The 117227-nt window shown below is 39.0% G+C and overlaps 1 protein-coding gene and 1 long non-coding RNA gene across 7 annotated transcripts; both read right to left on the bottom strand.

Moving 5' to 3' along the window:
* Positions 1-5750: 5750 nt before the first annotated feature.
* Positions 5751-112557, bottom strand: CDYL (chromodomain Y like). 6 transcript variants are annotated; one of them, XM_030510589.1, is made up of 8 exons: positions 112083-112141; positions 65070-65179; positions 60475-61141; positions 15524-15780; positions 14757-14929; positions 12992-13202; positions 8657-8800; positions 5751-7632 (listed from the first exon to the last, which is right to left on the bottom strand). In XM_030510589.1, the coding sequence occupies exons 2-8, from the start codon at positions 65085-65087 to the stop codon at positions 7474-7476; spliced, it is 1629 nt and encodes a 542-aa protein (XP_030366449.1). In that variant the 5' UTR covers positions 65088-65179; positions 112083-112141; the 3' UTR covers positions 5751-7473. The 6 variants fall into 6 exon arrangements, with proteins under 6 accessions (XP_030366449.1, XP_030366437.1, XP_030366427.1 ...); XM_030510577.1 differs by lacking the exon at positions 112083-112141 and adding an exon at positions 65789-65803; XM_030510567.1 differs by lacking the exon at positions 65070-65179 and having other exon boundaries at positions 112083-112557.
* LOC115618751 lies at positions 71222-71740 on the bottom strand. The gene is made up of 2 exons (XR_003994845.1): positions 71494-71740; positions 71222-71453 (listed from the first exon to the last, which is right to left on the bottom strand). It is a non-coding gene; the product is annotated as an uncharacterized LOC115618751 (long non-coding RNA).
* Positions 112558-117227: the final 4670 nt, after the last annotated feature.

The raw sequence follows: 117227 nt of genomic DNA, 5'->3' as shown, positions 1-117227 counted from the left end.
GACTAAAGGGTCTGTGTGAAAGGTGACCAAAAGATTGCTGTGCTCCAGTCATTTTTGTACTGTAGTATGAATGGGATGCAGCTCCATGGGACTTCAAAGAGGAATACTGACATAATGCTAGGATAGAAATGGACCACCTTTTTATTAGAAAATATGCGGATTAGATGAAATTGTGATTTATATGATTCTGAGTATGTGGAGAGCCAGCATGGCCCAACAGGGCTGAGAAAACTAGTCAATTAAAAAGCCCTAAAGAGAAACAAACTGGATCCTGAGGGACTTCTTATTTTCTCCTGATCCAGGATGATCATTAAGAGAGATAAACTTATTAAAATTAGGTGGTAACTATAATTTTGGGCAGGTTTTAGCCAAAAATGCTTATATATATTCATGTACGTGTGAACAGGATTTTTAATGCAACTCCGGGTAGGTCAAGCTAGAAGAGTGCCAGGCTTACTCCAGCGCCCCTGTGTTCCTATTACAGGTATTACTGACCTCTTCAGATAGTGAATGGTTTTACATGTCCTTGTCAAAAGCTATTTTGAGTGTCGGTAAAGCTCTGCTTCAAGGTTGCTGTTGGATAAAGGCAATGCAGCAGAGAAAGATGAAGGATGTTAAATATGTGTCTGGATACAGTACTGATCTGAAAGACAGGATAATACTGCATAGCCTTTCAAGGGCTCCTGTTTCCTGTGGCTCCTGCCTGTTCCCTCAGTAAACCTGAGGGACACCATTTATAATTTTATAATTTTGTATTCTCAGGAGATTTGATCAGGGGGTGATGCATAGTTCCTGCTAAAGAGAGAAAACTACTGTTCAGATTAACTCTTTCTAGGCAGGAAAAGCCTGTGCAAAACAAATAACAGTGCAAAATCATTACACTGTTCCATCTTCTGTTTAAAAATATATTAATTCTTTTGTTTACAACAGAGGACATCGAGCATGCCTGATATCTAACTCCAGCATTCCTAGGATTGCTTGTGAAAGTTTCTTCCATGATACCTAATCTTGGACCAAGAATCTCTACAGTGAAGCTCCCAAAGCCATGCCGGGAGCCCCCGCTTTGTAGTTTTACAAATGCTTCTGATCTTCACAAGTGTTGAATTCGGAAATTCTGCTGGAACAATGTTAGGTCAGTGTGACAGAGGGGGATAAAGTTGAATTTAAAGTTGTCTTGATACAAGGGGAATTGGGTGACTTGTTAGTAAAACACATTTAAAAAAGCTACTGGGAAAAAAAAAGCCTTACAGTGGGCAAAATGTTGTAAACTTATTGAGTAAGTTTTCCATGCAGACTGCACGTTATGCATTGTGTGCATACAATTAGCTGTTTGTGTTGGAAATATATTTTAAATAAGGTATTTTTAAAATTTATTCCCCATTTGCTTTTACTGCCAGCTGTGTCTAAACCTTACTGTCAGAAATATCAAACTTCATTGCTATCTTAGAGCATAGGTTTGTTAATTTACACAAATAAAAAAGTATAGATGAGGGAAAATCTGTAGCTGTGATTTATGAAAAGTTGGAGGTCATTTTGCTTTACTCCAGAGCTGTGCAAACTGCAATATGCTTGTCAGTTAAACTGGATTGGGGTTGCTTACCCATTCTGGGCACCTAGCCAGCCTAACTTACAAAACTGCAATTATCGTGATTGTTGGGAATAGTTCTACTTCTTCCCTTGGATTTCTTCTGCCTGGCTTCTTTTTTTCTTTGAGGAAGTCTTAAATTTTCCTGTCAGTTCTGAGGAGACCCTGATTTTCGCCTTAGGGGTTCCCACAGAGACACAGTGTCGCAGAAGCTCTCCCACTCTCTGACAAATGTAATCTTTCCAGAGGCAGCAGCAGGCAAGAGTGTCACTCCTCGGGATCAAATCCCTGCTGGCCCCAACCAACAAAGCAGCTGCTACTGCTAGGAGACCCACAGTGTTTGGGGTTTTTTAATTTTATGGTTTAACACAGAATTTCTAAATATACATCTAATTTGAAGGCTGAGAGGCTTTGGTATTTGTACCATTCCTCATTTACGGTCACACCATTTCTATGGCAGTTGCCAGCGGTTTGTCAATGAACGCTTCTGTGGTATTTTGATGCCCCTCCACAGAACACAAATCAAAAAGAAAGAACTGGCACCAGGTGCTGACCACCCAGCAGCTTTTGGACTGCAAGTACTGCGAGTTACCTATGGTTTGAAGGCCCTCTGGTCTGGCAGTTTTTACTGCGCTATTGCCTCTGGCCTCGCGGTCTCCATGAGGAATAAGCCACTCCTGCTGTCAGGCTCTTTTCTAACTCTTTCCAGTCTGCTGTGCTGGCTGGACGTAGATGTGGATGGTTTGAGTTATCAGGGAGAGCATGCTGGATGGTGCAGTTTCATGTTGCTGGTGTGAGCTGGGATCACAGCTTGCTTCATGAGAAAGCCTGCAAGGTGGTGATAGTGTGTTGATCTAGAGGGGAAACTGGGCAAGTCTGTAAACTTAGTGATGTTGTGCTCTGCTTTTTTATCATCAGTGATTTGCAAGTCAAGCATGGCAGCAGTCCAAGCATGTGTGCCTGCACGCCTTCGTACAGCTCTTTGAACAGGGTTCCTGTTGTGCATGATAGGAAAAACAGATGTAAAAGATTCTTAATCTCATCTGTTGTCCTTGCAGAGGAGCTGTGTGTCTTTCCTGCATTTCATGTAGATTCTGGGTGGGATGCTCTGATTCTCCTTTCTCTGTGCAAGTGGTTTCAGTTTGTGAGGAGGCAATGGTCTGAGAGGAGAGAAAATCCAGCGCTTATCTTGCTTGTGCCTTGCACTGCTGGGCTGCTGTGTCTTCAAGTGATAACATGTTTCTGTGGAACATGCCATGAGTCCTTGCTGTTAGTGCTGGAGCTCTTCTCAGGTTACAGTTCCTCTTCGTCGGTATGACTTGGAGGAGCACTGGGAATGTCAGAGACAAGGAAATAATGATAGCGTGTCAGGTTCTTGTGGATTGCTGGCCAGGAATCTTCCAGCAGGGAATTTTCTGAGTTCAAACCAACTTCCTGGGGTACAAAACTCTGAGTTTTCTGAAATGCCTGAATGTAAAGTCAGGGATGTCTCTGTGCATGTCTTTTTCTAGACACTGGCAAAATTACATTTATTTTCAGCAAACCAACCTCTGTCAGAAACTTCTGGACAATTTTTATATGGCTTATTTGTTTATTTTATACATATTAGTGTTAGACTGCTGTATTACTTGCTTATTTGGTTTTGAAAGTTCAGTAATCAAAACCCATTTACCAGAGGGGAATTGAAAGAGAGAGATGTGAAGGGACATGCTGAGTATCAGTGATAACTGGTTCAGTGGCAAAAGTGCAGTTTTAATGCCTCTGTGTCAGGAACTGTCTAGAGGCAGATGTGCCACATCTCTTGTTCAGCAAGTATTGTTCCCAATGCATTATCTTACCACATGAGCATTGGGTGGAGCTCTTCTGCTGTTAGGAAGTGTAGTGAGGGAACTGAATGGCATTTTAATATAGGCTAACCAGAGATTTCTAGAAACTCACATACTCGCAGGTTTGAAGGGATCTCGTTCATAGCATTCTTCTATCTTTTTTTTTTTTTTCATGTTTAAACAGGTTAATGTCTGTGAAAAATCTATTTGCTGAGCCACAGTGACTAAATCTGTAGCAGAGTATTAAAAGAAGTGAGTGTGGAAAAACTACTGTCATAGAATGTTTAGGGTTGGAAAGACTTAAAATCATCTAGTTCCAACCCCCCTGCCATGGGCAGGGATGCCTCACCCTGCACCATGATTGGTAGTGATGCTGGGGGTATCCACTGTAGGGGAACCTGAACTGTAGACCTTGGGGCTGCATCTTTTTAAGGATTAAGCGCAATAGCTTATCATCTTATGCCAGGATCTTTCAGAAGCATCGGGGATCATCTGAGTTATTTTTTAAGTATTTATTCTACTTCAGAGTTGGCTTAACTAAGGTGTCCAAACTTCCTGCTTTACATCATTAGGACTAACAATTTGCAAAGATCTTCTGTTAAAGGAATTGCAAATAATTCTGCTGCCCCCCAGTCTGATAGCAGTAACTTCAGATGATTGTGATTCTGGGGGAAAATATATCTGTTCTCATGAACTGAAATACACTGTCCAAAATATCCAAAAGAAGATTGTGGAGATGTTGCCCCTGGTTCCTCCATCAGACTGGCTGTCGTGATTAATTTTGCTTCAAGAAAATTGATGTCAAGACCTATCTTTTTTCTTTCTGTTCCCTTGGATGCACGGGCTTGTTTCATTTCTCTCCAGAATACAATTTTCTGTTAGCATGAATGAACATGCAGTTCCTTCAGAAACATTAAAAAATGAAAGTGTGACTTCAGTTGTTCCTAGACACAATATAATGCTGGCTTAACTGATCTGACAATCTTCAGATTACTCCAAAATCCCTGTTGTTGTAGCTTAGCTTACCCAGAGCTAAAACCTCGCTCTGCTTTCTAATTTTTGCTCACTCAAGCTACGGTATCAGCAGAAGCTGTGGTTAAGTGTACACAAATGGCTATCAAACAGTTCCAAGTACATTCAACCCGTGGCTATCTGGTACTGATTCCTGACCTGGAGAAAAGGTCCCTTCTTTACTTCCAAACATAAACTTGAATGTGCAGGAACATTTGTGGGGAAAGCATTGTCAATGCTTGTCAATTTTCTGTTTGCTAGTAATAGATGAGCCATTACCTCTTTCAGGAAAAGAACTAGAACGTCATAGATTCCTACACTGCATTATCAAGGCTCCTCTGCTACTTTTAAGTTTCGGCATCAACACTGACGGTTACCTTACAGTGTGTCTATACACTCCGTAAGGAATGATGCAGACTAGGGAATAGTCATGCAATCAAGATAGCAGACAGTCTTGACAGGAGACGGGGGCATCAGGACTAAGCAAGGCTAAAGCTAGCTGAATTTTGTATTCCAATAACATTAATTCCTAATTCTACTAGCCACTGATTAGACTTTTGACACCCAAACTGGTGCCACAGTTTGCTTTCATATCTGAAGGAGTTGAAAAACTGGGGAAAACATTTTCCTTATTTACAAAAGTATATAGAAGTTATAGGGCACCATTCAGAAAGGTACTGTTTCTATGTTCTTGCATTGCACCCAAGTCCAATAATTCATGATACTCCAGAATTCTCCAGGTACAAGTTGTTCACACGTCAGTACTAGAAGTCAACGTAGAAAAGCCATTTTGAAGTACCACTGCTGCTGGGAGGCTGCGACTCCAAACCAGGTGCAATCTATGCCCAAATGCTTCTTACAGATGCCAGAGGAGGGATCTTTATATAAATTTGAGTCGAACTCCACATGGTTTAAATATACAGAACTGTAGGTAAGGGTATCTTTCCTTCTCCCTTTCAATAAAACCAAATCCAGCTAAGGAGTTCTCACTTTACCACAGCATTGTAGGGAAAATGACCCATTTTTAAGAGATTGCAAAGAAACATTTACTGAATGTTATTTTAGAAATGTAACAAAGTAATTGAGAGCAGAATGACTACCTCTATGTCATCTTCGCCCATCCACCTCCTCTAGGAGAAAACTTCTATATAGTTAACACCAATAAATTAATTTTCAACTTTTCGGTTGATGGAAATTAAGAGCTTATAAAAGATTAACAAAATAAAGCATAAATATTGAAGTCATTTGCAATATTTGTTCCAGCAATTCTTGCTTTGAAATCAGAACTGAAATGTCTTTGAAAAAGACAACTCTAGGAGAGAACCACATTTAAAATGTGTTAAGAAATATTAGTTTTATTTAACCAGTTTTCACAGCTGAATATTTATTCTATAAAAACTTTACAGATTGTACAGTTTATATATAGTTCAAACTACTAAGAACGAAGAAGTAGGTCCCACAGATGCAAAAATACTGTACCAATCCAAGGTAAAGGCAGATTTACACACTGTACAGCTCTCCACTGGGAAGGGGAGGTGGGTCAGTTCCAAGTAAAAACTTCAAAACTGTACAAAAATAAGGTTTGATTTCTTTTTCATTCTTCATAATACATTCAATAAGATTGCAAGCACAGATACCCAAGTAATAAAAGGTATCTGCAGTCAGGAATCAATAACCACTCCTGAAAGGAATGCAAAATAGGTCTATTTACACAGGGCACTCTTTTACACCATACTGTATATAGTGTATATTTAAAATAATAAAAAAGCATAGACAAAGAACATTAAACATCTAATATAAGGTAGTTGGTTTTTTTTTTTTAAAGGAGTTTTTTCTTTTTTATGTAATAGTGTGCCAAAAGAATTTTAACTTATTAAATAATATATTCTAAGTGAACCTAAAATTTATGAACATAAAATGCATTTTTGGTGTAATACATCAATTAAACCAGCAAATAGGAAAAAAGAACCAAAACCAAAACCCAAACTGTATATAAAGTAGTATTCTCACCCAGCAACAGAAGCACTTACGTAGTTTTTAAAAAAAAAAAAAAAGAAACAACAAAAAACCCCCAAAACAAGAAAACAAGAAAACCAAACCCAGAGAGACTTTTAAAAAACCCACTAAAACTAACTTATAACTTAGGATATTCATACATAAGATATTCAGTGATTCACTAATACTGCAAAACAAGCTCTTTTCTTTTTTATTTTTTTCTTTCCCCCTTCCATTTCCCTCCCACTTCCCCTCATTCCCCTTCCCTAAGAGACAGTGGTTTCTTCATGCTATCTGGGTAAGAATTAAACATATTCCTGCCCTCTTCCTCCCACCCCTCTATACCTCTCCCCAAAACCGGACAGAGTGTTTTCTTAGCAATCATCCTGAGCACACTCTCTTTTTGGGGATATATGTGATGTAAGCTTAACAGGGTTTAGTTCCCCCACATTTTAGAATGTTCCATTGCTTGAGGTATTTCAACCTTCTTCTGAGACAAGGCATTCTATCTTAGCTGACTCCTTGGGCAGTGAAAGTAAGGGCTGGCTAATACCCGTTTCAATGCTGTAATCTAATGAACAAGAAAAGCATTATTCCAGACTTCCCTGCCACACAGAAAATAATGCAACACCATTCACTTTTTAATCCATTCTCTATTTGATACAGTACTAGCCAAAGATAACAAAAACTAGAGCCTTTAAAGAGATGTTTGGTAGTGCACTCTATCTTTTTTTTTTTTTTAGCTTGTGTGTGTGTGTCTACATACACACTCTCACACACATATTACATTATATATATATATAAAAGACATATATATGCACACACATACACTTGTGTGTGTGTGTGTATATCTATATGTAACAATCAGGGAGAAAGGAGTTTTGTTCAAATTTAAGTGATACAGTACTTTTAAACCCCTTGACAATAAAAGGGGAGGGTGTCCACTCCTGTTCCCAAGCTGAGCAACGGGTTAGTTTATATAGGTTTTTTTAAATGGGCACATTTTGTTTGCCCCGATGTCCAAGAAATACATTTCCAGTGTCAATGGGCATCTCATCAGAACTCATCAATTTTCTTCTGCAGATATTTTAACATTGAGTCCATCCCTTGCGCTGAGCCCCAGATTTTCTTCAAAACTTCACATTCCTTTTCATTTGCTTGTTCCAAGTCCACCTTCATGATGTTCCGTACTAAAGCTTTGGATTCTTCAAGTACCTAGGCCAAAAAAAAAAGGGGTGTTTGTTGTGTTAGTATTACAGGTGTACTTACAGGTTATGTGGATTATGAACCTAAGCTTATCATACATAGCTTATCATACTACAACCCTAACAAATGTTTCACAGTTAACAAGTACACAAAAATGTGGAAATTATGAAAATAGTAAAACTGTAACTATGAAAATATATATATATGGTTTTATACTGATAACTAGAGAAAACTCCAACTCCATTTTGCTGAAGTCTAATCATAACACCGTTACCCAGAACTGGTCCAATAACCAGGCAGACCTTGACAATCTTGGGCATTTAAAGGAGGCTGAAAAATCTCGCTTGCTTTTCCATTTAGAAAGCTATTAATCCATTTCAAAACCTGAAATCTCCAATGCACAGAACAGTTAATTTGTACTGCATCTCTTCTCGTAAGAAAAGATCAAATAGTGTTTTTTTTGGCTATTGTGCAGCAGCCAGTAGTGCAAACATGGGGGTTGGACTAGATGACCTTTGAAGGTCCCTTCCAATCCAAACTGTTCCACGGTTCTACGTATGCACTAGGAGTTACTTGTAAAGCTGAGTTCAACATAATGCGAAAGACTGCATTTACTTCCTTGGTAATCTATATTATAACTCAAGACATTAAATTACAACTCAATTCAAGATTTCCATGCAGTTCTGAAGGCAACTGTTTATGCTGTTGATTAGAATAAGTTGTACTTAGGCAGCTATGTTAAACACAAGTATATTGTAAAGAGTCCAATGCTGTTTTCAAGTTCTTAACCAACATGTACTGTGGCATATGACAAGAGTTGGATACAAACATAAAAAGCAGTCCTCAAAACTCAGGAAATAAAGATACATAAAAATGTGTTAAAAGACAGTGCTATACTAAAATGCTGTACTTACTTCAATGAAAATGGTCTTTTTTAGAAGGATGTAATGATGTAGTCTAGTAATACTTACATTAAATTAATAATATTAATCTAATCATAACCATGTATTGCAAGAAAATAAAGGAAACTTACAACTGAGTTACATGTGACAAGTTCCTTGATTCGAACCATTACTTCTTGTGTGAATGTTCCTGGCCAAAACACTTGAGAGACGAGTCCTTTGGCACAAGCTTCCTGTGCAGTCAACTTCCTTCCACTGAACAACATTTCATTGGCCTGAAGGGATAAAAAGTTACTTCTGGTATGAAATGTAATGAGACAAAACTCATTAAAGGAAAAAACATCCAAAACAAATAAGGAAAATGCCTGCACTATTTGAAATAGTTTTATGATAGCTCTTCCAACTTCTAATGAATAAAGCAGAAGACTTGCCTGCAGATAGGCAGCTGGTGGTGGTCACTATACTATGGCAGCAATTACAAAAAAGCAGAGGTCTATGATTAAGGGTTAAATGTGAACCTGGCTTTGGTCATTTCCCATTACTGAGCATTCATTAGCTCTAGCTATCTTGCAGTATTGCTCACTTGATTAACTATGTCTAATAGGTTACAATGCCTGGCAGGTCTATAAAACAGCAATGAAAACATCAGCTTGCCCTCTGTAATAGTGTTAGTTGCAGCAATGAAACCTTTGCTAAAAATCTATCTGTAAATGATAAAGATAACCTAGTTTTGGTAGTAGACCTCCTGGGAACTGCTAGTCTTGGTAGAAAAGAACAGGTAACTTTCTGCAACTAAATTTGTTTTTAGTCCTGAATACTCAAAGTGGTTTATTTTCAGCACTGCTCAAAAGTCTGCAGCAGTATTTCATTTATAATGCAACATTTAAATTACCTGGATCATCTTAGAATTTGACCTCCAAACCCCACTGCAGTGAGCAGGATATAGTCCAATTTCTGATCAAATTCCATGGAAAATAAACATTCCCATTTTATTCAGGAGTTCAATGTGGAACTGATAAATCCTTTCAAAAGCTGATTTAGCAATCTAATCAAAAAACCCCAACCCAGTATTTAAAAGCTCTGTCCATAGTTTAAAGGTACAGAACAGAGTACTACATTCTGTGCAATAAGGTCATCTCTAGTTTTCTAGATCTTTTTTATTTGTAATTTTCATACACTTCACTATTTATCAGCTTCCCCATTAAAGTTTCATCCTACAACCATTTACACTTAAACTTTAATTCTACCTTTAATGAAGTTTCTTACATAGTTAAGCATTTTGTTTGCAGTGACATCTGCATGGAAACGTCCAGTGAAGATAAAGGCAGAGTAACTGTCAACCTCAAAAACGCCAAATAAAAATCAGTAGGACTGTTTCTTTATGACTAATTTATATTGAAAATATGCCGAAACCATCACTGGACTCTTGAAATCTGGGAAATGAGGCTGTTATGAAACATCTGAACCTGACAAGTGCAGCATTTCTGAGGACAAAATTTGGAGGTTTTTAATGTTTTCTAATATTGGAAATTCTGGCAATTGTTACAGCAGCTTTCAGTTAAGGATCTCAAATGATCTAATTGCTGTAGGAACTGTTCCTAGTTTTGCCATTTTATACATGAAGCAAGTTGGAAACTCAAAGATCTGTTACTTGCCCCTTTGTAACAAAATACAAAGTCTGGGTTCTACTGGCAGTTGGGTTGCTGACTCCCAGTCCATAAAATGCATTAGCAGCACATCTCTCAGAAGTTAATATGGAAAGTTGGGATTCACATGTATCAGTTTAAAAAAACCAAGCCTCAATCTAAGGATACAAATTACATGCCTGTATAGTTCTACCTTCTCTGAAAGCAAAATCAAATATATAAGGTTTATTAACTATCACAACTCTCCTAATTTTCCACATTACATGTGAATAACCTGAAACACTAGCAAAAAACCATCTGTGCTATCCACAAGTTTGTCTAAACCCAGGAATTATTTTCCTATGGAGATATGGGAAAAAAACCCAAACTTATTCCAAAATAATTTTAAAAGATCCAAATGTGAAATCAATCAAACTGGAGTTAGGAAAGTCAGAAATTTAAATCAGCTGGTCAGGTCTGCATATTCTTCACATGTCTATTCGGCACCCAGGGTGAAAACAAATGCTAGAAAACCTTAATTTTCTTTTCTAGAACTCCGTAGCAACATGAAACCCCACAAGTGATAGTGAGGCAGGTGCCTCTCTTCTGCCAGCTGTAACAGCAGTAACAGAAAGCCTCTCATGAAATGAGTGCTCCCATGGGTGTCCACAGTTGACGGGCTTTGAAGGGAAATGTTTTGCTCTGGCATCCTCACTTTTGATCTATATACAACAGTGCTGGAAAGCCACTGCTAAACAAGTTTTAATCCAATAATCACACCTTGTGTCTGCTGTGAAAAATAACACACTTGGTTACTTTCCAAGACATACAATACAGCAATAGAAATTATGGTGATTGATAAAAATATTTCATAAATATAAGATTCTCATTAACAACCGTAATTTTCTACTTGGTCTTCTCCTTCCGCAGAGGAACTTCACAGGGACATCCTCTGGTCTCTCATTTACAGCAAGTGCTTTGAGGCTCACAGGGGAACTTCTGTGTGAGCTGACAGGCACTAGCTGCTGAGGAGCATCTTGACTCTCTTGCACTATGATCAGGAGGCTCTGTACCACCTGAGCCCCTGTCTGTGATGTGGACTGCGGGCACTGCAGAAATGAGTCTCCTGACTGACAGAAAAGCATAAGAAATACTGCCAAGCGTGCTGGAGACTGGCAGGGAAACCCAACGTGGGAAGCTTGAGCACGTGGCTCCTGGGCTTTAGATCCAGGACCAGAAAACCAGACCAAGAACTCCACAGCAGACACACAATAACAGATCTCCCCAAACAGGCACTACCTTAATCTCTATGATAGATTATTTTCAAAAGTCAAGTTTCAGAATCCTTCTAAAATCCTTGGTATTCTCAATACAGTATCGGTTTTGAATCCTAAGGTCTGGGCTTCAGATAGCCTGTAATAATGACCTCTGTTGAACGTGTTCTGTGGAAAAACCCCTCCACAACAGAGCTGCTCACCAGCCACAACTGACCCTGCAGAGAGTCGAGTATAGTACAACAGTGGACTTTCCCCCCGTCCCCTACCGCGCTAACTATGGAATTGTTGCCACTGGAAGCTTTGAGTTTAAATCTTTATATTTAAAAATGAGAGCATTCACAAACACACATGAAAGAGTATACTAGGGAAGAGCTGCTTCTGTTTTTTGTACATCTTCCTAAAGAAACAAAAAGCAACAACCACAAGTCTCTAAAGAACGCGGATGAATGGAATGGATGGATGAATGGATGGATGGCCAAATAAAAAGGGAAAGGAACAATCAGTTGTTTGAAACATGCTAAGATATTAAAGCTACTCTTACAACTCTTAATCTATTTCAGTTACCTTTTCTGTTCTCTTCTAATAACTAAATCCAGACATCATACAGTTAGTCACTAGATCAAGTGCATTAGAAACTGATGCTTTTAATGTATCAAAATCTGTATTTTTAAATCAATAAATATCTACAGAAAAAAATTTGCTTTTATAATAGTAATTTAGGAAAACCAGGTGTAGCTACAAGCACTTGTTTCATACTGTTACTGTTCAATTTCAAATTGGAATGGGGCAGAGGTCAAAGAATACAGCATAAAAGCAACATGAAAAGAATGTAGGTAAGACATTTTTAAATAGCTTTTTGTTACATTTGATTTTACATCTAATTGGAAAGCAAGAAAAGGGATACTAAGAAACACGTGGCTTATGTTTTCAGCAGCAATGCAAAGCTTATCCGTTTTTCAATCCAGCAATACTGGAAATTGACTCCAAAGACTAAAGAAAAAAAAAAACCACCAATAAATAACCCTTCACAAAGGTGATTTGGGCTATTTCTTCCATAACGCACTAGTGTGAAACATCAGCAGAGATCAAGTTCGACATGATTTCTTGAGAGCGAGTGCACAAAAGCAGAATTACTTATTTTGCAGATCAGCAGGCGACTGCTGAGAGCTGGTGCCACAGAGCTCTGCGGTGTAACAACACTGAGTGCAGAGCAGCCCGTTCTCTGCTATGCCTGGATGCTGTGCTGAGTGCAAGATATTGGTGGCTGGTCCTTACAAGGCAACAGCAAGGAAGGTGTGTCCTGGCATGTAGGGTATAACCTTTCTGCCACTGTCAGGGTTAAGGGTGCCCATGACATGGGATTATTAGGTCCCTGCTTTTGGTTCTGTGCATGCAGGTGAAGACTAGGGTGCAACAGCATGGAGCAGAGAAGCTATAAATACTGGATTCTCATGAAAGGTTTTCATGAGAGAAAAAAAGACAACTCAGCAAAGGTAAAAAGTCTTGAAATCACTCTGGATAAATTTTCCACAACTGCATTGTCCCTACTCTGCAAGCTACTTACAGAAGCCAGGCCCATTATCCGAGGGAATGTAAGGGATGAACATCCATCCGGACCTTGTCCAAAAGTAGTGTATGGTGTCTGAAACCAAGCCTTCTCGTTAGCCCAAACCACGTCACACAGAGGCAATATAGATGCTCCAAGTCCAATGGCTGGGCCATTTACTGCTACAATGATAGGCTTCTTAAACTGAATAAAAGTATTCACAAAATTCCTGAAGAGAAACAGAAACATGCACTCACTACGTATTTAGAGAGTGTAAAATATAGCAGCCCTTGAAAACTCAGTAAGAATTCATCTCCACAGTAACATTACTTTCAAAACCAACCTGATAACCTTCTCTGATGACATGGTTAGCTTGGATGAGGAGAGCGCGGTGGGTATTGTCTACCCAGGCTTCAGAGTGAGGCAGTCAGCACTGTCTCCCACAAGACTCTCCCAGTCAAGCTGTTGATGTATGAGCTGGATGAGCAGACAGTGAGGAGGACTGAAAAATGTCTGAATGGCTGGCCCAGAGGGCGGTGAACAGCGGCACCAGGACTAGTTGGGGGCCAGTAATTTGTGTTGCAATGGCTGTTTTTGCATTTCAGTGAAACAGAACACTTCTACTCTACTGCATCCATCCCTACAGGTTATCACGCTCAACTCATCCTAGCGAGCTGAAGTAGATGAATGCTAAAAAATTTCCGGAACCATCTTACGCAATCCATCACACAAACACTCCCAATCCAGAGACTCAAGATAATTTTAATCATGTTTGAATATTCCAGAGAGAACCATCTCTAGCATATGTATGAAAAATACCATTACTATGTTTGAAGGGGGGTTTTAAGTTACATTTATCCATTTTCTTAACAATGAATAATACGTGACAAATCAGGCTTCTGGAAGAGCCTGAGTTAAAACTAGTGACAGAAGCTCAGTGTTAAGAGCCTCTGTCCTCTGGCTGCATCTGAAGTCACTGCATGAGCAACTTTTACATGGAATGACTGAAACATTTCCTTTGGAAAAAACTAAACAAAACAAAAAACGCCAACCAACCAAAAAACAACAAACCTCACCTAATGTCATCTCTATGAGCCAAATGTGCCGCCAATGAAACAGGCTTTACATGTTAGAAGGCCTTTTTTAGGGACATGAATATTGATAATGACAACAGAACATTGGTCTCTGAAGGAATATAGATGCTCTGGAAGCATAACAGAGCTAATCCTAGAGCCCAGGCCCTCAAAACCAGTGTTCAAATGATAAGCTACTTGTTTGTACCATTAAAATGTGTCTTATTTCCATATATATTCTTCTAGTATGTAGTAGTTCAGTTAATTTTCTTTAAATATTAGGTTTGGTACCTAGTGTTGGGATGATGGTCACTAGTTTTAGTCTACTCCTCTAAAATATCCATCATCCCACTGCTCTGGATGTACTATACTAAGTAAGTTACACAGTCAATGCATATCTTGTATTTGCATGTGTTAAATTTGTTTTCCTGAAGCCTTATAGCTGTTTAAATCTTTTAAAATTGGTTTCAACTGGAGGAGTATTACCATACTAACAGTTTTCATAGTTAAATTTTAGTAGTAAAAATAGCAATGCATGAAATGGCAACCCAAATAAGGGACAGGGAGTATAAAGAAGTGCAGCGCAATATATCACATAACAGGGGGATGTCTGAGATCTTCTTGAATTAGAGGCTTTTGAAATAAAAAAAGATAGGACAAGCCCCACTACATGAAGAATACCCACTCAGACGACTGATGATCTTACATACCTAATAGCTTCTGCCATCTTAGTGCTTTCCTTTTTTCTATCATCTGTTAAGCGCCGTATAAAATAAATAAAATCAAGACCACAGCAGAAAATGCTACCAACTGCACTGAACAGAACAAGTTTACTGTCATCTGCAGCTGCTGTGTTCAGTGCACTCTGGACTTCCTTCATTACCTGAAAATCAAAAATTCATTAGAATCTTTTTACTCCGTTATTAAAAAGTAGCACACTGTTCTCCTCCCCTCCTCCCCCTGGAGAGCTTTAATTTCTCCTTAGGATCCACTCAACCATCATATCAGAAAAGTTCACTTTTTTCATTATCCAAAAATAAGAATGTTAAAAAAAAAAATAGTATTAGAAGCTTTGCATTTCAAAAATGTAATTAGACAAAGATAATGAAATCATTAAGAAAAGATCTATTAGACGTTATCTGTAACTAAAGCTCTCATTCAGCATTTCTGTAATTTGGACAGCAGGTGGCACATGCAACCAGTTCAGAAATAACCAGAACCTTAATTCAGGCTAAAGCTCGTTTCAGGTTGCACTTCGTAAATCACCACGTCTTATAAAAGACAGTACATCTCCGTGTTCAGATAACACAGTTCTTAAACAACTGACTTGAAATGTAATTCAATTCAGTTTAACATCATGCAAGCAACAACGTGAATCTTGTTTTGTGTACGTTTGTGCCTGAATAACAGGGATAAATGAGACAAGGACTTGGAACTCCCCCAGCACCCTTCCCCCCAAAATCAGAATTGTTCTGACCTCTGGATTTAGTGAATTATTTTCAGATGATTTTGTCGATAGCAAAATATGTGTGAATCCATCTTGTTTCCTGACAACAATGTCTCTGTACCGGTACGCGCTCTCCGTTTGCCTCACACTGAAACGTAGCCTTTTATCAAAAGGTTGATCTCTCCTGTCATCAATAAACCTTCGTTTGCTGGCTGTCACTCCTGTTACAGATGTCTGTATGTTGGTTGTACCATTGGCTGCTAATGCTTCCATAAAGGTGGATGTACCTGGAAATAGTTTAGACAATAACATTCTAGTAATTACATTATATTGGCTCAACAGTTGCAAAATCCCTATTAGCGTGATAACAGGCTAGTCATATTAAGAACACATAGTAAAGATGAAACTCAGTCCCCTGGAACTGAAATGTTACAGAAATAGACTCCATGCACAGAGCAAAATTAAAGTGACAAAGGGATCCAACAAATTTATTTTACAGTTGTGAGAAAATACATCTTAAACAAGCCAAACAGACCAATCATCATATACTTATTTTTAGAAGGAGGGAAAGGTTTATTTAGCATTCCTAATACCAATGCGCTTCAGTAGGTTAATGCTCTGCTTTCTCCCTTTTCAACATCTTTAACTCCTCTAGCAGCACCAAGATTGCAAAGAGAAAGCAGAAGCCTTTTGTTTCAAATGCCACAAGAAGTTAATAGATGGAAGAAAATGACACAAAAAGCCAAATAAAGAACTTGATTGACAAGATCATATAAAGCATAACAGTCTTTAAAGGAAAATGAAAACGAAGAAATACTGACTATACTTCTTTGAGAGGAAAACAAGACCCATGCAGTGATGGATATTTTAATGGATTCATAGACAATGAGATATTTCTCAAGTCTAAACAATTTTTGCTATTAGAATGGGCAAATAGAGCATTATGTCTTTCTGGTCTAGTTCCCAGTTACTTAAATAGACAGAATTTGAGGGCATGCAAGTAAACAGCCCATTCCTCATGACACAGAAGGGACAGGTTTTTCTGTATTCCACATTAGAAACAGAATACCAAATACTTGGCATTTGTAAGAGAGAATAGGAGAACATCTTAGATCTGTAATCCATCTGTATGTTAAAGTCTCCACATAAAGTCTCCATAAAATTTGTCAGATTGAAGTAATGGAAGTATGTATGGGGGGAGGGGGCAGTAGGGTTAACACGTTGGAAAAATGTCTTGCAGGATAGGAAAGTTTTGAAAGCTTTTTCCTGAAAACCAAGGTCTGAGTCTGTTAAAACCTACTGGAAACCCACAGCCCTTGTCTCACAAACAGGTACTTCAGAACATCAGGCATATGATGTCTTAAAAAGTACAGTTAAACCACAAGTTGTTAATCAAATGCCATTGATGGATCTTGCTTAATTCAGTATTATTTTTCTGAAGAAGCTGCATTTTTAACATTCTAATAATATGCAATGCTGTGGGCTTTAACCAAAACATTTCAAACACTTGCATGTCCAGTGAAGACATTAACCAGGCTCATGTAAATAACTGGAACATCCTATATCTCCACACTACACTCTAACTGTATTCAAATGTTGACCCACATGAAGTATGAGAGAGATACTAAGAGAAAAACTAACTTAAAACCTAGACCATTATATGGGTTTTTTCTGTTTGTATTTCAGGAACTGCCTGCAGATATAAATGAAGTCTTTATATCAAATATTTTAAAATAAATGAATCTTTGGTTATAAATCTGTTCTGATTAATTAGGCAAGTTGTCTGTCAAAGGAGCTGTACAATAATAAGGTTTTATTTTCCTTTCTTAGAGTCTTTATTGTTGTATTAGTCATTTAATCCTTAGCACTTTTTGTGAAGAAATTAAAGACAACTCAAGATTTTTAAATTGTTTAAAGTGAATGCAGTTTGTCATCAGAGAGAGAGGTAAACAAAATGAAAAGGAAAATTAATATATTAAATACTGTCACAGAAATTTCATATTTATTCCTGAATTTTCACCTCTTATCAAATGATTTTTTTCATTTCAGGAGAAGAAATCAAAATTTGATGCAGACCAAATAAGAAGCTGATGAGGGATGTCTTTGATACCTTCCCCTTCTAAACTACATTATGTTGATTACATTCCTTTAAAAGGACTCAGAACCTGCAGGAACAGCACCGTTGTGTTTCATTAGGAACACAAGACTAAATGGAAAAATGGCTGCAATGGTTTGTTTTTCCATAGAAAAGGTAAATTAAAACAATTGAAATCACCTCTAATTTCTAAACCAGATACAAGATTTTATGGCTTCTGCCCTAGCCATAGTGAAAAAAGTGGAGAACCAGGAGAGTACAATAGACTAGACTAAGCCAAAAAAACCCCCAAGACTCAGTAAACTTGTATAAGAGCTGCGCGTAGCTCTTTTCCCACGACTCATACTTCCAAAGACATACTCAAATACCAGAAAATTACTTTTGAGATGTAAGCGGCAATGATTATACACTTTGAGAGACAAAACTTTTGGCAAAGAGACCAAGATGTAAACACCACACACCACATTTCATGCTTACTGAATTGGCAAGAGGCCTTCTGATTTTTTATATAAACTCTGCCTGCACTTGTCAATAGTTGCAGTTTCAAACCACAAACAAGGGACAGCTGCAGTTCGGTGGAAGAAGCCTCCTACATCCAATCTTGTAAACACACTTTTAGGCTACTTAAGACTGGAAGAATTAACTGTATTGCCACAGATTCCCTCGCATGAAAATTTTGCATCGAGGTTACTTATTTTCAGGTTAATTACAACTGTATTTTATAGTGTTCATAACTAACCAAAAGCAGTTCTGCATTTTAATACACCAGTGGAGATATCGTATCAAAGACAAACAAAACATAGCCCTTCTCTTTCAAACTGAGCCTTCCAAAACAATAAGGGCTTGGAAAAAAGGCAGTTTACCCTGGATATTGTCAACTAATGCAGAACTATGTTGTTTAAGAGGTAAACAAACTGCTGGTATAGTTACAAAACCCCTTCCAATGCCAACTATTAATGTAATGTGATCTTCTCAAAGCTGAAGACACACTCCTACTGCGCAAAGCTTCGCCATACAGATGCAAAATGAAATTAGGAGGACTACTTGGTTTTGCAGCTGCTGATCAGAACCTGACAACAGTCACATTTTCATGCAGCTGCTCTCCTGAGGAAGAGAAAAAAACCCAACAAACCAACAGATATGAAAGGAACTGGTCTTATTCAAAGACACAAAATACAGAACAGCAAATGTATCTTCATTCCCATTCCACTGGCAGAAGACAGGGAAAAAAACTACCTCTCCAAAATATGAGTGGGATAACAATGAAAATGCACGATGCCAGACATCTAGATAAACAGAATTAAAACCAAACCAAGTAACACGCAACTTCACAACAATCCAAAAGTTAAAATCCCACGCTCCTCTCTAAGCTATTCCTGCCTCACAGTTACTGCCTCCTGAATTCTTGAGAAGTTCAGTTTAGCTTACACAGCAAGCCTTGAATACAAACACTTCCCTCCCTCCGATAACACTGGGACACATCCAAGCAGGTGCTCCAAAGCCAGCTAAGCTTCTTTTGCACGCTTATTTTCAACTACACCTGTGCTAGTGGTGGTACTCTCCATTCAAAGGTTTGTCTGACAGAGTAGGCTGTTTCTGAAAGGCTTAGCACACATCTCTAAGGAACAAGCGCAGGCAGATGGGAGGTGTGAACATACTGAGTATTTTCCCCAACTCCAGCCATCAGAAGAAATTTAGCAATTCTTAAAATCTGTATGTCCAGAACCATTGGCTGCGCCCAAGCCCACATAATTAAATCTTCATTCCCATTGGGATTGTCCAATTTACTTTTGAAACCACTATGGTTTTGTCTTCCGAAGTGTCTTTTGGCAGTAAGTTCTGCAACATACATCTTCACTTTACCCCTTTCATCACATCCCTTCTCCAGGTTGATCAGCCCCATTCTTATTTACCCTTTCTTCTTCCAGAAGCAGCCCAAGCCTGTCATTCTCCTCCATGCCTCTTCCTCTTCCACTAAATCTTGGAACAGGGTCCAAAATGTCACACAATATTCAAGATGGGGATTCCTACCATGGTATATTCAAGTCTTCTCTTCTGTCCTCTACTCCTTTTCCATAATAATTTCTAACTTTTTTTTTTAAACTAGCACTGGGCAGGTGTTTGCCGAAAGCTGCCCAAAACAAACCCACTGCTCTCTTCCTGAGTAGTAACACAGATTCAGGAACAAGTCATTGTCCAGGCACGGGTTTTTGTTTTGCTATGGGCATAGTTTTGCATAGAAGTCTGTTCTGTCCCTCCCCATTGCTTGGCATTCATCTGCGCTGAAAGCAATCTCTCATTTTAATCACAAAATCACTTGGTGTGTTCAGTCAAGTCTGCAGTGCTCACCAGGAGATTCAGAGACCCTCATGCCTTCCCCGTACCTTCATGCGCCACCCACATCCTCACCTACGCTAAATGACAAAATAGTTAATAAGTGTCCTACCTGAATAAGCAAATGAGAAACAGCACCAGCAGCAATTTCTCAAAGCGTTAACTGCAAAAACAACACTGTAACTGATTATGACTCAAGTAACAGAGAGGGGAAAATGTGATGTGCAAAACTGATTGGGGAAAAAATTAATATAAAATTAAAAAAACCCAAAAAACAAAAGACATCCCCCCCCCCCCCAAAAAAAAAAATCACTGCTAGAAGTTGGTTGCATTTTTTCCAAAGTCCTTTCTATACTTCCACTGCTTTACAGTCCCCTGTATTTATAATCCACAAGATTCCACATCAGTTGTCCAGTGCAGGTTGTGCCATGTTCCCTTTTTGCCTATGAACAGCAGTTTCCTACATGTTCATATGTACGAGCAAACTCTTAACTATAGACACCATTTAGCTTTTCCAGTCTTAACTCTGCACGACATCAAATATCTCACACAATAAGATGCCAACCCTGGACAGTGATACCACAGTGCAAACATAATATAAAACGTTTTCCAGTAATTTTTCCACTTCTGCTTCGGCAATTACACAGAAAGTATTTCTTACAATTATAGTGTATTGGCACAGATTATAGAAATTTCAGATGAGAGTTCTAAAAAAAAAAACTACATATGTGCCCATTTTTTGTCTCAGTACATGTATTTATAGCACTTGCATTTTCATTTTGGAATCAAACAAAAGTTCCAGCTTCCTTTGAAATATCACTATAAATATTTGTAAGAAGAAAAAAAAAAATAAATTTTAATTTCTTGTACATTTCACCTCAAATTCCCGTTTTGCTCTGTGTTTCTGAAAAAGTGTTCAGAAGATAAAGGTCATTTATGAAAGAAAGGTACATTTTAGTTAAATCCTGCCAGATACGGTGTTGTATTGATGCAGCACAGAAAATCACAGTGTGATCCATAATAAGCTGCACGTACCCCAGTGTTAGAACAGGCATCCCCAAGGATGCCTGGGAGGAGAGGGGTGGGGAAAGGGCAATACTTCAAACTATGGGCTGCTGATCACTGTGATACCTTGCTGCTGCTGTTGACACCTCCTCCAAACTCTCACAGTTGCGAGGGTGCGTGTGCACCGTAACTTCATCGGTTCTTATAAAGCTTCAACCACTTCTTGATTCTGTTTCAAGGAAATAGTTACGCAAGCAACAAGCAGATGTTCTTTAGTTGGTTTTGCAAACATGTCACCTTTCCATACACAAACTCCGCAGGTTTTAAGCGCAGATTAACTGGCAAATTACTGCAGTGGTACTTGGTGGGACATCAACTCAGCAGTAAACAGTCCTGCAGTGGCTGGCAGGCTTGATTGTCAACATATATCTTCAATTCCTCAAAAACCCCACCTTTTCTCATGCCCTTTAATGTCTACTCTTTACCATATATTTTGTATAGGTGTTCATTTTGAATGTCATTTAAAAACATTGCTCCTATAAAATCCGCATTTCCTCAGGAGACTATTGTCAACAAAATTAACACAAGAAGAGACACACACACATGTATCCTTGGTAATAATTCTCAATTAAAAGTCTTTCCATCCTACACCAGTTTTCACCTTTGCTGCCATGTCACATTTAGAGTAGTATTGCCTGCAGTAGCCATTTTTTCCATTTTGCAGCTAGCTCTCTCTGTTTCTTTGATTACTTACAGCATCAGTCAACTATATTTATATGTTTACAGAGAAAATGGCATTTCTCCACCCTCGAGTTAAATAGGTTTACCTCAGTAAAAGATGAGAATAATAAAATACTAGACCTAACACTTGTTAAGACCATGCCCATAAAAACAAAAGGATAAAATTAATAATATGTAATTTGGCAACAAGTGTTTTAAAAAGTTTAAGTTTTACTACCTTTGAAAATGAACTGTGCGTTTTTATGCATAAGGTGTTAGATAAACTTTCCATAGTCTTACAGTGGGAAACAAAGTCCCCCTCCTAACAACTGCAAGAGGCTTTCCAAATACATCTCTGTTCTTATTTCACTGGAAATACATAAGCAAACACTCCTCAGGTGAGCAAATTCTTTTTCTCCTTAATCATAGCCTCAAGATAAATTAGGATTGCTCTCTTCTCCCTTCCTACTGCAGATTGAGATTCATTTGGGAGTGATTTTTCTTCCACTGACTCAGGATACTACTGCCTGACAAATAGAAAACAGTGCACACAATAATTCTCACCATTTTAGCTGTTGTTCAAGGTGGCTGCAAGGAAGAAAAGATACGTAAAGATTCCTACGAGCCTCTGATATTACTCCAGTCCAGAAATCCCAGCCATATTTCACAGTATGCACCAACATATTTGATGGGGGAAGCAAAGAGTTGTATTTCTTTTTCTCACAAATAAGTACAAATAAGAAAAAACTTCCTCAGGTTACAGACTCCTTTTGAAGGCCTTCAAGTATTGGAAACATTTCATAAGGAAGAACCCTCTTATCTTGATACTCTTGAAGCTGCGGGTTATGATACCATGGCATTCATTCAAAAAGCTCTCAAATTTGAGAGTTAACTAAGGCCATCTCTCGGGGCTCATCTACAGAGGAAAGATATCACAAAATAGGCTAAGGCTTACACTTGAAATATACCCAGCTATTTCACACTAACTCCTAAGGTGAACACATTCTATATTAAGAATACTTCGTTGCAATTTAATCCAATCGAATCCCCAAAGTGATATAAAAAATTGCTTTCTTCCTGTGGAATAAGAGTGCCCTAATGTAAGGCTAGCCTAGAACAGATACTGCCAAAAGACATCCCACTCAGCTTCCTGTGCGGACAAAAACATATACATGCCATGTATACATGACAAAATTCTTGTAATGACATCAAAACTTTCTGAAACATTTTAGCTAAATTACCACTGAGATTTAGGTAGACGGGTATAGCACCACTATACTGGCAGAATACGTTCATTTACCTTCTTTTGAAAACAACATGTCAACAAACAGTCACATTTCATTCTTATCACATACGTAAGGCCTTCACTACCAGAGTTTGCAAGAGTTCCATTCACAACTACCCCCAAACACTTGGCATTTCAACGCAGAAAACCAGTAGACAAAGGGGGCTTGAAGACTTTCTGAGGTTCAGGACTCCGATGTGTAGGTACTAAGCTTTACAGGAGATCCCAGCCCTTGAGTGCTCAGAGTACCTGGAGTGACTGTCCCTGCTGGGAAGAAGCATCTCTGGTTTTACTTATCTACCTCGAGGAGGTACATGTGCCTTTCCAGCCATTGTCTAACGTCTACTATTAATAGAAAATGTCTCAACTTCCTGTGGCATGTTCACCAACAGGTTTATTAAGAGGTGGCAATAGGTCACTAGCTTGCAGCAGAGAGGCCATCTTCCAGGACCCAAGTGTGCACAGCTGTGTGCCTTAACACCCTATGCTTGGGTAACCTGCAATGCATAATATTGCTGGCTGCTACTAACATGGGGCAACCTGTTCTGCAGCAGCACCCTCTAACAGAAATCACTGACCTTGACGAAATAACTGACTGGGGTTGGAAGGGGAAGCATGAAGGAGGAGTCTCTTGAGTCTTCACTTGAGGCTTTTGTGTACCTCTTAGAAAAAAGCTAAACATTGCAGTTCTGGCTGTTTAGTCTTGAGCCTTGCACTTGAGAAAGAGGGCTACTAGCTTCTCGAGCATTTCTGCTGCCTGAAGGCTTGTGGAGAAAAAAAATCAAAAACTGGGCATTAACAGCAGGGGGAGGAAATATGGGTGAAAAGAAGATGAGGGGTCTCAGGGAAGTGTAAACAGAGCTCTAGAGTCCTCTGAGGAATGGCACGTTCGGAAATGCCTGTGCCAGGCAGGTTCTTACTTTTGATTCAGAGGTGCTTAACGGGAAATAGTTTCCACTGGAGAGCCCAGGATTTGAGCCAAGATGATTTCTGAAAGACCCTGCCTTTAGGCAAAGCACACAACTGTTGTTTAAACCACATCTAAAGAGGCATTCACAAATTGTTCTAGAGGGAATCTCTCCACCGGTTTTCCCAATATTCTGGGAAAATAAGCCCACATTAAAAGCAGGATGATGAAAGGTATCTTTGGGTATCCTATGCAACAGGTGCCGAATGGCTAGGTGCTCTGAACTCAAGAAGTAATTCAGAGCAGTGTATCACCTTGCCAAATTTGTTGTTTTATATTGCTGGGAAGGAACAAATCCCAAATATGATCCACAGGCAACAGATGAAATGGAATATGATGGAAAGGAGTAAGTAAATAAAACCTGTGCTCTCAAGCTGAATCTGATCTTTCCGGGTTTTGGCAATACTAGCTAGGATCAGCAAGTATGTGAGGACATGCCTGAATTGAAGAAGCCGTGGAGAATGTCCAGAATTCTTTACTCTTCCGGTATTAAACAACAATAATTTAAACAAACAAACAAACCCACCAAAGAAAGTCCTAAAGTCAACAGGAGACTACCAAGAATAAAAGACTTGGATTAGATGTGTTGCATGAGGATAACTTTTATAATATATCCTCCCTTGATTAGGCTTTGTGCCATATCACTGCAGGCAACTACTAGAAAATATAGGAGGCATTTGTCTTCACTTCACCTTGCCCCACAGCTTGTGCTGACCCCAGCACAAGTGGTATGGTTCTCCCCATCTTGGGATTTGCTTAAACCATGACAACAGTGAAGATCTTGAACATGGCCATGAGTCTTGGGAAAACACCCATCATAAGAACGCCTTTTCATAAAATTTTGAAATAAAAAATACCGCGGCAAACAAGCAACTAATAAAACCATGTCCAGGGCAAATCACGGGACAATAACCACGGCCAAAAGCAGCGAACAGAGAAGGCAATGCTTCAATCTTGGCCAGCAGCTGGGAGAAACTGGAGGCAATGAGCTGCCCTAACACAGCAGGATGGATCATGCATCCTGGGTAGCGTTTGAGTGAGTACTCTTCATATTGCAGAGGAAAGAAATCAGCTTCTCTTTAAAACCTTAGGCTTTCTACTTCATCGACTGTTGTCATATTTATGAGCAGTCTATCAAAGGGAAAATCTCACAGACAAACCCCCTAAAATGATAACTTCATAAAGCACTAATTAAGTAGTTAACACTTGCTGCCACACATAGAAAGTGGTGAAGAGCTGCGGAGTGTCTTCCCTCAGGCAACAGAACAAGTCAGTATAGAAGCTTGGATTATTAGTTACAGGTGGTCCCAGTCCCCAAAAGCTACTTTTCCCTGCAAAAATCTGCTTTTATAAAGTAATATATGTCTAGATTTAAGTACAAGTAGCAATATTGATACTACTGCAGAAGAGAGAGTTAAGGAAGCAACAGAATAAGCACTATGATATTTAAGCTGGACATACTGTTTCAGCAGCACCAATATATTAATATGAAACCACAGCCTCAAAAAGATTATGAAGACTAATATTAGGAGGCTGAAATTTTGAAGGGGGAAAAAAAATAATCAAGACATTAGGAAATAACAGATGTGGCAGGAAAAAAATCCAAAACCAACCAAACCAAACCAAAGAAACCCCCCAGAATAACCAATGTGGTTTAAGGCAAATTTCAGAACAAGTTTAAAAAAGCCAAACCAGTTTAGATCTATTTCAGAAAACAGGACTTAGCACCTACTATCAACTGTGCCAAAACCAAGAGAGGCTTACTTAGGTACCATAATGCCTGTTACTACACAAAACCAAGAACAACGTATATCATATCTGATGCTTTAAATCAAAGCGTGCCATGGCCTCAGAGATAATTTTATAGCTTGTGTAGCTGGCAACAGGAAAGTAAGATTTATTTGTGTATTTGGAGATGGAGGTAGGAGAACATTTTTTCACAAGAGTCAGACTGGTGTGATCATAGTTCAAGAGTCAGTTTGTAGATTTTTTAAATGCTATCTCTGCAAGGGCATGGAGGGGCTTGGCCCCAAAACCTGGTAGTTTGAGATAACAGGGGAAAGAAAAGGGTGAAAAATAAAATAAAAAATAGAAATTAAAATAAAAAAAAAAAAAGAAAAAAATCTCCATTTGAATTCTGACCTTCGTAATTGTTGCAACTCCAATTACTGCAATTTCAAAGCCCAGTATGGGAGCCTCAGATATTCAGCAGGAAGTTCATAAAGCTGTGTTCAGACTTAGGCTTAGTGGTTCATGGGTGACAGGGTCTGAACATCTTTAGATACAGTAGGCACCTAAAATGCTGAATCTTGCCTTAGGAAACAATCCATTAAGAACACACAGAGAAACCAAAAATATCAGAGGAAGTCACTACATAAAAGAGAGAAGAATTACCATTGGGTAAAGCAAAGATCGTGTACACAAAAATAATGGGACTAGTACATAACTAGTCACAATTGAGAGCTCAATTTTAATCTGGAAACCATTTAAAACATGTCATAGATGAGACAAAGTGACAGATGAGTTACACAACTGGTTGTTTCCTAAAACCTGCCAGGGACCCACCTGTTCAAGACAGATTCCAACGCTAAACCAACAATAAAGAAAATAGAAGCAGGACAGTATCAGCAAATGGAACTGAAATTTAATTTCTACCAAGATGAATGCTGTGCAATTTTAGATGTGTTATGTAAAAAGATACTGCATTAAATACTTTTAGACAAATAGCAAGATAGCCCAGTCATAAGGAGAGGGTGTATAAATGGAACTAAACTTAAATAGTAATTGAATTATTTTCTTCAGGAGTGAGATGCAGCTTCAATTAACTCCACAGGGTTAAATAGGTCAATAGGAACTGAGAGGGAAAATAGAATATGCTATACTTACAAGAAAATAGGAAGTAAAGAACACTGGGAAGAATACAGGGAGATGCTAAAACAGATAAAGAACGGGTATTAGAAATGCAAAGCAAAACTCTAAAGTTCTCATAGTTACAGATGTTAAACACAAATTATTTTTCCAGTGATTCAAAAAAAAAGGACAGACAAGAATTTGACCAAAAATAAGAGTGAAACGTAGTGTAAGTAACAAAGTCAATTAAAATATTAGTGGGGAAACCAGCATGCCATAAGAAACCAGAAAAGATTTATAATAAGTATGACTATATTGTACATATAACAAATGACAGACTAAAAGGCTTGAACATGGCAAGATTGCTGAGTGACAGTAAAAAAAGAGAAACAGACAAATGTGATGGTCTACATGGGAATTGTATCAGAGTAAGTGAAATACCTCTGAGACTTGCTTGCTTAAAGACTAGAAAACTTGGAAGGTACCTCGAGTAAGAAAATTTGCATTCATTTCAGAGAGAGTTGGGAAAAACCTAAAAACAAAACCCAAAACCCATCAAAACCCTAAAACAAAAAAAGGGGGCAACAAATAAAAAGCATTTAACCTCTGCAGTTTATTTCTGCTCATAAACAAGACTGCTCACAAAGTCATGTTTCAAAAGAGTCCTTCCGTTTAAAACCTACTGGAGATCCAAAGCAATACTCAGGACAGCCATGCTGGATACTGCAGAGAAATGTCACTTTCTTATAAGGAAGATTATATGGTTATAATATAAATATATGTGCCATATATTTTACCAATATTTTGCAGTTTCATACCACGAAAAACCGTGCAACAGAAAGAAGCCTCCCTATCATATATACTCGCATCTAACGTAAATGTCAGGCTTTGAAAATATCTCAACACAGGAGCAATCCTATTTTGCTCAGCATCAAAGCTGTATATATAAAATGTAGTGATATAAAGTTGGAAATACATTGAAAAGTAGAAGTTTTCTATCTAAAATTAATTTTACTTTATAAAGGTCCTAAAACATGAAAGTTCTTATTCACGTCAAAAAGTGGAAGTTAGCAACAACAAAGGTTTCAGGGTTACTGCACGATAAGAATGGTAACATCCTCTGTTGTTAGGAGTTTGATGTACAGAGCTGTAATAAACCCTGTATCTCCATTTGATCTCAGAACATTTTACCATATCACTAGTATGTTGCCATAAGGTCAATAGTTGAGTGAAACAATGATACTGCTTATAGCTTTCTATTCTATTATCTATACATCAGCATATTGGTGATTTACAAACCTAAACACCTTGTCCATTTTCAGTTACTATGGTAGATGACTCTTCCCAATATAGCTACATCACAGAAGATACCACACCATCAGATATTCCCCCCACAACTCAGTATCTCAGAGGAATTTATCTTCAAGCTGTTCTTTTGAATCATTTTAATTTTTGAATCATTCTAATAATTAAGAACAAATGCTGCAGTGGGATCCTCTTACTTTTTCATTAGTTAGTAAACAAAATTATATGCTTATTGAAATTTCTAAAAGAAGGATTGTGGGTTTTGTTTAAAAGACAAAAAATTATTACTTCCTCCTCCCTTCGTTCAAACCAGTAAGAGACTATAAGAAAGAAGCAGCACATTCATGTGCTGGCTCAGATCAGACCAACACTGCAAATGTATTAACCAAGTTCACCCCTGCTACAAGAAGGAAGAAGTCAGCCACATGTTTGTCCTTGTGCTCGACTGTCTTTGCCAGCAGATTGTCACTCCATTTAGCTGGCAAGTTCAGGAAAATCAGCCAAGGGCCTTCTTCCATGAGCGTCTCCATACCCCTGTGATCTGGGCAGGCAGCACATACTGAATTACTTATCATTACTTAAGTACCCATATAGTTTACATAACATGAAAATTAAGATTTGTTTCCCTTTGCTGCTCTGTTTCTTCCCTGTATAGTCTGCCAGACCAGAAACAAGTCATGCATCACGGGTATTTCTGTCTAATCCAGAAACAAGGCAGCTGGGTTTCTTAGTACCTTCTCTCCCTCCACAGATAGATTTGCTGAACAATTTCACCAGAGCTTCCGAAGTTAAACCAAATTCCAGTTTAAAATTATTTACCATTGCCAGTGTTTTTACCCCCTTTGCTTTCCCAGTTGGAAAGTAAATTCCAAGACAATTGGAATCCTCACCTAAATTTACGAAAACCATTAAATAAAGTTCAACTGCAGCAGAATAGCCAGGCAAAAGTATTAGTGTTTTCCTACTCTGGGCTCATTATTTGGACAGAACTATCAACTTATGACTAAGTAGCAAAAAATGAGTAATAAACTGACATAAGCAAATGAAGACATGCCAAAGAAACCACAAAACCTGACAAAATTAATTCAACAGCAGGAACAAGCCAAACATTTTTGTGGGGTGCACTGGGTTAGCTTTCAGACTGATCAGTTCCTGAGTGCTGCTGCTGACCAAGCAGGAAGCAAGAATATGTGCGGAAGGGGTGGTGGAAAGAGAACAGGATAACCTAGAGTAACATGAAAAGCACGTCTAAAGAGAACAGCAACACACTTCCAGTTTAAATTATATACTGACTAGCAGATAAGAATTATAGAAAAGAGCAGGTATTTCCTCATGCAAAGCATGTAATTACGAGATTGAGTCCCAGTATTACAAAATTATTTATCTGCACAGGAAAGTGGAAGAATTGAAATCACCAGAAATCACTGTAGCGCTACATACTCTTTCATGCTCTACACTCTAAAGCATTTTTAAAAAATCCCACCTGCTGTGAATCTCTCCTAAAATTTCAATAATAATTCAATTAAACATTGAAATGATGAACTACTTTTGCAAGCATAAGACAACTTATAGTTCAGACCAGATCTGTGTGGACTAGTTTATTTGTACTGCAGAAAACATCCTGTGATGTAAACTCTTTTAACTTTCCCAATTAGAATAATCATGAGAAAAGCTGTTGCAGCTATCTGCAAGGGAAATACAGCACGCTTCATTGCTGGTATCAGTTTGTAGTTTATCGAGGCTTACCTAGAGAGCAAAGAAATGAGAAAAGTTGTCACAGAAGAGAAAAAGGCATCAGAAGCAGACAGGATGTCCTGCTGAGACATGAGCTAGAGTGTGAGGTGAGAGGTGAAGCCACATATCTGCTGAGGCTGCCATAATCTGCAGTGGGATGAAGCACAAGCAGGGGCAGTCAGAGAAGTGTGACTATTTGTCACCTCCACTTCACAAGCAGGGTCTTCCCTGCCGGCTAGGTCCAGGACTGTCCCAGTAGCATGAATTTCAGCCATAATAAATTCTAGAGTAAACTGCATGGAATGGGAAAGGAAAAAGCTGAGACTCCACAAATTCATCTAACAAATGCTCCAGTAAGCCCTTGGAAAATGTTGTTAGAGTGCCCTGACATCTCTGAGAATTACATTAGTGCAATATGTACTCAGAAAGCTGATTCGGGATTGTTTAGTTACTGACTTTATCAGCCTTTTGAAGGACACAGAAAACGCTGCAACTGATAAAGCCTCTAAAGCTGTTGGTAAAGTTGTTTTTTCTAAACTAGTGGCTAAGGTAAATAGAAGAAATGTGTTTTGAAGTGAAGTCTGCTACATGCCATGACATGTTGCCTATCCTTAAAAAGGGACGTGATTTAGTGGTGGATTTGGCAGTGTCAGGTTAACAGTTGGATTCTATCATATTAAAGGTCTTTTCCAACCTAAATGATTCTATGATTACCAGCCCATGAAACTGCTTTATTTTCAGATAGACTCACATGGTGCTATTCTGGGTGGTTCTTTCACAACTGCTCTTTCCAAAGACAAGTCTTTCACCATGCGCCACTCTGTGTATACTAGCCAGCAAGCGAAGCCTTTCCCTTTATTTTATGCTGGTTAAGATTTAAAACAGTACAGTTTAAAGTTTAGAATCCCCCCTTCCTTTTCATGTAGCTTATATATGTTCCTTATAATATATGAAAAACAAATACGATGACCATGAAGTAGGATGCAGTCAAGTGCAAAAGTGGGCAAACAGTGGATTTTGGCCCAGAGGGTGAACTGAGATACAACAAGAAACTTCAACAGGTGGTTCTTTTGTTTTTAGATTTACTCCTTCTAAGTAACATCTTTCAAACTGTTCTGAACCAAAATTAAAATGCTGCTTCAAAACAAAGCCAGATGGATATTTAATAAATTGGACTCATTTGTAAAGAGGATTCTGCTCTTCCCTGTTCTAAGCTCTGCTTTTGTTGCAATTTCTATTGTTAAAGTGTTGTCCATATCCATTCAGAAGTAAAATAATTATAGCATTTATTACTAGGGTTAATGCAGCTGTTTTAATTATTTTTCTGTATGAACACAAAGACATATTATTCATGTTACTTGCAGTAAAGATAAATAAGAAACATAATAAAATTTGCAAACACTAATACAGAACTTACCTCACTAGCTTCTCCTTGAGAAAGGTTAAAATTCAAGCAGAACAAACCCGGCACTATATCCTAGAGGTTGATTTAAAATTAATCACAACTTTAGTCCCACATGTGTTTAGCTGAAAGCCAGAAATGATTCTATCTTAAATTCTGAGATGGGAAAGATGTTTCCCGTATGTGGTAAAAGGAAACCAACGGCTTGAACTGAGGCCTGTGCTGTTTCAAGATCACTCTTCGAAAGGGTCTGTCAGTGATTTTACTTTGCTTTGGTAACATAAAAAACTACACGTGTCAGTGGTCACAAGACAATTGGAAACAACTTCTCACAATTATTTTCCTTCCAAAAGCATTGGAGAACAATCCCCCTTCCAGTCAGGGTTCCTCTACAAAACCCAAAGCGTTTGTCCCACACAGCCTCACTAGTGAGCTAGTGCTGTACAGCCACACTACACAATCAGGCAAATAACCAGGACCCATAAGCAAAAAGGGTGCAGTATGGTCCATTTAAAATAACAGACATCCATTACCCTGTGTTGCAATTCCAGTTTACTATATGCCTAAGAGATGTCTTTTAATGTCCTCATACAACTAAATAGTTCAGGAGAAAGTAAACCCAGACTCTGAAGGCAAAACAAGATTTTCCCATTTTGTAGTCCTCACAGGCAAAAATAGCTCAACAGAAAAGCCAAGTATCTCCAGAGGCATGATTTTCAGTGACAATTTCCCTCATTAAAACTCTTCTCCCCTGCATCCTTGACTAGCTAGAATTATCAACATTTCTGATGTCCCAAGGGCATCTACAAAAGCAGATGGCATTCAGACTTTATCACACTACCAAAAACACCTTCTGCTCTACCAGATGACCCTCAAAAAGAACCTACCTCCATGTTGCAGCTCCTTGCTTTTATTTCTGCACAGTTACACAACAGCTACTAGTCTTTTTACTAGCTGGCACATTCTTTAACCACAGAGCTACAGGTGTTTCCCAGTGACCCTGATGGATTCTCCTGCATGTGAAAACCATTTGACTGAATCAACAACAGCATCTGCAGAGCAGTCTGGGGGGAGGAGGATGGATTAGATAGCAAGGGCCTCTTCCAGTCCTATTTCCCAGTATTCTGTGATATATATGTAATCACTCTATGTTGCATTTATGCTTTTTGTCCTGACCTGAAGGCAGTTGCTTTTCAATAAGCTGGAATACAAAGAGAAGGTATCCAGACCTATGGTAGCAGGTGTAGGTCAGCAAACTGTGGACAATGACAGTTAGATTCTTAGCTGACTGCTGCTTTCAGTCCCCATGGGGAGCTCTCTGACTGTGTCCTTGAATGAACCCTGGGGGTAAAAATCCTCTTCTGTGGAGATGCTCGTGTATTTGTCTGGGAAGCCACAACCACAGCTCCAGTATGTATCTGTACCTTTATTTAGGGTCTGATGTTATGTAAGGTCTTTGTGAGAATGCTCCTATGGATTGCAGTCTCCATTCTGAACTGATCATTTCTGCAAGTATGTGAAAATTACTCCTGTTTTATACATTATTTGTAAAATACTTCCAAATCAGGAGACTGGACTCTATGACTGGGTACAAGAAATGATAGCCTTCTAACAGTTTCACAAGAATGAGAAAAATAGCCCGTGGTAAGAAGAAACTTCTAAATGATCAGATTAAAAATGACAGCTCTCTTTTCTCCAAGGGTAAGGAACACAGTCTGGGGAAACTGCTAATCTCCTTTGGTTTCAGCACAACCAAAATACTATCTAAATTAAATATGGGTGCTGTTACTGGGCAGATTTTGTGTAATACCTTTTGGACTGCCCAAGGGAGTTTATGACCAACTCTAGAAGTCATTCTCTGAGATGACCTTGTGTAATGCTTGGTGTTAAGATAGAATTTGGCAGGGTTGCAGGAAGAGAAGTAAAGCTAGCCTGATTCCTCTGATATTATTGGCATTTAAGTGCGGACCATAGTAAAATCAACTTTCCCCTGATGTGGGGGAGCCAGGAATATCTGATAAAACAATAGCAAGAGAGGACATAAAGAGTTCAAGAGCACCATGTTTCCCTGGCTTACTGTAGTTATTGAGGGGGGATGCCTACAGTTACTTTTTGAAAGTATTTTTTCCCTTTCTTGAACTTACGGTGTTTTTGTGTCAGCATGTTTTGTCCAGCCTTGCCCACTATTAGTATATTACTTCTGAATGCTGAAAGTTACTTGACCATACAAAGCATATTGGGGGGAGGGGGAAGGGGAAATCAGGTTTTCCATAGTCCCAGCCAAAGCAGAGCCAGTTGCCTCTTGAGGGGCTTCAACTTCCTCCTTTCCTCCCCCAGACTAAATCAAGCAATACTTTGCAGGTAAACATCACTGGGAGCCAAAAGAGCATTCAGTAGCTGAACAAGAGTTTCAGGAGGGTCTTCCACCCTGGCGATGCTTTAGGCTCTCTGCCAGTTTGCAGCTGCTGTCCCAGGCTGGCAGGCAGGAGGCGGTGGGCTCCCCGCCAGGCAGGCATGGCAAGGATGCAACAAGGGCATGGAGTCACTCTTCTACAGGGAAGCACAGGATTACGCTACAGAAAGATGGAAAAGGCTGATGAAATTCATCAAGAAGGGAAGGGGGAGGGGGGAAAGGAGTCAAAGCAGAAAGAGTCTTTAGCTGTGTGCCAGCAGAGGCAGCCACAGCTGGTTGTAATTTGGTGAGCAGCCCCTTCCCCACCTGGCCTGCTCAGAGAGAGCCTCAGCTGTCTCCGCTCCAGCCTGCACAGCCCTCCCGGCACAAAAAGAGATGGTTATAAAACTCACTCCCCGCAAATAAACCCTCCCCCCCACAGTGTTTCTAAAGAAGCCTAGCTAGCGGTGCAGCATTTCTATGCTGAGAAGATCCATTCACTGGAAAGGAGACTGCTTCCTCTACTGTGAGCATTCTGTTAGTAGGAAACATTTGCAGGCGTTGTTATGTTCATTTCCAAGCCAGACTATGTTCAGTGTAGGCGATCTTCAGGCAATGTAATGGATGAAAAATGAAGAGGGTTTTGCTGAGTGTGCACACAGTCAAGCCTTTTTAGAACAACTTCAAAGGTGGCCAAGTCTGAATGGATTTTAACATGGTAGCAATAGCACATCTCTTGACACAAAGGTCAAATCTCTGTTAAATTGCGAAATGTTGCACAAAGGCTTGTGCGAGGAGCAGATGATCGCTCTAGGCCTGACAGTTCAGGTATTCAGAAAGCAGGCTGCTGAGCAATATGTGACATTCTCAGGATATGAGAATTCCTGACATCCCATACATTTCTATCATGTAATTCCCTCTAACGCAAGCCCAATATTCACCACAGAAGATTCTGTAATTGACATTTTCCTTTCCTTTTCCTTTCCTTTATTCTTCTGGTAATGGGCTTAAGTTTGGGTGATATATGAAGAGCCTGATGTTTTTGCCCCTCCTGTTCCCAAAAGGCAAAAAATCTCACGCCACTCTCCCCAAGTTTAAATACTGCAAGTAAGATGGCCAAACCCAAATCCAGTCCCAATAAATGTGACATATAACGATGACTCCCTGTTACAGTTTCAATGGAAATCTACCCATCAGACATTGCTGTCCACTGAAAGTCAGCCTATGTGAACATATACACACTAAAAATTCCATATAAACTTTTTTTGTTTTAAAATTTCTTCTTGGAAAGGATGTTCCCTTATCTATTATAGTAAGTTATGTTAGTTTGCACTGAAAGTGGTTCGCTCTCATCTGCTTAGCAAAGCTGCATTTATGATTCAAGAGAATCAATTACTGTTTAATTCAGTTTTTTCAAGTTTTTTTTTTTTTTTTTTTGCCAGTGTAACTGATTCATTTACTATGTGGATTTTAGTATTAAACTTCATTAAAATCATTTAACATTGGCTTATCTAATTTACACCTATAACCGATATATCAAAAATCGCTTTGGTTAGCTCTCAGCAAAGACTAATTTCTTGGTTAATTTAACAATGTGACCATGTTAAAGCCTATTTTCTTTTACAAAATATGATGAAATATATGTATGTAAAATACATATTCTTAAGTATTGCTACAAAATAGCAAATATGAAATGTAATGACATAAACAATCAGAAGCACACAGACATTTCTCTGCATATACATATACATTTATCCCAAACATACTATATTGTGCAAATCATTCATTCAAGGTAAGTATTAACATCCCTATCAAAAGTTCCATGTGCTGAAGTTTCATAAATTACTAATAATATTATTAATAAAACTCCCCACATTTAAAAATTGTCCATGAACATCAACAAGAGATTTAGAGCAAAAAGGCCAGTGCAACTTGGAATGCACTAGCCAGACCAAACCTTATGAGATGAGAGAGTAAGAATGTGAACATTATGACAGCATCAACATTATGGCAGTCCTAGTCACTTAAGCAGTGGCGAATAGGTGGAATATTACTGTGCTTGTAACAACTGCAACAAAATTACTGTAACAGAATCCTGGGTATTCCAGGCAAACGCACTTGGTCAAACAGAGTGTTTGTCTATGGAATTCTTCTGATTTATAACAATGTACAATGTCTTGAGAGAAAGATACACAGACAAAGAAAATAAATACCCTCTAAACTTTAAAATATTTGTCTTTTAGCTGTTAATCTGTTTCACAATTTAAAATGTCTAACAATAGTTGTAAGAGGAAAAAAACAAATATAGTCCCTAAACCAACCACAAACACTGACATCCTAGAAAAATCTAAATATTTTGAAGATGGAACCAAGACCAAACAAGCAACATAAAAGAACATCCTTCTGCAGGCCTTTACGCTAAAATTAACTGGCAAAAAAGGGGGTCTATGGAACAGCAATCATCAGATGAAGCTTATGTATTTTTGCTCAGGAAACTTACATAGAATTGGGGGAATAAAATTTCCAAGCAGGAGATGTTTTACTGAAATTTTTACTCTGTGAAGCCTGGGGCTCTCTTATTGAATGTTCCTTGTCCTCTTACAGCTTTTTACTGTTTAAATCCTACCAAGTAAGCTAGAAACTAAAGAATAACATGTTTTCTGCGGGTTTCATTTCTATCCCACTACTATTCCCTATGCCTTTTCACCTCACAGCAACTGAAAAACTGTGTTCCACTATGAGGGCAAACGTGAAAACCAACCAACCAATCAACTAACCAGCAAGCTAAGAAACCTATTAGTACCAAAAGCTTACTATGGGGATTGCACTGAAAAGCTAAAACAGAACAGAAAGACTGAAGATAACACACAGAGAAACAAAAAGTACAAATCTGAACTTCGTATTGAGGCATCAGAGAAAGGTTTTTTGTTTGAGTAGCAATACGCTTAGGACAGTATCATAGGATCTGCCTGCACTGTAAATGAATATACTGACTTCAAAGACTAAAAATAAGTTCCGAAAAGCCCCTAAACCATATCTGCATGTCTTCACAAGTGAAATGCAACTTTTTATTAAAAACATAAAATAAAGCTTTGAAGAAATATTAGCTCTTTTATGGAAAGATCAGAGTACAGTAAACTATCTGAATAACTCTAAAGCTATTAATGACTGGAATTATGCAACTTTAATTATAAGAAAACCAAACACCTGCCAGTGTGTTAATGAATGTTCATACTGGAAATGAGCACAAAATTCTGTAAGAAAGAACATAACCATAAAATAAGATGAGCTATGTGATAGTGAGAGAGTACTGTGTCCTTCATATTTGACTGTTTTAAACCAAAATCTAGATCTCAGGAATGCTACAAATAATTACCCACTATGGCAGGTTACTGGAAGAAGCTTACAAAATTGCTAACTTATATTGTGTAATGCAAACAAGACAGCTCTACCTCCCAGCTGGAACCATCTATTTTATTTATATTATGTACTGAAACTAGGTCCAGAAAAGTAATTTCACATGTGTCATGGGAAAATACTGATGATATGCTCTCAAAAAATAGTTGTCCGAATCGCTTTTTTCCTTTTTAAAACACTCCAACTTTTATAGGACACAAATCATTCAATGATTTGCTACTGAGCCTTTCTCCCACCAGACCAAATTTTGCAAGAATCACACGAGAAAACCATGGGAAATTCAAAAGACATGGAAGAGGCAGCAAAACCCCTTAATGTTCACAAATGAAATTACTCATCACTGAGCATAACTGTCTTCATGAAATGTAGGGATTTAGATCAGCCCGACACTTTTGCAGCATTTACTACCAACCTAAAGAGCTGTCTTACCGACTTCACACTGAGCTTAGCTCCCTGGCATGAGCAGACAGCAGAGATTTTCCATGTACTTACATACGCAGTCTCAGGGGATCTTATTATCCTTAACTTTAATAACATGAAATAAAAGAAATAACAAATTTATCAAATTCTAGAGAGTCCTAAATTTAAGGTAGAGATATGGAGATTATTACCTCTTAGATTTAATCATGTTATTAATTCAGAGCAGCAGACTCAGGCGATGAAATTTGAATTCTCCCTAACTTCAGGAAAAAAAAGAAAACACTTGATCCTAGAGTTTGGCCAGCACATTTTGTGGGCAAAAGCCTATTACACTGACAATAAAAACCAAATACTGTTGCTTAAAGAGGATTTAATCTAACTCAGGCATAACAACACCCCACCTCCCCCAATTATTATTTATTACCTGTAGATGAAAAGAATTCCTCACTAGTTTGGATATGTATTACATCAGTAACAATGGTGATCTGTGAATTTACAAGGCAGGAGTCTCTGAAGCACAGGAGTGATTACAGAATTGGGCATCAGTGTTGGGAGTTTTATGGGGCAGGTAATATTAGACATATTTAATGTTAGCCACAAGTAAGTTAATTCTCCACATCATCTGAAATACACTTCTAGTGGTACGTGTACACATTGCCACAAATTACACTATCAAATAAATATACAAAGACTTCTCCTTAGAAAATCCACATTTAAGAACTACATTATGCCACTTCCCTCACAGGTGCACTTGAAAGAAGTTATCCCACTACAGCCTTCACATCACAGTAGTTACGATTTGCCACTGACAAAAGCAAAGTTGAAATTGAATGCAACCACAGAAGGCCCTAAAGTAAGTATTTCTGGTCAACCTATAAACTAAGACAAATTTCTCATTTGCACAGTGAACTAGGATACCTTTCCTATCACTGGCTGGTGTCAAAAGTATCACTCCACACCCCAAACTTTCCGGACTGCAGAAACTACTATCTCATAGAAAGGTATATTGCTCTTGGAGGTATATTGTCTTTCTTGTGGGAAAACGTTACCTCTGACAGAAGTATGAGGATCCTCGTACATATGCTGTGATAACCCATGAGCTGCAGGCTACATTTAAATTTGGTGATGTGCATTTTTATCTGTCAATCCATTGCACAAACATTTGAAAACAGGTGGTCTCTTTTGGTATCTTGATGAAAAGCAAATGAAAAGTACAGGACAAAACCTACCAATTATTTTTCTTAAACACAGGTAATCTGTCATTACATTTAATGGCAAAATATTCTTATCCTTCTGAGTGGTGGCCATAGGAAGTTGGTTCTTAAAAAGCTTGAGGTCCTATTTACCTTGCAAACAAGAAAAACCCAACACAGGCTAGATTTGTCAACTTTCTAGAATGTGTTAAGACAGAGTCAAAAGTTTTTCAAGAAAGTCTCAAGATAATGTTTTACTGTTTATGGCATTAAATAGGTCTATAAAAATCACTCAAACAGTTTTAAAGTGAAAAGCATGTGGGGCAAAAAGACAAGCAGGTTTTTAGGATACAGGTGCTGTTTCTTTAAGTCCAAGACAGGAAGCCAGAGCTTGGACAGGAAAAGTTCTTGAAGTGCTTAGCAGAAATTCACTGAACTGAAGCTCCACCAATTTATAATTAATGACTTTACTCATTACGCCTCTTCTTTTTAAATCCTAACTAGGAATTTTATTTGAGCACAAAAACTTCCACGATTCTGTACAGTTAGCAAACAATATAGAACTAGATGCTGACTTTCTTGTATTATTTCAAGCTAGGAGTGATAAAATAAATGCTGAAAGTATTCTTTCAGTACATATTTTAATATTATGTAAATGTGAGATACTTTGAGAATGAGTATTTTCCCTAATTTAAAGGAGCTGAAGCCCAGTAAGAAGGCTCATAAGTTATGTACTTAGGGTCTAAGTGATTTATAAATCATTTACCTTCACAGACGATAACGAGATTAAAATAACTATGGTACTGTTTTGTTTTTTAAAGGATGAGGATCACCCCCTGAAACAATTACAAAACATAAGATGTGCCTGGTTTTACCTACAAAGTCACAGCTCAAAGGATGGGAAATATGTGGAAAATAAGCATTGTAACTGTGTTATGAGGAGGAACAAGCATAAACCCCAGATTATTCAAACAAGCAGTGCGTAACTTCTTGGAAAGTCTGGAGCTAAAAATGAAACAGCAAGTGCAACTGATTCAGCAGTGTCAACTACTGAAACTGCAAGTCACTGTGCAATAAAAGAGTCTGTGCACTACGAACACCAGGAAGGATTCCCATGGAAAAGAGATGCACTGCAAATTGTTCCTCCAACATCAATCCTTAAAGTAACTATAATTACAGAGTTCTTTGGTCAAAACATGTAGTTAATGTTACCAAAAGGAAATCAGACCAATAAAGTCCAACACTCCCAAAAATTAAAATAAAAGTACGAGTGGAGAAAAAAGAAAAGAAAGAAGTGAATTAATGCCTGTTGCAAATATATGCAACCATCACCTGATCACATTGAGCAAGCAATACATCATAAAGACAACATCTACAGATCTTGGGCTGATAATCTCCAGAGCGATTAAAATCTGATAGGCAAAACATTTCAAATTTGCGACCGACTCAGGAACAGCACACACTTGGATTTCAAAATCTGATCAAATTCACTGAACCTGATCAAAAATGCGAAGCATTTTGATCATCATAAATTAAAGCAGCTCAAGGTCACCTTACCTGGGGCAGTTCAGAGGCTGTCGTCACACACACAGCCCACCTAGACAGAGGGCATGCAAAGACCTTCTATGGGAGAAGGGGCCACAACTTCACAGTCCACAGGCACTGCTCCTCGTGACAGAAGGGGAAGGTAGGACAGTGAGCGCAGCCCAATCCTGCACCGAGGCAGTGAAATGCTGGGCCTTTCTGCTGCCAGTCAAAACCCACAACCACAACCACAACCTAACAATCTCACTGAGGGGAAAAAAAGTAGGGGAAAAAAAAACCAAACACATTTTCTTCCCATAGTGGAATTGGTGCAGTAGATGCAAATAGGGTATTAAGCTGCACTGTGAACTGTGACTTGTCTTTAGCACCTTTTTATGTTCAGAAGGATAAAATTAGGAAGTCTGCAGAATCTAGAAAGTCTCTCAGATACCAGCACCAGCCCTAAGTTTGAGAAACAGCAAAACAAGGTTAGGAAATCTTGGAAGGTAGTCATCACTGCTGGACAAGACAAGAAGAAAAAGGTATGCTGTGACAGATCAGGAGGGTTACTGGGGCAGTGGTTATAGGAATAGATGGGTGGGAGGCTGGTGCAAAAAAACCCAGCTTAAGTATTACACTTCCACCTGTAAATATACTTGGACCACTGCCTTTTTTCAATAAAATTTTTACTTGTATGGAAGAAAAATAAAGCATGCACTAAAACCATGGAATTACAGACTATGAAGCAGAACACAGAAAAGTTTATTTGGGTTATAATCAGTCACAAAGTGTACACCAGTTAACAACATGATGTAAAAAAGAAGGGCAAAGCTCAATTGTGAGGTACGCTGGTATGGAAACTGCATGTGCAAGGAGATGATACTTTCTACTAAGTACTTGTGAAGTAACTGCTGAAACAATCCAGTTTGGGGTACTACACTCTGGACTGTCTATGGTTGATCAACAATGGCAAGAGATTTAAAAATAGGACATATGAGGAAAGATGAAAGGAATAGGGGCATTTTAGTACATAAGAAGAAGCTATGGAGATCGGATAGCTGTTCTACAGCATGTGCAAGTAAAATTTGAATTGTTCATTGGAAGAATCACTACTGAATACATTGGCTAAGCCATATCAGTTAGAATATATTGGGGAAAGAAAAAGAAGAGGACTTTTCTGATCAAAGCAGTATGAAAGGTGAGTTAGAGATGGTTTAATCCCCATTATGAACTTATTGTAAATTCAAAGAACAGGTTATGCAACCCCTGTCAAGGAAAACAAATACTTGCTCACTTCTGCCTCAGTACAAGGATGGACAAAGCTGACCAACATCTCCTTTAGCCCAAGCTGCATCCCTAACAACATCCCTGAGGTTTCAAAAAATAAATAAGAAAATCTGCTTTCCACATGCATAGTCCTGTTTTCAATGCTATTGTATTTTGAACAAAGGCCAATATTTATTGCTTCAGTGACATGTTGTTCTACACAGCTCTTAAACTTAAGATGTTAGGCATTTCTAAATGGAGAAAAAGCATTCAAGTAACAAGCTTTCTATAAACACATGCCATCTTGCTAGCTTGAAGCTGTTGGTAGAAATCCATACATACCAATAAAGACAGAGACCATGGGAGGCATTAACTCTTTAAGCTCCAGAACACACACCACAGAAATCCCATCTGGTAACAGCATCTATTTGAGGACCCCTATTGATCTCTCAAATTCTCCAACTTCGTAACAAAGACTGTGAGGCTACATATCCAAATAATAAAACGATTCAAACATGACTAATACTTAACAATGACAAGGCCTGATTACAGTTTACAAGCTTAATTTGACTATGTGATTAGGTAGATGTGAGATTCTCAGAGCTAAGAAAGTCCCTCTTCCCCTCCAAAATCAGACATCCAAAGCTGAAAGTTAACAAGCAAAAACTATTCAGATGTTGGTTCCCTCAGTCTATGTAGGATGGCATGACATATTAGAAAGAAGAGCTGATGATCTGCCTAATGTTGTATTTAACTACCTATCATGTGGCACTACAGAAGCATAACCAGATTATTCTTGGAGATGCACTTTAAAGGATGAGGGGCAATGGAAATAAATTGTAACTGGGAAAATTCTGACATTCTGATAATAGGTTAGAAAAAAGTTCACAAAGAGGTAGTCAAGCACCGGAACAAGCATCCCCAAGGTGTGCAGTCTCCATCCTTGACATACTTTAAACAAGCCCTGAGAAACCTTCACAAGGATATTCAAATGTCTGATGAGGAGCAAACCAAAAACCCAGGACCTTAAGCACAGACTGAATCACATAATTTTTTTGAATAACCAAATACAACCCAAGGTATTCTGTTCATTGGACTACCTGCTAGATCTTGGTAATTATTCCTATTTTAAAGCTGAGTAAAGAATAGGGACCTATTTGTTAAATACTGCCTTTTAAAATTTGTTTCGCTTCTATCTTCCTGTGACCTGCTATCACATTAGTCTAATGAAATCAAAAAGCATCTTTCCTCATCAAGTGGTTCCAAAAAGTCATGTTGATTAATAGCCCAGGCCACATTTTGTTTGGTTTGAATTTAAAACTTCTCGGCTGAAGTTTCAAGCCAGTTACTTCCATTCTTTTCAATCATAGGGACACAGCTGCCATAAGAAGATTGGAGATGGCTACAGGAAATTGCCATTAGAAAGGCTCTGTATTAGCTTAGTTGAGATATAAAGTAATCTTTCCACTGCTGTAAAACTCGGTTCAGAGGTTTTTATTTTCAGGGATTACATACTGCCTGTATTTGAAGAAGCTGCTTAGTGACACTGCATGCTTCTGCGAAGGGGATAGCAGATTGGTATATTGCATCAGGGTTATAAGCATAGAATCGTAGCATGTTAAGGGTTGGAAAGGGCCTTAAGATCATCTAGTTCCAACCCCCCTGTCATGGACAGGGACACCTCACACTAGACCATGTTGTCCCAAGGCTCTGTCCAGCCTCGCCTTGAACACTGCCAGGGATGGAGCATTTACCAATTCTTTAGGCAACCTTCTCCAGTGCCTCACCACCCTCACAGTAAAGAACTTCTCCCTTATATCCAACCTGAACTTCCACTGTTTGAGTTTAACCCATTACCCCTTGTCCTATCGCTACAGTCCCTGATGAAGAGTCCCTCTCCAGCATCCGTGTATTGATAATTAGAGGACCTCAGAGTTATCTGTGTATCTCTACTCATTGTAATAAGGGCTTTTGCTCAGTGAAGAAACCAGCTCTTAACTACTCTCCCACCACTTTATCAGATTTTTGTAGGAAGAAGTCTTTTCAAAACACATCTAGGCCATGCATCAGTAAGAAGCAGTGCCAGTTTCCAGATCCTCCTCTGCCCAATTCCTGCTCGTTTCAGCCCTTGCTCAGTCCATTTGAGTAGGCTGGCATAAATTAAAGGATATGGAGAGGAGCAAGCAGCCAAAACCATGAGGTGGTAAGAGGAACAGATAGAATGAAAGACATCATTGTGCAAGAAGATGTAGGAAGCGCCTCTACTTAATGTTTAATCACAGAACTCAACTGGGGGAAAAGTATAGCTGGCTTGGGCTATGTTGTCTAAAAGAAGTCTGTGGTTGTATTTGTCCTTGCCCTCAATAAAGCAGTATAGTCTAAAGATTTTGAAGCTGCATTCAACAGAGACAATGAAATTGGAGAAGACACTTAAGCAAGGCACAGGAAAAACAACCCAAACCATTTTAGAGAAAAAAATCCATTCTTTTTGCCAGGACCTTTCCTGCCTTTGCAAGGGTTCAGGTACAAGGAACCCAAGCACAGTCCTGAAGCCAACTTCCAAAAAATTTAAGTTGCAAAATTTTAATTATGCAAGAAAAAATGCAATGTGTTTGTGAGACCTTCTATCTTCAAATCTATTCACATTGAATCTCTCTGGCTTGGAGCTCCTACTGGTATCTCTCCAGGCTCATCTTGACACATGTAAAATTAAAAAAGTCTCTTTGGCGATATGCTATTCCATAGGCACTTACAAAAAAACCAACCAACCAACCAATAAAATCAACAAACCTCTCCTCAAAACAACCCCAACCTATTTTTGTTAAAAAGAGAAATCACAACAAAAAAACCCCCTCTGTACTTCTCTTGTATTCATAAAGCCCCCTATGCTAACTCAGCTTTCACATGCAAGAGGAAGTCCAGAGTTTATGTAGCAGAGGTTTAGCAAGGAATCATCTGAGCCCACCTCTGTTCTCTTCCTCAGTTGAGAAGGACACTAAAGGAAGAAATTGCTAATAGCAAAAGCAAACACTTTATCAGGATGACCTCAACAGAAGTTTCAGTAACCAGCCTATGCAGTTTTTCATTGTCAGCACACTCAGGCATTCAGGGAGACACAACAATCTGCATAGGTCTTGGTGGGTAGAGCAGAGGTTGCCAGGAGGAACTGTTTGGAGGGCACATTACCAGGGCTAGGCTATGTGTACATGGCTGAAACATAAGCTGCTTTTCTGAAAGCAAGCTCTTTTAATAGGAATCCAATTTATTTATTTATTCAGAAGCAGATGGCATCCTCTCAAGACGTTATGCAGAACATGACACACAAAACAAGTATTTTCATCTGAGCATATTTTTTTTAATCAACTCCCTGCTATTCAGCATTAAATGACAAACAAAAATTTAGTCTCCAGAGTCTGGTAATACTCTAGGCTAACTCAAGCTAAGTCAGGATATAGCAGTAAGTGATGAAATGTAATGACTTGTAATACACTGGAGCGCAGACTAGACGACCTCAGTGTCTTTTGAATTAGATGTTATATAAAAAAAGCATTCCAATTGTTGGGGGAAAATTACAAATTGCTGCCTCCATGCCGATGAGCACATTTGATGGACAAAACCCATGACCTAAGATTAGTCGAAAGTGCCTTAATGCAACTTTTTGTATTTATACAAAGGAAAACAAGAGGTAAGAAATCCCATTATAAAGAATTGTCAGTAATACTGCCATGCAATCACTATATTGTAGGATTCTGTATGACATTGCTGATAGCTTTCATATTATGTTTCTATGTAATTCCTCCTGAATCATAACCTTTAATTTCCACTCACTGCAAAGCCTGAGCAACCACTACAAAGACTTGTGGAAAGATACCTTGTTAAAGAAACTGTTCTCACTACATACAGACAAAGCAGAATTTAGAAGGAAGTCAAATACCACGAAATACTGCCTCCTCTCCTGACCCTTTCCACTCCACATCTCACCGCTGAGACCACTGTGTGCCACCTTTAATAGATACTGCATGGTTTCCTTTTAGTAGTCATATATATCCAAGTGTGTTGATGTACAGAGGTTCATTTACCACACATTAGTACAATGTACTACACCAAACGTGAGTCATCCTCTCATTACAGTCTCATACAACACATAATTAAAGTATAAGGGACTCCCACAAACGAAAGTGTTTTTAGAATTTTCTGCATGAAGAACATGCATGGTCCTAATATTTTCCAATAATTTAACAATTTACAATTTTGTTTTTAAATAAAAGCATGCTGAAAGAATACTAATCCTAACTGAAGGAATTTTTATATTTATGCACTATACCAGGGTCATCCAAATTCAGCAGCCATTGCATTCACATCCAACTGTTAAGGTCCCTCTCCCCTTCTGCCAGTGTTTCCAGTTTCTTTTCAACGCCTCCCCTGCACCCCCATCCAAGATCAGCACCTTCCACTCTCTGTGGAAGGAGGTCCTTCCCTCTGCTCTCCCTCTCCTATACAACTAGTTAGGCTTTCCATTTCTTCCATCAGCAACAGCTGCTCCTGCACACACCATCCTGAGACTGCTAAACCATCGCTCAAAAGTCGACAGGCCTGGGAGACCTGCTGCTATGGGCAAGACACGCAGTTGTTGCAGGAAGAACGGAGTAGCTGCTTCTGCTAGCAGCTTCCCTCCCACAAGCAAGAGCTGCAATCCTGGATCCCTGGAAGGCAGGGGAAGAAAAGGACTTCAGGACTTGGACCGCACTTCACTTTGTTGTGCCTGAACACAGGTAAAAGAGCAAAACTTAGGGGGTTTTAAAACGTACAAATTTTGTCCGCTTCCCCACTCAGTTTGGTATCACCAGCAAACTTCATCAGAGTACACTTGATCTCATCGTCCAGATCACTTATGAAGATATGAAACAGCATTTGGCCCAATATGAATCCCTGGGGGACCGCACCACTGACAGGTCACCAGTTGGAAAAGGAGCTACTTACCACCACCTCTGGGTGGTGCCCGTCAGCCAGTTCCCCAACCACTGAAGAGACCATTTGTCTAGACCGTAACACATCGGTTTCTCTAGGACATGGCTGTGTCAAACTGTATTGAAAGCCCTGGAGAAATCCAGGTAGACAATGGCCACCACTCACCCCACATCCACTGAGAAGGTTACTTTGTCATAGAAGACCATCAGGTTTGTCAAGCACAATTTACTCCTAGTGAATCTGTGCTGGATTTTCCCAATCATGTGCTTCATTTGACCTGTGACAGCCCCCAGGAGGATTTGCTCCATAACCATCCCAGGACTGAAGCAAGACTGATGAGCCTCTAATTTCCTTGGATCCTCCTTTGAGCCCTTACTGTAGATGGGGGTGACATTTCCTTTCTTCAGTCCAGGACATCCCCTGATTTCCACAACTTCTCAAAGGTTATGGTGAGTGGCCTCGCAACAGCACCAGCCACCTCTCTTAACACCCTCAGGTGGATATTGTCAGGGCCCATTGATTTGTAGGGGTCAAGCTCTTGTAATACCAACAGAACAAGCTCCTGTAACAGTTCACATACCAACTCTTCCTTCACTGATGGTGGGTCTGTGTTTGCATTAACCTGCATTTTTGTTCCCAAGGCCTAGGGCCCAACAGTGCTGGTAAAGGCAGAGGTGAAAGAAGTGTTGAGAATCTCTGCCTTTTCAGCATTGTTGGTGACTAATTCCCCTCTCCGGTTAAACAGCAGGACAATATTTTCCTTCTGGTTTTGCTTGTTGTTTACGTACCTGAAGAACCCTTTCTTGTAGTTTTTGACATCTCTGGCCAATTTCAATTCAAGCTGAGCTTTTGCTTTTCTTACTGCACCTCTTCACACCCTGGCATTGCCCTTGTAGTTCTCGTTGGTTATTCATCTGCTTTTCCATGTCTGGTACTCTTCTCTTCTGGTTTTGAGCAGACTCAGGAGCTCGAAGTTAAGCCAAAGGGGTCTCTTGCTCCACCTGCTTCCCTTACCTTTAAAGGGGATGAACTGGTTTTGTGCTTCCAGGAGAGTGTTCTTGAAAAACTCCCAGCGCTCAGTAGCTCCTTTGTCCTCTGTGGAAGTTTCCTATGGAATCCCTCCCAACTGAGCTCTGAGCAAGCTGAAGTTTGCTCTTCTACAATCTAAGACCTTTGTCTTAGTACTAACCTTCAGTGTGCTCGGCAGGATCCCAAGCTCCACAGTACTGTTATCACTGCAGCCAAGGCTGTCACTGAGATATTGCAAAGCAGTACTGTATTTAGTTGTCATTTCACAGCATCTAACTGGTGTAAACAAGTCTGATCTAAGGTATAACAAACATTGGGCAGAGCAGTTCTAGGATTTTACAGCAATTTCTGCGAAATCTAAACGTACAACCCCCTCACCCCCCCAAAACAACAAATCAAACCACCATACCAATTTACCTGCCTAACCTCACCCCCTACAGAATGTTTTCACTCTTCTAAATGAAGCCAGAGTACAATTAGAGGATAATTAAAGAGAATCTGTGAAAACTGGACATATACCAAGAAACTTACTGACCTATAAACAAGTTTGTGAAAGTACACAACGATCACAGGAATATCACTCTGCAACAGAAATCCTCCTTAACCGCTGAGGATTGCCAGGGTTGCTGGAGTATGTCGGTTTTCATCCAAGGGCTCCAACAGCCTCCCCAAGGGCCTTCTCTAACCCTCACACGGTACTGCCAAATCCAGTCTTGTGCAGATCCCTCCTCCCTAGGCAGGGGGAGAGAGGGTACAGTGCCTTAGCGAGGGTGGTAGGATCATAGCAGGGCTCAGCCAGGGAACAGAGAAACCAAAGAGGACATCCAAAGGGGAGAGGAAGTGCTTTAGAGAGAGAAATATATAACCAAACTGTAATTAACACCCATCAAAAATTGCCTTAGTATAAGGGATTATTCTTTTTGGAGTCTTCAAAGGATAAGAAGCCTATCCAAAGAATATACTAAGCAATTACAGTAGAAAGATAGGCTACTATTTAAGTATATTTTAAAAATATATATATATAAAAAATCACACATACAAGACTGAAACATCTGAAAATGTAATCATCGACTTTAACTAAGTTGTCAGAAGATCACAGCATAGCTAATTCTTACACTGGCAAAACTTAAGCAAATGTACAGAGATATTAATGCCAGGTCAACTAGAGACCCATTGAGCGGTTCTTATACAGGTTTATCCTGAAATAAATTTTATTTAGTATTACCCCCACCCTTTTTAACTTGAACATATGTAAGTATATGGCCTATTTGTATTACATTACTCTACCAGGTTTGTGATTTATAATACATAATAGTACAGTAATAATATTTTCATATTACACTTTAACTGAAAAGAATCTAGAGAGATGTATTTTACTGGGGTCTAAATTTCACCCGCCACAATCTAAAATATGATACAAAGCAATTTGGTATCAGACTTCATACCAGGAATTTTAAAATAAAAAACAAAATATTTTTTTAGAAGTGGGAATAAATGCAACTCTAGGAAAGTATGCATATGCATAAAACCTCTAATGGAGCATGGAGTGGTCCTTAACATTTTATGCATCAATCACTAATCTAGTTTTATATCTTACTCAATCTTAAAATGACATTTCAAACTGGCCTATGACAAAAAAAAGTAACAGGGACCCCTTAACTATGACAAGATATAATAAGAGGAATAATGATTTATTGAAAATGACCACTGTGAGAGAGTAAAACAGTACTAGAAAAGAAAGGACTGAAGAGCAAAATATCTTAACAAAGCATTGTAACAAGTCAATTTTCTTCCTCAACGTTTCACACCAAGCCAAAAACAAAAGATCAGTGAGGGATACTGACTGGTGTTGCTTGTATTACTTTAGCAGAAGACGCAGAGCTCAGCCTTTAATGTTAGCTACGTCTGCATTTGGAAATGCAAATCAAAAGAAATCTGATTTCCAAAAATGCAGAGCATCAGCACTTCCCCATGAGGTCAATAAACATAACAGGTATCTAAACTGTCAATTGAAAAAGAAAAAAAAGAAAAAAGGAAAAAAGCATACCATTGATTTGCCATGTGTCTTAAAGGCACTCATGCTTGGACAATTTTACCCATTGCTTTCAAAGCTGATTAAACATAATATGATTGTTACTTTCTCCTTTTACTTTACAGCATCTAAAGGGCTGTTGAATTTAGCATTCCAGACAGAGAAAGAAAACCTCTGAAATAAACATTTCCTCTGATTCTTAAGAGCAGAAACCTCAAGTACAACTAAATCAAGTTCAGAAAACACTCATTTCAAAGCACTTATTCCAGAATAGGTCCTCAATTCTGACCCATAGTTTGGGCAGCCAGTTCGTTTACTATCATCACTGTCTTATACTACATGATCATTTAAGGAAACCCACTCTCTCACTTATTACAAAATACATATTCTAAAATTTATCTATTTATACATTTTCTAAATTGAAAACTTTCTACTTCCTACAAGCACCTCAGATAAGCAATATGTCTAAATTTCTTTTTTCTCTCTCTCACATATTTAAAATGGATTTTTTGCTGCTCTACTGTTTGTACTTAGAAAGGTCATTTCTAAAAACACCCCCCAAACTAACTGACTATACACAACCCAATAAAGCTAATGGAACAAAAAGCACTCTCAGGGTACAAAGCAAAGAAACAAGAAAACAAAATGTCTCACTAGCTTTCAGTAATAGTAATCAAAGATGTGGCTTGTGTTTTGTATAAAACTTTTAAATATTTGAAACAGGTTTTCAAGCTAATTGCCTACACATGCACAGAAAGTAAAAATAGATGGTTCCCTAAACTAAAACCACAGAATAATCTCTCGTCCTTTGTATTCGGAAATTAAAAAAGAAAATCACAAAACACATGGTAAATTGTTTGAAATACCCATTATTACTGTATAAGTTTTCCTGCTTGTACTATATAAAAAACCAACCTATCTTTGGGTTCCTTGGTGAAAGGTTGTTGCCCTGCACTGCCACAAATACATCTCCACACAATCACCAACTTTAAGAGAAGCCCTAGCAGGATATTCTTTCCGTATGCTGAAAATTATTTTTAAATTATCTATGTCAATAAAATGTTATGCCTGGTAAAACAACAATTAGCTTTGTATTTACAGTTGGTTTCAGCTCATTCCTGTATTTCTCAGAAGTGTCCACTGAATTTGAAATCTGTCCAGAAACCAAGGGAGGAGGGAAGAATACAATGTAACAAAACTGTTTACACTGGAGGGGTTTTTGTGCTAACTATCCCCCCCAAAAAAAAGGAGGAATGAAGATCAGTATTCTTTACTTAAAGCATTTAAATTTTGTGTATGTTTGTGGGGTTTTTTTTGGTTGGTTGGTTGTGGTTTTTTCCCCAAATAATTGCTTCATACAGTTCTCTAAGCATCTTTTCAGGGATGTCATGTATGAATCTAGAGGAGAAAAAGGTGCTTCACAGTGAGAAGCTCAGAGGGAACCAGACCAGAGCTCCACCATTTTTCTGCTTTTCCAGTGCCTATCCTACTATCTTAACAGGGCAACGATTAGAACTTCTGAATGTTTGCACAGTATAAAAGTAATTTAATAAATAATAGTTGAGTGAATTATTGATAAATAATAATGGCTAACAAGTGCAGAAAGAAGTATAAAAATCCCTGAATTACAATTTTCAGGTATGTTACAAAATGTTTCCTTACTTCTAAAGGAAGACATTCTTTGTAAAACCATATAATTCCTATAAACACAGTTTACTCCCATTATCCTTATAAAGGCCTACAATTCTTTTAAATGACCATTATCTCTTTATCTCTTGTACTCAAATATATTTTAGCAAACAGCTCTCAGGACTAAATGGAAGCTATATCGAAAGCCATTATCTTTCTGTTCTGAATTTGACACCTTTTGATTTCTCTAATGTCCCCTTATTTATTCAATCACAGAACAGAAATTTCTAACTACATCAGTCACTATTTCATCAAGTCTATAATTAGCTTCTTCTCTAAAATATTGTCAGTATTCCCTTCAGACACATGATTTTATTTTTAATTATTATTTTATATCCTCTTTGTTCCTGTTGTTTCAGTTTTCATCAATAGCTTGGCCTAGATTCTCCAATGGTGTATACATTGGAAGTCCATTTGGACACCTTTCACACGGAACTAGTCTGAGAAGGCAGCCAGCCAGTTTCTCCACTCCCTCTTATTCTCGCCCATCTTAAAAACAATACAGCAATCCAAGTTGAAGTCTGAGGGACAGCAGTGCTAATGCAGGGAAGACACTATGCCGGCCAACACATATTATCTGCAGATACATTATACACCACGCTTAATTGAAGAGTAATGACAAATGTATGTGACAAATAGAGAAACCTTGAGAGCTTCTCTAGTCCAATACTAGGCCAAGTCTTTTTGGAGTTGCCCTTCGCAGTGTTTAGGTACTCGTATCTGCATCCTGGGCTAAAAACTGCTAGAAGCACACAAGGAAAACAACCTTCGTAAGTCATCTTCCTGCTGTTCATCACTTTGCTTTGCCTCCTACTTTAGATATGTCTCTCTGAAGTTTCTATTTTCTTACATCTTAAGGAATAAATAACTGTTTCTCCGTAAGTTTTGTACCTTTGCTGTTCACTGCAGCTTTTTTTTAAGAAGAGCACTAATAAATATAAATAAGCACAGATCCTATTGCAGAATCTTAAGACATCCCACTGTTAACCTCTGACACAACTACAATGAACTATTAAGCATACTCCATTTTCCATCTTCCCAGCCTTTTCTTAGCAGCCTTTTGAAGTACAAGCACATACTTTCTTTAGTTGCCTCTTTCAGGGAATAGTTTCAAAAAAACTATTTTCAAAAATAGTTTCAAAAAAATAAATGACAGTCTGCACTTCTTTATTCATGTTTCACTAAGATGTTCAAAGAACTCTTAATATAATGGTAAGATGCTCTTTCCTCCTCTTCTTCTTAAAGAGTAAATCTTAAAACTTCCCAGTTTTCAGATGTGTTCAAATATAGAATATTCTAGTTCAAAACACTAGTGTTTATAAATTGCCTTTGTTTCTTAAAGGCATCTAAAATATAATAAACTTTAAAGTTTATTATATCTCATATCATCTGTAAAATACAAAGCTGTTATCCAAGCAGCTGTTATCCAAGCACCTAGCTTAAAAAAATTAAATAAAATTTAAAATTTTCAGTTTTGCATCTCCTCAAATCTAACAATTTTCTCTCTTTCACAAGCATTGATTGAAAAAAAAAAAAGAAAAAAGAAATCGTTTGTTTACTAATTCTATGATATTTTATCCCGCCTGTAACAATCTCCCTATGAGGATGTTTTGTTGACTTCTTATTTTAAGTAGATGATGTGATCAAGGCAAATCTTCTCTGAACCATATTATGAATGTTTTGGTCTGTTTTTTATGGATTTTTGTATCAACCTATTAGGATTAATCTTCTTTTCAAGAAAACACAGATTCATAATAACAGTTTCCATAGCAAACATACACTCCATCCACTTCACAGCCTTAACAGAGATGGGAGATGTAAGTTTCTGAGACAGCACGTGACCATAGAAGTTGCTGGTTACTCTGCCAGACACAACTACAAAAGGTACCGCATGAGTACTTCTGATTGCGCTTCACATTTCTGCTGCATTATCAAAAGCTGTCCTGAAATTCTACAATTTTGACAATGGTGGAAGAAGAAAAAAAAGGTAGCTCAACATTTTTGTTCTATCGTTCAGTCTGATCTTCAACACATTTTCTCTGCATAGACGTATGCAAAGTAGGATGAAAGTGAGCCTTGTAAACAGGGCCTTTGCTTCACAGTGCTTCATCTTCGCTAAGTTTTGACACAGCAGGTATGACAAACGTGTCGTCAGAAATTACTTTGTCTCATGTTGGTACAAGTACTGTGGGAGAACATAATGGCTGATTGTTATTGACCTCACCAGAGTAGCCAAGACAGATTTGGACTCTAGATCCTCAGTCTGTGTAAACTAACACAACATCAGAAGAACTGCACAGCCAAGAGCTTTATGTTTACCAGTGGGCCTGCAGGTGTAATATAAGTATCAGTGAAAATAACAGGAGTTTTGCTATCAACTTAGGTTGAGGATTTTCTATGCAAATTGAGTATTTCTTGAGAACTTTCTTGCCTGGTTTGGGGTTTTCCGTTTGTTTGTTTTATTGGGTTTTTGTGTGTATGTGTGTTTTGGTTTGTTTTAATATATTTTATCCAGTTTTCATTAAAGGTTTTTCAGGGACAGAATTAAAACAAGGAAAAAGCATGTCTCTGTCTCCCTCCCCGGGGACACATCCTCTTTCTCACTGTCACTTCCAGAAGGTTGATAAAAATAAGCCTGTCCTTACAGGAGCAGTTGGTTAGGCCGTATTATAACCTGGGGTTTGGGGTCAGGGAAGCAGGGGAAAGGAATTGGACCACTCTTTTCTAAGTAGCTACCTTTTATACCAGCTTAGCTATATCAAAAGTCTACACCACAAAGCATCCAACTGATGCATCTCTCTTCTAAGCAGTGGACAATGGCAGAAGGCAGAAAAAAGAATAAACCAGTCACTTATGCCTTATGATCTCAGGAAAACAGCCTTAGAACTTAAGCAAACCCTGCACTTAAATCCTGATTTATTATTATGATAATCTATCAACATAAATCAATACAGCCCTGAATATGAGAGATTTTCGCAAGAAGTTGTCAACCCTCAAGCACCCTGTAAAGGAACGATAGCCTGTACCAAGAACTCAACAAGCAACGGGGCAGGGGCAAGACAAAACTCAGAACGGTATGGGATAACAGATCAATTTTCCACACAATAGAGACCATCCAGTCTACCATATTTCTGAACACTTTTGCATTTATATTAACCCAGAAAATATAGATAAACAAGAAATTGGCAACAATTCTGAATATTATTTCAGTTATATAAGCTGAAGAACTTGAAAATGACATAGTAATACAGATGGCAAAATTGCTGGTAAGTTAAAATGTTGCAATATGGTGCATTAGAGAAGTAATAATGTGAACTCTTAAGGAATAAAATCTAAATGAAATGCAATTTCTGAAGAAAAAGAACACAAAGGTGTCTTTAAGATTGATTAAACGAAAACTGTTTTTACTCTTAGTGATTTGCTAAATGCATACACAATAGAAGATACAAAATTACACACTGCTGCATTTGACAAAGAAGTTTAACCAGTAATTTCAGAAGTTAGACAGGCTTTACAAAGGACTTTAACCCATTTCACAGGCTTTTGTTTGCACTAATAAAATATGTGGTTGCTTTCCAGATCACTCAGCAGAGATCAAGCCACCATCCAAGTGCAACGTATAAACACACTGAAAACGGAAGTTCCTGTCTTAGGGGTTTTTTTTGGAATTGCATTTTACTAGTTAACCAAAACAAAAACAAACAAAAGAAGAGCTCAAAGCTGCTTCTGTCCTTCCAGGATGCTAACTGGAAAGAAATCCAAAAACCTCCAACTTTCCTTTAGTTGTACTGTCCACTCAAATTCATACAGCAATGAACTTCTACAACTCTCCTCTTGATATTGCTTTTTGAGTTATATGAATATAGATTGCCGTCCACTTGGACAATTAACACAGTTCATGCCCAACGCACTGTTGTCAACTGCTATGCTCTTCCCATGAGACTCAAGAGTGGCCTGATGAGCTGTGCTGGTGACAGTGAACTGTTCCTCATGCAAAGCCTAACCCCGGAAACATATAGACTGAGGGAAGAAAGTAACTGGGAGAACCTGGGAGGGAAATGGGTAAGCTCCCCTCACCCTAGAGAACAGGGAGCCGCTAAACTCCTTCCAGCCTGGCTTGGTGTTGTATTGAAAATGTACATTTCTCCCTGGTTCCAGTTGCATCCATAAGCACTTCTACACTTGCTTGGGTCCTGTTGAGACTAAAGCTATCAGACAATCAAACAACAGACACTATTTTCCCTGGGTGTTATAGTGGATTTTTGGTTTTCTGAATCTGTGGGTTTTAATTTCATAAGCTGCTTTGGGTAAGGGAGAGAACAGGTAACAAACAGACCTTAAGTTCACTCATTTTTTTCTCGATGCCTGGCTTTTCTTTTGGTGCTAATACCATTGTTTTGAGATAACAGCAGCACCATCACCCAATTGAAGAATCAGCAGACACCTTGTAGGGTGAGATATTGCAATCATCTTTGTATTCTCAGACAGCCTGCTACTCCTGCAAGTCATTAATCTGAATTAATACATGCAAGGAGGGAGACGCTAATTCCACTGTGCACACTGGTGGTGCTTGTCTGCCTAACAAGTGATGTAATTCACTGCATTTCTTGTATTTCTTTTCTTCCTGTATGCGAGCCACCAGCCCGCCTTATTCTAATTATACTATATGCAGCTAGATGTGCTCTTCATGCTCATTTTATACTTTGAGCTTTGCATGCCTTTCTGCCCAAAATATCCCTTTTTGTGGCATTTATTCTCAATTGCATCCACATGTTGGACATAGTCAGCTGAATAAAAACTGTAGCAACTATAGGGTGACCCAGAAAAAAACCCAAAAAACCCCTAGAATTTGCCAAGCAATGGTATTCACCTGGTTTATGATCAAGTTTTGCAGAAGGTGTACAATCAGTACAGTCATTTAGTCCTCTCTAAAATTGCAAGACAGCTCTCTAGCCCTGCGTGCTTGACAGATGAAATTCTCTTTACAGTTTCACTTGTGCATTCTATTAAATAGAACTTCCCTGTATATTAAGAGTGTGCTATGCCTAAAACATTTGCAATAAAATTTCAAAGCTATTTTTTAATTCAATTTTGATGAAGGAAGCCTTTATAAACTTTGAAGGTATCAGAACTTACTGTTAAGACATAAGGCCACTTTTTCTCTTGCCTAGTTTTGAGTAATATGCATAGCTTGTAGGTGTCATTAACATCTTTTCCACAACATTTCATTTTTTGGTGGTGTTTTTCTGTTTCATTCATCCACTTCAGGATCACTTCTATTAGCTTTTCATAACAGCTGATAATCAAAACATATTTCAAAATACCAGAACCACAGCGATGTTTATTCAGTGACCCATTCCCACTTCTTCCATATATCACCCTTCTTAGACTTGTACGTAGTATATTATCTCATTGACCCTGTTTTCAAGGCCAAGCCTTTAAAATATGAACATTCAATACAGCGGTTCTCTTTGTTTAAAAATATACTTTGGATAGCAGCTAGATTTTAGTGTGCTGAAAGCACCAACACCCAGAGCAAACATTACTGTTATTTTATTCCCCTGGTACTCCAGCATATTTGTATAAATATTTGCTGGTTGCCTTTTCTGAGACTGTAGGAACTTTGGAACAAGAACTGCATCATGGCAGTCGTCTGTCTCGTGAAAAGCCAGACTACGTACTACAATAATACCAGTATTTCCTAGTAATTGCAGTCATGGGATATTCCTGTGCATACAAGTTCTTTTTTTTCCTGGTGTGTACTTTTACTATAAATGAAATAAAAATAAAAATCAAAGCTGAGGAAAACAAAAAAAAGAAGAGACTAAACACTGAAGAGTTTCACCATCCTAAAATGGGACTAAAAAACTAACACGAGTCACACAAAAGCAGTCACAGCAATAATCTCAAGATTAGGAACACTGTTTTCATATTAAAGTTTTAAATTATTTTTCCAATATTACTTAAAAAAAAATCAACATCTAAATTGGCTTTAATTTAAAAAAGTCTAAAATTTTTAAAGTGTAGTATATATTTTTCTAGACTCTTTCAAAGTTATGCTTTCCAATCAATGATTTCTGTTTCGACCACTGGGTTTTTCCAACATAATTGTTACAATAATAACTTCTAAACCTGCTCAAGTAAAAAGTAATTTCTCAAAACATGCTTTTGTCTTCCTGACAGCATGCTCCATGTGGAAGTAGGAACTCTTTAAAATTAGCAGAAAGTATATGTGGAGGAGGTGGGAAGTTTGGAAAGAGTGCTCCAAATGCCAGATCTATCATCTGTATTATTAATATGCCAGATCTGGTGCATATGAAGATGAAGGTATGAATTTGACGGTGTTTCTGCGCAATGAATACCTCTCATGATGTATGATTCCTGAGGTTGGTGTTGAAAATCTGATAGGTGTCCACTTAAGACAGAAGGAATGTCCTAAGCAAGGAGTGAAACGGGATCCTGCACAGTGACAGCCCCATGCAGAGGAGGGAACGAAGCATCGATTTACTACATTTTTAATGAATAGCAGTGTGAAGTTAAAAATAAAAACAGCAAGGAGAAGAGCACAGCTTTAATGAAGAGATAGAGAAAGGATCAGCTCAGGAAGCTCCAAGGCCAAGCCAGCTGTAGGAGACAGGGCTGCCTCTCTTGGTTTCTCTCTAAATAAAGGTCCACTCTGGCCATGCAGAACAGCTGAGTTGGAGCCTGGGCTTCTGTGAAAAAGATACCTGTCAAAGAAATCCTAAAAGCTAGGAAAAAATACTGATGTCAGATATAAATGTAAAGGTTTTTTTGTTTGTTCGTTTGTTTTTAACTTTGTTTCTAAGTTTTATAATCTGAGAATTACTGCATGAGTTGGATGTTACCCCCCAAAGTGTTGCAGATAAGTGTAACTGCCTGCAAAGTTGCAGTAAATTTGAGTATTTAGCTTCCGTTTCCCAGTGCACTAAAGTGCTCAGCTTGGGGATTGGTGACAGTGTATCAGGACAAAGAGGGAAAGCCTCAGTTAATGTACTTGTACTATATTCCTCCAGCAGCAGGCAGAAGGTGGAAACATATTCTGTATTTTTGGGCATTTGCATATCGTGACTATCTCAGTGGCTCTCCTTCTTCGATCTACACCTGAAGACCTCCTGAAAATGTATGAGAAAAAACTCGTATTGCCATCATCCCTAGGATCAGTTGATAGCTTTCATTGGTAGTTGCCCAGATAAATGCCTAAGAAGAGCTGAAGGAGGTGGTGGCAGCGGAGGAAATTGTAACATTTCAGTGAACTGGATAAATGAACCTTAGGTAATATTTTATGTGTCACGTCTGTTCCTATGCAGGTCTCTCAACTTCCACTTGATGCCCTGTAACTGGGCCCTCACTGTACCACTATTACCTGGGCAAAAAATTGGTGGGAATGATTTACTCATTTGTGGTTACTCATCTACCCCAAAAGGCCCTTTGTGTACCTTTTCTTTTCTGAACGCCACGAGGCAAAAGCAGAGCTTATCAATCACTTCACTAGGGACAACACCATACTCCAAAATGCATATTAATTATCACAAAACTATCTTGCGTGCATACACACTCCTCTACCTCACCTACTCAGAAAACTCTTGTAATGGCATTTCTTGCATTTTCCCCTCCAGCTTTGTTTGCATCTTCCGAGATTTACATTCCTTCCTTAGCCCATGCAAAGGAAGAGATATTCCTGGCATCTATGTGTGCATTACCATGGTTACCTAGTTCATCTGCAGCAAAATGGGTTGGTCCATGACCTGACATTGCAGCTCCAAGAGCATACTCCTCCCTTGTCCACTGCTTTTCCACAGCTGTTTTCTCAGAAAATCTGAATGCAAGCAATCTGAATGCAACAGGGGGGCACCCAACACAAAGTCTCCCAAAGTCTTCAACCCACTTTTTGCCCATATAGCTTGTCTCTAAGCACGTTTTTTGGCAAGCCCAGTCCTTGGTTTTCAAGCAATTTTTCCAGCAAGCCATCATCAATAGCATACCTGCAGATTCTATGCACTGCATTTTATTTAAAGACACAGTATTACACTTGAAAATTGAGCCTCAAAAGCATGCTTACAAGAACACCTGTGACTACACAACAACCTGGGTCTGTCAGGGATGAGCCGAGGTTCAGAGCACAAGAATGAGGACCATGAAGTCTTAACTGGGGGTCTCACCTGGGTGGAGGGAACAAACAGCTTCCTCGCACCAAAGCACTTTGGGTTTCACTGGTATCACAAATTTTACAGTACAAGCTGAATAACCTGTCATCTACTGAGATACTAGCAAGCCAGGCATCAAACCTAGATAAGCTCTCAATATCAAATGAGGTATAAACAACAAAATATTGATAAAATAGAATGAAGACAGAATTCAATCCAGGCAGAAGGCATAAGTAGTTTCACAACTGGCTCAAATTTTCACTGAAACAAAACTTACCAACTTTGGTTTTTTTAAACAACATCATTTTCACAGTTTTTTTCCCAGGCAAAATTTATAACAAAACAGATACGTCAACTGTTATGAAGAATGCTCAAGCAAGTCCAAAAGAGGGCCACAAAGATGATCAGAGGGCTCAAGCACCTCTCCTATGAAAATGGGCTGAGAGAGCTGGGCTTGTTCAGCCTGGAGAAGAGGGTGGCTCCAGAGAGACCTTATAGCAGCCTTCCAGTACCTAAAGGGGGCCTATAAGAAGGGACTTCCTACAAAGGCATGCAGGGATAGGACAAGGGAGAATGGATTCAAGCTGACAAAGGGGTGATTTAGATGAGATTTTAGGAAAAAATTCTTCACTATGAGGGTGGTGAGACATAGGAACAGGTTGCCCAGAGAAGCTGTGGCTGCCCCATCCCTGGCAGTGTTCAAGGCCAGGCTGGATCGGGCTTTGAGCAACCTGGTCTAGTGGAAGGTGTCCCTGCCCACGGGACACCTTCCAACCCAAGGAAGGTCCCTTCCAACCCAAACCATTCTATGATTTTATGATCTATTCCCATAATTTATGTTTCTAATATTCATACCAAATTTGACCTATTTAAATAAACTTAAAGCAACGAGATAATCTCTGGAAATGGTACACTGAATATGTGTACCACACAATGTCAAGGCAAACACAGATGTATCTTATGGTGATTCTGAAAACACAAATACCAATGAATCGCTGCGAGGAAAGCAAAAGCTGGCAAAATTCGAAATGGCTTTGTAGTCATATAGTTATGTAAAATAAAGTTGTGAAGTTCTCCAGACTTGATTTAACATGGCTGAAACAGAGTGGGTAATTTGTTTGCATCTGAACAGCAAAAAGGATCAGTCAAACGAAAAATCCACACAAAAATTACCGACTCGTACACGTACCTTTTCCATTTATTGTTAATGCTGATGCAATTGTGGCTGTTACTGGCACTGGCAATTGTGGCACTAATGGATGTATCCTTGGTCGGCTCCCCATTCTAGCACGCTCTGCACCAGGTCCTAATAATGCTCCCACTGGTTTTTCTGCTGCTACTTCTGGTGCTACAGAGTCTTCTTGATCCTGCTCTATATGGTCCATTTTATCCGGGCTTTCATTCTGGAAGCCATCAACTGTTGTCCGGCTCTTAATTGGACTTTTGGGCACTAGGATTTTAATACCTGATTTTGCAAGGTCCATATTTTTCCTTCCAGAAAGAGATGGTGAACTGTTTTTCCGGAACTTCTGGGTGGCAGAAAAGAGTTGATTATTTTTTGACTCATGGTCTTTACCCATAACTAAAGATTTAGTAGATGTCTTTGAAAAAGAACTATTGGTAGATCTAGAGATTTGTTTTCTGGCATTATTTGGAGAGGTCCTGTTTGTCCTGGTTAATGTGCTTTCTTTCTGCTTTTCATTGTGGCGTCTGTTAAATTCATGTATATATTCCTCACAATTAACAAGGTGCTGCTCTGGCTCCCAAGTATCATCTTCACTGTCGTATCCTTTCCATCGCACCAAATACTCTGTTTTTCCCTTCTTGTTTTTCCTTTTGTCAACAATTCTCTCTACCTGTTAAAAAGGAAAATTAAACATTAGACATGGGCAGATGTAAGTAACTTGCATGTCAATAATTTGTTAAGTGTAGATAGATATAAAGATACTCTTGTAGTTCTGTAATTCTGTATTGGAGCTCTATAGCTTACAGTCTTTCACTGCTGACTGAAAATTCCTCTCCTTAAACTTCTGATTGTTACTTCCATCTCATAAAAGATGTTCTAAAACACCAAAATTGTTCTTCACTAAGTATTTTGCATGTAGAAGAATCTGAATATGAGACATTACAGTCGACAAGCAGCACTGGCCCCAGCAAAGTTTTGACACTAACTTCGATGTGGATAGGATTTCCCTCTCTGAATATAGAGATCATGTTTACATATGCTGTATAAACACAGTGTGTTTACCTTACAAAACTTATCAATTTGATATTGTTTGAATAATTTGCTTGCTTAGCATAAGGCATATGAGAGTATCTCTTACTTACAATGTGCTATCCTTCCGCTCCCAGGGACAATACAGTACAGCTCAGAAACTGAGACAAATATTTTTTTTAGAGGCTGTTCTTCTTGTGAAAACAGAGAACTTGTTTTGGCCAGTCTTTGATACACATACTTGAACAAATTACTATGCCTCAATTATCTGCAAATAGAGATTATATTTATGTCACAAGTATTAAGCATGCACATGCTACAACTGCACGGGGGACTCACAGGCTAGAGAATTCAGGCACTGGGGAGCAAAGCCCACAGGGCAGACAGCAGCAGCTGCAGGGACAGAGGCTCATGCCTTGTCCCAAAACTCATGCCAGTCATGCTACTCCTGCAGAAAGGGAACTCTTTTACAGAAAAAGAGATATAAGTGCAAAGCTAGTTTTAGTATTTCCCCTTCTTATTTAATTTCTCCTTCTCAGACTGCTCCTTGTGGTAAATCCTCCAGCCCATTTAATTTCAGTTAAGGGACCAATACAGCTTTCTCCCCATCTCCATCTCCCTTTTGTTCATTAAAAAAGCAAGGGGAAGGGATGGGACTATAACTCATTTCACTTATAAATTTAACTCCTAGCCCCTCATCAACAAAGACCACACATGTAAGCCAAGACCACACCTACCTAGAACCACCTCTGAAGATCAGTAACATTTACTGGAATGGCATTGACCAAATGGAGTGTCTACAGAAATGTTTGGAAGGGTGGAAAATACGAGTATGTATGGTATACATATATATGGTATACACATATGGAGTATGATTCATTACCAAATCATATGACTGTTGACAGCAGATTCTCTTAAGAGTATACCTTAGTCTTATATGTGGCATTTTATTATAATGTACTGCCTGGTTTTCTACAGTGATTTTAAATGATTACTATTATATTACTGCTGAGATTATAATTACTTACACATCCTACAAATTCATGTGATACCCTGCAGATGTTGTACTATGCTGTCCTGTCATTAGGATGTTGCACAGCTCTGTTTGACTACGTCTTAAAAAAAAACAAACAAAATCAGCAACACACAAATAAAATCAAACACAAACTAGCTCCACCTTCACCTTGTTACTCAGTTGTACAATTCAATACATTTTACATGAATTATAATACAATTTAAATTGTCCAAATATTATTTAAAATGTTAGAATATGTAAAAACCATTTTTATTCTGGTTATTTTACTTTTTAGTAAAGTCACTGCACTTAAAAAACCAGGCAGCTAGAAAAATGAAACTATTGTTTTTCCATGAAATGTTATTTAAGAGCACCTTAACAAAAATGCTACCCCTAATAATAAAGTGATTATGGAGAAATATGCATTCTTTTTTTTTTTTTAGTAAAGACTGAGTAAAAAGACCTTCTAGTATTAAGCCAGAAATGTTAAATTAAAACTTACAAACAAACCAATGAATCAAACTTGATATATTGTCAAAAAAAGCCCAAACCCAAAACCAGTTACTACTGTAGTCTTGGTTATCCTCTCTCAACTGTCTAAAATAGATTTTAAAACCATGATTCTCAGAGGAAGATCTCTACCACTAGGAAGGTAGTTCTATTTTCTAGCAGGAAATCTTTGTAACAAACAGCATTGATTACTAGACGCAAAGTTCTACTAAGGTCTTTCAATACTGAAAGGCCACTTATAAAGGACATGCCCTTTTCAAGTACGAAGCCATCCCCCTCATCCAAAAAACCACATACCTTGCAGAGATAACAGATGAACTCTAGAACAGGAAACGCAAAAATCCATTCCCAACCCCATGATTTATAGAGCAAACAGAAATGCATAAAGAAAACGATTATATTTAGCTGCATTGTCCAAACCTGCAACAAAATCTACTTTGACATTGCTTTTTTTGATTAAAAGGAGGTATTTTTCCTAACCCATTAATTCTTCTTGAAGACAACTTCTTTCTATTTTATTTACAACACAAAAATTACAGCAATTAACCTGTGATATACAATTTATCCTGTGGCTTCAGAGCTTTAGTGAGGGACTTTTTGGATTGCCTCAGCTTGATTAGTCTAACTCCCCTAGGACCACTTGTAAAACTGCTTAGGAATATTCTGCCTCAATACTTTTGCTGATGATGACAGCTACGTAAGTGTTTCTCATCCAGAGCTGGGAAAAGGAAACTGGAATGCTTCCATGATGCACACAGGGTTTTAGTATAGAACAGGAATATCCATCCTGAACTAGTGGCTTATTTAAACTCTTTCATTGCAAAAATAGTGACTACATATTTGTACTTCTCTTTTTCTACTGAAAAAAGAAGCTTTTCCAAGTCTTCCACATCTACTTTGGTGTACAGTGGTGTAACATAACATGAAATACAATGAAAAACACCTCAAAATCTTACATTAGAAGATACTAACAAATTACATCCACATAGTAAAATAAAGGGAAAAAAAAAATCTAATGGAGTAGGGAAAAAAAGTCTACATTCCTATTTCCTGACACACCAGTTACGGTGTGGTTTGATAATAGAGCTAACCTGTTGGAACACCTAGGTAGCATCTCATGGGCAGTATTGCTTTTCCCCCCACTGCTCTTAACTTGGAGCTGAGCAGGTGCTTTTCTGATTTTATGCCAAGATCGTTCGGAGTTAAAAACTGGCAGAGTGCCCCTAAGCACCAGGGGAAGAGCAAGACCACATCCTTTGCCATAATCATGGCAGAAATGCTGGCAACAACTAGTTCATGTAAACTACCATTTCTACAGTGTCCAATGCCTTGTGCCACGGGGTAATATTTCTTTTTAGCAATTAAAAGATTCTGTACTGCCAGGATTTGCCGCTAATGGTTAGTTTCCAAGTGTTGCAGTAGAATCAAAATAGAATGAAAATTATATAAAAAGAAAAGATAAAACAAGTATGAGGGAAAGTTATCAGGCAAACTATCTGGGTGGCAAAAGATAGATAACATCTCCCAGTTTATTTTAGCATGCTAAGTTATCACTTTCCCCACATGGGGTAGTGATCAATAACACTCAAAACCTCAGCCAACAGAAAAACTGACAGAAAAACAACACACTGCTCAGAGATATAATCCAACAGTGGAGTGCCCAAATTATAATCCCACATACCATAATTATATCTGAGATTTCCTGTCTGTAAAACAGTAAATTTCCCTTCCATGACTGTGGTGAGAACTGGTTCACGTTTGCTTTCTCTCCCTGAGGAAGCAGATACTTTGATTTTAATTGCTTTTATTAGCAAAATATACACATCTACACTTTTTCAAAAACCAGACCAGTACAAGATAAGGTTACAGGCTAAAGTGCTGTTTGGCTACAGCTACGCCAGGTGAGAATGGCAGCACTGCAACTGCTCCTCCTTGCCCTGTACTCAGAGACAACAGCTCCTCCCCATTTGTCAGCACAACTTCTTGTGTAATTATTCCCTAATGCAGTTCTGTCAAAGTGACCTGGTTTAGATATTAAGAATACCTGAGCTAATGTACGCATCCTGAAATAACTGGTTTGGAGATCAGCCGCGTATGCAGTATTTTCTGACACATCTAAGAGCACTGCAACTTTCAGCAGAGGACAACAAACACCTATGGGCAAGACAGGCACAGTGGCCACTTCATTATGCTGTGGTCAGAAAAAGGACATGCAATCTTAATTCACAGTGGAAGATCTTTAGTTCATGTCAATAAAAGTAAGCATGAAATTCAAAAGGAAGCTCTCAGTCTAAAGCACTGTAATTTGGGCATATTTGTAAACTCTATAAAAGGTGTATTCTCTCTGTGTGTGTTTGTGCGCATTATATATAGATAAAGATCATACTTTCATTTAACAGAAGATTTCAAGAAATTAAACTAAAAGTTCAGTTGTTGGGGAAGGGCAACAAAAAACAGAATGAGCAAAATAAACATACATGTAAGCCTGTAAATATTCAATGAGCACTGCCTTGTTTATTACAAATCCATTTTCTATTCATATCATGTTCCTTTCTGTCCTCACATTCATCTCAGGCTAGATTAATTTAATAATAAATTAACAGAATACCATCTATCTGACCTCATACTCTGTCTGTTGTCTTTAAATACAGAAGAAAGTCTCCAACTTACATAACAAGGCTATGTTTACATTAGTGCTTTGTTTCAGGGCAATAGCACAATTTAGAAGCAAATCCTTCTGCCCTCCACCCTATTTCCACTTACTGTGCAATGGTTTTGTTCACAGACCAGTCTTTGTATACATGATGGGGATTCTTTATGGAGAAACATAAACTGGAAATGGAAATGTACCAATGCAATGGTGTTATCTGTCATGCTTCAAGCAAATAACAGCTCTGCACAGTTTCAACACACATTGTAGCATGGATATTTGATCTTGAGAGGCTCCACTAAATCTAGGCCAAAACAGAAGTGCCACACAGCAGAATATGCAGAGGTGGGATCACAGCACCAACTGATATATTCAACTGATTTTCTCCAATTGAGATAAATTACTGCTGTAGACTTTCCCCAGTTCAGAGACTGAAACTAGAATAAATGGAAGTCTTACACACATGTGTGTATTATATGTGAACAGTCACCCTTAGTTAAATTGGAAACTGTTCCATATACAAATGGGACCTACATGATCATCCATAACAAATCAGCAATGTTTATGAATGACTATGTCCTCTATTTATTAAAATCTTGCACAGGTCAATGATAAACAGTATTCAAATACTTCTTACTGTAAATAAAATAAATGCATTCAACATTTAAAAAATGCAACTGATATATAGCAGCATACAACACATGAAAACAGTTTTGCTTAAAGAAAAAGGAGAAAGTAGTTTTGAGAAGACAGTTATTCAAAAGAAGTTTGATGGCAATGTCAAAATACACCTGAAGGTCTGCAGAATGTGCACTAAAATCTTCAAGTTATACATTTTATTAGAAAATACATCATTTACAATAGTATGACTTAACTGATTTTTGTGCATTGCTCACAGCAGTTAACACCAGCAGGTAAAATTTAAAAACAGCTTAACACACATGTGGTCAGAATACCAAACCCATAGTATTGTATGGTTTAAGTTCAAATAACATCATTAAAAAATTACACTAGGATACCATATACATCCTGGAATTCATCTTTACTGTAATTCCCAATATTTTACTCCCTTCATGTTGGCCTGGGGGTGTACGTGTAAGCCTGCCAGCACATGCTTCTGGAGCTGACTGATTTGATTAGCAGGACAGAAAGATTGGATTAACAGTCGATGAACTGTTGTAAACTGAGCCACTGCATCCTTATAGCACAATTGGCCACAGTGTCTATACGGTGCAGGACTCTGGCTATGGTAATGACTGTAGTACGTATATATTGTTCTGGAAACCAGAGACTTATAAAATAAGTATGGATCAGATGTGGGCAGATTATTGCCCTTCTGTCAAAATAGTTACAGCAGATGATACAGCTTTTGTGTTTCTTTTGTGACAGCTCTGGGATGAGGGATGATACCTGATCTGGCCTAAGGCCTGCCAACACAGAGTTCACCCACTCGACTGCCTTCTGGCAATTGGGACCAGCAGTAGAAGTTCATACAGGATCATTGCCTTGCAACCTGGAGCCCCTCCTAACCTGCTTTTGAGGAGGCAGTGTGTGCAGTGAAGCTGGAGCACCTTCACGCCCATGAACAGCAGTCACATAAAGGACTAACACACTTTCGGTGGTCCTTCATGTTAGTGCAATATAGAGAACTGTATATCCCAACCTTCCTTCCAAAAAGTAAATAACTGTGCTAAAACAAATATTAAGATTTATATTTTCCCCAAGCTTTACTTCAGTCAAAGAATGTCCATTCTTTTAGGATTCCTGGACACAAGTCATGCAAGAGCTAACTTTGTAGCTATCAGCAACACTCAATTACTATACTGGCCTGCAGATCATAACTAAAGTTTTAATTCACACTCTGTATAAATTTCTAATCAAGTTGCCTATAAAAACACAATTGTTTCAGTCAAGTTCGTAATTTATCATCAACTTTATGACTTATATCCTTTCAAAGTCTTCACAAAGACAATAGACAATTTAATTACTACATTCTCGTCAACGAACCAGTGGTTCCAGGGAATCAGCTGTGGTGCGTGCCATGCCTGGCTGCACAGCCACCTCCTGAAAAGGCACTTTTGGAAGTTCTATGCCTTGTGCTTACATTCAACAAACTGAGCATCACTGTACCTGCAACTCCTCTATGATCTACTGAAAAATACAATTCACAATCAGGAAAAAAGGCCTTAGTAAGAAGCCTTTCCCATAGGGGACACCAGAGAAATGGGTGAGGAGGGAAGGCCTGTGACACAATCATTTTGCCTTAGAGAATGAACTCACTGGATAAACGTTTTGCTGAGATTTACTTCCTCACGAGCCACCGCTGATGATTGATGCTAAAATGTCAGCATTACAAATCTTTCCAGATAAAATTTACATTGAAATAATCAAGCAAGTTGTGGTGCAAGTTACAGCCTACCACAGAATTTATTAACTGCTTTAACTATAGTTATCTAGCTATTGCAAAAACGGTTAGAAAAATCTTACTCTCATCAACTCACTGTTCATAACTGTTCTAACCTTTTATTTACAAAGAGATAAAACAGACTTACACATTTTCTATTGAGCACAAAAGCAGACTGAAAATACATGAGAAGCTGTTAATATCTGTACAAATACTGAATACAAACAAGCACCTGCAACCCTGGATTCTTACCAAACATGCACAGTTTGAAGTAAGAACAAGTAGTGCCAAATAGGCTTATCTTCTTAAAAGGAAATGGCCCTAATCAGAAGGAACTATTAAAAATTATTAGCATTTGATTCAAGACATACATTTTGGGCAGTCAAAGCTATTACATAGGTATTACTGTGTTATTAAGTTATTAAAAATTTTCTCATTGCTCGTTATTAGAAGCTCTCAGCATCACCCACACATAGAATTCTAAAGGAAATGCTTCCCATCTTCAATTCATTTGTAAAAACTATATCCCAGGAAGCAAATCCTGGATCTTTTTTTTGTTTTTTTTTTTTTTTTTTTTTTTTCCCCTGAGGTATATATTCTGCCTGCACTTGCCAAATTCGGTTGCTGGTACCTCTCCACAGCAGTCATGAGAAGTGCAAGTCTCGAACATGGCACAAACAACACTATACCAAATTAAAAAATATAGAAAACTATAACGTATATTTGTTATTGGCAACTGGCAATATTAAAGACAAAATTATAACCCAAAGTTGATCATGTTTTGGAATGTGATAATTCAGGAAAATGTAGTAATAAATTAAAGCTACCTCACAGTAAGAACTTCAACAGCTTGATAACTATTTATTTAAAGTATAAGACCAATAGAAACATCGTCACTTTATCCTTCAGCTAGAATAATACAGAGTAGCAGATGAAGAATTTGTCAACATTAAGCATCAAGATTAGAGACTTTTGCTTTCAAAGCAGGAGAAACTAAACCTTGAACCTTGAAAAGTGCTCAAGTACAGACTCTGTAAAGACAAGTGACTGATAAAAATTCAAAATATTTTATCTAAAAAGAGTGTTCTAAGGAGAGAGTAGATCACAGCAAAACTGCATTCCAAATACGTTAGAGAACACTTTGTCACAGCTAAGCAAACTTCAGAAATGGGAACTGTAACAAGAAAGAGGAACAGAAAAAAAAAAAAAGAAAAATCACGGGACAGTTGAAGAGTGAATTTGGTATGCTGTACTGAATTTATCGAATTTCACTTAATTCTATAAGAACATTTTTATCCACCAACACCAAACAAGGCTTTTTAGCAGCCTAGTGTTTGTAGAAAGGACAGTGGCATGAGTCTGCTACTGTAGGTCACTTGACCAAACCTCAGTAGGAAGGGACATATAACTCATAGAAGCTCTTAGAAGCTTATTCAGTAGCAGTCTCTTCTTCCTTTTTTCTCTTGGAGGTCCTGAAGTGCTTGTCCTAAATAAAGATAGTAGCGACAGCTTTCTTGGGAATTACTGCATACAAGACGGCACAATATGCACTTACAGCCTCCTACTAGGCTCCTCTCACCCTTGCACCAGAAGCTTATTTCAGCAAGACACAATTCAGGCTTCTAGATAAAAGACCGTGACTGCATTTTTGTTTTCAAATACAGAAAAACACATGAAACTGTTCCAGATAATAGTAAAAACCAACATTACTTACTGGGTCTTTCTGTACTCCTTACCTCAACTCCACACCTTCTAAAATGTGCTGTATATGAGCACAGGTCCGCACTCACTCTGCCTGCAATATGACTTCTCTCAATACTTGATCTAATCCCATCTAGAAAAGCTGGTGATATGGAAATTTCCCCTAATTAATCAACCTCAGTGCTGCACAGCTGCCTCTTAGTTCTGACATTAAGTTTCTCTATGGGATTTATTAGTAGATGAATTATTTTTCCAGTTGGAAAAAGGCATTTCTCTGGTTTAGGTCTCCAGTCCCTCTGCCTCCCCAGCTTTTAGTCTGAACCTAAACTCTTGTTCCTTGTTTAATACTACTGCAGCTCCATGACTCCACTCTCTCATTTTCTTTTGAAACCAGGCTGTGTGGTACCAATAAAGCCGTGTGATCCCTGTAACTCTGCTTGGCAAAGATTCTTCCAGCTTGCAAGATTTTAAAGTTTATTCATAAAAACAGGGAAGATTTATAATGCCCTTCCAGTGTGTACATTCCTAACAACAACAAAATCAGAGTACATACAAATAAATCCATCATCTTTGGCACATAATTAAGTTTTTACTAAGCCTGCACATGGCACATAAGTAGTACAAATTTTGCAATAAGTTGTTCAAATGACTTGCTTATTTCTTCCATGCCTGTAACTTTCAGGGACTCCTAAACCTCATCCTTTCATCCTTCAAACATGCTAATCGGAAATAAAACTAGCCTACATTTCATCACTTTTTAACCTCCTGCTGGCATAATTTGAATGAAAATGTATTTCCAATAATTATGATTCTGCCAAATTATATCTAATGCTTTAGGCATGATACACACCTTTTAACATCACTCATCATTCAGCCTAACACATTACATTGATATTACGAGTCCTGACTTAAAAGGACTGATGCCTACAAGATTTTCTTCTATTGTCTTTTGAAGATATGCAATGTCTTCAGCTCAATTATTTACTGATCCTACCCAGCACCTATTCCTATGCGCATACACTAGATATTAAAAGTAACATACACTAGATATTAATCTGATTACCATGATGCTGGTTCATAAAACATGTTGTTCCATGTCAAAATCCCTTATGCTTTGGCATTGCCAACAAATCAGCATGAAAAGCAAAGTGGTTTAGGCTTGGAAAATGGCTGCTTCAATAACAGCAGTTCAACTCATTTTTCAATAGTTCAGATTTTTTCTAAAAGCTGGGTAGTTGCAACTTCTCTATTACATGGTTAACAACAATTTCTGAGGTAATATAAAAACTTTCTGCAGAAGAATCTCTATTCTCTATCCCCTGGAATGAACTAAGATAAGGAAAAATACAGAGTTTCCAGAATTGGGTAATAAAACAAAAAAACAAAAAAACAAACAAAAAAATTATTTGTTACTCAAAACACTTCTTGCCCATTATTTTCATCCAGAAAGCATTGTCTTAGAATTGGCTGTAGCATGAAGTAGCCATTGAACTCTGAATAAAACACTCAAAAACTGTGCCCTTTAAGGTCATAACACAAACACTAAAGAAACCTAAACTATTTGTTCTGCAGATTTTGCCAGTGCTTTTCAAAGCATGTGGAAAGCCAGAGCTTCTCCTTAAAAAGAACCATGGTTGAAATCTTCATATAGGCAGAAATGATATGCACTGCAACTTGCTGAAGTCCATCCTCAAGAACAAAGGAACCAAGCACAGATCTCCTTCTCTACTTGCACTCAAGTCTTTCCCTCTGCAGAGATGTCATATAATCTGTCAACTTTCTATTATTACTACAAAAATATTTTAAGTAAACTACCACATACTGCTTTGCAGAGGAAGCACCTATTTTTTCTGTATTTTCCACCAGATATGAATATTGTATCGGCTTTTGGCGTATCCTCACCCTCCTGCTGTACTCACTTCTAAGATAACTCTGTTTAAAAGAGTGGTTCTTGGGGGTAGGAAAGAAAGAAACCCCCAAAACTCTCATGCCACCTCCTTTAGTTTCAGTTGCTTTTTATTCCTTTCCCTGCATTCGTCCCTGTCTGTATCTGATACGATTTGCAGTTCTTTTCCTAATCCCATATCATAGTTTGCTCTCCAAGTAATGCCTTGAGGATTTCATACTATAACGGTGTATTAAACCCTTACTAATTTCTTCAGTTTCAATACTGAAGTAATTTGTAAAGTACCTTGCAAAATAACAGGTTTTATTTTAAAAAACAATTAAAATCATTGTGTTGACTTTAATCTACGCAGCTGTTTGTGGTTCAGTCACTGTTCACAAACAGGTTTTTTATTATATAGAAGTATTTTAAGTTAGGTCCGAACCTTTCTTTTTACTCTGTGTACAATTTCACTGATAGATCACAAGTTGTTCTTTTTATTCTGTATAGTCTGTAGAGAATAAATGACTGTCTCTGTGTTTATGAAATAGACAAATTCACGAACGGGTGTGCAGAGAAGATTTCAGCATGTAATAAATACCCTGGCATCTATTTTCCCCTTCACTATGTCTTTCATATTTAAAGTCAGTTTAAACATGCACTTTTTTACTGAAGAGCTGTTTTTGATATGTAACATCTTAGCATTATTACCCTTTCTCCACCAAAAAACCCCTGATATCCAAACTAATGCCACAAAAAAAAAAAAGTAAAAATTCACATAAAATTAGCTTCGCATTGCAACACAAACATTATTTACAGATTGCCTGCTCTGAGGAACAGTCATTGCAGGCCAGTGTCAACAGTGGGGAGTTACCCTTCCAAAATAGCTACTGCCTCACAAAACACCTTTCCCGCACAAGTAATGCCAGTCTGTTTCTTTGCAGAAGTCCTCCTCAAATTCTGGGAATGTGCAGGCAAGGTCTAGCATGTTGGTCTTCCAAATGTCTAGCCTTGGTAATCCCTGTCTACAAAAACCAGAAACAATGTACTTAAAAGCAAGTTGCCAAATTCCAGAAATATGGCATTATACTTATTTTGTCATAGCACAGTTAGAGTAACATTGAAATATAGAAGCATATTTCAGTTTTAGATTTGACTGGAAGTGCAGGTGAGAGCTCCTTTCTCTCTACACATTTGACTTTATATCTAGCATTATTACTGCATGTCTATACTGCATCTAAAGAAATTATGCTGCAAACTCCTTGACAAGAGTCCATCTGTTTCTAGAAATAGTAATATATTTTGAAAATCTTTTGAATTCAGGATCTTCTTTAAAAATAGATAATTTCTTCCTTTTTTTTAAGATACTGGCAATCTAGTAATCTGCTGGCAATGTCCAGCACTGCCTGTAAATTCAAAAGAGCTTTTTTGGTTATCATCTATCTTGAATATATTTGAAACCATGCCTTTAAAAAAGATGTTTGCATATTAAAGCTTTTTTGTGATAGTTTTTGATAGCTTTTTTAATACTTTAGCACCATAAAGTACGATTAGTGCAACTCAGCACAGGATTTAGTCTTATCTCTATAGTCACTCAAAAATTAAACTAAATTAATTGACATTGTTACCATTACACTGCTGCTACAGAACAGAATTGAATCTCTAAAACAAATGCACAAATTTAGATGTAATCCAAAGCACTAATGATTTTGTACAGGCTTTCCTGGAAACCGTGTCCAAACTGCTGTACTTTGTCATGTAGTTCATGAGCCTGCATCTTCCACACCTTGCTACTTGAATAACACAAAGGTTCTGCTTTTTCCTTGCTATTTTTATTATTACTAATCAGTGACCAAGATATAAACCACTGATAACTTTAGACTTTGATTTTAAGGCTATGCTTTTCATTATATTGAGTGAGTATTGATTTGAGAACATGGCTCTGTTACTGTAAAGAACATAGCTGATTCCTTCCTTTTCCAGAAAGTAGCAACATCATGAATTAAACTGGTGAATGGATCTGCCTAAAAATAAGTACATCAGAAATGTTTTGGTTTTCAGCTGTTTACTGTGTAATCATACCTTTATGTGATGGAAGCAGGACAGAGATGGGGGGAGCAAGAGGAGATTCATTCCACTTACTTTTTATTCAAAAAAAAAAAAAAAAAGTAAGTGGAGATTTACCAGCAGTGGTGAGTTTTTCTGGACTAATGAGAATGTGGAATTATGGTGAAAATTGCTGCAGTTCCATAGCAGTATGGTTTATATGGGTTTGTAGTGAACACAAAAGAAATTTAACCCAAAGTCCCTCAACCTGACAAAAAATGAGGGATGAGGAAGCTACCTGAAGGAATGCAGTATTTTTGAAGAATGCTGAGTTTATATGCGTGAAATTAATTATGAATTGTATATCAGTATTAAAGATAATTAGTTGCATAATCAAGAATTCTTTAAAGACTAATTAATTACATTTTATAGAATATGGGAAAGTATATGAATTACAACCTTCCAATTTCTAGATTGCATACGTTTCTTTCACTCTGTGTTTTTGGAATCGTCAATCACATGAGAATGATATCACAGTTTTGAAAATGCAAAAGCTTTTCTACCTGAAGTCTTTAAGTTCATAGCACAGTGTCATTTTAACTTATCATCTCACATTTAGACGTGATTATTCAATGGACAGACTGGAATCTTCATTCAAAGTGCTCTGTTTCAAAAACAAACCACCCCAAAACCAAAGCCAGTGCATGACTGCTTCCAAAATAGGAAAGCATTTAAGTCAAGCTTTTTTTTGGTTGTTTTTCTTCTTTTAAAAATCCAGCTATTCGGATGACAACTTCTGAATTGCATTATTCTTCTTGATACTTCCAGAACTCTGTGACACCTCACTGCAGCGAGGAGAAAGGAAAGTGAAACAGACTCCTCTTTAATCCTAAATGATAAAGTTACTGATGAATGTGAAATTTCATTTCAGTTTCCACTATACACAAACAACGAGTGTCACTTTCGAAAAGAAATCTGGGGAAAATGGTTTATTTCTTCTAAAAGATTTTATACTCATCTGTGTGTATGCTCCTCAGAGACACTCTGCCAGTGGTACCATAACTTCTAATGGGATGCTTTTTTTCCTACCTACCTGTCTATCACAGGATATGAAAGAGATACTTTTGCAGAGCAACTACTGCTAAAGCACACATTTATTTTGCCTTTTTTTTTTCCTGCTTAATATTATGAGAGCGTCAGCCCTTTTGCTGAGTGTAATGTGTGTATTGGAAGAAGTGCAAGCTTTCTTCTGCCCTTAGCCTTAATTTACCTGTTTCATTCTGCTTCCTTACACCCTAAAACACTGCTGCATAAGTTCTGCTAGTTCTTTCTAATACCTTCACAGCTTTCCAAGTGCCAGTATCCTGTCTAGACCAAGGCGTCCAGTTTGCAGCTTACCTCACCATTTCTCCTCACAAAAAAACCCAACCCAACAGATTCACCAGTGTTTCCTTTTGTCTCAGAGGGTTTTTCCAAGGCAGCATATGTTAACGGTGAGCTCGGAGCCAGTTCTGATGAACCAGAGTGGTAATATCCAGAATTAAAGAGAAATCCTTCAAGACTTTCCTAAACTAACTGGTGAAAATAAGGTTCTGCTGACTGTATTTAAAATTTAAGTGTCTATGGGACAGAAATGCTCATGTTTGATAGGGTGGGGGTGGACAGGCAAGACAAATAACTTTACAGTCCAACTTCCTAGAACAGATGGTACTCTGAGGGGCTTCATTTTTGAACTCCGGCTATTTGCAACAGTTGGTAAGTTGAGCTATACTATGTGTAAAACAGAATCTTCTGCAGAACCAGGCTTTATAGCTCAAAGGCTCTAGACAGATCTTTCTAAGGACCAGTGGCTGCCTGAGTTTGCTTTTGTCTTACCCTTTTTCCAACTATTTTAGCTTACACCAGCTCCCCTCAAAAAGAAATCTAAAGCACCATCTTTTTTGTTTTTTTCAAAACTTCCTAGTACCATTGGGCTCTTCGTGCTTAAACAACTCATCACAAGTATGAAAATGTTGTGCTTTGTGGATCAGACTTTTTTCCAGCCTGGAAAACCCTAGAACACAATTAATGAACTTTCTGAAGTTTGCCTGAATTCCTCAAGTACTAAATGGTATTAACCTGAATACTACCCACATCACATGTGCAATTGTCTCTCCATCTTTCTTTGAGACCAGGTGATCTCAAGTAACAAGAGCCATCAGAAGATTGTAACTGTTTCCAAAGAAGAAAAAACTAAATAGACTGACTCTTTCGTCTGGAGAGGAGATGAACAAGGTTAAGATGTATATGAAATGGTGAATGAGAAAATGAATAGGAAATATTTCCTATACTTCCCATGACACTAACAAAAAGCAGGGGATACCTAGTGGGAAAAAAAGAATTAAACATAAAACCAAGTTGCAGACTAGACAAATTTCTGATAGAACCATTATAGGTTGCTAAATACTGAGTGCAAACTGTAGCTCAGGAAGTTCTTAAATTAATTTCCCAGTAACAAGAAGGATATGCCAAAGGAAGAGTCACTCTGTGTTGTCCTATTATTTTTTATCCATTTACTACTGTCATTTCAAGATAGGGCACTACTTCGGTGCATCTTCAGGTTAGTCCAGTAGAGCATTTCTTACATCAAAAGCCACTTAGTGTACTTTTTTCAGAAGTAGAAAGACAGGGATTGATACTTCATTGACAACAGGATAAAGCAGCTTTTTGGAAAAGCCAAGGCTATCAGCAGATCAAGTACTTGAACTAGAGTAGTAGCTGCTATGTTCAGTTTCATTCAGAGTAGCGACACTTTAAAGTCAGGGTTAGAGAGGCAGTTTGGAAAGTACAGACAACATAAAGATAACTACTTATTAAATTTAAATGTTGTCAGGAATTTTTCAAATTCCTGTGAGTAAGGCAGTTTTCATTAAATCAACATTTCCATTGAACTTCAGTTGTCCTGAAAGTTTTATTTTCTCCAATGAACAGAAACACTTTTTCAATCTTTGTCTGATCTGAGCTGGAACATCGCAATGCACTCTGCTTTAGTGCTATTCAAAACCAACTTAACTTCTTTTTCCTACAAAAGTTGACATGATGGCCTCTCCTCCAGGCTCCTAAAGTTCCCACTCTTTTTAGAGGATGATAAGCTTTTCCTCAGAAGATGATGGAATTCCTCACGTTATACAGGCATGCCTCCTATCTGCTTGTACAGGAAGCACAAGACATACATAACTCTCAGTGCATACTGGGAGAAATAACTTGGCCAAAGATCCTGGTTCATTTGGGTAAATAATATACTGAGGTTCCTAAATGACAGCACCCTGAAGACTATATGCCACAGAGGCAAAATGCAGGTTAAAGTATCAAAATTCAGCTCAACTTCAAGATTGACCAAAAAATAGACAAGATGTGAATTTCTACTGTCAGTTAATTTCAATTGAGTTCCACCAAGAAAAAGCCCCACTGTCCTCTGCTGTTCCCCACAAACCCAAACAAATCCTGTTTGTCAGAATTTCCTTGTGTTGGAAATTCTAAGTTTTAGCTAGCTCTTCACAGAAATACTTTCAGCAAGGACCCTGATGTTTGAAAGTAGATTAGCTTCCAAGAGAGCAAAGCAGAAGACATTTGAAAACATATAACATCTTTAGAGCAGAAAGCCACCTGACAGATAAAACCCAGACTTCCCCAGGCACCAAAAGTGAGATGTTCTGTACATACACAGCCTGCTACAGTCTTCAGATTCAACACCCTCAACGGAATTCAACCATCCCCTACAGCAAGGTGATATTTGGGCAATCACATAACTAAGATACCAATGCCAGAGATGTGTGGTAATGCAAAACCCTTACCTTCAAAATTAAAATAAAACAAACCACACAACCCCACACGCACATTTCCATAAGAATACATTAAAAATACCAGCATAACTGAGACAGTATCTAACGCAATGACAGGAGGTACTTCTCTTTTGGTATGGACACTGATGCAAATTTAAGCAGTCCCTGCTCTTTGGACCCTCCCCCCAGCATTAGCACAGGGTTTTTTTGATACACAATGAACCAGCCAGGGAAACAGATCTAGCTTTAAAATATCCCACTAAAGAAAAAAGTATTTTCCAGTACCATGTTGCACCATTATTTCTGAAAAGTTCTGCCATGCGCAGGGGCAGGAAGGAGCAGCCAGGCACAGGAAAATAACTTTTCTGCTTTTTGTGGCACCAGTGCTAACTTCTGATGATATAACATTAATTTTAGCTGTGGTATGATGGAACAGAATGAAGGTCTACAGGTGCTTATAGGTAAGGTCTTACGTTGCAGGTAAATTATAAACTATTACTGAAGCAGGCAGTTATAATTTCACTATTTGTCTTCCCCATCACTTATATCAATTACAGGGATATCGCAGTTCCTGAAGAATCGGTTTGATTAATCAATTTAAAGCTATTCTGAGGAATAACTGGGTTATTTTTCCTTTTATTCTTTTTCCCATCATATAACAGGCATCAGAAAGGCTCTTTGAATTACTTTGAAACCAAGTACATGATGAAACTGAAACTGAGAAAGGTCTTCTTCTTCAAAAAAGATAGCTGGGTCCAGCTCGGAGACCTTTCTGTTGGGTTTGATGGCCTTTGCAGGCAGCAGATACAGCTCTTCCCTGGAATTGCAAGATCTCTCTTGGGCTTGATGTGATTTGACGAACCCAGTGACTGCAAGACATGGCACCACTTGGTGATAATCACAACCATTCTTTCGCAGATACCAAAATCTCCAAAGACATCTCATAGTGGGTCGTGGAACATTGTGTCCCACTGTCACAGTGTATTCTGTCTTGCAGCCACTTTTTAGCTTCCCTGTCTCCTTTCCTCTCTTCCTCCCCACAATCAACTACCTCCTAATAACTGAGCCATTTAGATTAACTAAATGATTAAGTACTATAATGTTCCTACCCTTTAAGCAAATAAAGCCAAAGCCTTAGAAAGGTCATTTCACCACATCACCTAGCCATTTCTCTGGCCTTCCTATAAGGGAAGTTTCATGACAACAGCTGAAGTATTTCTGCCACAGTCCTACTCTTCCCACTCCCAGGGTGTCCGAGACCCTTCCCTTGGGAATAGCACTGGAGTTTACCAGATCTCAGAGGGAGAGGATTCAGGAACCTTTACCCTCCCTGTACCCTCACCTGGTATAAAATTGACCAACTGTCCGAGTTGCCTTGCCCAATAGATCAGCTTGTCCACAGCGCTCATATAAGGCAGGAAACTGTAGTTTGGGGTGGCTCAAGAGGGAAAACAGACAGAGTCCCAACACAGCTCAGCTTAAGAAGCTGCTCATTTCCATCTCCTATTGTTTGGATATATGAGTCCAGCCCCCGGTAACTGAGGACCTTTTCAAATGCAGAGTCTCCTGACTTGTGAGTCATCCTACACTTTTTGCTGGTAGTTAACTCTTCGCTTGCTTTCTCAAATCAGCTGAAATGGGTTAGGTGGGATTTTAGTTTTGGTTATCAGAAAAAAACTAACAACTGCATACAAAGAATAAGAACTAAACCAAACCACATCAAATAGAAAACCAAATTTAAGGGGGGAAATAAAAGAATGTTCCAGGTACTACAAATGGGCTAGAACAAAGTTCAGCTAGCTCTTGCTCAACCTGCTTTTTAAATTTACTTTTCTCACTCTATCCGTCTCTTCATCTAGCCACTGATCAAATTTACTTGAACTCAGACTTGTTTCCACCTTCTTTCCTGCTCTTTTTAACTCCCGTGGACATACATGGAAAATGGAAATTAAGATCAGGTTAGTGAGAGGTGCTTTCTCCAGCTCAGTTCAATAGTCATATCACTCCTTCTCTCCAACCGCATCTGCAGCTTCCAAAGGTTCAGAGTCCAGTTTTGTTTCATGTCTTTCATTACATTTTGGGAACAAATCCTTTATGATTCAGTTTGTTCAGTTCTTCTTTCTGGGTATACCCTTCCCTGTTGCACCATAGGTGCTTTAACAAGGAATAAACTCAGAAGGAACAAACTCGCAGGATGGATTCATTGGAAGAAAAAAAAAATAATTAAAACCAGCCAACCAAAGACCGCCACAGGTTTTAATCCTGGTTTAAACCAAGGTTTTCCACTTGCTTGAATCTTACATTTTGACAGCAGATGCATCCTGTGTTTTAATAAGAGGCCCATTTTCATTGGTTGGTATTAAGTCAAAATGATAAATACCGTATTTTAACCAAAGATGGCAGGTTTTGCAGAACAGGATGATACACCGCTCACATTTATTAGTGATAATGTGTGAAATACATCAGATATTAGTGATAAAGGTGTGAAAAGATTTACCTGATTATTTTTTTTGTATGCAGCCAAGAAATGCACAATTCTTAATCTTAAAAGAATTAAGGAAACTCTGAGTATCCAGGGTTTTATTCATAACTTACATGGATTTTTATTTGGATGTAAATTAAAATTTAACTACAGTGCTTGAAGCTTATCTTTCCAATTGTTTATTTTAGTATTATTTAATGAAAAATAGGTTATGCGCTTAAATACTCGATTTTTTTTTTTGCTTGGTTGTTCTGCTTTTTTTTATTTAATGTGATTTGATTATCAATTGTTTAAGAAAATGATCAGTAGCAGGGAGCTAAACTTGGTTTTGTGTTTATGCTGCAGGATTTTTGAAGTAAAATATCTTAATTCATACTTCTTTTATTTAGACGGGAATATATGACATTGATTTCTGAAATCCAAAAGGTTTTCTTAGCTTTTAATAAGTTAATTGAGACGCTTGAATAAGTTGAAATGAAGAAAGTATCTCTATGCATCTATAAAAAGTTGCTGCTACTGCTAAGAATGGATGAGGGATTTAAAACTCAAGTTTACTTAAGCTCAGCCCATGACTGATTCAGTGTGTAATCCTCTGGCAGCAAAATATACAGTGCTTTACACATTTCTGTAGCTTTCTGTACCTTGGAAGGCAATAGAAAGTTCAGTCTAACAGGTGCATCATATCTTAAGTAAGTTTTTCAATAAAGTTAAATACTTATTTAAAAATGTACCTAGCCACATCATCACATATTCAGAATTTTATATTAGTCTGTATCTTATTTGCTGATCCAGTATAATATTGTTACTTTCATGTTCTGTCAAGAAGAGGTTTAAAAAAAATTGTTCAGATCCACTTTTCTTACAGCTACCCGAGAGTTACTATATCTGTTAAATGTTATTACTTCACTGCCTAAGCCTCTCTCTCCAGAGAAAGAGAAGTTACAGTAGTAAACACTGGCTAAATTAAACTCAGACCAAATTCTAAATTTATAAAACAGTTTCAGCCAATTTTTTAGACTAGCAGTGGGGATCTGCTAATGCACAACAGCTGGGGACAGCTATTTAAATCTAGGAAACGAACAGCTTAATTAGGGAAGTATGTGAAGGAACATGAGGAGCCCCAAGTACAGTAGATGAGGATTCATTCAGATAACCATTTTCAGATCTGGGAATCAACATATGCTCCTTTCACATATTGTGAAGTGTATCTGATACATGTGCACCTCTGCAACTGCATCTGGCCTAAAAATCTACATAAATACATGTTTCAGACTTGAAAAAAACCCCACCAAACAGTTTCTTGAATGTATCTTAAAATTGTCTGGAAAAACCACCTCAGTTTAAAGGACGGTTTTCCCAAGTATGCATTTTCCACATAAGTAAAAGTTGCAGGATTGCCTTTGCCTTTTAGAAAACAGAAGTGGATATCCTACTACTTAGCAAGGCACCAGCATTTACTTTATTCTGAATTGTTTCCAAAACCTCTTCTTAATGGTGGATCCTGGTATATTGAGTCTAATGACAACAGTACGTGCTTTCATATTTAAAGATTAGTGTCATAGAATATATTCAATTTTAACTACCAAGTTTTGCATTTAGTGTGCGGTTCAATCACGCCAACACAGTTTGCAAGGCATTTTGCTGACTACCAACAATGCTAATGCATCAAAATCAGCAGAAACAGATCTTTCTGTGACACCAGAGGAAATCTTAAAAAAAAAAATGCTCAGCTTGGCACCTCCCAAACAACCTGAAATCCTGCTGGTAAGTACTCAGTTCCATAGTTGATCCAAAAAGATTTAAAATACAGTAAGAGAAGGAAAAGGGTAGAGAGGACGAGAGGGTCAACAGAAAGGCACTGTAAAGAGTAGACTCTGAAAAAGAGCATTATTTAAAAGACAACTCTGCATCCCACACTGTGTTCAGTTCTCAAAGTAGAAGAATAGATGGGGTTTTTTTTAAATAAGGGCTTAAGGAAATAATGTTTGAGAATAAGGATTCAAGCAGAAGGGAAGAAGGAACGCTATCTGTAAAAAAAGCCGAGTAAAAAGAAGGTGAGGATTGGGATCGAACAAAGGTTACAAAGGTTGCACATAGAAAGTACTGTACAAAAGTGGTTTCATCAAAAAGGCAAGCAGGTGCCTTTTTAGCTCTGTATGCAATAACAAATTTGAAGGTGACTTGGAGGAGAAGGTGGGAGTAAAATGGCCAAAAAAGAAAAGCAGGAAAAACACTATGGGTGAAGTGGGCTACAGCACTGCAAACAGAGCTGTAAAGACAGTTGCCTGGCTGAGGCTCAGCAGTACCATGGCTTGAGAATCTAGATGCTAGCTCCTGGTTAAACTCGGTCAGGACTCATAAAGGATTGAGGATGTGCTTGAGCCCCAGTGAAGGCTGTGGTCTAGTAGCTATGCTCAGACTACAAGTAACACTCAGATTTCACTGAAGTCTATACAAAACTCAACTGCTCAAGATGTGTGTAAATAAAATTTAAACAAATACAATTTAAACAATTCTTTCTTTTTCAGAAGAAAAAAATAAATGAGGAAAAGGGCCATTTTGAGATACAGCACTAAACGATCACTTAATTTTCCTCTCAGGCTAAACAAGAATTATTCCTACAGTGGAACTGGACAGTGTTGAAATTATCATCTTAAGTATTGCCTTCCAGAAAGATGTTCTTTTTCTCAAGAGAAGCAGTTAGATACTTTGAAGTATCTTTATGGTGGTGCAATATATTCTTCTCAAAACCTCCTGTCCCCAGCAACTGGTCTAAGGTCTGAACTTGAGTTCTCAACATGAAAGAATGATTTTCATTATTTGCCTTGCAGTACAATCCTTACTGTCATTCCCAGCCTAAGAATGTACTGCAGGTATAAACAGGTAGATGGACAACTATATTTCATGAAGCTTTTCCATAATGTGGCACTGACAGAGATTTGGCAACCTTCCAGTAATCTTTAGTGCCTTCTTTATTTTATTATGAAGACTATGAATTCTTTTTGAGCAATATTCCTCCACAGCATTGAGTGCATTTTGAGAACACGGTATTCTTGAGAAGGTTTCTCTGATTCCAAGACACTTTGCAGATTACAAGCAAACAAATTCTTAAAGACAAAACAATTACACGAAGAAAGAAAGTTTCCTTGGGAAGAAAATGGAGGAGTAAGATTCAGAAGCCTTATAAAGCCTTTGTCATAGATGCCAGGAAGAAACAATTTTTTATACTACTGAGAAAATAAAAGAGCCTTGCAAGCAATCTTTTGCCGTCTCTGCATGTACATCTGTTACCACTGAGACCTAGATTGTCTTTCTTGGAGAGGATGTCTAAACTCAAGGGCAGAATTTAAGGAGGTACTAAGTGCTAGCAGTGAAAAAGTTATCTACTACTCTGGTTTGCTCTTAGAGGAGGTTGCTGAACTGCCTCGGCCTGCATCACAATTACAAAGAATTTAGAAGCCAATTTGTTCCTTTTGAAAACTGAATGGGAGAGCAGGAGCTTCTTCAACACTTGGCTTTGTTTTCTATGAATCAGAAAAATACGGGAGAAGAGGACAACACAAAGACCAGTTACAGCCAGATGTTCATGCCGAGAATTCATCTTACTGAGAATGAACAGAAGCCCTTTAATAGCAACTTGCGGAAAGTGTTACTCATTGGGTGACCTGCTACCTGGTCATCCTGCTTCCTTCCTTTTAAGAATCTTTTTTTAAGAATAAAATAATAAGAAGAAAAGGACACCTTTTTCTTAAAGTTCCCCTCTCTTTCTTCCCTACCTCTGTGATGGCATTGTTGTTGTGCAGATACATATTGTACCCATTTGGAGAACTAATTCTGCTGAGAAGCAGACCAGGATAATATTTATGTTTCAGCTGAATTTCTGGACCTGGTTCACATTCAGCCATCAAAACAGATGAGCCAGCACAATGGAAGAGACTGCACTGAGAAAAAAAAAAAAACAAACAACCCCAAAAAGCCAATGTCACCTCCTCCCCCCCCCACACTTCTTGCTGCAGAACTGACTTAATACATGCGAAAACTACAGCCTGACACTCAGATGGAGAAACACTATTTCTATATCAATGAAGTAGACAAATACAGGGAGACCAAAGGCTGACATCATCCCCGCCCCTATAAAAACCCTGAAAGAACCTGATCATCATCATCATCCTCTGCAGTTTTCCAAAGGCCACTAAGGCACAAGGCGAGTTAAGAGACTACCTGACTTCTTTTCAGGGCTAGCAGCTTGTCCCCCACATAGGCAGCAACGGACATCATGAGAAGATGGGACTCCCCACAACGAACTCTGGTTCCACATGTCCTTGTTCCTCTGCTTCAGAACAAAGTACCCTAAACCTCAGCTGAGAAGGTTGTGCTGGACATTGTCTACAGAGATACTCCCAAGGTTTAAATACACAATTAGGCTGCTGTTCTGTAAGACCCGATGGAATCCTAGAATCACAGAATGGTTTGGGTTGAAAGGGACCTTACAGATCATCTAGTTCCAACCTCCCTGCCAAAATTGATGGGGGGCTGCCTTCGGCTTATCATTTCTACTCATCAACCTAACCTTGCTCATGCTGGGGCAGTCCAAATCAGCCCTTTATGTTGCTTTGTTTCTTATACCAGGGAAGTTTTTAGAAACATGTTGGTTCACAACAAAGGACAAGAAAATCATGTGTCTGAAATATTAACCAGTATTCCTCTGGAAGTGTATTTCTAAACAACTGTTTTGAGCACTTTTAAAGCAGGCTTATTTCTGGAAATACCAATATGCAGGACTGAGTCATACACATCACTTGTGGTTGTTTGAGAGCTGCCTGCTGATATTAGGCGTCGTCAAGGTATTCTCAAAGTCAGCAAGGTATAACCAGGAGGTACCAAGTCCAAAACGCACAGAGTTCTTTTGATGTATGGCATAACTGGGATATTTCTGAGAAACATTTGTACTGTGTGTTCTTCATAAAATGAATGGAAAAATTTACACATAAAAAGCTGTGAATGGAAGGACTGATTATGTAAAACATGGTTCTCTGAAGGGGGCAGAGGCCCTGAGGTGGAACGTGATTTAAACGAAAAATTTCTCCTTCAGTGATGACATCAGTTTTTAGCATTTTGTTGGGATGCGTGGTGGTGTGCTCCTATCAATGCTCTGATGGCTAAGCTTTTCCATCAGTGGGGTAAGGGCTTTCAATTAGATCTTGACTGTCATGATTTGGAATCCATCAAGGCAATAAACTTCTATTCTATGAAAAAGACCAATTTTTGTGTGGTCAAGTAATTTTCAAAATGAACAGCTAAAAGGAATTGGTAAGGAAGTGAAAAAGATTAGAAACTGACAAAAATTCTCTGGTTTTATTTCCATGTATCTACTAACAAATATACTTCCCAATTAGAAGATTTTACTGTTAGAAGAAGCGCAGAGGACAAGCACTGTTGCAGCTGACAGTGAACACATAGCTCTGAATTTATGTCTAGATTAGCACTATCTACCATGAGAAAAAAAGTAGTCTACTAACGTTACTGTCAGCACTCTCAGAACTGTTATTACCAGGACAACAAAGAGACCTTTCTCTTTTCATATAGTTGGTTTTCAATCGCTCAGCCCAATTATAAAATCTTGTGCTTTTACAAAGTAGGCACCAGAGGGAGACCTGCACTTTAGTTCAACTATGAAATAATGCCGGCAGGAGTCATTCAAAAGTGGACAATCAAAGCCTCTTGGCCAATAGACCCTAGGTGGTTCCAATGAAATTGTGGCTAATGGGAGCACTCAGAGAGTGACTAGCGTTTAGTAATCTCTTTTCTAATGGCCAAAAAAACCTGAAAAGTGCTCCATGAAGAAAAGCAGGATCGCAGATTTTAGGCTGCAGATGAACATAACCTCAATCACTTTGAGCATAGCTGGGAAAGACCTGTTCTTTGCCACCCATGCCCCCAGCTCCTCATCACATCCTGCTGATGGTTACCACTTCCCAAATCTTCTGGCTAAGCTGCGTATGTAAGAACTTCCTAAACATGTCAGTCAAAATAAGCTAGATCAGCTTAAGTAATTTAAATAACAAATCTTTCCGAACATGGCTCAATTTGGCTGAATTGGATTAGGGAGAGCTCCCATGAGCAGCTCAGCTAGCAGACCAGAGAGGGCAGTAACCCCAGGTAGAGGGCAGTGATGAATGCTTTGGGGTGGACTTGCTCTTCCATTGATAAAGCTACTGTTGAAGGAGGACTGTAAATAAGTATATCTTGTAGGCAGGTTACTATTGTTTTCTAAGCCTGATAAAAGACAGCAAGAGAAGCTATCTGGTCAGGGAATACATTATTCTCTTAAAAATATGTACTCTTAAGTTCAAGTAGGGAAAGGCAAGAGGCAATGACTTCTAGAAGGCAGGCAAGAGCCCAGAAAACTGATCCTGTGCACGTGGAGTCAAGCACACTAATTGGAGTCCATGTGTACAAAGAAAAATAAAATCATTATTACAAAGGATAGGTCTGTTGGTATGGAAAAACTATTGACTGCTTACCTATACAGCTGGATACAAGGTTTATACTTACGATAATCAAGAGTTATCGACGGGAACATAGAAATGCTTATTAAAAGTACTCCCTCTACCCCATAATTTTTCTCAGTTCCTCAAACGCATTCCAAGTTAAGAAAATTGTTGAGCAAAGAAGCATATTCTAGAAGACAACCCAAATTTGACTCTGCTTTGTTGTGATTAAAAAATCAGGCAGTCAATAAATCTCTAGAAAGTTTGGGTTTAACTTCCAGGTTGAGAATTCGGGCTTTGCATTTTTGTTTTAAGTAGATTTAACTCAAGTTTTTAATGAACAAATTCATTCTAGATGCTTCCATCTACAAATACAAAAACTTGGCATTTCAGCTACAAAGTTACTATACCTTTAATATAATTTTGCATGCTACTTTAGAGAAATATCATTATAGGGGAGTTGGTAGGGAAATCATGTTAAATTTAAAGTTTCCTTACAATGGCAGTCACAATGTTTCCTACAATTGCGGAGGTTATACAACTTCCAAGTTGCCAGCAGCTTCTGAAACTCAGCAGATTGAACTGTCCAAGGATGCTTTTCCACAGCTGCTTAAAAGCAGTACTCATGGGGTTGCCAAAACTGAAACTGAACCTGCTCTTGGAGAAAATCTGGCCTCAAATTAACCTTATTGAGCAAAACAGAAGGGGGGTGGGGGGGGAAGTGAAAGGTTGTGAAGGAGAAGAATTTTCAGACAGACAAACTCCCTAAACTGACTCTATGTGAAATCCTGAGTGCCAGTGTTAATAGAGGAAACACCCAGATGAGGAGGTGTCTGTCCATTTTCTTGGAAATACGTGGGAATCTCTAGCCCTTGAGAATAAGGACAAACAGGAGAACCTAAACACATCAGTACCATTGGTTTTGCTTATAGCTTACACTTCTCTCCTGGGAGCACCAAAAGAGAAGTACCCCTTCCCGCTGAAATCACTCAAAAGGGTAGATTAGCTGTGTACATTCTAGTTCTCTTTTAATTACAACTGCAAACAGTTTTCACCCCTCGCCACAGGACTCATGATCCAGTCTGTGCACAAATAAGACACAAAGAAAAAGAATTAAGAACTCACAGGCAACCATAAATCTGTCATTTCCTCAATCTAGAGTGCTTGAATTTGTGATGTAAGTAAGTCTCTTTAATATGTGGTATAAAATCTAAAGGAAAAAAATCTATTACAAAGAAAGAAAAAGATGCTTAGGCACAGCCCTTGCCTTACAAAGCTCACAATGCTCTTACTTGCAGGGGTGCAAGAGTTTTATCAGATTTATCAAGCGGATATGAACAAGGGTCTAACTTACATGTGGATTGTTTATATGCACATGCTTTATCAGGCAAGCAAAATTAATTATCATTTGGTGGGAGCTGAACTTGCAATAGCTTTTTATTATTCCTAGTGGTAACACAAAAGCATTACCAGTTACCTGTATCACAGAACAGACTGGGTATAGCTTCAACTATATTGTTTCACCCTTTCTTTTTTTGCATCAGTCAAACAGTCTTTCTAAAAAGGGTCAAATTAGACAAGCCTGAACTCGTCAATTAGACAGGTCTAGGCAAGTGGTGTGTGTGGTAGTGGGGAACTGGCTGACCGGCTGCACCCAGAAGTTGTGGTAAATAGCTCCTTTTCCAAATGAAAAACAACTGACCTGTCACTAGTGGGATCCTCAAGGGACTCATATTGGGACAAACACTATTTAATATCTTCATAAGTGCTCTCCAGATCCAGGTAGGACCAAGTGTACCCTGACCAAGTTTACCAGTGATACCAAACTGAAGGGGGAAGTGGACACTTTGGAAGGGAGAGTCACCCTGCAGGATGACCTGGGTAGGCTGGAAGAATGATGTAACAAGAACCTTATTAAGTTCAACAAGGACAAGTGTAAGGTCTTACACCTGGGAAAACACAATCCAAGAATGCAGCAAAGGCTAGGATCTATCTGGCTGGGGAACAGCTTTGTGGAAAGGGATCTGAGGGTCCTGTTGGACAACAAGCTCAATATGAGTGAACAGTGGGCTGCTGTGGTGAAGAAAGCCAACAGGATGCTGGGTTGCATCAACAAAGGCATCACCAGCAGAGATAAAGAAGTCATTATCCCACTCTACTCAGCTCTTCTCAGGCCACACCTGCAATACTGTGTTCAGTTTTGGTCCCCACTACGCAAAAAAAGATATGGACAGGCTGGAGAAGGTCCAGAGAAGGGTCACAAAGATGATTAAAGGACTGGGAAGCCTTCCCTGTGAGGAGAGGCTGAGAGAGCTGGGTTTGTTCAGCCTTGAGAAAAGAAGGCTCAGGGGAGACCTTACCACCATGTTCCAGTATTTACAGGGTGGCCACAAAGAAAATGGTTTCCCCTTTTTGAAACGAGGGGTAATGGGCACAAGTTACTCCTGAGGAGATTCTGACTGAAACACAAGAGGAAAATTTTTCACAATGAGAACAATCAGCCACTGGAATAATCTCCCCACGGAAGTGGTGGATTCCCCAGTGTTGGACACTTTTAAGATTCAGCTGGACAAGGTGCTGAGCCATGTTGTTTACATCATGCTTTGCCAAGAAAGGTTGGACCAGATGATCCTTGAGATCCTAGAATCATAGAATGGTTAGTGTTGGAAAGGACCTTAAGATCATCTAGTTCCAACCATTTGGAATTCTATGATTCTGTTATTCGTTATTTTAAAAGTTATGGTGAGCTACCAAAATGTGCTCTAACATAAGGAACGTTTGTGTGTGTGATTACACTTCCTAGTTCATTTCCATGAATAATATTCAAAGGTAATCTGGTCTATTCTCAGTCTGTCACCAAATCATCAAGTTATCATGAAATGTAGTACATCATGCCTGCCTTACATTTCCCACAAGCCCATTAGCATGGGTGCAGGAAAGTGGTGGAAAGAAGAAGGAAAAGATTAGGCCTGACCAAATTTCACCATTTAGATAGATACAGTGACTATATTCACTAATTGCAAAAGTGGAAAAGAAACCAAATTCATAGAGCTTTGAACTCTGTGCCATTCATTGTTTTTTCTCCTATTTTTGTCATGTCTTCCTAAAAATCATGAGAAGCTAAAGCCACATTACAAGGAAGGGCATGGCAATTAAAATGGCAAGATGCTTGTATTCTTCCCAAAGGATGCAGTACAGAATTATGTACATACACAGAGTAAGCATAAGCTCTATAGCATGTCTCAAAGACATATAGAATTTAGATACACAATACACAATCTCAAGAGGCATATCACAAAATAACATCCAGAGATTGCCGCAAAGAACTACGAAGACAGAAAAACCTGTCTACTAAGTCATGCCCATTTAAAAGGTTAAAATAATTTTCCTTGATATATCATTTTCCACCATACTGTCTTTGAAAAATTAGATATTTTCAATCTAAGATAGTGTAGGTCTTGAAAGCAGCATTTCATTCCTTCAGATATTTTCAATACAATCTAAATTGCATTACTAACACATGTTGTGAACTGAAGAATCTTGCAAAACATAATTTCGGCACAACTTTATTTTTAGATAACACTAGAATAATTCAGACACCTTTATCATAGTACACGAAATCACCATTCAAACCAGAAAAACCTAGAATTCTGGCAATCAAATTAAAGATTTTCTTATAAAGAAGTCAAAACACCTGAAAGAATCCAGACAATCTGAAAAGCTACATATCGAACTCAAATTCTACTGTAAAACTGCCATTAAAGTGGAATAAAGTTTTTTAAACCACAGAAGTATTCAAAAACAAACTTCTGAAAAACTGTATCTGTGCTATTCACAGAAAGTAGGATTTTGTATAGAGCCTTAACTTTTCCCTCTCCTTGATCATAAAAACCTTCATTCTACATGCAACTCCAGCTTTTGTCCACCGTTACTTTAACGCAATAGTGCTTCTGGAGTTTAACAAAACAGAATGTGACAACAGAAGACAAAAATCTGCATCTGAACCAATACAGAAATCACACAAAATAAACAAAAACTGCAACCAAAAGGGATTCTGACATATTCACCTCTACATTCACCAAAGAGAAAGACCTACTTAGTCTTTTTTACACTGTTTATGAAGTAAGTTGAAGACTAAGCTCAATAGCTGTGACATGGTTAAAAATAGCTGTATGGCTTAAGCATGGCAACTCATACTGCTCCACAGGAAGAATTACTCTCCTGGTCAAAATATTTGCCTTTTCAATGAGCTGAACTTTCAGGTCATCTGTTAACAATGTAGATTCTTTCCTGTCTAGAAGAACTTTATTGTCTCTCTTTAACAAATAGCGGGGTATTGTTCCCAGCTGGTTGCTAATTCACACAATTATCACGTAAAAATCTTTCAAAATGCTGTATGCATTGCTTGGGTAATCACATATTTTGATTTAATAAATCTCATAGTTAATTACTCTGTACGTGTAAAATAAAAATTAAACTCATTTTTATTATACCCTCTCCCCAGATCCCCAACCCTCTTTTCCCCTCTCTTTTCAGCCTTCCCTTCAAAACCACAGGCGCACGTTACAGAGTGCAGGGTGCCTTTCATGCTGAAAACACTTTTGTCAGATTTTGTAGACAACATGTGTGAACGATGATTGTTTAGTTTGCCTTCCTGTATAACAGATAACTTCACTCCAAAACTCCTGCAACAGGACATCATATTGTGCTTGAACTAAAGGTATCTTTTTCGAAAAATTCACATCTTTGTTTCCAAAGACGTATCCAGAACATCCTTAAATAAGCTGTTCTGATAGATAACTGCCTTCAGTTTTATATTTTTTGTATTTCTAGAAGAAATACACCTGAATTCAGCTTTCAGCTCCTGTATTTTGTCATACCAATGCCTACTATACCTGAAGGACTGATCTGTCTGAAATTTTTGTCTCATGTAAGTACTTACAGGTCAGTCACTTCCCAAACTTCCCTTTGCTAAAACTAAACAGACTGAGCTTCTCCAGGCTCTTAGCATACTCCAAGGTTTGTTCATTTACTTATTTTTAAGGCTTTTACATGTTTTTAAGGCTTAACATGTTTTTACATGGTAAGCCTCACATGTTTAAGGCTTGACATGTTTTTTCTGCATCTTCTTAGGTTTATCTAGATTTTAGGGTTTTTTGCATCTTAAGCTCAAACAGGGTGTAATTATCCAACATTGTATCACTTGAGCTATACAGCAAAATAAAAGCACACCTAATTCCACTTGAGATCCCCTATATCCATACCAAGAGACTGCGCTGTACATTTTAGCTACTGCATCATATCACTGTACTACTCCTTTCCAAAGTACTACTCTCCATCCTACATGTATGATCTTACTGTCTAGACAGATATATTTAGCTATATTAACATATGTTGAAATGATCCCCATTAACTAAGTACAGACCATCCTTCACACTTACTAATCCATCCATTTTTTGCACAAACGCATTTTACCAGAGATTATATTCTATTTTCCTCCAGATCATTATCCAAACCCTTAAAGCAATGGGCTGTGAAAAACTTGTATGAAATCCAACATGAACGTCCTTCATCTATTACTGCTTTATGATTTGCCAATTAACCAGTTTGAGATGTATCTAATATGGGCTGTGTTGACTTAGCAAAGAGCTAGGTTTTAAAAATCAGAATACCATGCAGTACTGCATCAGGTATGAAAGCTTACTGTACCTACGTAAGTATCTTTGTCCACCAAAAAATTTCAGCCTCATAATAAAGAAATAAATACAGACACGTTCTAATCAACACAAACAGTTGGGCAAGCAGTGACTCTGCTTTCTTTAGTTTTCTGCTAAGCAATTCTCATTTCAGTCTTTCCACAGTTCTTTCTGTGATCATTAACAACCTGTCCAGTGCAGTATTTATGTTCTATCCCGGCCTATCCTATCTCATTTACACTTCTACAGCAATTAAAATTAAAATAACACAAAATACAAACCCCAATACCTTAGACACCTTCAGTTGCTTGACTGTATGTTTGCTTGTTTTAAATCCTGACTGCTGTAGACCAAAGAAAAAAATAAATAAATTTGTTTATTTCTACCAGAATAAAGAAATACTTTTTTTAAGTCACTGGAAATTGTGAATATAATATCCAGAATTTCACCAGAGAACAATAATATTTTGACTCACAGCATGTTTTTTAAAGAATCATAGAATAACATTTTTTAGTAGTATTTTTGTCTCTTCTCAACTATTATTGTTTACCCTATCTAGTAGATGCATATCATTATTGGCATTTTGTTGCTCTAAATAGAGAATTTTCATATTGTTTTTAACCCCATTGATAGAAAGTTTATGACTAGTGCCTATGTAGAATCATAGAATAGTTAGGGTTGGAAAGGACCTTAAGACCATCTAGTTCCAATCCCCCTGCCATGGGCAGGGATGCCTCACCCTAGACCATGCCACCCAAGGCTTTGTCCAACCTGGCTGTCTACACTGCCCGGGATGGAGCATTCATCACTTCTTTGGGCAGCCTGTTCCAGTGCCTCACCACCCTCACAGTAAAGAACTTCTTCCTTATTTTCAACCTGAACTTCCCCTGTTTAAGTTTGAAGCCATTACTCTTTGTCCTATCGCTACAGTCCCTAAGGAAGAGTCCCTCCCCAGCATCCTTGTAGACCCCCTTCAGATACTGGAAGGCTGCTATGAGGTCTCCACACAGCCTTCTCTTCTCCAGGCTGAACAGCCCCAACTTTCTCAGCCTGTCTTCACAGGGAGGTGTTCTAGCCCCTTATAATCTACTATGAGTGGGTTTTTTGTTGAGACAGGTAATTGCCACTCCTGCTCATGGCATTTTCTCTGAATCTTCATTCATCTGAATTTTTCACCTGTGCCTTACTACGCTGACAGTTTCACACCTATCCCTAATGACTGATCATTGTAAGAGTTATGAATCCCCTGGGTAACTTTTGTTTTAAAGTAATATAACTTTGAGACCAAACTGTTTTCTTCATATTTACAGCAAAATCTGTATTATATCATTTTTAGGCAATCGTCTTTAGAAAAACTTATTACATATTATTGGCAAGGCCTGTAATGGATAGAGCAGGTTCAAATAAGCAATGATAACTATTGGTGCTGATTGTTCTCATGTTTCATGATCTTTTATTTAATTTCATTTTTGTCAGAAGAATAAAGTTGAGGAGAACAGAAATTCTTATTCTCAGAAAAGTGTGATGAATGACCTGCACATATTAGAAATTCCAGGAAAATTTTATTAATCATCACCTAATGTAATCACTCTGAAATAACAATGCATAGATTCTTTGCATCTAGATATTTAAAGAAAGATTCCTCTGTCACATAGATCACAGGAAATTGTGCCTTTATCTCTGTAAAATGAAAGTTCAGACCCTATAGAACTTTCTGAGGCAACTTTCTATCCTTAAGCATACACTTTGTCTAGTTGCTTATATCTTGCAAATAATCAAAAAATAGAATGCAATGTTTTAATCCTTGCTTTCTGGAAGTAAGAAACCTAGTGCATAGGCAGACTGTTAAAACAATATCAGGACTGAACCACAGAGGAAAAATGGAAGGGCCAATAGTAATGGCCTGATTTCATAATTTGATTTTGCTCTTAATAAAGTCTGGCACTCAATAAAAACTGGCACAGTGGAATTCTGTTTGACTTAGTAAATTTCACATACGTAGTCTAAAGTGTTCGTTGTTGGGTTTTGGTTTCGTTTTAAATACTTTATTGGCAAGTACATAAATCGGAATATATTGGACTGAGTTTCCAGACAATGATCAATAGATTTTTTTTTAACTGGATGGAATCTTGGTTTGTACTTTAAAATTATTTATTTAATAATTTGTTGGTGGTTTGGGGTTTGGGTTTGTTTTTTTGTTTGGTTGGTTGGTTTGGTTGGTTTTGTTTTTTTTTAACTAAATGAAGGATCAATGCCAATGCTGGCAATGCCATTAAATTGTACTGCTTTAGAAGCAAAGTACAGCTTTTAAACTTATTGCTACATGCACCTGTTAAAACAATGAGTCATCTGAATATACATTCATGCAATCTTAATTTTTGTGTGCTACACCCCTGAAATAACCAATATTCTATTCTACGTTATCACACTGCGTACAAATGCAGACTACATTTGTAGTAAATATATAAAATCATTTAATAAGAGAAAAATGTCTTTAAAATGCTGAGTACATAATCTCTTTTTATCACCATATTTAACATTTAGAAATAATACATTTTTTTATTATTAGCTACACCTATACAATTCACAGAATAGTTCTGCTTAATATAAACAAAATAAGTGGCCTACACACAGAGAGAACTGAGAACATTGGATTTGGGGCACTTAAACTACTTGGCTGTTTTCTAGATTCTCACTCAATTACTAGCTCTATGTTCCCAAATCCTTCCATAATACATTACTAGCCTCGTAGTCTTTAGTATTAATGGATGTTTTTCTTTCCTAACCAGTTTTTATTTATATATTGGAAGGAGTTAAAGAGCAACACAGTTTACTTCCTCCTTATCAGTTTTCGCACCTTCTCATAAACACATTCAAAGTGAAAGTAATTTGTTCCTGCCCATGAAACTGAAACCAAAAGTAATTAAAGTGTAAGTTTTTCTACCCAATAGATATTGACAGCACTTATACTTTGAAGTTTAATTCCATTGAGGGTGCTAAAATAATCTTTATGAATATCAGCATTTTAAATGAAGTACAGCTTAAAGTGAGCTCAACTACGAGGAGACATCCCACTCCCTGCCCACTGCCCACTCAGAGAATAACCAGAATCCTTAGAAATAAATTATACTTTTAACTGTGTTTGTATGTCACACCCCCATCTCCAGACTGGCATCGGACCATAATTATAATACAACCAAGGTGGGCAAGGAAAAGACGAGCTTACAGGGCTGCAGAATTTTCATCACTTGTGGCACACTAAAAGTAACAAAAAGTTTCAGCAAGCTTTGTAACTGCTATGCTTAAAGAAAATTCAGAGAATTGTTAATAAGTAGCAGTTACGTGGCACTGAGAAGTAACTGGAATCCCAAATTGTTGCAAACAGAGTTTTCCATTTACACATTGAAGTGGAAGCCCAACCAGCTACTGAAACTCCACAGTACAGCCTGTTCTGCTTTGGACATGATCATCCCATCTCTCAGTGCAACCCCTTTCTCAGGGGCACCGCTCCTCTCCCTGTACCTGCGTGGTGTGGCATGACCTCAAGGTGCAGTCCAGGGACACGGGCTCTGTGATTCAGCACAAGCCAAGGGCAAGAAGCTGTGCAGCCACACTATGAGTCGGTCCAGCAAGTTGATCCAGCTGAAAATTAAACATGCAGTTTGATGGATTCTTTTTTTTTTTTTTTTCTTTTTAAACAGAGCCAAGCCATTGCTGCAACCACCCGCCACATCTACCCAGATTCTTCTCCTGCCTCCCTTCTACCATGCCATATATTACTGCTCCTTTACTTGAAGTGGCACCTCTGAAGTGGTTGGATTTCAACCTCAGTCAGTCAGAAAACTGACAGCAAACTATTTCTACAAAAGCACTGGACAGCCTTCGGCTAGACAGGCTTCCTTAAATGGCATTCACCTGGCCCTGTGACACAGATCAGTGTCAGTGCAAAGGAAGGGGGAAGAACAAGTGGCTTGTTGAAGGAGGCAGTGGTGACAATCAAGGCCCATAGCACTTCATTTTGCTGAAGTTGTAGACAACAGAGCTCTCGGACTCCCACTTGAAAGTGGACAAGGCATAGATGGTCTCCTTCCTTAATATTTAAGTTTCAAACTCAACTTTTAGACATCACACCACTCAAAGAAACATTAAGAGAGGAAAACCAACACAAACACTGTCAGGATACACAAATTTCTTCACCTAGTCTCAGGGCTCACTCACTGAGGCTGCTCTGTGGACATCACTTGGTGGCTCAATAGCATCAATGACCTTCCACACCTGCTTCGTCATCCTGGCAAATATGTGCATGGACATGCACTGAACAAGACTGAGGAACTGATTCAACCAAATGACCATTTTTGGAGGCAGGGTTTTTTTGTTTGGTTGGGCTTAATTATACCAGACTGATTCTCCAATCCTCTTAGCACAAGACCAAGCTGCTCTTGTGGCTCACTGGAAGGAACAGCTGACTGGTTGGAGGAAGGACCTGCTGAAGTCAGTTACAAAGCACTGCCACTCAAACACCTTCTGAGATTTATTGTAAAATGAAGTAAAATACAACAGTTATGGTTTAAAAACAAAACTTCAGTTTTGTTAATCAATTACTATCACTCAGTAAACAAAACTTAAAACACACCATAGTAGCTCAGTGCTCTGCCTAAACACTTTATACTTCAACAGCACAATCCCTTAACATTCACCTACTAACACAGTTTACAGTCCCAAGGGAAGGCTGTAATGAATGAAAAATTGGGTATTATCCTTTAGGTTCAAAAGACAACAGAAAAATGAAAAAACCCATGCAAAACCCCAACTCTGCAGTGCTTAGGAGGTCACATTTAAGTATATTTAACTTAACTGACTAAATTAACCTGACTAGCCTTTCTATACCTCTTTGTAGAGAAAGGGGATGAAGTCTGATGACCTTCCAGAGAAATTTTACTTGGAAGGTCTGACCTGCCTTCTGGATGACTGTCATCGCTGATTACAGAGGATACCAAAGATAACACTTGATTCTAGTTAAATACCTCTCTGCAGTTAGCCCCACCAAAACCAAACCACACCAACAACATAAAAGGGAGACAGGTTTGTCTGTCACTTGTACTTCTAGCACAGCTTCTCTCTCTAAGACCCAATCAGCCTTTATTCTAAGATGTTCTGACAGTATTTACTTGGGGGAGAAGAGGGAGGAGAAAAAAGGCTTTACTCTGTTTCTGCTTTGGCGCAGGGATTCAAACTTTGTCAGGGAGATGAGCAAATGTTTAGCAATCACCTCTGAAATATTCAGTCTGAGTGATATGCTCAGTGCCAGACTAAGTGTGACAGAGAGAAGAGAATTACATTTTTCAGAGAGCATTCAGGTGTCCTAATGATGAGATCCTCCATTTTTCCTGAACAACCAGTTCCAATTCTACAGAAGATAAGGCAGTTATAGCAGGATATGCCTTTTTTCCCCTACATAACAAAGTTCCAGTTTCTTGCTCAGAAAAATAAAAATCATCCTTACTTTACAATCATTAGACAACTAATTCCACACTGAAAGTGCCCTTTGCTGAAGAAGTTGGATGGAAAAATATTTTTCTGGTGGTTTGACTGAAAACTAGAGAGACAGGTATTGGAAAGACACTGGGAAGGTATAGAATCATAGAATCATAGAATAGTAAGGGTTGGAAAGGACCTTAAGATCATCTAGTTCCAACCCCCCTGCCATGGGCAGGGACACCTCGCACTAAACCGTGTGGCCCAAGGCTCTGTCCAACAATTAACAAAAGGGACAAATGATGAAAAGGGAGCATTCATTTAGTGAAAAGCAGAACACAAAATTATGTTTTCACAGTCCAATGACTACTTTCTTCTTCCACTTCTCATAATTTACTACATCTCAGTATACTTTAAGACTTTATTTAACATATAAAGATCTAAAACCCTTCCCCCCAAATTAATCACTTCTAGTCACATCTTAGTTCAAGCTTCATAAATATAAACAAGTGTATAGAAGAAAAACAAGAGAGCTAAATAAAGCATTATTATACTAATGGAAAGAGTAAAATCACATAAATACATATATGTATATATATAGGTTAAGATACTGACTCATTAATTCCCATTATTTATAAAAACATCCATCATGAGCAAGCAAAAAAGTCAAAGGACATTTTTATTTGACAATAAGAATGTCATAATAAAGAAAATTATTTTCTGTGCATGCAAGGAATTAGTTTTGTTACATTTAATAGCTTTGATTAAAAATATATATGTTCAAGTGCAGAAGATTAAATTCTTCAGAATAAACTAGGTTGTAATTACTTGAGTAAGGACTTCAATGTTGAAAATTCAATTAATATTGAATTTATTCAAATAACATACAGCAATAAAGACAGGAACTTCCCATTTCACAGACCAATACCAGTAAACAATGATTAACTTAGATCTTCACTTGCACAGAAAAAACCCAAACCAAACACTATTGAAGCGTAACTTCAATGACAGCTGTCCATCACTCATTGCTTTTCATGAGTATCCAAAGGTATGAAGAACTAGAGCACAGCAAACATTTTTATCTGAAGAAATGGAGGAAAATAACACAGGAATAGGTATAAACAAACAAAAGTAGTTTCATCCGTCACTATGGGTGGATCAAGACCTAACGTTCATGGGGACAGAAACTATATGAAGTCCTTGTGCTCATTCTATCTTCTTACTAAATTCATGTTTTGTCACTAATGGCAGCAGAGATAACCTCCAAAAACACTGTCTTATTCAATGTTTGCTCTGCGTTGCACCAGTTTTCAAGGCAAAACTGAACGTAAAATTGAAATTGATCCTTGTAAAGAATTGGTTTTAAAAATAAGGCATTTTAGCGATTTATCTCAAGAAGTCTTTTCTTAATAAAATCCAATAGTCAAACAACCCTGCTACTAAATCTTTATTGATAAGAAAGTAGAGAAGCATGGCCTGGCTTGTATACAGTTATGACACATGTATTCTGCTGATGAAAAAATGAGCAAGACCCCATGTTTGTGTGGTTTTAAAGATTTGTGGAGTAGTAGTCCTTCATGTCCGTTGGTTTCTGTAGTCATAGCCATAAGCTGTCAATCCAAAAACCGCTCAATGCACTAGCTTCCATGTTCTAACACTCCTACAGTGCTACATTTCAAAGAATCATCCTCAAATACAATAATTTTCATCTTCTCATTCAGAACCTAGTATTTTATTCTTGGGTAGTTGAAATAAAATGAACAAATAAAGCACAAATCTCAGGAGATCTGATGAGTACAGCGTGGGACAAAACAAATCAATTACTGAGCTGCCCTTATACAAGAGAGATGCCTCGAACACGGGTGAAATAGGATCTGAAACACTGATGGATCTTTCAAAACAGGATGCTACCTTATTTGCCATCAGCATCTGGAAAAAAAAAACTTTGTTGTTATTGATCATTATTCCTTGATGACCTGGGTAAAAATACAGCTTTTTCCAATGTTAATTCTCTGGAAGTCATGCCTCTCAAAAGTCATATGACAGTGAACTCATCTTAGCCTTCTGTATTACATTGTCTTACGGATGTTTTTTCCAAATTAAAAAGATAGAGAAGTGTCTTTTACTCTCCCACTCAACACATGCCCTTTTGTACAATCAGATCAATACACAAAGTACATAACACTAAGCATACGAACCAGACAAAGGAAAGAACAAATCTGAGAACAATTTGTAAGCTAGGCTCTAACCTTCTCTAGCCATATCCATACACTGTAAAGAACCTGGTGTGCACCGACAGTTTAAATTTTAACTTTGAAACTTTTGACCTTATTATATCGTAACCGAAAATTGATTGACTTCTCTAAAACTGCACTAATTTAGAACCCCTGTTGCCCTTGGGAATATCTGGACATCTAGTTATGCCTTCAGCTGCAAAGGATGCTGGTGAGCTGTTCTTATGGACACCTCAGTCTTCCACAGGAAGAAGCTCTACAGCATCACTTTGAGGAAGCATTAGAAATTGTTTAACTGGAAATGCTCACTCAACTGGCTGTCGAGTTGCTTTGAATACATCTATTTAGAATAACCTATGATCTAATTCCACAAAAAGTAGACTAAGATAAAAAGCTCAAGGTTCTCAGTCTGATGTTAAACATCACTGCTTTTATTGCCTGTTTCTTTGTTCTTAGAAAGCACTGTTACTCAAAGATCGAGTTTGGTCCTTATCTGTGACCCAAACAAGTGAGAAGAAATGTGCCAGCCTTGGAAACACGAAGGGCCATCCAAGAGTATAGAGTTACTGTTTGGCAAAAATCCTACAAAGGCAAAAAATCTCTGGGTGGTTTTTTTTCTCTTTAAGGAAAAGATCTTCGTCAATCTTCCTAATTTTAGAAAGATTATGCTCCGGTACAATACTACAGTTTATACTTAAGACTCACAAAATAGTATTAATTTCAAATAATGACATTAATTCTTAGAATTACTATTACACGGGCTATTACAATTTGTTTTATTCTGTGGCCATATTTCTCTCTCTAAATTTTCTAGACTAGGAGTCTACTCACACAAAGCAGTTAGCTAGACCTTATTTTGGCATACAGACCTTAAGCATGTGAAGTATGCACTGAAGACTTCGCAGACATCTAGAGCATACACTGCTGATTATTTCAGATTTCACTCAGAGATGGTGTTTCTGTTTTGGTTGATCACATACGTTAACAACTTCTTGAAAACTAAAGTTCAAGTTAATACAGTGTTCAGTAGCAGCAATGTATTCAGTGATTATGACTCAGAAAAGACTTGTGCAAACACCTTAAATTCTACCATTTGAACAAGACCCCAGCAAGTGTTTAGAACATTGCCTGAAGAGAAATGATGACAGTTGAGCCTGACTAACCACTGCGCTAAGACAAGTGAGTGACCTGGCAGTCGAACCGTACTCCCGCTCACCACACCCTGCCAGGATTAACAGAAACGTGCACGGCACTGCTTTCTGCAGACATGCCCGCCTTTGCCTGAGCCTGCAGCCGTGACCCCCAGGCAGAGATGCGCAGGGAATGAAGGTGGGCTCTGGTCATCTGGGGAACTCAGGTCATGCTGCCTGCATTTCATAACCAAGGCTGAAATCTGCCTCGGTTCCGACAAAACTTACCATGAAAGCTCCCGATGATTACTGCTGTGCCATGTTTCCCATTTTTCCCTTCTACAGTAAGACATTAATGACCTGTAATAGGAATCAGGGTGCTGAACTGGATGGAACTTTTTGTGTCAGTACATAGAATCATAGAATCATAGAATAGTAAGGGTTGGAAAGGACCTTAAGATCATCTAGTTCCAACCCCCCTGCCATGGGCAGGGACACCTTGCCCTAAACTACATGGTCCAAGGCTCTGTCCAACCTGGCCTTGAACACCGCCAGGGATGGAGCATCCACAACCTCCCTGGGCAACCCATTCCAGTGCTTCACCACCCTCACTGTAAAGAACTTCTTCCTTATATCTAATCTAAACTTCCCCTGTTGAAGTTTGAAGCCATTACCCCTTGTCCTACCACTACAGTCCCTAAGGAAGAGTCCCTCCCCAGCATCCTTGTAGACCCCCTTCAGATACTGGAAGGCTGTTATGAGGTCTCCACGCAGCCTTCTCTTCTCCAGGCTGAACAGCCCCAACTCTCTCAGCCTGTCTTCATACGGGAGGTGCTCCAGCCCTCTTATCATCCTCGTGGCCCTCCTCTGGACTCGCTCCAACAGCTCCATGTCCTTTTTATGTTGAGGACACCAGAACTGTACACAGTACTCCAAGTGAGGTCTCACGAGAGCAGAGTAGAGGGGCAGGATCACCTCCTTTGACCTGCTGGTCACGCCTCTTTTGATGCAGCCCAGGATACGGTTGGCTTTCTGGGCTGCAAGCGCACACTGCCGGCTCATGTTAAGCTTCTCGTCAACCAACACCCCCAAGTCCTTCTCTGCAGGGCTGCTCTGAACCTATTCTCTGCCCAACCTGTAGCAGTGCCTGGGATTGCCCCGACCCAGGTGTAGGACCTTGCACTTGGCTTGGTTAAACTTCATAAGGTTGGCATCGGCCCACCTCACAAGCGTGTCGAGGTCCCTCTGGATGGCATCCCTTCCCTCCAGTGTATCAACCGAACCACACAGCTTGGTGTCGTCGACAAACTTGCTGAGGGCGCACTCAATCCCACTGTCCATGTCGCCAACAAAGATGTTGAACAGGACCGGTCCCAACACCAATCCCTGAGGGACACCACTCGTTACAGGTTTCCAACTGGACATCGAGCCATTTACCACAACTCTTTGCGTGCGGCCATCGAGCCAGTTTTTGATCCACCGAGTGGTCCATCTATCAAATTGATGTCTCTCCAATTTAGAGACAAGGATGTCATGCGGGACAGTGTCGAACGCTTTGCACAAGTCCAGGTAGATGACGTCAACTGCTCTGCCGCTGTCCATCAGTTCCGTGGCTCCATCATAGAAGGCCACCAAATTGGTCAGGCAGGATTTCCCCTTAGTGAAGCCATGTTGGCTGTCACCAACCACCTCGTTGTTTTTCATGTGCCTTAGCATGTTTTCCAGGAGAAACTGTTCCAAGATTTTGCCAGGCACAGAGGTGAGACTGACTGGTCTGTAGCTCCCTGGGTCTTCCATCTTCACCTTCTTGAAAATGGGGTTATATTACCCTTCTTCCAGTCATCGGGAACTTCACCTGACTGCCAGGATTTTTCGAATATGATGGACAGTGGTTTAGCAACTTCATTCGCCAGCTCCTTCAGGACCCGTGGATGGATTTCATCAGGTCCCATGGACTTGTGCACGTTCAGCTTCTTAAGATGGTCTGAAACCTGATCCTCTCCTACAGTGGGCCTAAGGTCTTCATTTTCACAGTCCCTGCATTTGCTTTCCAAGACTTTCGTGGTGTGGTCAGAGCATTTGCTGGTGAAGATGGAGGCAAAGAAGTCATTAAGAACCTCAGCCTTCTCCAAACCCATGGTAGCCAGTTCTCCTGATAGCTTCTGGAGAGGGCCCACATTGTCCCTAGTCTGTCTTTTATTTGCTACGTATCTATAGAATCCTTTCCTGTTATCTTTTACATCCCTTGCCAAACTTAATTCTAGCTGGGCCTTAGCTTTCCTAACCTGGTCCCTAGCTTCCCGGGCAATGCTCCTATATTCTTCCCAGGCTGCCTGTCCTCGTTTCCACCTTCTATAAGCTTCTTTTTTCCCCTCTAAGTTTCCTCAGCAGCTCCTTGTCCATCCATGGAGGTCTCCTGGCCCTCCTGCTGCACTTTCTTCTAGTCGGGATGCAACACTCTTGAGCACGTAGCAGGTGATCCTTGAATATCGACCAGCACTCTTGGGCCCCCCTGCCCTCTAGGACTGTATCCCACGAAACCTTACTAAGGACGTTCCTGAAGAGGCCAAAGTCTGCTTTCTTGAAGTCCAGGGCAGTGAGCTTGCTGCATGCTCTTCTCACTGTCCTGAGGATCTCAAACTCAACCATCTCGTGATCACTAGAGCCAAGGCTGCCCTGGAGCATCACATTTCCAACCAGTCCCTCCCTGTTGGTGAGCACAAGGTCAAGCATGGCACCTCTCCTTGTCGGCTCCTCTATTGCTTGAAAGAGGAAGTTGTCTTCCACACAATCGAGGAACCTCCTGGATTGCTTGTGCTGGGCCGTACCGTCCCTCCAACAGATGTCAGGATGGTTGAAGTCCCCCATGAGGACAAGGGCCTGCGAGCGTGAGGCTGCTCCTATCTGTCTGTAGAGCGCTTCATCCACAGAGTCCTCTTGATCAGGCGGCCTGTAACAGATCCCCACCGTAACGTCCCCCATTGCTGTTCTCCCTTTGATCCTGACCCACAAACACTCTGTTACCTCATCACCCGTCTCCAGACAGAGTTCCATACTCTCTAGACTATCACTGACATAGATAGCAATGCCCCCTCCCCGTCTGCCTGGCCTGTCTTTTCTAAACAGCCTGTAACCTTCCATTCTGACACTCCAGTCATAGGAGCCATCCCACCATGTTTCTGTGATACCAACGACATCATATTCCCATAGCCTTGCACACATCTCTAATTCCTCTTGCTTGTTCCCCATACTACGGGCGTTTGTATAGAGGCATCTTAGCTGAGCTCCAAATGCAGCCGACTCAATGGCTGGGGCAGCTGGAACATCTCTACATCGCTCCAAGCACTTATTACAGGTGCATATAGCCTTACCTTCTCATTATTTTTTAGAGATACAGTCCCAGGTCTGTTAGTTTTAATCTTGTGAGGCACCTAGCCACTAAAATAGCACCTAGCCATGCTGTGCTAGCACGAGCTATATTTTAGAGAGAGAGATATATATATGTAACTGGGGAAAATCAGGTGCTGAAATCAAAACACAACAAATGAGCTTGATTTAGCAGACAGGCAAACTACAATACATCTAACTTTCCCAAAGTTACTTTGAATTGTTTCGTACCCTTCATATATCTACATTACTATTGGTAACAAAAATGTTAGCAATCTACAGACGATGTTGCATTGAAGAACTCGGGTTTATGGAAGAACTTCAAAAAACATAGGCATCTGAATATCCACTAAATGCAACATTCAACACATTACTGTGTCAGGGAAGTATTTTGGAGTTAAGATATATTCATTTCAACACTCTTAAGAATGTACCTTAATGGTTCCCCATCACACATATTTACAAAATGTACATCTGACATCTTCCTGTGGTAAACACAGAACATATTTCCTATAGCTTGCTTTAAACTGTGGCATCTTCAAATTAAAGCTAAACTTTTTATTATTCCCTAAACCAAGCAGATTTCCACAAACCAATGTCTTACATGGAGATGCTTAGAGAATACTTTAATGTCTTTGCAAAATGAAAATCACAGACACTTAAAAAAAAAAAAAAAGAAAATAAAAAAATACATCTCCTTCCTTCCCTGTTCATCCAGGATACTCAAAAAAAACCACCCACGAAAAACCAATCCAAACCCCGGGGTTTGATTTTTCAGATGCTACTATGACAAACTACAAAGATTCCACATTAAAACTTACTTTCCTTAAAAGCAGTGAAACTTTCAGAAACTGTGGGGGCAGAAGAGTTGGAGAGGCACAACTACAGATGTGGTTATACCTTATCTTTCCCCACAAACAAAAAATGAAACAAACAACCCATGAGATATAACATGGCCAAGAAGAAAGATTTGATCAGAGCTGTACTGATTTATTTTATGAAGTGTGATTATAAAATGGGAAGCCTCACTGAAGAATCACAACATAACTGATACTTACGGTAGTTAGTTTGTTTCATTATTCAGTAAAATAAAGATATTTAATAAATAGTTGCTTTATTTTCCATTTTATGCTGGCAAAGTGACTTGAAAATCATTTAAAAATGCAAATCTATGGGGGTTTTTTTCCATATCCATTTTATGTATTCATACATATTCATAGATTCCTTGAAAAAGATCTACAGCAGGTCACCGTTAAGGGACACATGTAAATCTTTTGAGGATGTTTATGAAAACAGTAAATATTCTTGCCTTTATAGTGTTCTGAACCAGTAACATGCCAATTTTCTTTTCCTCTAAGTAATATGGAGAGAAGTTCAAAGAAATTATTTCAAAGAACACAAAATTCTTGGTGTAAATATTAAAAGACTATCAAAAATTAGATAAATAAAAGCTCTTCTTAGAGAAATACTCTGACATTGGAGAATACATTTGATAATGAAAAATACAGGATTTCCTTTTCTAAGATATTTTCTGGACTAACAATAAACTGTCAGAGAAAGCATACAGTATATTTAATATTGGAATTATTATTGCTTAACTTAAAGATAAACAAAAAACCCAACAACCCTGTATTTATTGACAAATAAGGTTATCACGTGCCAAACAGCCACTCAAGACCTCAAAGGCACAAAAGAAGTTAACAGGGAGAGGCTTGTGCATCCCTTTTCACCTTGCAAATACAGTCTGTGGAGCTCATGCTTCCAACAGATACCCCAAAATGATACATTGCCCCATAACACCAGGTTTGGATCTTATTACAGAAGAGTGGCATTATAGGCCTGTATTATCAGTTCTATCCTTCAGATCTGCACATGCACTTAACACATTTAAGAAGTCATTCTGGTTGTCGAAGTTTTAAATCAAATATAGTTTTGCAAGCGTGGAGTCTTTATCAGAGAGAGATGAAACTGTATCCACTAGTAACTTGGTTTTTCTAGCACTCTGGCACAGGTCAGACATGCAGTAGCAGTCAGGAAGAAATGAAGCTGCTCCTACAGAGAAGTCAAAAAGGGACATGGCATTGCTGATGCTGCTCCAGCTACACCAACCTTCCTGGGGAACAAGTGGCTGTAGCATGTCTCATTAAGCCCTTTGTGTCCAATAATTTATCCTCATTCAAGAGGTACTGAATGTCAGCATAGTGGGAGCAACCTTCTGCAATAGTACATTCTTGTAAGTTGGAAGTAATTATTCTGTAACTCTAAACGTGACTGGCACCACATTAGCCAATTGACAAAAAAACTCAAGAAATGAAATCACAGTCTGCTGTGAAAAACACAGACTGTAAAGGTAAGAATTACCAGAGCCTCACATGCTTTGTGGAGGGACATCTCTCCCCCTCTCCTGCTTCCTCTCCCTCCCATCCTTTTTTTCTGTGATAAACATGGGCAATTTGAAGCAAGTTACACAGAAAAATGACATATACATGTATGTACAAAAGAATGCAAGAAAAATGCTAAAACATCTTCTTATCTGTGAACCATTTGCGATCCTATTCAGGACCCCGTCAGATTTTAATTCCTTTGGCAACAGATGTCTGAACTCTGGGAGCAGCCGCTAAAGCCATGTCAGGCCAGTGGCACTGCAGAAAGCAGGGCACACCAGAGAAACCTCCAGGGGCTCAGGTATTTCCTCAGCAGCAGCAGCAGATGGGACACCAGACCTCCTCAATTCTGTCTGAAGCTCTAGGACAGGAGGTGAGAGAGATAACTCAAGCTGGTGAAAAGCAGGGTGGCAAGGAACATGGAAAAAAGTCAAGTTTCTTGTATTGAACACAGTGGCTCCATTTCTCCGCTGCTCTTAGATTTGCACTCTGGTTTAAAGAGGTGAAAGTCAGCAGAGGGGATGAACGTCTAATCCTCAACTCTATTTTAAGTCAGATGTACAGTTCCTAAGGGGTGGAAGCAATGCAAACAGGTCTGATGTAAATTTCTAGTCTTGTTTAGTTAGCTAGGGCTAGTCAAGCATGTCTTAGTCTCTTACCTCTTCTGAAACATGCAGTAACATTTGCACCGCTTGTCAAAATAAAATCAGAAAGATTCAGGCATTATAGCGCAACGACTGTAAGACCCCCTTTATGAACAAGAGTCACTGATATTTAACTAAAATCTTAGGAATCAGCATATCAGAAACAAGCAGCAGAAGACACATCCCAAGATATTTTGGATTTCCTGTGAGACAGGTTGAATTAAAACCACCCGTTTCAATGAGGGAAAAAATGTCTATTGCCCAGTCTGTTGTTAATAGCAATTCTTATTATCAAATAGCCATAAGAAATTACAACAAGTTCCATGCTGCATACTGTAGCATGGATTTACCCTTTCAGTTAACTTAAGCAAAACAAATATTTAGACCTTCCAGTAAATGCATGCAAAATGTGATGAAGACCTGATCGCTGCAGTGTTACCAGGGCTGTGAGAAAAACTTTGGGTTTATGTGGGTAATTCCCATGCGGTATCAAATTTTCAACTAAAAAACAGCATTTCTCCTTCAGTTTTCTATACTTTAGCATTTGAAAAATTAGCACAGTAGTTGAAGAACAGCCCACAGGATCACTTTTTTTGTCTTTGGGCCACTACTGTATACAGAAAGTCTAAATTTTCATGGAGTAAGTGTCTTTAGGTCTTACTTATCAGGTGATCAAACTTCACATATAGCCTAATGCAAGGCCATAGAACTTCAGCCATTTGCTCCTGAAATTAGTTTCAGTTTGTAATTTCACTGTATCTGTATAATTTCATGTGAAAGGCTTTAGTTCCAAAAATAAAACCAAAACCACTGAATCATCATTGGAAGCGAAGTATCACCTTGAGAATACTAGACATTGGGATGAAAAAAAAAAAACCGCACATGTATTTTACAAGACACTTGAAGAATTAAAAACAAAACAAACATTTTCCATTCTATAAAACATATGAAAATATATAATTTAGAACTACGGGGCTTTAAATATGTCCATGGCAATCAATTAAGTCACCTTAAAATAGTAGGTTTATGAGCAATGTCAAGGTGAAAAACAGGGTGAAGAAAAGACACCAATGTACTTGCAAAGTTCACACAAACTGTTTTGCTTACTTCTTGGTAAAACCCAGTAAAAATGTTTTGATATGAGCAGCAATCATGGCCCAGGTCTAACTACAGTTAAGCAAATGGGATCCAGTTGGCCATGTATATCAGTTGTACCAGTAACTGTCAGAGGAAAGATGGAAACACTCGTCTGTTTGATTAGATACAATCTCCAACAGGCAGAGAACTTCATGTACTTCCACTGCACTTAGTACAAAAAAAGTTATTTAATTTTACAAGAAAGAGAATCTTCCAAACTCAGCATAACTTTGGTATTTGTCTATCAACCACCATTTGTTACTTCTGACCTCCTGGCTAGCACAGAGTTGTCCTGGGGAGTACTTTTATGGGATCACTTCCACATTTCATCAAACAAATTTATCATGCCAATCACAATTCAGGATGACTTCAATCCTGGACATCACTGCAAGGGTCTGCCAGAGGAGATAGAGTGATCTGACTGCAGAGTAAGTAAACATAGTTTGCTTCCAAAAGAACCTTCTAAATGAGGTGGGTACCCTACTTCTAATTACTCCAGTGAAGATGATGACAATAAGCAACAATCTTTCAGAGGGTGGGAATGAGCCAGTAAAGCAAAACAAACTTGTCACAGTGTAAAAGAAAGTAGCCCTACTGTTTGCCCAAGCAGCTGTACAAAGGACTTTCCAAAAGCCACAGTAATGCAGACGGCAGCAGGCACCCACAAAGAAATGTGCTGTAAGATGTCAACGCCTATTGAAACAAATCTGGGGGAAACAACTCCCAATGGCACCTTTTCATATGTTTTCCTTTACCTGTCCTGTTCACCAGTTTCCCCATGTCTGCCTACCTCACCAACATATTGTCACTTGAAGAATGAAACTCACAAACAGAAAAACTATGCTATTCACCTCACCCATGGAGCTTGGCAACATTACTACTTGTTTCACTTTCCGTCTAGGAAAAAAGAGACTCTCCAACACTTTTCAATGAAAGTTTCGTATTTTCTTCAGACCTTCTCCCCCCCTCAGAAAACACAGGTAATCATTACCACAACCTCTAAAATGCTTAGGAATGAATAACATACAGGATATACACACAGCCCAGCAATGTCATCCTTCCAGCCCAGTAGTGTATTTCAAGGTTTCAATCTTCGAATTCCACCTCACTGGCTTACAGTTTGGCTCCTTCCCTCCCGCAAACAACAAATGAATCCATAAAGATTAAAAAAAAAAAAAAAAAAAAAAAAAAAAAAAAGGAACTTACCGTCATTTTCATTGCTTATAAGAGGATTTCTCATTTGCATTTTGGAAAAACCATGACACATATCAGCAGGAGTAGTTGATATTCATACTTTGTCTAACAATTGCAAATAGATTATACACTTTTTTTGACTGAGACACAAGATCAAGGTTCAGAAGGAAAGATGGAGGTATAACAAATGGCACCGGATTTCAATCACCAGATTCAAATATTGTATGGCATTAATTACAAAGAAAATATCCACGAAACAGAAAGAAACCCCCAGTCAACAACATGGGCAGTTCACAGAATATTCAACATTTCAGGTCAACTTGTAGTTACACACTTCCTAAATTGGTGTTCACTATATTTCGGTTATTTATTATTTATTATTTAATGATTTTTCAGGCATGGCTATAAATTTCAGTACAAGACAAAACTTGTCAAAAATGAACAGCAATTCAGAAAACAAAAAAGTAGCAAAAGAGACAGCTTGACCACATCCACATAAACTTTGCGCTTACACAATTAAAGAATGTGTCTGATTTTTAAAATTAAAAAGTAGTTTATCAACTTCAGGCATTTTGCAGAAGAGGCTTTTGCCCGTTGGACAACACACGCTGCCTGCCCAGGGAGGACAGCCATGCCCAACAGACTACTGAGCCTTTTGCACAAGTCAACATTTTAAAAACCAAGAAGAGTAATGAGCAGTGGCCACTCTAAACCTCAGCCCAATGTCCACCAAATACAATTCTTCCGGTCACTTTTTACACCTATCAAAACTGATATCCCATTCTCTGTCTTTGACCAAACACAGCAACACACAAAGAGCAAGTATTGGCCACAGAAAAGTCTACAGGTCCAAGTCCACAAACCCAACAGAACTTCTTCCAAAGTCAAAGCAAGTTTTTGGCAATCCTTTCACCCACAGACCGGCCCCTACATTTCCCTCCTACTTCCAGGGAAGAGCCCTTCAAGACTGGCTTAAGCCACACTACGCGGATGGGGAAACTTGCCAAAGCAATTGGCCATGATTTATCTTGTCTTGGGAATACAGGCCTTCAGTCTTCTACTTTATCAGTTCAGCACCTCTGCTCGGCAGTCAACTTGCTTAAAGCGTAAGCCTACCTAGGGCACCTTTCACTGGCTTCTACGGGTCTGTTCACCCACAGCAACACAAATGTAACTCCATTAACGGCAGACACACGTGCACTAACAGGACAGTAAGACATCTAGTTCTGTCAAGTGTCCTGAAGGCTGCCTGTCTCCCTTTGACCTTATCCTTCCAGGCTCTGGTTATAAATATTTTTCCATAGCACACTGCCTGGATGCATATTAACTAGCAGATAAAGCAGTTTTGGGTTTGGGTGGCCACTTCTTTACCCAAAAGACAAGAATGGCTCCAAAACAACAACAGCTTTTCACTCCCAGGGAAGACTTCTTGTGAAAATAAAAACAAGGAAGTTAAATCCAAGAGAGCCATAATGCTTTTCAATTAAGGGCAAGGATGTGAAATTGCTACACATAAGACAGGAAATTCGAAGTTAGGCTGTCACCTCATTCCCTTCTTCACCCCAAAACCTTCCTCTCTTGTCAGCACACCCTCTGACCACCTCCTGAGCGATGAGTGAAGGATGGCATGTCAGAACCTTAACTTTGAATCTTTTTGGCTTCTCTTGCAACCTTAACCGTATCGTTAGAGCACGAAGAGCCGAGGAGTTTAAATTTTAATATTTTGCATCATCGCAGCTTGCTGCATGGCCAAGGCACAGGATGGTGGCACAGGACTTCGGTACAGACACCAATCCAGGAGGAAAGCCCCTCTGCCCTCCCTCCCCCTCCGGACACATGCAATAACTCGGCTTTGCACGCATTTTTGCACACCGCCGGGCTCGCACTTCGCTGTGCTCACTCCCGGAGCAAGTCGCGGCTGTCAGCGCTGCTCACCCCATCCAGAATCCTCTCCCCCCCGCCCCGTTCTCCTTCTGGAGTCAAAGTGCTGTGTGAACGGGGCGGGGGGGGCTGGGGGGGGAGAGAAGGGGAGAGCGCAGGCCACGGGTAACACTTTGCCGTCTCCTCCTTTCAGTCACATTTCCGTCCTCCTCCAGCAAAACTGGGGAGGGAAGGGGCGGCGGGGGGAGGACGGGGGAGGGGGGGGCACACACGCAGGCGCCGGGCCCAGCGGGAAGGGGCAGCCGCAGCAAGTGTGGGTGACAAGACCGCCGGGTCTCCCGAGAGCAACAAAAAGGCGGGTGGGGTGGGGTGGCCGGCGGGGCCGGGGGCAGGGCCGGCGCTCGGGGGCTGTTACCTCGTAGAGTTCCTCGGAAGCCATGCTGGGGAGCCTCACAAGGTGGAGTTGGGTGCTGGTTTGGAAATACTTTGTTTCAGTTGGTGTCCGTGTGGCCTCCTCCTCTTCCTCTTCACCCTCCTCCTCCTCCTCTTCTTCTTCTTCTTTTTCTTCTTCTTCTTCTTCTTCTTCTCCTCCTCCTCCTCCCTCTATCCTCCTCCTCCTTTTCCCCCCCTCCTCCTCCTCCTCTTCTTCTTCCTCCTCCTCCCTGCGCGTCTCTCTCCAGCGCAACTCGCAGCTCCGGTCGCTAGAAGCCGGTGAGGTGCTGCCGCCGCCGCCGCCGCCGCTGCTGCTGGTGGCGGCGGGTCTGCGCGCACGGCAGCTGCGCAACTCGCTGGCTCCCCGCTCGCGCCCGCTCCCTCGCGCTGCCTCTCTCGCACGCCCCGGCAGGCCGGCACGCACGCACGCACACACTCTCTCCCTCGCGCGCGCACACGCACACACACAGAGTCTCTCACGCGCGCACACACGCACTCGCGCACGGCGGCGGCGGTGCCCCGCACCCCCCCACACACACACCCCACCACCACCACCCCTCCGGCCCCGGCTCGCTCGGCTCGTTCGCTCCCTCCCCAGGAACACTAATCGAGCGCAGAGAGCGCCACACGCAACCACCCCGCCCCGGCTCCAGCCGCCCCCGGCACCATCCTCCTCTTCCTCCTCCTCCTCCTCCTCCCACCCGCTTTGATCTCCCATTGTCTGCTCAGCTGAGCCCCGGCGGCGCGCGGGGGGCGGCGGGGCCGCGCCCGGGGAACCGGGGAGGGGGGGGGGCGCGGGACGGCCGCGGAGTTCGGAGAGAGGCGAGCGGGAAGAGCGGGGCGGGGGGGGTGCTGGGACACGGGGCCCACGCACGTGCGGGGCCCTCCTTGCTTCCCCCTTTCGCCCCCCCGGGGCTTCTGGTCCCCGCGGTCGTCCGTCTCCTCGACACCACGGCTCGTCCGGCTCCACGGGGCCATCCCAACCCGTTGGCCAACTCTACCACCATAGGTACAAGCAATGTTGTAGCACGTCTGTGTACATTTTCTTCTGTGCAAACTTACTTCGTGGAATGCCTTTGCCGTAAAAGAGTGAAGGATGTGGGCAAATCTGCACAGGAACTAAGCAGCCCTCCATGATCATTGCGCACAGTTTACATCTCCCAACTGACTGCGTTTGCAAAGTCAGGAAGGCACCACCAAGACCTCCCTGGTATGATGGGTCAACAGAAAGTAGATGAGTTGTTGACTTTCTTATGAGTCCAGTACTGGTTACACCACAAGACTTGTTGTTGTCACCTCATGTGTCATCTGGGGGTGCTTCATAGGAAATTGTGCCAGCAAGGTGCCTTGTAGTAATCCATTAACTCGATGAACTGAAGGCATCGTTGTGCAAAGTTAGATGTGACGAGTTACTCCTTCAAGAGCAAATTCTGCATGACAGAGTTTCTGATCTCAAAAAGGCGTAAGGGCGGGACAAAACCAGTGTCAGGACAGGAGTGCCTTACTCTGCTTTGCATCACACCAAAGCATTTGTTCCAGTGGGTGTTTCCTATTCCGTACCATGCCAGGAAGCCACAGAACAGCACAAGTTAAAGGAGAGTCCATCACGTTTGTGTGATCAATGAACCCATTGACTCAACTAATTTTTTATCAAGTTACCTCTTTTTTTCTTTTTTCTTTCTTTTTTTTTTTTTTTTTTTTTTTTAATTATTTTTTCAAAGTCCTTCAAAAACATTTCTGGAAAGCCAAGAAACTTCTCAACATTCTACTTTGATAAACAAGTTTTGGACCATTGTCCAGCAAGTACCCATTTGGAAGATGTTGATCCGTTTGGGCTTTGGAAGATTTATGCAGAAAGAGCTGGAGATTCCCATCTCAGAGTTGGTTAACCTGCCCATTCCTTGTGACAAATACATCATGTCTCCAAAGCCAACATCCTTCTGGGTAACTGAAATTCTGGTTCTGGACTGCTACATAGATGTAATTTGTGCAGATAAAACATCTAATGACTTTCATACTTTTCATACTTTCCTAATTTCCTAAGCAGCCTATTAAAAGGTATTTAAACCACTGCTTGACCATTGCTTCAAGACCGAGGCTTAGTCTAAGTGGTGCAAAAGGGGATCATTCAATGACAATAAGAGGATTGTTGGCAGAAGGATAGGTCTGTGTATGAAATGGAGACAGTTAAGATCTAGGAACTCTGTGTCTGCCTTCTGGAGGTGAGCATTCAATCACAGTTCCAAAAATGTGGTCTCAATCCTTTTTGAGCTGTACATGACATGCCATCCTTGTACCCACTTTTTTAGGACAATCTTTTAAGGTAATAAGTACTCATGTTTTAATGAAGAGATGGCAGCAGTGGTTGTCAAAGACATTACTTTGCTTGCACGGCATAAGAATAGAACATCCTAGTTTTCACTAAGGGTCTTACTGTTGCAGTAAACCAGGTCCTAGGCATTTTGATCTTCTGGGTGACTAAAAAGAAACACAGTTCATCAGTACTGCTCTATTTTTAGCATTTCAAGGAAACAACAAAAGCTCAGAGCTATTACTAATTTTTAACATTTCAACCACACTCCATATTTCATCTTCAGTGAAAGAAGTTCTTCTTTTACACATATTCATTGCTTGCACTGCCATTTAATTCTTCTCTGCTTTCTATTCTAACCTTTTGTCCTTGTTGCTTTGTAAGACTTTTCAGGAGAATCAACCATGCTATTATAAAATACCATGCAATAGTGGTGCCCAGGTTTTCCAGTTGGACTTTGCTTCACTAACTTCCATGATTGCTTGCTCTCATCTTGCTTTCTCTAGAAAAAAATCAAGTTGTCCAAAGGTTGTATGGTGAATTGTCTAGATCACCATTTCCTTCTTGCTTCTTAAGGTATTTCACCTTTACTCACTGAGGCAGGATTGTCAATTTTTAACAATATTTTGGTTGTAGAAACCCGTCTTCATGCCAGCTTCCTAAATGGCTTTACTAACATTGCATACAGATGTTTCTAGTAGAGAAGTCATGTGGAATACGGTAATGAAGGAGTCTAGGAAAAGTGGAAAGCCAGGCCAGTTTGAGTTTTGGCAGTGGCAACAAATATTTCTAGAGGTACTTGAGATAGCCTCGGTTAATCTAGCTTTGGACAGGATTGAGCAATGTCAGCTGAGCAGGAAGCATTACCATACGCATACTGCACTTCCAGTTTGAAGTGGACAACCACCCACAGTGACAGTCCTGGTAAAGGCAGGAGGACAGTCATTCTTCTATTTAGCAGAATGAAGAATGTTCTAAGGTACATAAGATCACGGTATAAAGTTCATTTGAAAGGTCAACTCCATTTTGACCTCACTGTGTGCCCTTGTAATGTCTATGAAGATCTTCATAGATGGTGGAACAGCTGAATTTGAAATAGTTAATGGTGGCAGGCCACAACTGGCTGGAAGTTTATGGTACTGGAAACACCACAGAGGTCTGTATTGGATGGGAATGGGTCTCCATCTCCAGGATTTGCTCTAACCAAGGGATCACAGCCTTATTTGATATGCAGGTATTTATCCACAAGGTCATAACTTGTGATAATAAAGTGACTATCAGTAACTTACGGTCAGTTATATTAAGGTGATTATCTACCTTCTAGTATTTGGGAGTAGGGCTTGAAAATGAAGGATTTAGTAGCTGAGATAGACAATGATTAGCTAAAGGATTTCAAAAGGCAGGACTGATATGGCTAAAAGTGATGGTCTATGCTGTAGGAATTAACATCTGATCAAATCACCCTACGCTACCTTTTCACAGTCAATGGAAAGCTAGTCAGCATAGTCAATGGAATTCACAGCATGCTTCATCTCATCCTAAAGTAGATGCCTCTGTCTGGTCAGATGAATTGAAGTCTAAATTTGATTCAATGTGTTGACTTTACCCTTTTTTTTTCTTTTCAATTTTTACCAATTGGAAATATGGCATCTATTCTGCGACTGCCTAAAGAAAGTTGAGATTAATCCTGCTCGTGTTTCTATGATCCAGGCTTTCTTGATCTAAAACAACTGGATAATTTAAAACTCCATACTGGCCAAACTATGTTGACAGGTTAGATATGAAATACATATTATCCCTTTGTACCTAATATTTTTTCTTTCCTGCTTTGATCCTATGCTCATTTGTCCTTATCTCAACACTTAGGATGTGGCTCATCCTTGCCTTCTGATATTCTCTGTAATTTCTATCCCTCTTCCTTCCCTCACCTCTTCCTCATCTCCACCTTAGAAGGCCTCTAAGTGGTCTGACATGCTTAAGTACAAATGAAGAAACAAAAATGCTAGAAAAAAACACTTCTTGCTATCAGTATCTACGCTTCGACACAACTAAGAACTATTTTTCCCATTTTGTAATGGGAGCAGTTTGAACAGATATCATTTCAGGCAGAAAGAAGGGTTTAGTTCTGTGCCACATTGAGGAAAATGGGATCACCTGAAGGAACATCTGTTAAAACAAGATTCTTTACATGAAAGTCTAGAAGAGAGAGCCTCCTAATTCTCGAAACTACTAAGACATTTCTACACATGCTCAAACATGGGGTAGAGGTTGGACTTGATGATCTTAAAGGTCTTTTCCAAGCTAGTTGATTCTATGATTCTATGACATTACTTTCATTGATCTGCAAAACACTGAGAGAGTTGGGCTTGTTCAGGCTGGAGAAGAGAAGGCTCTAGGGAGACCTTTTAGCAGTCTTCCAGTACCTAAAGGAGGCCTACAAGAAATCTGGAGGGGTACTTTTTACAAGGGCACATGGGGATAGGACAAGAGGGAACGGGTTGAAGTTGGCAGAGGAGAGATTTAGGTTAGACATTAGGAAGAAGTTCTTTACTATGAAGGGTGGTGAGACACAGGAACAGGTTGCCCAGAGAAGTTGTGGCTGACTCATCCCTGGCAGTGTTCAAGGCCAGGTTGGACGGGACTTTGAGCAAACTGGTCTAGTGGAAGGTGTCCCTGCCCATGGCAGGGGGGTTGGAACTAAATGATCTTTAAGGTCCCTTCTAACCCAAACCATTATATTTCTATGATGATTCTATGACTTCTAGATTAGATTAAGGCAGTAACACAATCAGATTTAAATATCTGAAGAAAAGAATG

Source organism: Strigops habroptila, chromosome 1 (assembly GCF_004027225.2).
Source record: "Strigops habroptila isolate Jane chromosome 1, bStrHab1.2.pri, whole genome shotgun sequence".
NCBI classification, from domain to species: domain Eukaryota; kingdom Metazoa; phylum Chordata; class Aves; order Psittaciformes; family Psittacidae; genus Strigops; species Strigops habroptila.
The sequence above is the reverse complement of the archived record's forward strand: the minus strand, read 5'-3'. Positions and strand labels throughout refer to the sequence as shown.

Coding starts and splice junctions, on each gene's coding strand:
- CDYL (XM_030510541.1), bottom strand. CDS start 65,899: ATGACAGATAACACCATTGCATTGGTACATTTCCATTTCCAGTTTATG. Junction 61,142..65,788: donor GTGAACAAAACCATTGCACA/GTAAGTGGAAAT, acceptor CCTTTTTAACAG/GTAGAGAGAATTGTTGACAA. Junction 7,633..8,656: donor TTGTCACATGTAACTCAGTT/GTAAGTTTCCTT, acceptor TTTTTGGCCTAG/GTACTTGAAGAATCCAAAGC.